Below are 144,179 nucleotides of genomic sequence, written 5' to 3'. Positions count from 1 at the left end.
TCTCATTGATTTCAAAGAACATCTTTATTTCTGCCTTCATTTTGTTATTTACCCAGTAGTCATTCAGGAGCAAGTTGTTCAGTTTCCATGTAGTTGTGCAGTTTTGAGTGATTTTCTTAACCCTGAGTTCTAATTTGATTGCACTGTGGTCTGAGAGACAGTTTGTTGTGATTTCTGTTCTTTTACATTTGCTGAGGAGTGCTTTACTTCCAATTATGTGGTCAATTTTAGAATAAGTGTGATGTGGTGCTGAGAAGAATGCATATTCTGTTGATTTGGGGTGGAAAGTTCTGTAGATGTCTATTAGGTCTCCTTGTTTCAGAGCTGAGTTCAGGTCCCGGACCTGGAACTTTCTGTCTCGTTGATCTAATATTGACAGTGGGGTGTAAAGTCTCCCATTATTATTGTGTGGGAGTCTAAGCCTCTTTGTAGGTCTCTAAGGACTTGCTTTATGAATCTGGGTGCTCCTGTATTGGGCGCATATATATTTAGGATAGCTAGCTCTTCTTGTTGAATTGATCCCTTTAACATTATGTAATGGCCTTCTTTGTCTCTTTAGATCTTTGTTGGGTTAAAGTCTCTTTTATCAGAGACTAGGATTGCAACCCCTGCTTTTTTTTTGCTTTCCATTTGCTTGGTAGATGTTCCTCCATCCCTTTATTTTGAGCCTATGTGCATCTCTGCATGTGAGATGGGTCTCCTGAATACAGCACACTCATGGGTCTTGACTCTTTATCCAATTTGCCAGTCTGTGTCTTCTAATTGGGGCATTTAGCCCATTTACATTTAAGGTTAATATTTTATGTGTGAATTTGATCCTGTCATTATGATGTTCACTGGTTATTTTGCCCGTTAATTGATGCAGTTTCTTCATAGCATCGATGGTCTTTACAATTTGGCATATTTTTGCAGTGGCTAGTACCGGTTGTTTCTATCCATGTTTAGTGCTTCATTCAGTAGCTCTTGTAAGGCAGGCCTGGTGGTGACAAAATCTCTCAGCATTTGCTTGTCTGTAAAGGATTTTATTTCTGCTTCACTTATGAAGCTTAGTTTGGGTGGATATGAAATTCTGGGTTGAAAATTCTTTTCTTTCAGAATGTTGAATATTGGCCCCCACTTTCTTCTGGCTCGTAGGGTTTCTGCCGAGAGGTCCGTTGTTAGTCTGATGGGCTTCCCTTTGTGGGTAACTCGACCTTCCTCTGTGGCTGCCCTTAACACTTTTTCCTTCATTTTGACTTTGGTGAATCTGAAAATTATGTGTCTTGGGGTTGCTCTTCTCAAGGAGTATCTTTGTGATGTTCTCTGTATTTCCTGAATTTGAATGTTGGCCTGCCTTGCTAAGTTGGGGAAGTTCTCCTGGATAATATCCTGAAGAGTGTTTTCCAACTTGGTTCCATTCTCCCCATCACTTTCAGGTACACCAATCAAACATAGATTTGGTCTTTTCCCATAGTCCCATATTTCTTGGAGGCTTTGTTCATTTCTTTTTACTCTTTTTTCTCTAACCTTGTCTTCTCACTTTATTTCCTTACTTTGATCTTCAATCACTGATACCCTTTCTTCCACTTGATCAAATTGGCTATTGAAGCTTGTGCATGTGTCACGAAGTTCTTGTGTCATGGTTTTCAGCTCCATCAGGTCATTTAAGGTCTTCTCTACACTGTTTATTCTAGTTAGCCATTCGTCTAATCTTTTTTCAAGGTTTTTAGCTTCCTTATGATGGGTTCGAACATCCTCCTTTAGCTCAGAGTAGTTTGTTATTACCGACCTTCTGAAGCCTACTTCTGTGAACTCGTGAAAGTGATTCTCCGTCCAGCTTTCTTCCATTGTTGGTGAGGAGATGTGATTCTTTGGAGGAGAAGAGGCGCTCTGATTTTTAGAATCTTCAGCTTTTCTGCTCTGGTTTCTCCCCATCTTTGTGGTTTTATCTACCTTTGGTCTTTGAAGTTGGTGACCTACAGATGGGGTTTTGGTATAGATGACCTTTTTGTTGATGTTGATGCTATTCCCATCTGTTTGTTAGTTTTCCTTCTAACAGTCAGGTCCCTCAGCTACAGGTCTGTTGGAGTTTGCTGTAGTTCCACTCCAGACCCTGTTTACCTGCGTGTCCCCAGTGGAGGCTGCAAAACAGCAAATACTGCAGAACAGCAAATATTACTGCCTAATCCTTCCTCTGGAAGCTTCATCCCAGAGGGACAGCTGCCTATATGAGGTGTCTCTCAGGCTACACGAGGGTCAGGGTCCCACTTGAGGAGGCAGTCTGTCCGTTCTGAGAGCTCAAACGCCATGCTGGGAGAACCACTGCTCTCTTCAGAGCTGTCAGACAGGGACGTTTAAGTCTGCAGAGTTGTCTGCTGCCTTTTGTTCGGTTATGCCCTGCCCACAGAGGTGGAGTCTAGAGGCAGTGGGCCTCATTGAGCTACAGTGGGCTCCCCCCAGTTCGAGCTTCCTGGCTGCTTTGTTTAGCTACTCAAGCCTCAATGGTGGACCCCCCTCCCCCAGCCAGGCTGCCGCCTTGCAGATCAATCTCAGACTGCTGCACTAGCAGCAAGCAAGGTTCCGTGGGCGTGGGACCTGCCAAGCCAGGCACGGGAGAGAACCTTCTTCTCTGCCAGTTGCTAAGACCTTGGGAAAAGTGCAGTATTTGGGTGGGAGTGTCCTGTTTTTCCAAATAGTCTTTCATGGCTTCCCTTGGCTAGGAAAGGGAAATCCCCCAACCCCTTGTGCTTCCTGGGTGAGGTGACACCCTGCTCTGCTTCAGCTCGCCCTCTGTGGGCTGCACCCACTGTCCAACCAGTCCCAATGAGATGAACCAGTTACCTCAGTTGGAAATGCTGAAATCATCTGTCTTCTGTGTCGATCACGCTGGGAGCTGCAGACCAGAGCTATTCCTAGTTGGCCATCTTGTAATGCCCCCACTCCCCCATAATTATTCTTTATATATTGTGATACAAGTCCCTTATCAGATATATGATATTAAATTATTTTCTCACGTTCTATGAGTTATCTTTTCATTTTCTTTATGCTGTCCTTTGATGTAAAAATGTTTTTAATTTTGATTAAGTCAAATTTACCTATTTTCTTTTGTCACTTGGTTTCTGGTGTCATATCTAAGAAATCGTTGTTTTATCCAAGGTCACAAAGATTTACTCCTATGCTTTCCTATTAGAGTTTTATAGTTTTTATCTGTTAAGTATAGGTCTATGATCCATTTTGAGTTTTGTACGTGGTATAAAGTAGGTGTTTAACTCTACTCTTTTGAATGTGGATGTCTAGTAGTCCAGCATGCCCCACTGATGTTCGGCAAAGGGGAAAAGCAGTTCAATGGAGAAATGAGAGTTGTCCAACAAATTGGGTCAGAGCAATTGTTCACTCATATTTTCAAAAAGAACCTCAACATAAACCTCTTCCCTTATAGAAAAATTAACTCAAAATGGATCATAGAACTAAAGGCATATCTTACAACTATAAAAGTTGTGGAGGAAAACATAGGAGAACATCTTCATGACCTTGGGCTAGCTGAAGAGTTCCTGGACATGACAGAAAAAGCACAATCTATGAAAAAATGGATAGTTTTATAAACATGATAATTTTGACTTTCTCAAAAGTAAAAGTTTGCTCCAGTAAAGACATCATTAAGAGAATGAAAAGACAAGATACAGACTGGAAGAAAATATTTGCAAGCCATATATCTAACAAAGGGATTGTATCTAGAATATATATGTATATTCTATATTATATTACATATATATAATAAAAATGGGCAAAGGATCTGAAAAACACTTCATCACAGAAGATATATAGATGGTAAATAAGCATGTGAAAAGATGCTCAACATCATTAGCCATTTGGGAAACGCAAATTATAACCATAATGAGATCCCACTACATACCTGTTAGAATGACTAAACTTTAAAAACCTGACAAGCACTAAAGAAGATATAGAGCAATTAGTGAAAATGGAAAACAGTATAGCCACTCTGGAAACAGTTTGGCATTTTATTATAAACACACCCTTAACACACAATCCAGCAATACCACTCTTAGATATGTAAGTTAGAAAAATTAAACGTATATTTAGACAAAAACCTGTACATGAATGGTCATAGCAGCTTTACTCATAATTGCTAAAAACTGGAAATAACCCAAATGTTCTTCAGTGGGTAAACAAAGAAACCATCGTGCATCCATATAATAGAAAACTACTCAGCAATGTGATTGAATGGGCTATTGATACATACGAAAACACAGATGAATCTCAAAGGTGTTATGCTGAGTAAAATGAGCCAATCTTAAAAGGTTACCTACTGTATGATTCCATTTATATGACATTTTGGAAAAGGTAAACTATAGGGACAGAAAACAGAGGAGCAGTTGTCAGAGGTTAGAGGTTGGGAGAGTTTGACTACAAAGAGGTAACAATAGGGAACTTTGGAGGGTGATAGAACTGTTGTGTATCCTGATTGTAGTAACAGTTACATCAGTCAATGCAGCTCTTAAAACTCCTAGAAATGTACACTGATGTGTGTGTGTGTGTGTGTGTGTGTGTGTGTGTGTTGATTATAATGATTGTTACATGGGTATATATACCTGTCAAAACTCATCAAACACTTTAAATGGTTGAATTTTATTCTGTGTAAATTGTGCCTCAATAAAGTTGAATTTTTTAAAATAAAAAAGCCTTCCACCACAATCCGACACCTTAAAAATAACTACTATTGACAGTTTAGTGTGTACTTGTCTAGAACATGTAAGCATGTAATATAAAAGATTTTCCAGTTGTATAAATGGGATCACTGTACATAATATATGTTGTGCTCTATATTGCTTTATTCACTTAGAGGGCTTGGACAGATGCATATATATACATATCTATAATGTTTATGGATCTACCATATATTAGTAGTTATATTTTATACCATTTTGTAGATGTAACACCATTTATTTAACCAGTTCTACTGTTGAATATTTAGGTTGCTGCCAGTCGTTTTGCTACTATTATCTGTGCTACAGTGAACAGCCATGTACATACATGTTTTTGTAAGTATATTGATAAGATATATTTCTAAGAGTAGGGTTACTGGGTGACAGGGTATGTATAATTTGAATTTATATAGCTCTTGACATATTGCCCTCTATAGAAGCAACTAGAAAGTTTAGAATAAGAAGTGAGTACATCGTGCAGTTTCCCATCCCAAATCCTTGAACTTCATTATCTTTCATAGGATCATGCTGATATCGAGTGGAAGTTTGCAAGGACGAAGCTCTGGATGAGTTACTTTGATGAAGGTGGCACCTTGCCACCTCCTTTCAACATCATCCCCAGCCCCAAGTCATTTCTATACCTTGGTAACTGGTTCAACAACACCTTCTGCCCCAAAAGAGACCCTGACGGTAGACGGAGAAGGCGCAACTTGAGAAGTTTCACAGTAAGACTTTTAATTTTGAAAACTTAATTTTTAAAAATTGAGATGGAGTCTCACTCTGTCACCCAGGCTGGAGTGCAGTGGCACGGTCTCGGGTCACTGCCAACCTCTGCTGCCTGGGTTCAAGCAATTCTCATGCCTCAGCCTCCCCAGTAGCTGGGATTACAGGCGTCTGCCACCACACCTGGCTAATTTTTTGTATTTATTACTTTTTGAGATGGCGTCTCGCTCTGTCATCCAGGCTGGAGTGCAGTGGCACCATGTCAGCTCACTGCCACCTCTGCCTCCCAGGTTCAAGTGATTCTCCTGCCTCAGCCTCCCAAGTAGCTGGGATTACAGACGAGCACCACCATGCTGGGCACATTTTTGTATTTTTAGTAGAGACAGGGTTTCACTATGTTGGCCAGGCTGGTCTTGAACTCCTGACCTCGTGATCCTCCTGCCTTGGCCTCCCAAAGTGCTGGGATTGCAGGCATGAGCCACCGCACCTGGCCAATATTATGAATCTTTTTAAACAAAACTGTTTCCTCCCGTCCCTCCTTTGTGACCAACTCACTGTTTTAAACATCATAAAATCATTCCAACATACATTTGCTTTGGGGATTTGTCAGGCAGGAGCTCCTGTAGCATTCTCTAGTCCTAATATATAGAAATAATTATATTCAGATGTTTGGGTGGGTAGGGTGCTGGGAGACTGCTGATGTAACATCTCTGTCTATTTTCAATTATAGGAACGCAATGCTGACAGCCTGATACAAAATCAACATTATCAGGTAAAGCTTCCTCACAGGGATGAAGCACAATAGTTGTTGGCTGGTTCTGTGGAGGAGAAGCAAACTTCACTCTGGCTGTGTCTGGACACGATCCCATTTGACTGGGATAGGAGGCTTGGAAAGGCTGTAATTTATCAAGGGCTGAAGTACCTTCTCCAAGTGGAATCACCTGCTTTATAATCCTGTTCATGGCCCTTATGCACTGCCTCGGCTTGATCAGCAACAACTATGACTTAGAAAGCTGTCTTCCTTGAAGTTACATAAAATAGAATATATGGTTGGTCAGTCAGTCAAATATGAGAGTACCTACTGTACATAAAATACTACACTAGATACTAGAAAAATCACTATGAACAAAAAAGATGCAATCTTTCTGCCCTTATGAAATATATTATCTAGCAGGGATAAAATAACACGTCATTAAAATTACAGTTGACTCTTGAACAACAGAGGATTGAACTGTGTAGATCGACTTATAGGCAGATTTTTTCAACCAAACGCAAATAGAAAATATAGTATTCATGGAATGTAAAACCACATATACAAGAGGGCTGACTTTTTGTATCTGCAGGTTCTGCAGGGTGACTGCAGGACTTGAGTATGCATGGATTTTGGTACATGGGGCGGGGGGTCCTGGGACCAATCCCCAGAGTATACCAAGGGATGATTGTATTAAAATTAAGTGATTACAAGGATAAAAACTGCCATGAAGAAAAAATACACAGGGTAATGGTAATATATATAACAGGAGGAAACTAACCTCAATGAAGTAAAAGCTTATCTGAATGTCAGGAATTTAGATCTTGATAAATTACAACATGACTTTAATCAAAGAAATAGAGAAGCACTTCTGTATTTTGTTAAAAAAAAAAAAGTAATAAACCTAATAAACATTAGGACACTCTTCCCACCAGCTAGAAAACAGCCAAGCATACAAATATCACCAACACCTCTTGAGAATAATCCTTGCAAATCACAAATAAGAGACAACCATCTCTCACCATCCTGATCAAAAGAAAACCAAAGTAGAAAAATGTTCTACAGCGTTTGAAGGAAATGCATCCTTATTCTATAGGTCACTTCTCCTAACTTTGTTCCCCTTAGACCATAACTAACAAAGAGAAGCAGAAAATATGGTATTTTGTATGTAAACCTCCTCTCCCTACTCCCGCCTTCAAATGTTATTACTTTTATAATAATAAATCTTAAATAAGATTCATTGTCTTCATTTTCTGCTTCATAGCCCTCAACAATAACAAAAAAAAATGATTCCTGCATGTCTCAGTGAGTTCCTCAAGTACACATAGTAGCAGAAGCAATACCATTGGCCTTGAAATCAGACTGAAGTAGAATCAAAGTCTAATGCTGACACTTACTAGTTGTGTAACATTGGATGAGTCAGCCTCATTGAGCCTTGACTTCCTCATCTGTAACATGGGAAGAGTAATAAAACTTAACTTACAGAGTTGTGAAAATTGAGTGATAAGTATGTATCATATGTATTATGTGCATGTGTTGCCTGACACATTGCAGTAAGTGGTAGCTATCATCATCACCATCACTAATACAAACTGTAGTGACCATGTGTAGACCATTCCCCTGGGGGCTTAGTGAAAAGAGGACATTCCTATAAAGGAGAAGTGTAGGTTGACTATGAGAAAAATATCTTCACTATGTAATTAGTAGACATTAAAATCAGCAGACTTAGTGACTCTGAAGAAAACTCTCAATTTTATAAAAGGAGAATAAAACTCTCGTTTTACTATGAGTGTTAACGTGTAATCCATCCTAAAGGAAAAGGATATTAACTATATGACCATGCAAGAATTATTCCACTGGAAATACATGTTTACCTTATGCTTGGGTAAAAAATTTTCCTTTAGGGTTAATTTGATTCTGCCACTAAATTCAGAGACACAATAGTTGTTTAGCCAATGGACTTAACTCATTTTTACAATAAAAGGCTGGATCCTATGAGGATTTTCTACTGCAAAGAAGGTCTAAGCATGTTTTATTTCCTATGTAAGTTTCTTACTGTACTGAGAGCCTGAGAAGGAGACTGAATGCTTCTTCATGTTTTGTAATTCCAGGAAGTTATCAGGAATTTAGTCAAAAGATATGTGGCTGCTATGATAAGAAATTCCAAAACACATGAGGGACTTACAGAAGAAAATTTTAAGGTAATTTAATCATGAAGTGGTTTTTCATTTTACATATCATAAGCATCATTTAATCTTCACAGTGTGTGAGGTTTCTGGTGATGGAATTTCATCTGCTTACAATATAGCAAAGCCAGTTATAATGCTTATTCTCTTAGAATTGTCTCTCATCCAGTAGACGGAGAGATTTTACCAATGTATGTCACACCACAATCAGTGTCAGGAATGAAGGAAATCTGCTGTATGCATTCTTTTAATATTCTGAGTGTTTCTCAGTGTGGAAATTGAATGCTTTAAATGATGTGGCAAGGATGCATGGTGGTGAGGGACAAGATAACAAAGGGAAGATGCCTGCAGACTTAATTATCTTCTTTACTTAAAAGATATAAGATCAAAAAATCTGTTATTAAATCTAAGGTCTTAAGAAACTCTACCATTAAACATTAAAATTATACTAGTGGCATTAGCCTAAAACAACCGTTTTCAACCAGGGGCAATTTTGTCCCCAAGACCACATTTGGCAATGTCTGGAGATATTTTTGGTTGTCACACTGGTATCTAGACAGTAAAGACAAGGTTGCTACTAAGCATCCTACAATGAATAGTACAGTCTCCCACAACAAGAATTATCCAGTCCAACATGTCAATAGTGCCAAGATTGAGAAATCCTATCCTAGAACACATCTATATATATATTTTTTAATTTTTTTATTATACTTTAAGTTCTGGGATACATGTGCAGAACATGCAAGTTTGTTACATAGGTATACATGTGCCGTGGTGGTTTGCTGCACCCATCAACCCATCATCTACATTAGGTATTTCTCCTAATGCTATCCCTCCCCTAACCCCCACCACCTGACAGGCCCCTGTGTGTGATGTTCCCCTCCCAGTGTCCATGAACACATCTATATTTTCTAAGGCACACAGAAAGTCCATTATCCTAATTCATAGACATAATTCATCTACTGAGGGTCTGCTATGTTCCAAGCACTCTGCTAAGTGCTCTGGTACAGTGGTGAGCAAGATCTAACCAGCTCCTACTCTCAAGGAGTGACAAACAATAATAAAGGGTGATGAACAATTTTATATTCTGACAGGTTAAACACAGGACACTGTGGAAACACAGAGAGGAGGGACGCTCATCTGGGACTTGGGGAGTCAAGACAGACTTTCCAATGGAAGTGATGCTTAAGCTGAGGCTTGAAAGCAAAGCCAGCCAGATAAGGGCGAGTTGGGGAGAAGAATGTTCTAGACAGAGAGAACAGCATAGGCAAAGGCCCAGAGGCAAGGGAGAATATGTCCATACAGGTGGACAGCAGAGAGCCTAGGAAAAGAGTAGAAAGATGAAACTGGAGAAAGCAACATGTACTAGGCCTTGAAAAACCTTGTAGTCCATGGTATGGCATTTCTACTTTTTCCTAAAGTCAGTGACAAGTTAGTAACAAGTTTTGAGAAGGGGAAGTACATGAACAGATTTCAGCTTGGCTTTTAAAGGAACAATCTAGTATGTAAGCAGCCAGTTGGAGATAGAAGACATTTCATAGAGGTTTGAACAGGGCCCCCTGTCTCAAAACAGCAGTCTCATCACCTGACATTCAACTTTTCTAGTTTCACTCGTTAGAGTCTTAAAAGCTTTTTCCTCTTCAGTAGTCCTTTTATATGCAGACACCTGAGAGCCAGTGTCCTAATCTAATAACTTGTTAGTTAATACTTAGCAGGAGTTAGTCCTTATGAAAGCACCTCAACAGACTAATCCCTGCTAAAGTGTTAGCTAATCCTGAATCAACTTTACCCATTGTACAATTTTGCCAATGGCCAGCCCAGCCCTGCCCATGGAATTATTAATATGTTTTTCTTGTGTTTGAATAATGGCAGATTTTTCTGGTGTTTTGTGATTTGCTACTAGGCAAAAACCTGGAACATACCAAAGGTATCTAATGTGCCTACTTTGAAATAAAGACCAAGCTTCTTGACATAATATGTCTCCTCTCTTTTCCCAGGAATTAAAGCAAGACATCTCCAGCTTTCGGTATGAAGTGCTTGACCTCTTGGGAAATAGAAAACATCCAAGGAGCTTTTCCACTAGCAGCACTGAACTGTCTCAGAGAGACGATAATAATGATGGCAGTGGTGGGGCTCGGGCCAAATCCAAGAGTGTCTCTTTTAATTTAGGCTGCAAGAAAAAGACTTGCCATGGGCCACCTCTCATCAGAACCATGCCAAGGTCCAGTGGTGCCCAAGGAAAGTCAAAAGCTGAGTCATCAAGCAAACGCTCCTTCATGGGTCCTTCTCTCAAGAAACTGGGTCTCCTATTCTCCAAATTTAATGGTCATATGTCTGAACCCAGTTCAGAGCCAATGTACACAATTTCTGATGGAATTGTTCAGCAGCACTGTATGTGGCAGGACATCAGATATTCTCAGATGGAGAAAGGGAAAGCAGAGGCCTGTTCTCAAAGTGAAATTAACCTCAGTGAGGTAGAATTAGGTGAAGTCCAGGGCGCTGCTCAGAGCAGTGAATGCCCTCTAGCCTGTTCCAGCTCTCTTCACTGTGCATCCAGCATCTGCTCCTCAAATTCTAAACTTTTAGACTCCTCAGAGGATGTATTTGAAACTTGGGGAGAGGCTTGTGACTTGCTCATGCACAAATGGGGTGATGGACAGGAAGAACAAGTTACAACTCGCCTCTAAGTCAAGCCCTAATCATCTGTTCTGGAACTCAACAGAAATCTGTAATTTCCTTGCTCTCAGAGGTGACACAGAATATGATTCCCTCACTGCCCCTGCCCCCCAGAAAGGAGAGTGAAACTCTTATTTGCACCATCTTTTATAGCCACATTCTCCATTTTTGTTCTTGTTTTATTATTACTTTCATTATTATTTGCCTTTTTAATACCTATACACACTAAGTCCATCTTACAACCGACTGAAGGGGTGTTGCACCTAATCATCAGAGGTGCAGTTGGGTGCTTAACCTTTTTGCTTTGCTTTTCTCACCCATGCTTCCTTGAAGCCCCAGGTGCCACTTTGCTGGTCTTGTTGCCGCACAGATTCCTGACCATCCTCAGAATCTCATGCCATTTTCCCGCAGAGCTGAGGGATGTGGTCAGCAGTCCCCACCAGCTATCAGATAAGGCAAACTACCCTGCCCATCTTTGTTGCCATTCAGTGCTACGCGCTGCCCATGCTGGGTCAATGAACAGCATCAAAGGGAGGCTGAAGAGATTTCAAAGAATTGTCAGCTTGTGGTTTCTGGGTATAAGTGGCTTGTTTCGTTCTTAAATACTACAACTTCTTATTGTGGGGGCTATTGAGTTTTCTTGTTTCTTAAAGATGTGTTAGTTTCCTAATGTGTGCCAATGAAATATTTACCCCATAGTATATGTCATATCTAATAAGTTAGGCGAATTATTTTTCTGTTTGTGTGTTTCAGTTAACTTACTACATTTGAAAATTTGATAGTATCAAAATTAGTATTTAGAATTTGTGCTATTTTTTAAAAACATCTACTACACTCTAACCAATAGTCACTACATCTCATACATTGGCAAGATAAATAGTTGTCATATTTGTTGGGTCCTATTCTACTGTTGATAGTTTTAATTATCATTGCTATCAAATAATTTCTAAGATAAAAGCCTGAATTTGAAATATTTTTATCAGAAAAATGGCATATTGCTGAAGTGTCAAAATATGAGAAAAGAGCATCTTCATTTTAATTAACTGCTTTATAAAAATGGCAACTTTAGGTATAGATAACCTAATTCAGGTTGCAGTTTTAATATTCATTGGGGGCAGTGGAATTGCATGTGTAAATTATGTTAGATATATATCATAACAACCCTAGTGGATTCATGGAATTATAAACGTGATCCAAATTCTACTGTCTTCCAAGAAAGCTACATTTATACATCCAAACAAATTCTTTTCCACAGCTTAAGAGTACCTCATCAGAATACAGTGGTTCAAGTTAAAAAATAAAGTCCATAATGCATATGGTCATCATTCTAGACCTGATAACCACTGAGAACCTGCTGAGCAAGGACGGCTTTTACCAACATTAGCACAAAGGTTTCCTCAGTTTAGACTCTAACATATGACCTGAAACAACTCTAGGTCTGAGTCCTAGAGATTACATAAATAGTGTGTAGCCCAGAAAAGTAAAATAGGTGTCACGCTGTTTTTTTTAATGTCAACACCAATAGGAATCCATTTAGATTAATGTATGTAATTTCTGATAAAAGTAAGAGAAATGAGGAACTTTCGAACTGCAAATATGCCTCCAAACTAGCTTTTGATAAGTGTGGTTTCTGTTATTTGAATGGATTCCCATCTTTGTCTCTAGCCTGGAGAAGAGCAAAATGGAGGGGGAGGGGCCAGAAATAGGAGGAGGTTTTGAAGAATAAAGCCTCATATCCAGGAAAAAGTGATCAAGTGAAAAAGCTGCATCAAGACCCATTTGGCAAGAGGTTGTCCGAAAATAATTCCTTGATCATATCTGAAGTGGTTATTTACTCAAATCAATTTCTCCCCTGCTTCGCTAAGACTGTCATAAAATGGCCTTGACATTTAATCACAGGTTACTTTCCAGAAAGGTTTCTAAAGTTACAGATTCAGCTTTTCAAATTGTCAAATTCACTTTGAATAATAATAGAACCTGGGCTACATTCCTAACTCATATTAACAGCACCAAAAGAAATAGCATATAACCCCATTTTATAAAAAGAAAAACATGTTTTTCTCAGAAATGTATATCACTTCTGAAAACTTATAAGTTTTCTAGCAGTGACCTTATCAACTTGTCAGAAAACAGGCTAGCCAGACATGGAACTGTATTCCAAAAGTCTTCTGTCACTTACGTTCTAAAGAGATAATATGTGTAAATCAATCTCTACTATTGAAAGAACCAGTGTCATATGTCACGGGAGTACATTCCTTTTCAGATCTTCTCAGGGTTATCGTTGTGACTTGGGCTTAAGACTTTACTAGCTATAGTGAAGCCTCATTTAGGATGGGGGTTAAAGCTGAACAGCTATTGCCCTAACTTCCATGTTGGTGACACCAACATTTTTATTAACTCTAATTCAGTACAAAGTAGGAAAGGAAAAAGATTTTGTTCACTTCCTTACTCTCTTGATCAAGTATCATAAAAGGTATTTCAAGTGAAAATGCTTAGGTATATCCTCTGACCCCAGAGGAGTTATAAGCCAACTTGAGAGTAAATTTATAAACATAAAAAGAACTAAAAGAGAACTTTATAAAGGATCTACTCTATTCCAACCTCATATTTTACAAATAGAAAATAAAGAGGCCCAGAGAAGGACAATGACTTGCTCAAGGTCACAGAGCTGGTCAATAAACTCAAGTCTTCTAGATTATAGAAGACATTTATTAGTAAGCATATATGTTATATATAGATGTGAAGTGGCCACTACAGACACCCTTTTGTTCATTTGCCAAAAATGCTGTGAACTCCAAAACTTCAGACTTACATATTTAAATGTGAAGTTAAAAATGTACTGCAAAGTCAAACACAAATAATACAAAAATCATTTACTACTTATCTAAAATATCCATATCATGTTCCACCTACATTACAGTTGGCTTATCACTTCCGGACACCTTGGATTCATTTATTTGATCTCATAAAATCTCCCTAATAATAAAGGTAAAAATTACAAAGAAAATATTTGAATTATATTAGAAAGTGACCATTGTTGAAATATCTCCACTTCCAGCTTTATGTCCAGTGAAATACAGAGGAAAGACTAAATTTAAAATCATTTTCGGAAAATGCCAAACTTTACAGAGATATAAATGCTTCAAGTTACGCTTCTGTCTACTGACATGGAGATATTAAAAAATTCCCTGTTCTGCCTCCATCATTTTTCATTCCACTGTGACCTAACTTAGGCTATTTCAGCTAAGTCGTAAATACCTGTCTGCAATTTGATTAAATCATTTTTAAAAAACGAACGCCTCCACTTTTCAAATGACTTAATACCTTTTCCAAAAAGAACTTTATAGTTCTTATGGCAGTGCAAACCTCATCTGAAAACCTCAGTGGGAACTTTAGAGATAAATATGAGGCCAAACCTTAGCCTGAAAATACAAATGACCATTGGCATTCATGTTACATCATGGGTGAATCTCGTGTGGTGTTTTGACTAATAGTTTTAGTGCCCCAGACCTTGGTTTGTTAAATCATCAGGTAAAAAGTACTTGAAGATAGGCAGCAAATCCTTTGTTTAAAAGTACCTTAGAAAAATTGAGGCTGGGCATGGTGGCCCACTCCTGTAATCCCAGCACTTTGGGAGGCCAAAATGGGTGGTTCACTTGAGTCCAGGAGTTTGAGATCAGCCTGGCCAACATGGTGAAACCCATCTCTACTAAAAATACAAAAATTAGCTGGGCATGGTGGTACACGCCTGTAGTCCAACTACTTGAGAGGCTGAGGCATGAGAATCACTTGAACCTGGGAGGCAGAGGTTGCAGTGCACTGAGATCACACCACTGCACTCAAGCCTGGGCGGCAGAGCGAGACTGTCTCAAAAATAAATAAATAAAGGTACCTAAGAAAAATTGAGTATATTTTCTTGGTAATCAAGTTTTCAAAAGATTGCTCATATAGACATAGTCAATGCAAATTGATCCAAGTGTTCAGATCATTTAAATAACCTCTTCATACCTACTTCACAGCCCTACCTTCAATCCCTGCAGCTTTGCCTCAAAACTAAGGATATTTTAGATTGTTTCTTTGGCTTACTTTATCTAGATAATTGCTCCAAATATCCACCTTGTTGGTGTAGGACTCGGCAGTGGGATCTGAGTACCCCAAATGAATGTGAGCTTTACTTCAGCAGAGAGAAACATTGTTACCATTATATTTCCAATGAACCTTCCAGTAACTTTTTTTCCAACAGATGTGGGTTTTGGCTTGCTTTGCCTTTTGAGGGATGTCTGTAAAAGTGAGAACGTGTCTGTGTATATACATAGACACACATAACAAAACTTAACAGCATTTGATGGTTCTGCCCTTGGCCCTTTATCCCTTTAGGTAATTACTAGATCATTTTGAAGAGAGGGAAGCAAGAATAACTTTTCAATGAGACATTTCCTGAGCTGTGAGGAATTGCCAAAATGAACTGCCATGACAGCATCTTCTGTAGCACTTTTATATTGAGAGCTATCAAGATTTGAGGTTCCTGGTTTTGTTTAAAAAAAAAAAAAGCATTTAGGTCAGAATAACTTACCTGGAAGACTTAAATATACACATTTTTGGCAAAATAAAGTCAGTCTGCATACTTCAGATTTACTGTATACCTGAGATTTGGTGCATACTTGAGGTGTTAATATTCATTCATATGCTGGTACGTGGCCTAGGATTTTCATCTTTTGTGTGGTGATCCAGAGGAGGTGTTAGTGGGTGCTTTGTGAGAGCTTTACTTTTAGAAAATGTAATGTTTAAGAAACAGAGTTAACTGCTGGAATGATAGAGGCAGCAAGCCAGTGTGCTCTAGCATCTTTAGGCTCAGTATTTGTGTTATCCCCAACTTGAGTGGATTTGTATCTTGTACTTGATTACTGGATCTGAGTTGTGTTCATTCTTTTTCTAAAGATATACCATCAATGTTTGTGGTACCTGAGAGACATATACATATTAAGAATTATAATATTTAAACATAAAACTAAGTGGAATGCCCTTATGCCAAAAAGCTAGTTTTCTTATATGATGTGAAAAGATGTGAAAGCTCTAGAGGCTTCCTGTTACTACACAAATAAATGACAAACAATTTCTGTAGGAACATAAACAGCCCACAACTTTTGATCATTGAAATCAACTGTCATACATCCCTGAAAGTAGCATGTATCTGTCCTACCCTCCTCCCCCTCAAAGAACTTTCTTTATAACTCCAGTGACTTGATAGAACCAAAAAAGACTAACTGAAGTAGGTTAGAATGACTTGCAACGTGAAGGTCATTTTCACCATTTTTCAGCATATTTGCCCTTTGACTTTAGCAGGTTTTGGGGCAACCTAACATCCCAGGAGCTTACATACATACACACAAAAGGCACTGTCCTTAGTGGCACTTGAATGAATATGTGGCAGTGTGCCTTTTATTTAAGCCTAAGGTAGCCAGCCATTTGAAAGTACAATTAAGCTGGGATTGGCCATTTTGTATCTTTTCCCAGAAGTTCAATATATCCCCAAAATACTCATTGCCACCAATTGCCTTCCAACCTAGGAACCCTCTTGACAGTTCTCCGCTCTTACACAACTCTTAAAGCTGACCCTTGGAAGGAAGAAAGGAGGCTTTGGATTTTTGCTGGGATTGGGAAACTTAGATGGTGATAGTGTAGTAAAGAGACAGTTGGAAAAGCTTTTGAAGTAAGGATGAGTGAGGATATACACTTTAAAACACGGGGCTAAACCACCAAATTGTCAGTTTTTTGGATGGCCAAATTGAGATGAATAACCTGAATTAAAAATATAATTTAAAATGGTTAATTAAAACATTAGCATCATCATTTCTCCTTTAATGAAATTCAAAAAATGCAACAATATATGAAAGCAGAACTACCGGTAAATCATTTTTCAAATTTTGGGTCATATTTGGGTTAAATTTCAGATGTTAACAAGTTCTCAACCTTGGGATCACTGTAAATATAAGTTCAACACACCACACCCATAATGCAATATCACAGATGGGCTTTCATAAATATGTACACTTTAGCCAATTGGAAAGATCACTTCCTTCAAATTTTATCTAAGAAATAAAGTGGGTTTGTCAAAACAACATGAAAGAGAAATGAAAGGTAAGGAAGGGCACTATGGCAAAAAGCCAGATTATGTATCTGCTGTCATCTTTTAGCCTCATAAATTTGGAATAAACATAAAATAGGATAATGACTGATATTTTCATAAACATACCAGAACTTATGCACCCAAATGAACGTGGTCCTTTAAAGTAGTCACCTTAAAAAGCCATACCCATATTCTAATGATGCTGCCATTACTCTACCCACTTTGGACTTCTGCTTTTGAAATGACTTTCAAAGTCCACAGTACAATCTCTGAATATCCTCAATGGTAGAAAATCATGATCCTATAAGATTAAATTTTTAGGAATTTAGAAATTGCCAAAAGTAATTTTAGATCCACACTTGGTAAAACATGTGGTAGTCAAGATGAGTACCACTTTCTCTGGTTAAAAACAAACAAACGAACAAACAAAAAACATTTTCAAGTGCTACTACACAATAGGCACTTTGATAGGTGCAATTATAAAATAATGAGATTGTCTCTTGTGGGATTTGTAAGGGACCTGGAACTGTTCTTGGGAATCTAGTTTTTTTCCCCTAATTAACTTTATTGAGGAATGATTTATGTACAATTACCTGCATTCATTTAAAGTGTACAAATTGGTGAGTTTTCAGAGTTGTATATACCCCTGGAAGCACCAGCCAAAATCAAGTTATAGAATATCTCCATCACCCCCTCAAGAATGCTTGTTCTCCTTTGTATCCTGGAATCTAGTTTCAATTATGCTTGGAGCAGTGGTAGCCTTACATGAATAAGCACATAGCCTCCTGAAGAGAACACTTTAAAGAGCAATATATTTAGATAGAGAAGCTTCACTGATTTGGGAACAACCATAATGATTAACCCTTTGTGTTTAAACAGTAAAATACATTGAGTTCCAATGGCTTATGCTGTAAATAAACTCAGAATTGACTCCTCAAACTTATTTGATCCTTAAGAAATGACATTGTATAGCACAGAGGCTCTGGTGACTAGGCTGTTATCAGGGAGAGGGACAGTAAAGAAAAACCACTAACCTCCATAGAGAACAGAGGGGAGGATTTTGGACTCATAAGAACCCACGGTGGCAGAAGCAATGGAAAGAAACTCTAATAGGAAGATGGCAGCTAGCTAGCTGAATGTGTTCAGGTCATTTGAAAGTCACATATTCAGATTAAGTATTTCCTGTATAAGATCTAGTCATGGTATTTAAAGTATAGCCTCATCATGTTGTGGCCACACCTTGTAGGACCTCCTTGTAAAACATATTAAGCAATCAGTTTAAATATCCAAGGCAAAGTAACCTGTAGTCCAATAAATCAGTGATAACTGTGCTTAGTGTACGTGGGCAGGAGAAGCAGCCAGAATTCTCAAGTGTCTTAACAGGATAAGTGGGACCAATGACACCAAAATGAATATTATGTGAGCACATGAAGAGTCCTCTAAACCCAAAGGGTTAACACATTAGTCTGTGGTTTAATGTAAAAGGAAATTCAATTCGATAAATTAACTTTAAAATTAAGTGTTCAAATTACTACCTTAACAAAGTAAAAGTAAAGCTGTATCTTATCTCAACAGTAAAGACACAGACCTTCCCCAGGACACTTCAGATAAGGATAAACACATCCTTCTCAAGCAAATACATTTTAGTTTGTTTCTTATAATAGGAATGCACACCAGAGGTACTATTCAACAGAACAATAGTTAAACTCTTCACAGGATTCTATTTATTCCATATTTCTCAAAAATGGGGTTGAAATTAGGGATGGGAGTTTCTTTCTACTCAAAACAATGAATGCAGTCTGCAGCTACAAACTAACATTTGGTAGCAGGAAGGAGAATACTAGAGAATACGAGCTATGTGTAATTCACCTTCTAAGCCTAGTTGGCAGCCCCAACCACATATCACCATATAGAAAGTGTGTCAAATTTCAGTTTAAAATGATACATCTTGAGCATAATCATGAAAAGGGAAAATTCCAAATGTGTCTGTGTAAATGACACTGGCTTTGAAGACTATTTTCAAAGTGGAAATCTCTTTGAATAACTATCACTTTTATTTAAACACTTTCTGTAAGTGCACAGTGTCAATCTTAATGTATTAAAAAGAATCTTGTACAATAAAATAATTTTGTGTATTTTTAGCTTCAGTATCAACAAAATAAAGTATTTACTTTTTTCCCCTGAAATGTGTGACAACTCAGATTTTAAGGTGTTATGTTCCTCCCTTTTTCAGTGTAATCATTCGTAGCCACCTATTATTAACATTTATGAACAAAAGACTTCACAATGTAATTTGCCTAGCAGAAACACTAATGGGAGACCTCCACAGTCCAATATATTTTGAAAAGTATATGAGAATAAATATTCTGATTTTTATATCTTCCATTAAACAAAGCTGACTAGTATTTAAGAATTTAATAATAATTTATAAGAACTATGAGATGAAGTAAAGAGACCAATACAGTTTTAAAGCTATAGCTTACAACATTGAAAAACCTTAGAGGCCCAATCCTGGAAATTAATTATTCTTCATTGAGTACTTAAAAGTATGATACATATTGCATAGAACAGTTGGAATCTGTGAGACAGTGAGAAGACATATAAATGGAGGTTAAGCTGGTCATGATTAAACCAGTGTCATCTGAGGACATCTGAGCAATAATTCCAGAATCAGTTGACGTTTCTCCTTCAGCTTTTTTTGTAGTAACAGACTTTTCAGCAACTAGCTTTCTACTAATTCAGATTCCTGAAGTTTGATTGTCTTATTTTACTGATTAACTTTTACACCAGCAGGGCACTGGTTAGCATATCAGAAAAGCTTAACTTTCAGCTAAATAACTCACCTGTAAGTCCTGGCCTAATTATTTTAAGCATAAATGAGTGTACAACATTTACACACTGGTTAGATAAGCATAATTAAAATAAGCAGAAGTCACAAATGAGATAACATCTCACACCAGTTAGAATGGCAATCATTAAAAAGTCAGGAAACAACAGGTGCTGGAGAAATAGGAGCACTTTTACACTGTTGGTGGGACTGTAAACTAGTTTAACCATTGTGGAAGACAGTGTGGCGATTCCTCAAGGATCTAGAACTAGAAATACCATTTGACCCAGCCATCCCATTACTGGGTATATACCCAAAGGATTATAAATCATGCTGCTATAAAGACACATGCACACGTATGTTTATTGTGGCACTATTCACAATAGCAAAGACTTGGAACCAACCCAAATGTCCATCAATGATAGACTGGATTAAGAAAATGTGGCACATATACACCATGGAATACTATGCAGCCATAAAAAATGATGAGTTCATGTCCTTTGTAGGGACACGGATGAAGCTGGAAACCATCATTCTCAGCAAACTATCACAAGGACAAAAAACCAAATACCGCATGTTCTCACTCATAGGTGGGAATTGAACAATGAGAACACATGGACACAGGAAGGGGAACATCACACACTGGGGCCTGTCATGGGGTGGGGGTGGGGGGAGGGATAGCATTAGGAGATATACCTAATGTAAATGACGAGTTAATGGGTGCAGCACACCAACATGGCACACGTATACGTATGTAATAAGCCTGCATGTTGTGCACATGTACCCTAGAACTTAAAGTATAATAATAAAAAAAAAAACAGAAGTATATCTGACAAAGATTTGCAACCAGCATATACAAAGAACTCCTATAATGCAATAACACAAATTATTTGAACACACTTCACAAAGGTATACAAATGAACAAGCACATAAAAATGCTTGATATGAAAAACAATCAGGGAAATGCAAATTAGATACCACTTACTACAATGAGATACCACTTACTACACATCCACCAAAATGACTAAAATAAAAACCACTGACACCATCATATGCTGATGGTAATGAGAAACTGGAACTGTCATACATTGCTGATGGGAGTTTAAAATGGTACAACCACTTGAGAAAAATGTCCTGCGGTTTCTTATAAAAAAAACTAAACATGCATCTCACCTATGACCCAATAATTCTATTCCAAGATAAATGATAACGTGCTCATAAAAAGATTTACAGAAAAATATCCATAGAAGCTTTATTTATAATATGTAAAAAAAACTGGAAACGGCCCAGGTGTCCATCAAAAGGATAAACTATGGCATATTCATACAATGAAATAATATTCAGCAATAAATTTTTGATACATACAACATAGATAAATCCCAAATACCTTATGCTGAAAGAAGCCTTACACAAGAGAGCATATACTTTCATTTATGTAGTTAGAAAAACAGAAAACTAATCTATTGGGGAAAACTCAGAACCAAGAGTGGTTACCCAGGGGAATGGGATAGAAAGATTTGACTGGGAAGAAGCATGAAGAGACTTCCTGGGGATGATAATGTTATCTTGATCAGGGCTTGGGTTTCACAAGTATGTGATTTGTCAAACCTCACTGCATCCAACACTTAAGATTTGTGCATTTCACTGCATGTAAACTTCACCTCAAAAGAAAAAAAATCTTTAACAACTATTGAACTCTGGTTAACAATATGCATGAAATGTTTACAGGTAATCTGTACTTAAGTTTGCAATTTTCTTTGAAATGCATCAAAAATGAGGACTTATAGATGGATATGTGAAAAAGCAAGTATAGGAAAATGTTAAGTATAGAACTTAGGTAGTAAATATACACGTTAACTGAACAATTCCTTCAACTGCTCTGTGTTTAAAAGATTTTTATAAGAAAATGTTGGAAAAAAAATAAGCAGTGAGTAAAGAAAAAGAACTAAATTAACAAAATCCTATGCCATGTTTCAAAACAACCAGGAAAGGAAAAACTTCTTGGGTAGTTGAAGCTATTTTAGCAGAGCTAAAAGGAATCAAAGAAAATCAAAACAAACTTCAACTGCTAAAACAAACAAAACAACTGAATATAAAATAGCTTTTTATGAAGGTAAAAATTTTCACTTTGAGGCAGCCAACATACCAGAGCAAGGAAATAAAACATTATTTTAAGTCTAGTATTAGGGTAGAATTTTTTCAACAATTCTGCAAACAATTTGGAAAAACCTGAATTATATAGTCTGGAAAGAGCCAAAAGTTCTGCAAGAAAGATTTGCTAATTATGTGAGGGGACTGACCATCCATATAACACTAATAAATCAATACTATGAACCAATAATGTTTGGCTAGAACAGATTTTAACGTTTTTATTCACTGACTGGTCTGAATTCATAAGAACTGATTCAGTTTAACCTCAATATTGTTTGTAAAGACCCCATCCCCTTTACAAAAGGTCTACTCAGTGGCAAGAGACACCTACCAGGAAAAATACTAAACAATAGTCAGATTTTCTTGTTTCCAAGATCCCCCCTCACCAGCGGCCATAAGAAAAAAAGTAAACTCAAAAGTGGTGGTGATCGGCCAGGCGCGGTGGCTCATGCCTATAATCCCAGCACTTTGGGAGGCCAAGGCGGGCGGATCATCTGAGGTTGGGAGTTTGAGACCAGCCTGACCAACATGGAGAAACCCCGTCTCTACCAAAAATACAACATTAGGCGGGTGTGGTGGCACATGCCTGTAATCCCAGCTACTCCGGAGGCTGAGGCAGAAGAATCACTTGAACCCGGGATGAGAAGGTTGCAGTGAGCCGAGATCGCACCATTGCACTCCAGCCTGGGCGACAAGACAGAAACTCCATCTCAAAAAAAAAAAAAAAGTGGTGATTATTGGGAAAACAATTACTGAAACAATAAAACCAGAATTGGTTCACTTACCTCAATTAGTTTCCACTACAAATAAATGTCATGTGTTTATTAAAACTAGTTTTACGTGTAGCTAGCAAATATTAATTACAGAATTTCAAGAACCCATTTTCCATCCTATAGCTTTCCCCAAAACTCCAGATGTTTTAAGGGGCGGACCTTATGTGACAGCCTCTCTACAACCTTATAAGTTTAATTCTTTTCAGGATTCAAGACAACATTTCAAAAAACCCAAACTCATACTAACTTCATAAGCAAACATCTCCTCTCCAGATGGCAGGTTACCAAGGTAGTTTTTATTATCAAAAATTTCAAACAAAATAGCATAATGAACCTAAGTTTCAACGATAATTATTCAATGACACACAGCTAATGTTCTTTCATCTATAATACTCATCCTGAAATTACTTTGAAGCACTTCCCATAATCACTCTAAAGCAGTTTTAGTCACACAGTAGGTCATTACCTAAACTCAGGTCAATCCTTTCCTGAAGCTACATCTCCCACACACAGGCACCCTCCATGTCCCTGAAAAGCATTTTAGGGAAAACTGCCTTTGGTCATTGAGGTAGGAGAGAAGACAAGTGTTCTAAATCAAGTTGCTCCTACTGAAACTTAACATTCTAGGTAGGATGGAGGGAAACAAGAGGTTGTCTCTTGCTACATAGGTTGAGTATCCCTTTTCTGAAATGTTTGGGACCAGAAGTGTTTGGAATTTCAAAATTTTTCAGGTTTGAGAATATTTGCTTTATATTTACTGGTTGAGCATTCCTAATTCGAAATTCCAAATTGCCACAAAGAACATTTTGAGCAGCAAGTCAGTGCTCAAGAAGTTTCAGATTTTGCAGCATTTTGGATTTTCAGATTAGGGATGCTCAACCTGTATTAGTTCTCTTGAATTCTTATATAAATTATATAAATTCTTTATTATAAACGTAAATATAAAAGGCCTTAAAGAGGTTTCATATGAAATGAACTAAATTTGGCCCAGATTTACAAAAGTCTAGATTAAGTTTATGCTCCACCCTTCCCAATAGACTATATCATTCATTATCTATGGAGATTTGTCTAAGTTCTGAATGTCTGGTGTTCACATAAAAAATCCCATGATTTGTTTATCCTTTTAAATCCAAAGCTAATTGAAAGGTTATGCCTTGATTATAAGCTTTAAGGAAATGAAAGCTGTTTTAAATTCATAAGTCTTAAATTTCAACAGTAAAACCGACTCAATGTTTTCATCTGCTCTTAATCAAGGCAGAAAGCCACAATCAGTTTTGAGAATATATACAGCATAAAAATGAATTTAATTATTTTTCCTGGCTATGAGAAATTATCCAGCTTTTTACCTTTAGCGTAACCAGATTTATGTCAAGAAGGGGCTGTAAGTAAAGGGTTCCAAACAAATTACAGTGCCTTTGTATTTCCTTCCCCAAACAATTCTAAATGGCTGAAATTTGGTTAAAAGCAGAGAAAAGACAGGATACCTTTTGTAACAAGAGCAACTTAAGAGGTAATCTGTAAAAAGGAGAAGTCTACCACTATGTTTATCCTAGATGGTGATTAAGTGTTAGGGTTTTGTTTTGGTTTTCATCACAAAAACCATTTCCTTTTTACCTGGCAGCTGCCTCCAAGAACGACTGCAGACTTCTGCAGCAGTACAGGTTACCCTCACCTCTCCCCCAACAACAGGAGGGCCAGGACTCACTCCTTGATTATTTTTAGAGAAGACTGATTCTAATACATAAACAAAGAGAACTTGCATGATTTAAGCAGGCCACAAATACTGACCTCAATTGATAGTTCACAATCTAGTACACACATTGCTTTCAGGTTACGTTAATGCCAATCATGATTAAATTTCATTAATTGGTAATAGAGCACAAGTCAAGGCAGCATTATGTAAGTTTGAAATAAAAACAAATCTACTGGAAATCTAAGGCAGATGTGCTTGTCTCAAAACCCGCCAAATTCCAAACCCATATTTCTCAAGACTACAACCTTCTAAAACACCCCTTAGAAGCTAGTGAACCACTGACAACTGAAAACAAAGGACAATCACTTTCTGTGAATTATGTATACTTCAGAAATGTTTGCACATTCAAAAAATGTTGGGAAGGGGCTGTTCCATGTTATAAGCTTGACTAAAACAAACCTTTATGCAAAACACAATTTGCAGGCTGCACAGATTGAGAACCCAGGAGGTTAGCAGAGAAGTTAAAACACTAGTACACACAGTTGGTTGTTATTAAAACATTAGTGCACTACCATCCACCTTAAGTTGTCAGATGCTAACTCACAGTGCAAGGCCTTCTTAAAATCAAGGATACAAAAACAAATCCAATCGGTACTGTCTATTATGAAGCAGAAACCTTTAGTACATTGGCTTATTTAGAACTCATCAATATCAATCATCTTGAGAACAGTACATTGAAGATGTATCTTCTTTGCAATGTTCCACTCCAGTACCTTCAACTGTTCAAGTACTTCAAGCCCTGATGTCTCAAATTATTCTTTTTGGCCAAGGTGTAGCCACAGGGGGAAAGGAGAGACTGAGTCACAAAAATAACCTTTTAAGAAAGCGATATAAATAGGTTTTGTGGCAACCAAAGAACACTTTTTAAATAGCTGTTTGTCAGGTGAGACAGAGCAAAGCATTCAGGACGATTTGCCCCTCAGAGAAGAACTGATCAATACAGAACATCTTGTGGTCTTCAGATAGATGAAAGGGAGAAGGCAAAAAAGGATGATGAAATGTGTCTCACAGCAAGCCAAAGCCAAAGCCAAAGCCAAGCCAGGCCTTCAGAGATACAAGATTAAGTCTAAAAACAAAAATGGTAAGATGTGACAATGTCTGGACTCAGAAAACAATACCCCCGAATGAAGGCCTCAGTAGCAAGTTTTTCTCTGACCTTCTCCTGCCCTCCTATCTCTCAGTCTCCTTCTTCCCCAAAGCTAGCCATAGAAACTAGAATCCCTCTTCCCCAAGGTGGGTCATAGAAACCAGAACCCCTTTTTCCTGAAAGCCAGCCATAAAACCTAAAAATATTACTCTAACTTTTCTAAAACCTAAAGATATTACTCCACCTTTCTGTGTAAAAACTGGTCATAAAAAACTATCTGATTTACCTGGTTTGACTGTCATAAGACCCCCTATTCCAGAGAGGATCCTGTCCCACACCCAGAAGGAAGGAATGTGTGCTCAGAGAGGGCAAGAATACAAACAAGCCTTGTTGGGTTTCCCCTACTCAAGTCCATTAGCAGATCATACCCTTTTTGTCCAATGATATTTCTAATGGCTGTCCATACTTCATTGAAGCTAAGCATAAAAAATGGACAATTTCCCCTGTATTTTTGGGTCTCCATTCTGAAGGTTCCCATGTACACATTAATAAAATTTGTACGCCCTTTCTCTTTATCTGCCTTTTGTGAGCTGAGTTTTTGGTGAACCTTTAGAGGGTGAAGGAGTTTTCCCTTGGCTCCTACAACTATTGAAAGTATAGGATAATGAGAAGTCTGAAGTTCTATAAGAGGGTTATAAATGCTTTAAAAAAACACACACACACATACAACATAAAAGGAACATTTTCTGGAGAAAAGGCGTAGATATGGTAGTATGTGCTGCAATGACTCTAGATTAAATAACATCTCAAGTGGCCCTGCAACTACTCCCCACCAGTTCATGCTAAAAATTCACATTCTTTTGCAACCAAAATGCCAGAGAAAAAACATGTTGAAACAATCAAATGTCCGGTACTCTTTGCTGACATGAAAATGCAAAAAGAAAAAATCCCACTCGTTTTGGCAATTTTAAATGCTAATTTTTATTTACTGCTAACTGTGCAAAAGACACCAATTCAATACAGTGCAGTAAAACACTTACATACATCCAGTATTAAACAATAGCATATGGGATAAATCTAAAGCAGAGAACCATGTGCCTTCAAAACTGATATCACAGAATGCAACTGGCTTCAGATAATTCTCAAGAAACGTGAAGAGCTCTTTAATTTAATATTAAGTGAGTTATCCAGAAGCAAAGGCTCTTGGTTTTACTTTCTAGAAAAAAGTGGAAGTTACTCCAATTCTGCATGGTTTAATATGATGTGTGATTTTTGAACCAATGAAATACTTTATATTCATTTTATCAATTGGTACCATCAGCTAATATAAAGCTGACAAATGGCTGACAGGAAAACAGCTGAATACAATGAAGTATGCTCAATATGGGGCTAGTTGTACATCCATCTCAATTTCCTTAGTCACAGCCCAAAATAATACCCCTTAATTTTAAAGTACTATTTTAAATCAAAAGATAAAATAATTTTAAAGACAAATACAATAGTAAACACTAATCACCTAAATCATTTAACCACTAACATAAAATACTTTTTAAAAACAAAAACAGCAAGAAAATGGCAGTGCAAGAATACTTCATACTGCTGGATCTTACATACCCTGAGGTACATAATGAGAAGCTGGGGGAGATGGAGCAATACAGCCAATTGGCCCAGGATTTATAGCACCATGAATTTGAGAAGAACCACCATATGCTGTACCAACTGGATGCCAGGGGGGAACACAGGAATAATCTGGCACAACCGGAAGGCAGGAGTCAAAACCTGGCAAAGGTGGCTGCCCATAGGGATCTGACATTACTGGATAATAGACTGCTCCATGAGGGACAGATGAAGAATCAGCATTCGGAAAAGTATCTGAAAGAAAGGATGTATACAGTCTACTTTATATACAAAAATTCACCAAAACAGAACCCCATGCAACATAAATGGATGTTCTTATGTGTGAAAATAAAACTAACTATAAGAAAGATCACAGCAATTGCAGCAGGAGCACTTTAAATACAAATAATGAGTAAAGATAATATGAAAATTTCCAAATTAAAAAACTGTGAAATATATGTGTCAAATCTATTCAATGTACAGACAGCTATCTTTCTGGGATGATTTAGGTATCAGCAAGCTAAATACATAAATATTCTTTAGAGTCCTTCTAGTTAATTAAATTCTTGTAAGAGGTGGTCACAATTGAGTTATCCAATAGTTTTACAGTATACATCATCCGAATAACCATTTAGCAATGAAAAACTCAGGTGTCTAGACATTCTGGTCTATACCTGAAAGTATAGCTCTGAAGAACACCCTAAAAGTGTCATCTCCTGAATGTCATTAAGATCACATTTTAATTTCATAGCACTTTTGCCATGAGTCAGTTCCAGTAGAAATAAATGCTGTTTTAACCTTGCTATAATGAGTATACACATTAGACAAAAAAAAAAAAAAAAAATTCATTACTTGGGCTTAGATTAACTCTGTGAAATTAAGACTGCCACTGCCTCATAGTTAACTACAATTAAAAATAGCTCTATAAAAGGTATACTGCACAAAATTCAAAAAAAAAAGATTGACACTGTAATATGCTTTAAAAATGGAAAGGAAGAGAGAAATTAGTATTCCTAATATGCACCAGGTAATAGTATACTTATACATAAGGTCCCAATTAGTTCTTATAACAACCCTGGCAAGTCAGGTACGAACTCCTGACCTCAGGTGATCCACCTGCCACAGCCTCCCAAAGTGCTGGGATTATAGGCGTGAACCACCGCACCTGGCTCAGTGAAGTATTTTAATACCTAGCCTTTCAGATAATTGTAGATATTCTTTGATGCTACACCCAAACTACATAAGTGGTAGTTCCTCAAAGGTCACTAGCAATGTGGATTTTTCATGCTCTGTTACATTAAAATCCACTGTTTTATCTTGCACTTGGAAAGATCTGTTACAAAAATCACACCTTGGTCATATCATGCATTGGTAATTGGGAAACTCTTCCTTCACTGAGTTATGCAGATCTTCCAAATGTTGACACATTTCCTCATACAATTTAAGAAACTACATTCAGCTCTACTTATCTTATTACAGGAGTTTTAATTGGTGGGAAGGTGTCAAGCTCATGGTGGAAGATACATGTTTTCCAAAATTCTAATTTTTATTTGAAAGCTAAAATTGTATCTTTGGCAACAAATATTACTAGTTATTTATCCTAAAGTGACAGGCTCACTTTGTTCATTTAAGAAAATGCCGGCCAGATCAACTAAGTGTGAATAATGATAGCTTATCCCTCTTTCAAGTCAGCAAGTACAACTCATAACTTAATAGCACAAGTCTTTTTCCTTAAGTTAATCATTATACTTCATTTAGTATGCAGAAGTGTTTTATAAGTAGTTCCATTTTTGTCACAAAGAAAAATACAACTATTCAAGGATAAAAATTTAGTAAAAATGTCTTTGATTAAACAAAAAAACATAAGATTGGCATTTTTGTACCATGGGTGTGTGGCAGTGAGAAAAACACTGATTACTAGCAGAGTCTGGGGTCAGTACCAACTAGTGCTTAGGTGTCAGCAGTTTTACCCACCACTGGTTTCTATGTCCTCAATGAAAATGCAAGCCAGTGAAAGGGGCAAATAAACTCTTAGTATTATTGTGAACACTTCTGACCTCATGAATCCCTTGAAAGAGTCTTAGGGACCACAAGAGGTCCACATATCATGCTTTGAGAATCACTGGTGTAGTACATGGACCTGATGAAATATATGAAAGCTATTATTGAATTACACACAATAAAATCCAACTGTCTTTCTTGCTGGCAATCTCATTACACACTCACCATTTGCTGATGCTTCCGCCTGTATGCCATCTTCTCTCCTCACCTCACTGTAGCATTGAGGAACGGTTTGATCTACCAGAGGTGGCTCAGTATAGACTGGATAATTCTCTACATGAAGCTGCTGCTGCATCTGTGGCACATAGACCATGGAGTGCCAGTAGCTGTGGTAATAGCACTTGAGCAAGAAAGGGCAACAAAAAAATAAGAAACTTCACTCTTCTCTATTCTTAATGTAATACAGTTCCCCACAGACAAAAAAAAAAAAAAAATAAGAATTGGGCCACGATTTTCAGGTGAGGTAGCAATGACTTTTTTGACCTAAAAACTTGACAGTCTGTTCTCTATTAGAACTTTAGGATCTTTTGCAGCATTTGTATCTCATATTTAAACCTAAGAATTCTTTTAGGAAATAATCTAAAAGACCTGTATACAAAGGTGTCTTTTATAGTATTTTTAAAAGCAAAAAACATTGCACATAGTATTTAACAACAGGGAACTGGATAAATTATATACCCGTAATGAAATACTATACAGGCAACGAAAATCATGCTGTCAAATATTTAAAGAAAAAATGCTTGTATTGTTAAAAGATTTAAAAATTATACAGCATAATCCATAGTTTGTAAAATACAAAATTGTAAGAAAATATATAAAGTATACAGTGATCATAGAGGTGATTTTAGTTTTCTTTATACCACAGTATTTTCAAAATGTACTACAATGGACACTATGATTTCTAATAAGAAAAATACTGAAATATCTATTCAGCATCTCCTGGTATTCTATGATGTAAAAGGCAGAATATTTTTAAATGCCTCAGTGAAATAGATTACAAAGTTTCCACATGTGACTATAATAAACTAACATAACAGAAGGGGCAAGCGGTTTATCAATTCTTGAAACTAAATTTAGGAAAAATAGTCTCAAAGAACAAAAACCCACCCCATTACTCTTAATTTATAGATGTGTACTATTTGGGAAGACAGTTTTCTTGGCACTGACATGTCTAAAGCTTCAGGGAAATCAGTGTCAGGGAATATGAACTAATCTGAGCATTATCCAGGAGAGCACAGAGTTTATCATCATCTGACAGATCTTAAGATGCATTATTCCTTTCAGTAAATATGCCATCTTGTTACATTTTAAGTCAAGTGTATTTCAGAGGGAAAGTGATCCCTGAAAGACTAAAATAAAAGAGCTCTCACCTCAACTCGGAGACACCTTTCACTGATAAAGACATTTGTCAGTACCCACCTGCCTCTACAACTCAGGGGAGTGGTGAAAAAACAGTGTTGAGCAAGCATCTATGAACACATGAGTGCTTTAAAAATGCAGCTATTTTTATTTTTATATTTATTACACAAGTTTTGGGATACACATGCAGAACATGCAGGTTTGTTACATGGGTATACATGTGCCATGGTGGTTTTCTACACCCATCAATCTGTCACCTACATTAGGTATTTGTCCTAATGCTCTCCCTCCCTTTGCCCCCAACCCCGCGACAGGCCCCAATGTGTGATGTTCACCTCCCTGTGCCCGTATGTTCTCACTGTTCAACTCCCACTTATGAGTGAGAACATGCGGTGTTTGGTTTTCTGTCCTTGTGATAGTTTGCTGAGAATGGTTGCCAGCTTCATCCATGTCCCTACAAAGGACATGAACTCATTCTTTTTTATGGCTGCATAGTATTCCATGGTGTGTATGTGCCACATTTTCTTTATGCAGTCTATCATTGATGGGTATGTGAGTTGGTTCCAAGTCTTTGGCATTGTGAATAGTGCTGCAGTAAACATACATGTGCATGTGTCTTTATAAAATGATTTATAATCCTTTGGGTATATACCCAGTAATGGGATTGCTAAATCAAATTGTATTCCTCATTCTAGATCCTTGAGGAATTACCACACTGTCTTCCACAATGGTTGAACTAATTTACACTCCAACCAACAGTGTAAAAGTGTTCCTATTTCTCCACATCCTCTCCAGCATCTGTTGTTTCCTGACTTTTTAATGATTGCCATTCTAACTGGCATGAGATGGTATCTCATTGTGCTTTTGATTTGCATTTCTCTAATGACCAGTGATGAGTTCTTCCTGTTTGTTGGCCACATAAATGTCTTCTTTTGAAAAGTGTCTGTTCATATTCTTTGCCCACTTTTTGATGGGGTTGTTTATTTCTTGTAAATTTAAGTTCCTTGTAGATTCTGGATATTAGCCCTTTGTCAGATGGATAGATTGCAAAACTTTTCTCCCATTCTGTAGGTTGCCTGTTCACACTGATAGGTTCTTTTTCTGTGCAGAAGCTCTTTAGTTTAATTAGATCCCACTTGTCAATTTTAGTTTTGCTTTTGTTGCCATTGCTTTTGGTGTTTTAGTCATGAAGTTTTTGCCCATGTCTATGTCCTGAATGGTAATGCCTAGGTTTTCTTCTAGGGTTTTTATGGTTTTAGGTCTTACATTTAAGTCTTTAATCCATCTTGAGTTAATTTTTGTATAAGATGTAAGGAATGGGTCCAGTTTCAGTTTTCTGCATATGGCTAGCCAGTTTTCCCAGCACCATTTATTAAATAGGGAATCCTTTCCCCATTCCTTGTTTTTGTCAGGTTTGCCAAAGATCAGATGGTTGTAGATGTGTGGTGTTATTTCTGAGTCCTCTGTTCTGTTCTATTGGTCCTATTGGTCTATATACCTGTTTTGGTACCAGTACCATGCTGTTTTGGTTACTGTGGCCTTGTAAAATAGTTTGAAGTCAGATAGCACGATGCCTCCAGCTTTGTTCTTTTTGCTTGGGATTGTCTTGGCTATATGGACTCTTTTTTGGTTCCATATGAAATTTAAAGTAGTTTTTTCTAATTCTGTGAAGGAAGTCAATGGTAGCTTGATGGGAATAACATTGAATCTATAAATTACTTTGGGCAGTATGGCCATTTTCATGATATTGATTTTTCCTATCCATAAGCATGGAACGTTTTTCCCTTTGTGTCCTCTCTTATATCATTGAGCAGTGATTTGTAGTTCTCCTTGAAGAGGTCCTTCACATCCCTTGTAAGTTGGATTCCTAGGTATTTTATTCTCTTTGTAGCAATTGTGAATGGGAATTCACTCATGGTTTGGCTATTATTGGTGTATAGACATGCTTGTGATTTTTGCACACTGATTTTGTGTTGCACACAACTTCAACTTTGCTGAAGTTGCTTATCAGCTTAAGGAGCTTTTGGGCTGAGACAATGGGGTTTTTAAAATATACAGTTATGTCATCTGCAAACAAAGACAAAGTGACTTCCTGTCTTCCTATTCGTATACCCTTTCTTTCTTTCTTTCTCTTACCTGACTGCCCTGGCCAGAACTTCCTATACTATGCTGAATAGGAGTGGTGAGAGAGGACATCCTTGTCTTGTACCGGTTTTCAAAGGGAATGCTTCCAGCTTTTGCCCATTCAGTATGATATTGGCTGTGGGTTTGTCATAAATAGCTCTTATTAATTTGAGATACATTCCATCAATACCTAGTTTATAGAGAGTTTTTAGCATGAAGGGGTGCTGAATTTTATAGAAGGCCTTTTCTGCATCTATTGAGATAATCATGTGGTTTTTGTCATTGGTTCTGTTTATGTGATGGATTACATTTATTGATTTGCATATGTTGAACCACCCTTGCATCCCAGGGATGAAGCCAACTTGATTGTGGTGGATAAGCTTTTTAATGTGCTGCTGGATTCGGTTTGCCAGTATTTTATTGAGGATTTTCACATCGATGTTCATCAGGGATATTGGCCTGAAATTTTCTTTTTTTGTTGTGTCTCTGCCAGGTTTTGGTATCAGGATGATGTTGGCTTCATAAAATGAGTTAGAAAGGAGTTCCTCTCTTTCTATTGATTGGAATCGTTCAGAAGGAATAGTACCAGCTCCTCTTTGTACCTCTGGTAGAATTCGGCTGTGAATCCATCTGGTCCTGGACTTTTTTTGGTTGGTAGGCTATTAATTACTGCCTCAATTTCAGAACTTGTTATTGGTCTACTCAGGAATTCGACTTCTTCCTGGTTTAGTCTTGGGAGGGTGTGTGTGTCCAGGAATTTATCCATTTCTTCTAGATTTTCTAGTTTATTTGCATAGAGGTGTTTATAGTATTCTCTGATGGCAGTTTGTATTTCTGTGGTATCATTTTTTATTGTGTCTATTTGATTCTTCTCTCTTTTCTTCTTTATTCACCTGGCTAATGGTCTATCTATTTTGTTAATCTTTTCAAAACAAACCAGCTCCTGGATTCAGATTTTTTGAAGGGTTTTTTGTGTCTCTATCAGCTCTGCTCTGATCTTAGTTATTTCTTGTCTTTTGCTAGGTTTTGAATTTGTTTGCTTTTGCTTCTCTAGTTCTTTTAATTGTGATGTTAGGGTGTTGATTTTAGATATTTCCCAGTTTCTCATGTGGGTATTTAGTGCTATAAATTTCCCTCTAAACGCTGCTTTAGCTGTGTCTCAAAGATTCTGGTACATTGTGTCTTTGTTCTCATTGGTTTCAAAGAACAAAATACAGTGCCTTAAATTTCTTCAAATTTGTCTAATTTTCACATAAAATGGAAAGATAGTCATAAAAATATTTTAGGATAATTCATTTATTTTGAGACAGAACACCACAGTGAAAAGTTAGCATGTAATGTTAAATATGATGGCTCATCTAATATATGCTGATTGTGCTGCTTACAGCCCAGTACCCCTCTCTTCAGTTTAACGACTATTTTATAAGAGAAACTAAAGCACTGGGAGGCTAAAGCAGACAACTGAACTATGTCATCTTCAGAGATCTCTTAGACAGAATTAAAATGTTTAGTCCCCTTAGTGATTTTGGCTTTCGAAGTTCAAGAGTCTGATTATCAAAACGGTCTATACTTTGAAAATAGGGCTTATCAAAGAAATTTTAACATGGCACTTACCTGCAATCCTAGATTGAAATAGTACTGCAAAACTTTTGTATCTAAAATTAAAAATCAAAAAAATTAGTGACTTGACTGACATAAGCAATTAGAATTATCTTTTAAAAGCTTTTCTGGCTGGGCACGGTGGCTCATGCCTGTAATCCCAGCACTTTGGGAGGCCTAGATGGGCAGATAACTTGAGGTCAGGAGTTCAAGACCATCCTGGCCAACATGGTGAAACCCTGTCTCTACTAAAACTACAAAAATTAGCCGGACGTGGTGGCGGGTGCCTGTAATCCCAGCTACTCAGGAGGCTGAGGCAGGAGAATCACTTGAATCTGGGAGATGGAGGTTGCACTGAGCCGAGATCATGCCACTGCACTCCAGCCTGGGTGACAGAGCGAGACTCCATCTCAAAAAAGAAAAAAAAAAGCTTTTCTGTTTGAGCATTATTAAGATATCAATGTAATCTTGCCACATTAATACCACTCTCAATTTTACCTTATAGTAAATGACTACTTACCTACCAATATAGGTAAAATTATTTTCTCATCTACGGTTTAGTTACCAAATAAAATTTTTATTTCTAATCTTAATTGTAGGCAGATGTTACAGGAATGTCACTTTGGTAATATTTAGGAAGAATCCAATAAAGGCATTTTCTTGTTTGTTTCAAGATGGAATTTTTACTTTAATACACTTCTAGAACATAAACAATCATTTTGGTCCTCAGTTACTAGCACTTATATACAGTACAGACTAATACTCACTGACAGAGATTAGTGATGCCTGCTGAGACAATTAGAACAATATGAAACAATTCATCCTGTTTTTATTTACCATGACTGACATACCACCACCAGAACTCCAAAGAGAAGGGCAATGAGCAAGGTAATTTCTCTTGACGTTATGAAACTAAACTATTTCATAAATGAACAAAAACTGTTCTTAGCATTCCAATTGGACCTCTAAATGTATTTTTATTGTTTGACCTGAGATCCACACATATTTTTATTTATAAAGTAATATAACCTGAGTTCCACTAACAGATGAACTTTTAGAAAATCCCTCTTTAAGTTGGAGACTCCCTACACATACAAATACATTTATTGCCATTTTTTTTTAAAATCAGCTTGTATTTTGACTATTATATAGGAGCACAGCATAAAGCCTAATGCTCAAGCTACATAATATTTTAAAAAAATAGTAGGAAATAAATTCATGAGTGGCATGGGATTCTACTTGATACATGTATGTATCAAATAACTTGTATACACAAACGCACGTAGCAGTATTAATAGCCAGAAAGTAAAAGCAACCCAAATGTTCCTCAACTAATAGATAAAATATGATACAGACATACTTTGGAGATATCATGGCTTTGGTTCCAGAAAAAAATAAAGCCAATATTGCAAGGAAGTGAGTCACACCAATTTTTTGGTTTCCCAGTAAATATGCTTATGTACTGGGCGTTATGCTTATGGCCGGGCGTGGTGGCCCAGGCCTGTAATGCCAGCACTTTGGGAGGCCAAGGTGGATGGATCATGAGGTCAGGAGATCGAGACCATTCTGGCCAACATGGTGAAACCCCGTCTCTACTAAAAATACAAAAATTAGCCAGGTGTGGTGGCACGTGCCTGTAATCCCAGCTACCCGGGAGGCTGAGGCAGGAGAATCACTTGAACCTGGGAGGTGGAGGTTTCTGTGAGCTGAGCTCGCGCCACTGCACTTCAGCCTGGCAACAGAGCAAGACTCCGTTGCAAAAAAAAAAAAAAAAAAAAAGTTATGCTTATACACTATACTGTAGTCTTTTAAGAGTATAATAGTGTTAGGTCTAAGAAAACAATGTACATACCTTAATTTTAAAATATGTTATTGCTGGCCGGGCACAGTGGCTCACGCCTGTAATCTCAGCACTCTGGGAGGCCAAGGCAGGCGAACCACTTGAGGTCAGGAGTTCGAGACCAGCCTGGCCAACATGGAGAAACTCCATCTCTACTAAAAATACAAAAAATTAGCTGGGCATGGTGGCGGGTGCCTGTAATGCCAGCTACTTGGGAGGCTGAGGCAGGAGAATTGCTTGAGCTCGGGAGGCAGAGGTTGTAGTGAGCCAAGATTGCACCACTGCACTCCAGCCTGGGCGACAGAGACTCTCCATCTCAAAATAAATAAATAAATAAATAAATAAATAAGTAAATAAACAAACAAACAAACAATACAATACAATACTGCTAAAAAAATGCTGACAGAAATGAAGGGAGAAAAGGGAGAACATGTTGTTGGAAAAATGGTGCCAATAGATTTGCTTGACACAGGGTTCTCACAAATCTTCAATTTGTAAAAAAAATAAAAATCACAATATCTGTAGAACACAATAAAGCAAAGTGCAACAAAATGGAGTATGCCAATACATCCATACAATGCAATTTTTTTGGCCATAAAAAAGAATAAAGTACTGATACATGCAACAACATGAACCTTGAAAATAGTATGCTTAGAGAAAAAAAGTTAGTTGCAAAAGCCCACATATTGTATGATTCTATTTACATGAAATGTCCAGAATAGGCAAATCCATGGCCAAACTAGAGGAGCGATTGCTAAGGCCAGGGAGAATGGGGAGCACCTACTAACGAATACATGATATATTCTCGGGGTTAGTAGAACTTAGATGGAAGTGAATGGGGAAAGAATTTGAGTTGAAGCACCACGCCAGCAAAGGCTTAGGAGAAAAAAACCTGCTACATAGAGTTCACATAGGAGTAGAAAGAGATAAGGTTGGAATAGAGACTAGATTGTGGAAAGTCATAAATGCCATACTTAGTCTGTTGAACTTTAATCTACAGAAACCAAAGAATCACTGAAGAGTTCTGAGCTAGGAACAGACACAAAGTGGAATAGTACCAGAGCAGTGAGACCAATGGAGAAGCTACTCTAACTGTTCAGGGACAAGGTGATAAAGGCATGACCTAGGAAAGAGGCAGTGGATATTTTTTAAAAACACTCTGTGAAACACAGATTTTTAATAAATCAGCCAAGGGTAACATGCAAAAATCAATTTTATTTTTATGTACAGGACAAAATTGGAAAATAAAAGTTTTAAAATTCTGTTTACTACAGTTCCAAAAACCCAAATACATAGGGACACATTTAACAGAAGATGTAGAAGACTTCTACACCAAAAAAAAAAAAGTTGAGAAACCAAACGCAACCTAAATAAATTGACGGGTATACTATGATACTATGTTCATGAATTCAAAGAGACCATACTGTTAAGAATTGGCATTCTCCCCAAATTGAGCCATAGATTATAAACACAATCCCTAATTTCCAGACGTTTTTTTTTTTTTGGTAAAATTTGATAGTGTAAGAGACATGCAAATGACCCTACCTTACTTCAAACCTTACTAAAAAGACAGTATAGTACTGATGTAAGGATTAAAAAATTGATCAATGCAACAAAAGAGGGCACAGAAATAGACCTGCACTTAAAACAGTCATTTGATTTTTGACTAAAACACCAAAGTGATCCAACGAGGAAAGGAAAATCTTTTTCACAAATGGTACTGCTGGAATACTGGAGATCCATAAAGAAAAAAAAATCACCTCCACCATCCACAAAAATGAATTTGAGATGAATAGTGGACTTAAACATAAAACTAAATGAATTAAGCTTTTAAAGGAAAACATAGGAAACAATCATAACGACTTTGGAGTAAGACAAATAAGGCCAAGGTTTTTTGTTGTTTTTTTTGTTTTTTTAAATTAAGTCAGAGTTTCGCTCTGTCACCCAGGCTGGAGTGCAGTGTGGCATGATCTCGGCTCAGTACAACCTCCACCTCCTGGGTTCAAGTGATTCTCCGGCCTCAGCCTCCCGAGTAACTAGCATTACAGGTGCTCACCACCTCTCCCAGCTAATTTTTGTATTTTTAGTAGAGACAGGGTTTCACCATGTTGGCCAGGCTGGACTCGAACTCCTGACCTCAATTGATCTGCCTGCCTTGGCTTCCGAAAGTGTTAGGATTACAGGTGCCAGCCACCATGCCCGGCCAGTTGCTTAGATTACAGAAAGCAATACACACCAAAAAATGATCAATTAGATTCCATCAGAATTAAAATCCTCTACCCATCAAAAGGCACCATGAAGAAAATAGATAAGCCACAGAATAGGAGCAGATATTCACGAAACATACCTGACAAAAGACTAGCATAGAGAATATGCAGAGAACGTCTGCAACTCAATAACAAGCACCCAATAAAAAAGAAAGTAGTCAAAATATGTGAACACTTTACAAAAAATATGCAAATGGCCAATAAGCACATGAAAAAAGTACTCAAACAACTGGACATCCACATGCAAAAATATGAATCTACACACACTTTACATACTTCACAAAAAGGTCACTCAAAATGGATCACAGACCTAAAAGTAAAATGCAAAACATAAAACTCCTAGACGATAACATAGGAGAAAATCTAGATGACCCCAAGACTGGCGATTACTTTTTAGATACAATACCATAGGCATGATCCATAAAAGAAATAATTTATATGTTAGAGTTCTTTAAAATTAAAAACATCTGCTCTGTGAAAGACACTTAATGAAAAGACAAGCCACAGACTTGGAAAAAATACTTGCAAAAGACATACCTGATATAATGGACTGTTACCCAAAATATACAAAGAACTCTTAGAACTCAATAAGTAAACTACCTGAATTAAAAATGGGCCAAACATCTTAACAGATGTTTCACCAAAGATATATAGATGGCAAATAAGCACATGAAAAGATGCTCTACGTCGGATTTCATAAGGGAAATGCAAATTAAAACAATGAGATATCATTACACACCTATTAGAATGGCCAAAATCCAGAACACTGACAATACCAAATACTGGCATGGATGTGGAACTACAGGAACACTCATTCATTGCTGGTGGGAATGCAAAATGGTATAGCCACTCTGGAAGACAGTTTGACAGTTTCTTACCAAATAAAACATATTCTTACTCAATAGAGCAATTGTAATCCTTGGTGTTTACCCAAAGGAGTTAAAAATATATTTCCACAGGGCGTGGTGGCTGACACCTGTAGTCCCAGCACTTCAGGAGGCCGAGGTGGGTGGATCACGAGGTCAGGAGTTCAAGACCAGCCTGGCCAACATGGTGAAACCCCATCTCTACTAAAAATACAAAAATTAGCCAGGTGTGGTGGTGGGTGCCTATATTCCCAGCTGCTCAGGAGGCTTAGGCAGGAGAATTGCTTGAGCCCGGGAGGCAGAGGTTGCAATGAGCTGAGATCACGCCACTGCATTCCAGCCTGGGTGACAGAGCAAGACTCCATCTCTCTATATATATTTCCACAAAAAAACTTGCATATGGATGTTTAGGGCAACTGTAACCAAAAGTGGGAGCAACCAAGATGTTATTCAGTAGGTGAATGGATCTATAAACTGTGGTACATTCAGATAATGATTTGGTGAGGAAACTTAAATATATATTGCTAAGAGCCATTCTGAAAAGGCTATATATTGCATGACTGCACCTATATGCCATTCTGGAAAAGTCAAAACTATGGAGACAGTAAAAAATCAGTGATTGACAGGAGTTGGGGGATGAATAATAATAGGCAGAGCACAGATTTCTGGGGTAGAAATGCTCCATTATAGCATCCATGTGATGCTATAATTAAGGATACATGTCATCATTCATTTTTCCAAACTCATGAAAGTGCAAGAGCAAGAATGAACACTAATATAAACTATGGCCTCTGGATGATAATGATGTGCCAAGGTAGGTTCATCATTGTATCAAATATTCCACACTCTGGTATGGTGGGGGACACTGATAATATGGAAGGCTACGGACATGTGGGGGCCGGTGGAAAATGGGAAATCCCTATGCCTTCCTCTCAATTTGGCAAGAAACAGAAAACTGCTCTATAAAATAGATTTTTTTACAACATGATCAGTCACCAGAATGGATAAAGTTAAGGAGTGTGGCGACAATAAACGTTGGTGAGCAAGAGAAACTACTGGAATTCTCATACGCTGCTGGTGGAAGTGTAAAATGGTACAACTTTGGAAAAATGTTTGGCAGTTACTTATAAAAGTAAACACATATCTCTCTATGACCCAGCAATTCCACTGCTAGGTATTTGCCCAAGGGAAATAAAAACATCTGTTTACAAAGACTTCTACAAGAATGTTCATAGCAGCTTTTTTTGTTAGCAGCTTTTTTTGTAACAGCCCCAAACTGGAAACAGTCCAGCTATCTATCACCAACAGGAGAATGGACAAACTGTGGAACAGTCATACAATGAAATGCTACTCGGCCATGAAAACAAATGGACTACTGACACATGCAACAACAGACAAATCTCAAAATTATGCCAAGTTTAAGAAGCTTTCCATAAAGATTATATACTATATGATTACATTTCTATAAAATTCTAAAACAGGTAAAACTAATCTATGGTAGAAAAAAGTCCAAACAGTGGTTGCCTCTAGGGAGAGCACGGGAAAAACTGGGAAGGAGCATGAGGGAAATTTGTGGGACAATGTTAATACTTTATACTTTGATAGGGATTTGGGTTACACAAGTGCATGCATGCATATGTTAAAAGTAAGCTAATGTGCATTTAAGTTTTGTACATTTCATTATATGTAAACTGCACATCAAAAGGAAAAAACTACTTAATGATATGTATCCTGAAGTTTTTATGGGGAAGTGTACAAATGTCTACAATTTACTTAATGTATCAAAAAGAAGATGGATTAATAGAGATGGATGGAGGGGAAGATGGATAGATATGTGATAAAGTATAAATGTTAATGATAGAATCTAAGTGATAGATATGACTTCATTTTAAAATTCAACTTGGATGAATGTTTGAATATTGTCATAGTAAAATATTGGAAAAATACAAAATCAGCATTATGTGGTGACTAAGTACATCTCGGGTACAGGTAGGTAAGGGAAGGGAGAGTAGTAAAGAAATCAGGGTTTAGATATTGGGAAAATTAGGTGGAAATGATACCACTATTAACAAAATAAAAAACCAAGGAGAAAAGTCAATGTTTTGTGTGGTCTGGGGAAAAGATAAATATGAGGAATTTCATTATTGAAATGAAAACTAAAAAGCTAAGTGAAAATGTCTAGCAAGTATCTGGAGACAAGAAACTAAAACTTCTGATGCCAAGGCTAGCTACATTTAGGAATAAACTACACAGAAGTAACAGGGAAGTTTAAAGGTAGGGAAAAAACAGAAGGGAGTTAAAGAAAATCTTGGTGATTAGGGGTTGGAAAAAAAAAAGCAAAAATAGAGAAGCAGCTAGAAAAACCAAGAAAATATTATAGCAAGAAAGTATAAGCTACAAACAATTCTCAACTATAATTCTCTTGAGAAATATGCCAAACTGAGTAATAAAGAACTTCCAATGAAAAACTACTCTCCTTAGATGTTTAAGAAAACACAGCTGAAATTCAAGGCAGATAAGACTCCTAATCCCCACTCCCCCAAATCTTTAAAATTCAGTTGAAATTCTAAATATAAAAGACTGCAATAATTCATGCACTTATGGAAAGAATTTAAGAAATAAAGAAAAATTTGATACCAAGTCCTGTTTTGCAAGGAAAAACAGTTAAGAAAAGCAAAGATATTCATTTGAGAATCTTCTTCAGGGTAGACATGTAGCTACCAAAACAAAACAAAACAAAACAAAACAGCAGCACACGTCAACTCAACCATCCACTTGTTGATTATGTAGAAGATATTCTCAGTTTTCAGCTTTTAATTGCTCCTTTCCTTAGTCACTTCCAGTATTGTGTTCTCAAGTCAATTTTCATTTGGTTCCCCATTCCCCAATAGGTCAACCAAAGAGAGATATGCTCTAACAATATTTTTTAAGTCTCAGATCCCTCACCTAAGTCTCAAAATCTACTTACCTTGAGGCAAATCACTGCCGCTTGGATCACAGGAATAAGGTGGAGGTGGTAGTGGTGGTGGTGGTTGTAAGTTTGAAGTCTCTCCCACATCAAGAGCAGGAGGAGGAGGAGGAGGAGGAGGAGGAGGAGGAGGAGGTGGTGGTGGTGGTGGTGGTGGTGGTGGTGGTGGTGGTGGTGGTAGAGAGGCACCAGCATGAGGAATAGCAGAATGGCATGGATAGGATGGTGAGGCAATCACTAACAAAGAAACAAAACATAAAGTAGCAATACACAACTATAACACCTTATGAACAGTAGGCTCATCTACTTTTCTTGTCTCCAGTATGGTCAAAGAACTCTTAATTCTTAAGGTTTGGGTATAAAAAAAACTTGGACAGTGAATTGTCTACATTCTCTTAGACATACCAATGGAGAACTAGTTCATAACAGGTCATTTTGATTTAAGAAAAGTATTGGAAATTAAAAGGGAAAAAACTGGAAGAGGCAGAGCTTTGACTATCAGACTTTGAACATTTAGCTAACAGGTACATAAATAAAACATAACTAAAGCAAAATTTTTACTTAGTTTAATACCCAATGCAAATTTAAGAATGTTTTCAGCAATCTGTCACTCTCAGTCAAATCACAAAATGCAGAAGCTAATAAGAGATGGATTAAAGTGCACAGACTACAGATTTTAGCAATCCTTGAAGGTTTCTACTGGTAGCATCTCAGGAATATAGGGAACTTTAAATCATGAACGTTCCATTTCTAAGGAGGTACAGAATCTAAAAACAGGTTAGATACAATATCTTATCCCTTTAGCTTTCTATACCTGTTACTATAGCTTAGAAATAATCAATATTTAAAAGTTTTTGACATAAGAAATTCAGATGTAATTATATTTAAATATTAATCCTCTATGACAATAAAGGAAACAATGTGGTTACAACCTAGTAAAAACACATACCTGCATATATGTATGACATAACACGCAAATTTGTTAATTTTTTTTTTTTACAAAAGATGAATGATACAAACCTTCAAGTTTAACTGAATAATTTTAGCCAGCTTAAATCCAAGTACAAAATTTCATCATTTTGTTATCTGCATTATCATTTTAACCCTGAGAAACATAGAAAGTTTAGTCTTATCATTCTATAAATGTTTAAAGTCAGAGTTTTAGCACACTGAGTTTAGCATAGGAGCATAGGAACAATTCACACAAGCTGAATTTGTTATTCTGATATTTTAGCAAGACATAATCCACATTGTTTCCATTTAGTGACCAGTACTAACAATATACTCATCTTATCTTTTGTACATTTACAGGCTAACAGTAATAGGTCTGTGTCTTCAGGTGATGTAAAACTTGATAAACAACTGTTTAGGAGTGATGCAATTATCTCTTGATTGTGGTGGTGGTTACACAACTCTACGCATTTGTCAAAGCTCACAGAACTGGGCACCAAAAAAATGAATTATACTGTATCTAAATTAAACAGTAAGTTTTTAAAGCTTGCTCAACTAGCTGTTTTGGAGTTTTGTCATATATTTCGAAATCTCTACTTTTACAGTTTTGGGAGGGGAACTTAATTTTCAGAATATCCCCAAATGTTCTAGATACAGATTTTTTTTAAATAAAATGGCTCCTCCAACAAAGCTCTGCTCTTATTCCTTTTAAACTAGCACTGAAAACGTATCATGCCATTTTTTTAAAAAAAAGCAAATGGAGAAAGGCAATTAGCTGAAGATAGTAGAATGTGATTATGATCACTAGGTAAAAACCAAGACATAGAAGTGGCTAAATACATTCTCACGGGCCTGAAAGAATCAAGAGTAGACACAATTTGGAGGTTACTTTGTCTGAATTCACCTTCCTTATAAATGCACAGTATTACAATAAACCCTCTAAGTAAAAGCTTTTACAATTTCAAGTTTCTATAGAGATGCATGAGCTTCTCATCCTCAGACTTAAGAAGAGCTCCACAGGCTTAACAGATACACTTCAAGGGATGTCTCAAGAATTATAGAAACGTCTTCTAAAATACTAGTAGAAATCAACGTAATGCATTCAGAATGCTGATTTCCCCCATCCATGTAGCTGTAGTCTGCTTCAGGACACTTCAGAAGAGAACATAAATATATACAATAAGATACTGCTGCTTCTCTAGAAATCACAGACCAGGGCCAAGGCCAAGGTGTGGTGAGATGCTCCAGTGCAAAATTTAAGGGGCTACCAAAACTAATACAAAGAAAGCTATTATGAATACAACATCAAAATTTTCAGTAAAGACAGGATCCAACCCTGTACTTGTATGACCCCAAGGGTATATGCCTTACTCAATGCACCTTAAACCTGACCCACAGATCCTGTCTTTATTTACAATTGATACTTTGTTCTCAAATTTTTTATATTAATCTTTATTTTTAAAAATGATGAATTAAAGTGTTATTTATCTTGATTACTGTTTTTTTTTTTTTTGGCATTCCATTAAATTTTGCACTCAGGGACAGTCACTGATCCCAGCCCTGGCAAAAGACTTGGGAACATTTACTGAAACCCAGAGTTTGAAGTTGACAGGATTTAATGCCTAAAAGGAGACTCATATTTGAAGGCAATCATCACATCTTGTTACCTGGCAGATTAGCAGTCACTTAAGGATGGAAGGGGCCTGCCAGAGAGACATATGAAGAACAAAGTGGGAAAAATCAGTCGTTTCATCTATAGGATTGACAAGAATGACAAAGAGCAACTAAAAATCAGCCAGATCTAGTAAAGAAGATCTATAGTTGAGGTTCATTAAGTGACTGAGAGAACAAAAAGCAAATAAATGAAGGCAGTATGCATTTTTAGAAAAATCTGGCATTTAAATCGTAATCTTTCAATGATTCCACATAAATAAAACATTACAATGCTTGCTTCATCTGTCACTTGAATTTAAGCTCAGACAGCTGCTAGAAGCAGACAGCAAACATTTTCCCTTACAACTAGCACAAAGTAGTAAAAGTAGTGTCTACATTAACATTTCCAGTGAAAAAAATATATCATCATTAACATTTATTGTATGTTTTTGTTCCAGGCACTGTGCTAAGCACTTTTTTTTTTTTTTTTGAGACAAAGTCTCGCTCTTGCCCAGGCTGGAGTGCAATGATGTGATCTCAGCTCAATGCAAACTCCGACTCCTGAGTTCAAGTGATTCTCTTGCCTCAGCCTCCAGAGTAGCTGGGATTACAGGCATGTGCCACCATGCCTGGCTAATTTTTGTATTTTTAGTAGAGATGGGGTTTCCCTATGTTGGCCAGGCTGGTCTCGAACTCCTGACCTCAGGTGATCTGCCCACCTCGGCCTCCCAGAGTGCTGGGATTACAGGCATGAGCCACCATGCCCTGCTCACTTTATCTTTTTATAAATAAAACAGATACAGCAAACAAATCAAATATACTGCTTAATGAGTTATTTTAATGTGGATACTACCCATGCCTATAAATACTTTTCCCTCCTACCATAACCAACTGTTGTTTTGACTTTAATAGTAATCACTTCCTTGGGGTCTTTTCAGAGTTTTGTCACTCAAATGTGCATCCTTGAACAGCAGTTTTTTAGTCTCATCCATTAAAAAATTGGATATTTCTTGAATGTCTTAATCTATTGGTCCTTCCTCCACCCATTTCCTGACAAGTTCTGCTTTAAAGAACCTGGGCCCTTTGACCTGACAAGCTTCCCATAGTCTGGATTTTGCAGATTACATACTCATGCTGCAATCCAACATGTTATTCTTTATTTCCTGTCAATAGGCAGCTAGATCCAGGAGACTGAATCAAATTCAGGACTGATTCCTTTGGGACATCTATAACATCCATAGCTAATGTTTGACTGACTTTGCAATCTTAGTAGCTACTGATGTTTAATGTCCATCCATTTAATAAGAACTGAAAAATTATTTTCACTTTTTAATTGATTAGTTAGAATACTATTACAAAAAGATACTTCCCCTCATCTATTTGGCTATTCAGTAGTATAGTTCATATAAGGAAGGCAGAATAAATGTTTGATTATTTCATGTTCCAGTTTTCAAGAAAATTAATTGATTTCCTATCATCCTCTTAAAGTAAGCAATTTTTAAAATATCACTAAGAACTTTTATATTCAACATACTTGGTATATTCCAATCTATTGCAATGATCTTTGTTGAGGCTCAAATTGTTCCATCTTTGGCCAGTGGGAATCTCTCTTTGTGATGGTTTCTGAGTCCTTCTGACATAATGCCTATACTCTTTGATATGTTCCTTGCTATCTGGTATGACAAGATGTTCCAGGCTCATCTTGAACATTTCCTGCTCAGACCTGGAATCAGCCATTTCTCCACAGAGCCGTTTATTTTTAAAAGTAATAAATGGTATTTTAAGACCACAAACTCGGTGCTAGGGATACTTATTGTTTTCAGGCCTTTCAGTGGACACAGCGAGGAAACATATATATATATTTAAAGATAAAATATCTCAAGTTCATACTGATACTTCTAATTCAAGTTCAAGACTATAAAAGCTTTTAATTAACCTCTATAACATCTGCATTACCTTTTTTCCACACTAAGAATCCTGGTTCACAAGGACACGGGATAAAATTAGAATATCCCACCATTACTCATTTGCTTTAGCCCACATTACATAGTCTCGGAATAACTTTCTGAGCATCTAAACTAAAGAATCTGATGTGACTGAGAGCATGAAAAAATGCTTTGCCCATATTCTCTCAATTCTATCATTTAAAAAAATAACTACATCTACACCCTCCAAACATAAGGCTATTACATAGTATAGTCTCAACTTCTCAGCCCTCATTTGTCTTACTTCTACAGGTAACTATGTATTTAATACTTACCATCACGTCTTATGTCTCTAATTGTTCTGCCTCTAATTGTTCTGGTACACAATACCAGAACAATGTCTCTAATTGTTCTGGTAGCCTAAAACTCAAAGTTCATTCTCTAGTACACTGTTGTCCAATACAACTTTTTGTGATGATAGAAATATTCTATATCTCTGCTGTCCAATACAGTAGCTACTAGCCACATGTGGCTAATGCAACTGAGGAACTACAGATTTACTCTATTTAACTGTAATTAATTTAGTTTCCACACGTGGCTAGTGATTACCCTGCTTGACAGCACAGTTCTCACAGATTCATCAGGAAGGGCTCATGGGAAGAATATTCTTGGTTTCTCACATGTTGCCCTTTGTGCTTGAAAATCAGTTTGACTGGATACAAAATTGCTGGTTCACATATTCTTTCCTTGAGTATCTTAAATGTTATTCCACTGTCTTCTAGCATAAAGCAATGCTGTCAAAGTTTGATGATTATCATTGTATTTCTCTTATATGCCATAGACTCTTAGATACTTAGGACTTTTTAACTCTAGCAACTTTATTAGAATATTCTGCTGTTTATTGCTCTGGGTCAATATTCTCAGGTATTCAGGGTGCTGTTTCAAGTATGTACTTTTAAAACTTTTTAAACTTATGGTTTGACTCTGTCCCCACCCAAATCTCATCTTGAATTGTAAACTGAGTTGTAATCCCCAGGTGTCAAGGGACAGACCTGGTGGGAGGTGGCTGGATCATGGGAGCGGTTTCCCCTATGCTGTTCTTGTGATAGTGAGTAAATTCTCATGAGATCTGATAGTTTTATAAATGGCAGTTTCTCCTGGTCTTTCTCTCTCTCCTGGTGCCTTGTAAAGAAGGTGTCTGCTTTCCCTTCACTTTCCGCCATGATTGCAAGTTTCCTGAGGCCTCCTCAGCCATGCAGAACTGTGAGTAAATTAAACCTCTTTCTTTTATATATTACCCAGTCTCAGGCATTTCTTTATAGCAGTGTGAAAACAACCTAATACAAAACTTCAGCAAAGTTTTCTAAATTATAGCTTTTAGTATTATTTTGTTCCTTTACTTTGGTTTTTTCAGAGACTTCTGTGTTTGATCTCATTTGCCTAACTTCAAATATGTCGCTTTTAAATCTTTATCTTCATTTTTTTTTTTCAATTTTAGATTTCCCTCTTCTTACATTTTTTTTTTTTTCTAAAGTTTATGGCCGGGTGTGGTGGCTCATGCCTGTAATCCCAGCACTTTGGGAGGCTGAGGTGGGTGGATCACTTAAGCCTAGGAGTTCAAGACCAGCTTGGGCAACATGGCAAGACCCTGTCTCTACAAAAACACAGTAATTAGCCGAGTGTGGTGGCGTGTGCCTATAGTCCCAGGTACTGGGGGGCTGAGGCAGCAGGACTGCTTGAAACCTGGAGATCCAGGCTGCAGTGAGCCATGATCATGTCACTGCACTCCAGCCTTGGTGACAGAGCAATACCCCGTCTCAAACAAAAAAAATTTAAAGCCTAAAGCACTCTTATTTCTCTTAAAGCATTATCTGCTGTACATACAGAGTGGGTATCCCTAATTTGAAAATCTGAAATTCAAACTGCTCCAAATTCCAAAACTTTCTGAGTGCCTACATAGCGCTCAAAGGAAATGCTTATTGGAGAATTTTGGATTTTCAGATTAGGAATGCTCAACAAGCATAATGCAAATATTCCAAAATCTAAAAAAATCCTAAGTCCAAAACACTTCTGGTCCCAAGCACTTTGAATAAAGAATACTCAACCTGTATTTGCTCAAGCTCATTACAGTTTAGTCTCCATTACTAAAATGACCTTCTCCCCTTTATAATTCTTTCCTGAGTTCTATCACCTCAGGTGAGTTTTTCTAATTCTGATTTATGTTATTCTTTAATGTTTTGTATTATTAATATCTTTAGCTCATTTTGAAATAGTTTGTCACAGTTTTTAGTTTATTTAGATCTGTTTAGTGTTTCATTTCTAACATGTTTTCATTGTCTGTAGGGATATTCTGCTTTTTATTCCTTAAGATATATTTGTGTAGCATTTGACCTTAATCCTTTTCTTTTGTTCTTTTCCCTGACCTGCTCTTTTCTCTATCCTGATCAATTCAGATTCCACTCTTAGCAGTTTCTTCCCAGTGAGGAATACTGTCCTAAAAGGGAACTCTGGCAGGTCAATTTTGAAGAGTTAGAGGTTAAACTGTTCTAAGCCCTTCAAGTCCTTCTACTATGTGCCTCATGCACTCACCTAGTATTAGAGAGACCAAATCCCTTCCCAGTTTTGGCTGCTGCTTCCAAATTGTCTGCCCTACTTTTCAGTGAATTCTTATTCATTGGAATTCTCAGGTACATAAGACAACATCCTCAATGCTTCTATGTTCTTGCTCCCTCATAGACCCTGATAGCATGCAGGTCTTGTGACTAGTGGTTTGTCCCTACCTGCTTAAATCCTGGGGTTCATGGGGATACCTTGTCACCTAGATTTTTGTAGGTGTCATGGGTTTTGACTTCACTATTTCCATTTTTATTTTGAGACTCAGAAAAGCTAATGCTGTTGTTGCCACCACCTTCCTAGAAGTCTGCTGATAATTTAAAATTTTATTAACTTACTGAAAAGTCCACAACCACTTCATGAATTGGTACTATCAGTGCCCCCAAGCCACAGATAAAAAGCTTCAATAATTTGTGCAAAATTACACAATAAGTTGTAAAACCAGGATTCTAACCCAGATCTTTTAAATTCCAGAGCCTGTATCTTTTATTATGATATTTACAGGACAATTATTCATTACAAAGGAACGTGTTTTATAGAATAAATTCCTGAAAAGTTTGCTATAAGGTGAGAAGCATCGCTATCTTCACTCTTATATGATAAAACTTAACTCAAAGTTTGAGAAACTAGTACAAGTCCCCTAATTCAGCAGGTAGCAAAATGAAAGGTATAAAATCTTACCAGCACGAAATTTTCAAGAATAAACTTGAATCCCTGACTCTCAAATCTCATGGATTCCTCAATGGCAGAACATAATTAAGTAGGTTAAATAAATTTAATTCTGGAAATTAAAGTAATGGTATGTAATTACCAGAACAGCTGGATGTGCATGTTCATGAATAGGAAAAGAGGCTTCCAAAGTAAGCATCTGCTAATAACCTACCTGGCCTGCCGTGTGTAGGTGGAGATACAAAGAGAGGCTGTATAGCATTCTGTGAGGAAACTGAAGTGGTACTAATAGCTTGATTAGCCGCTGCACCGTTAGATAAGACTGGAGCTGGAACATTATTGGCACAGGAAGCTGCAACTGCTGCAATATTTCCCATCATCTGTAAGTGTGGAAGAAAGTTCAAAACTCTTAAGTTTGGTTTTTCAAACAGTAGATTATCTGATCCTAAACTTCAGAAAATAGTAATTAGTTTAGAAAACTAAAACACTGAAAGTCAATCTTTATGTAAACCTTATATAGGAAGGTTATTTCTTTCAGAAGATCTTAGGTCACTTGAGAGCTTTAATTTTTTAATTCATTTATTTCTAAAAAGGTAATACATTAATATGATTTGAAAATCAAGTATTAAATCGTATACAATGGAAAGTTTCCCTCCAAGCCCTGTCCTGTCTGCCTAGTTGCCCGCTCCCCAAACAGTTAACCTCTGGGCTTCCTGCATATTATTCCAAAGGTTTGTAATTCATTTTTACATGCATATATATTGCCCCACACAAGCAAACACCTTTCTTTGAGACAGGGTCTCACTCCCATCGCCCAGGCTGGAGTGAAGTGGCATGATTTCATTCACTGTAGCCTCAACTTTCCAGGCTCAAGTGATTCTCCCACCTCAGCCTCCTGAGTAGCTTAGGACTACAGTCACGCACCACCACGCACAGCTAATTTTTTATATTTTTAGTAGAGACAGTTTTGTCATGTTGCCAAGGCTGGTGTTGAACCCCTGGGCTCAAGTAACCTGCCCGCCTTAGCATCCCAAAGTGTTGGGATTACAGGCATGAGCCACTGCATCTGGCCTACACTTTTCTCTTTTTTAAAGAGAAAAGGTGCCTTGCATTTTTTATAACATTGTAAGACTGTATTTTTTTTTTTCTGCTTAGGCCACAGCTCCTTAAGAGAATAAACTATTTTTCCACAGCACCCAGTACAGGGCTGTGCACAGAAAGATATTCAGTAAATGGTAACAGATTCTTCTTGAACATACTGTCCTCACTGGGAGTCTCCATTTTCTTCCCACCCAACTGCAGTGTGGCTGCTACCCACACTGGTTCTCTGAAACTGTATTCAAAGTCACCAGTGGTCTCTATGTCAACAAATCTTAGTAGACTTTTGTTAAGTCTTATGTTGCTTGACCTCTTGGCAGCAACTGACACCTGGCTGCTCCTTGAAACATTCTCTTCCTAGGGCTTCCATAATATTCCTCTCTCGTGCTTTTCCTCCCTCTTGGATGGTCCTTCTCTGCCCATTTTCTAAAATTTGATAATCCATGGGCTCTGTTCTAGATGCCCTTCTCAATCTCTTCCTTTGCCCAGGATGATCTTGTTTACTCCTATGGTTTCAGCTACCTTTTTATAATGCTGACTCTCCATTCTACAGGAAAGCTTTAAAATTAAGTTTCAGTTAATGAGACAGAATTGATGGGTAATTTAGATTAACTCACTCTTTATATAAAAGAGGCTCACAGGAGACTATGAGTAATCTAAAGCCAGCACATAGAACAGTGTCTGGAACACAGTAGATGCTCAATAATTTGTTGAATTAATTTACTAATCACTGTGTCAGACACCAGAAGGTACAATAATACCTAAAGGAACAAAAGCAGTTGCTTTGAAGTATGATGAAGGTAAATGAAAAGAGGAAATTCATTTTTCTGTGTTCAGGCCATTGTAACTGCTTAATAACACTATGAGGATTACCTTCTGGGGGTAGTTGTATGAGGTAACTGTGTCCTGAGGAGACATAGAACATGACTTTCTGTCCTGAAGAGACTTTAATACAAAAATATAGTTAAATAAAAAAACAAACAACACATCAATAACTTTGTTTCAACATATTTTAAAACTATATGAAAGTGATCAGTCCTGAAAAAATTCAAATTTGGAAGTGACTCCTAAGACAAAGCTCTAAAAGTTATCACTCTAAAATGTGATGTAGGTGACTGTTTTGTTACATATCTACAGAAATCCTCAACACATCTAACTCAAGTCCTGATGTAGATACTAAAATGTAACTGATAATTGAAATCTAAACAGTCTTTCAGTGATCTTTGCCTTAAAAGCTTGAAGCACCATAGGACCAACAATAGTTTTGCTTAAAAAAAAAAGGCATTCTATCTGAATATGTAGCTTGGTACAAGGGTAAACTGGTTATTCAGTTGCGTTTTATCTAAGCGGGATTTAATAGATATTGTAAGATTCAAATATCATTCTCCTCTGGCTTAAGACCCTGTCTTTCTAAAAGTAAAAATGATTTTGAATGGCTTGGACTCATGCATGATAGACTGTCATGGCAGCAAAAACTCTACCAGCAGAGATTGGTTACATTAGTAAGAGCACAGAAAGAACAGGGAAAGGTAATCACAGCAAACAACAAAAAGTACCTTACTGTGAAAAGGTGAGCCCCACTTAACATGGACAATTCCAAAGTCTGTGTTCAAGTATAGCCAAAGCCCCTGCCAAAAAGCAAACATTTGCCCTGGCTCAGAAGTTCCCAAGTGAATACCAAATGCTTCTAGAGAAACATTTATTTGAGTGTTAGACATGGAAATAAGAAGTAGAAATAAATGTTCATGATTTCTTAGAAGGCTTTGCCTGGAAATCTTTATTCAAAGAGTCCTGCGTTGGACAAAAACAAAGATAAATAGATGGGACTTAATTAAGCAAAAAAGCTTCTGCACAGCAAAAAGAAAAAACCAGCAGAGTAAACAGATAGACAACCCACAGAGTGGGAGAAAATCTTCACAATCTAGCAATCTATACATTCGACAAAGGACTAATATCCAGAATCTACAAGAAACTCAAATCAGCAAGAAAAACACAATCCCATCAAAAAGTGAGCTAAGGACATGAATAGACAATTCTCAAAAGAAGATATACAAATGGTCAACAAACATAAGAAAAAATGCTCAACGTCATTAATTATCAGGGAAATGCAAATAAGAACCATTATGTGATACCGCCTCGCTCCTGCAAGAATGGCCATAATCAAAAATATCAAAAAATAGATGTTGGCATGGATGTGGTGAAAAGGGAACGGTTTTATACTGTTGGTGGCAGTGTAAACTAGTACAACTGTGTACACTGTTTTCCACTATGGAAAACAGTGTGGAGATTCCTTAAAGAACTAAAAGTAGAACTACCATCTGATCCAGCAATCCCACTCCTGGGTATGTACCCAGAGGAAAAGAAGTCATTACACAAAACAGATACTAGCACATATATGTTTATAGCAGCAGAGTTTGCAATCGCAAGAATATGGAACCAGCCCAAATGCCCATCAATTAATCATCAAGTGGATAAAGAAAATGTGGTGCATATATACCATGGAATACTACTCAGCCATACAAAGAAACAAAATAATGGCATCTGAAGCAACTCAGATGGAATTAAAGACCGTTATTCTAAGTGAAGTAACTCAGGAATGGAAAACCAAACACTATATGTTCTCACTCATAAGTGGAAGCTAAGCTAAGGAAGCAAAGGCATAAGAATGATACAATGGACTTTGGGGACTCGGGGGAAATGGTGGGAAGGGGGTGAGGGATAAAAGACTATACATTGCTTACAGTGGTACACTGCTCAAGTGATGGGTGCACTGAAATCTCAGAAGTCATCACTAAAGAACTTATTCATTGTAACCAACCACCACCTGTTCTCCAAAAAACCTATTGAAATTAAAAATTAAAGACAAAGAGTTTTTTTTTAATGTATGCTGATAATTCTGAAGACATTTATCCTTTATTTTAGCAACAATAGAAATTTGCTATGGATTTGGTGATGGGGGCAGAGGGCTTGGAACATATGAAGAGATTGAAAGCTATTGAGGTTGTTTAAATTCAGAACAAAAAGGAACATGTGACAAGTGAAATTGAAGGAACAGAAAAAAAGTATTCTTGTCATCCCTTGTGGTAAGATTCTTACTTGGCTACTTCAAGAGGTGATATCAAAAGCACATGATATGAGAATAGTAATGGTGGCAGGAAATGGGGGAAAAAACTTTCTCTGGAAGGAGCAAAGTAAGGGAAGGAGAAAGAACAGAAAGAGAATTACGTATCAGAGTTTTCTTCTCCTTCCTAAGGTATATTGTCTAAACAGTAAAAACAAAAATTTAGTACATGAAGCTGCCACAGTTTAGTCATAATTAGAGAATATAAGGTAGTTATTCAAGTTCTTCATAAATATTCCAGATTTCCTGAATAGATGGTAGGATTGCCCTTCCCAGCTCCATCCAAAGTCAAGAATGACCATGTTACTTGGTCAATAAAATATGACCAGAAATGTCAGTGTTCAATTTCTGTATCTTTTGCCCTGCTGTGATGATCATGATGGCATGTGTCCATCAGCCTGGGTCCCTGGGTGACTATGAAGAACAGTCATAGTCTGGCAGCCTGCTGCCAACTCGCATTGAACTATATAACATTAGCAAGAACAACTTTTCCTGAGTTAAGCCACTGAGATTTTGGGGGGTTGTTAACTGCAGCATAACCTAGCTTGACTAAAACAGAAATTGGTAACTAGAAGTAGGGTACGGCTATAACAAAATCCTAATTGAGAAGGAGATTATGAACATGTAGCTCTTAGGGTAAGCAATTTAGAAGACATGATGTTAGTATTGTGCTTTGATAACTGTTGGCATTGTCTAAAGCAAGTTATTTTAAGACAGGTGTATGTAGGAGAGAATTAGTAGTTTGCAGGCAGGAATGAAAGGGAATAGATTCCTTGCATACAGGGACTCACAGGGTTGAAGGAACAACTGTTTCAACCCTAAACTATAAAAGGTAATATTGATGAATGGTTTGAACAACGACAAACAGTGAAAACTCGACCTCGCAGCAAGAATGAACTCTTTGGTTAAAACCCGAGTGTATTAAGATGTCTCAAAGCTAGAGTTCAACTAAGGATGTAACACCTAGTAAATCCTTGCACTTCAACAAAATGGCTTGTAGAAAAATGTCCAAAATGCATGGCTCTTCCATCAGTGCCTGATAAACTCAAGCCACTTGCAATCAAATAGACAGAAATATAAGGATAAAACCACAAAGAATTATAGCAAATCTTAGTAGTATATCTATAGAAAAGAACTGTAGTATGGCTATTGGTACATGAAACCAAAAGAAATCAAACAGAAGCAGAATAAATTAATCTTACAGCCAAAGAAATCACGAGCCAGAACTAAAACCATTCAACTGAGATAAAACCACCCTTGGGCCTCCAATCTTCTGTAAGTAGCAAGCTTAGAAAGCTGCTCGGTTGCCAAGGAAGGATTATTCTCCAATGCCTACTCCAAACACTGCCAAGGAAGGATGGGCCTTGGGAGTAACCAAGAGCCCCAGAAAATGAACGAGAGTTCCTCCAGGGAAGAGTCCCATGAGTATGTTGGGGGCCCTTACAACGTCTGCCCATGAAGGTCTCAGAATTGCTACAGGCCAATAACTGTTTTTTTCTCCCTTTATGAATAGAAATTTCAGTCCCTGCTTCAGCACTGTAAACTGGGGAGGGAGGGGGAAAAAATAAAACCTCTGTATTTTTGGTTTTAAGTCTCAAGATCACAAGAAGCTACATCTGGACCCAATATAACAAGTACTACACATAGCCCAGAAATCCTAGGCTTTGAGTTTGATTACACTGAATGGGACATTTTAGGATGCCTCCTTTGAGACAGAAACAAGTATTCTGCCTATGAGAGGGAGGGCAAGTTGAATGATATAGTTCTTAGCGCTGTTAACATGTTTCTTTTTGCCTTCCAGCACAGAAAAGTTAAGACTCTTCAGTGGGACCTGCTCTGGCCAGTGAAATGGAAAAGAAAGTGACATGTATCACCTCTAGTGGAAACTCTAAGAGCCAGTGCACCATTTACCGAATTTTATTTCCTGCCTTGGCAATTGTGGATGAATTTCCATCAGCCTAAGTACCTGAGCAAGCCCTTCTACAGACCTCTACTAGACATGTAGCATAAAGGAGAAGCAAACTTTTGTTATATTGAGTGAGATGTATCATCCATTCTAATAAAAAAATCATAATAAAACCTTCTAAAAGATCATTACTGCCTATGTTAGAATATCTCTAAATATATTAGTTCCAGAACACGAGTTAATTTCTGTCTCAATTTCATCTTCAAAATGAGAATGATACTAAGCCTCACAGGGTTGTTCTGATTTAAATACATTTATATGTATAGCTCTTAACAGTGCCCTAGTACATAGTAGGAGCTATAACTCTTTGCTATTATTAAATACCTACCAAGTTTGCTGTAGATGCAGTTGTGCTATAAACACCTGAAGTTTCATAGTCTGGCTCTAGAGAATATAGCCAAAGTAAAAAATGAGCATTATTTTATAGCTTGAAATTCTATAAACAATGATGAATGCCAGATCACTTCTAGATCTTACTGACCTGCACGATAAAGATATTCTTCATGATATCGCCCTGGGGAAAAAAGACAAGACAGAAGAAATGTGTTTATATAGGTCTTTTTAGCTCAGCAGAGCCAAATGGCCAGCACTTGCTTTTTCCACCAGTTTTATGGTTATATGTTCAAAACTAAAATGCATACATCCTGAAAAGTGATATGAGCTTTCACACTAGTCAACAGATATTGAAGCCACAGACTAGCTGTAAGCTGTACAAATTTCTCCTCTGAAAATCCACTTAGCTCTTAGAGGTCAGGCAGAAGTGAAAACTCAGTTGTGTCCAATTTTTCCAGTGAGGCTACAGTGTGGTGATTAAGCACATAGGCTCTGGAGTGAGGACTGCCTAGATTTGAATTCTGATTAACTACATGACTTTAGGCAAGTTATTTAATCTCTGTGCCTCAATTCTTCACTGTAAAATGGAGTAACAGTACCTAGCTCATAGGCCTTTTGAGGATGGTTAATGGAAGTGAAAGTAACTTAGCATAGTGCTTTACACATACTAAATACTCAATGGTGTCTATAAAGTATGAGTATAATCCACTGTTTCCTTAGGTGGACATTAAGGGAACATGTATGCCTCATCTGTTTTTCAATCTGTTTCATGTAAGTAATACATGTAAAATGAGTGTGTCCTCAAAGGATGGCTCAGTAGACTGAAGTACTTTTAAGATTTCTGTACCACTGAAATGCAGAGAAAGTCAATACTCAATCGGACAGTTTTCCACCAAATATAAACCCGCAGTTCTAAACTAAATTTGATTCTTAAACACACCACTTATCAAACACACACGCATGAAACTCCTCCAGATTTAAGGTGGGAGCAAAGATTTGGTTATTTCAAATATGCCACACTACCCATAGAGCTAAAAGACAAAAGGGTCATCTAAATAAGAGAGCAGACAGTAAATGTCCTTAAGCACACGCATGCACACACGTACAAAGTTTTCACAGATCATTCTTGCACTAGATTTTTTTACTCATTAAATTCCTAAAAATATCTATTTTTTTTCTACACTAGTAGAAAAAAAGAGTACAAGAAAATAAGGAACTTATTCATAAGTCAAGTCATTAGGAATGCCTGACACCTCCTTAAGCCACTCAATGCTCCACAATTGTTTCAATAGGGATATACAGTATCTTTTAAAAGTAACAAGGTAAAAATAAACACATTCCATGGTAGGAGTCAACATAAAAACTGTTAAGGCTATGTGTGTGTATACGATTCCAATTATAAAAAATGTCCAGCAGAGGCAAATCCATAAAGACAGAAAACAGACTGATGGTTGCCAAGGGCTGGGGGTTGGGGCAAATGGGGAATGGCTCCTAATGGGCACAGGATTTCTCTATTGTGGTGATAAAAATGTCCTAGTATTAATTGTGTTGATGGTATGCAACTCTGAATAAAAAACCATTGAATTGTATTCTTTAAATAGCTGAATTGTATGATATGTAAATTATATCTCAATAAAAGTTACAAAAAATTATATCTCTGCCATTTACCAAGGATATGACCTTAGCCATGTCATTTACCCTCTGAATCTCAATTTCCTCATATGTAAAATAGGGACAGCACATTCCTCAGAAGAGCACACGAAGGACTATATTATGAATATAATGACTTAGTAGAGTGGGTATCACGTAGGGTTCAATAAAGAGTAATGTTTATAGATCAAATAGACTTCATAGTATGAAGTAACTATCGAATAGTTACTTCATAGTAGTCTTAAAAAATAATAGCCAGTCACACGAAAAGCCTAACATATACAAATGGTGAGGACAACTATCAATAGTGCCCTACTAACAACGAATAGATGTTTTCCATACTGATATCTGACACCAAGTCAAAACTCACTAAAGACCTATGCAGAGAGCTGAAAACAAGTTATAACAATGTAGCAGCCTAATGAAATAGAAGTCTACTCTTCTGAGAAATACCAGGACATATTCAAAAACCCAGCAAGCATTAAGAACTTATATAAATCTTTCAGAACTAAGCTACTGGAACAGAGAGAGACGCCAAAACCAAATTGGTCTACTTCACTGGCCTGATGTGCTAATGCCACAAGAATCTTTTAAAAAATATTTAACTGTAATTGACTCACCATTTTCACTCTGGCCATTGCCCTCCTCTAAATTCAAAGTCTGTTTGCCTGAGCTATGTCCCCGCCTTCCAACACAGTATCCTGAAGTAGCAGGAACCATTGTAGAGGGACCTCCATGATTCTGTATCAGAGAGACACACACACACTGCAGTTCTCACTATATAGTCAGAAAAAAAAGCTAGAGGGATGTTTTAAAAGGCAGTTTAAAAACTAGCCTAACAATGTGAACTGCTATTGTAAGAGAACTCTGTAATTAAATGTTTTCCATGCAGTTTAGAATACAAAAAATATGAAGTAAAAATCAAGAAAATAGAAAATATTAACCCATACTCTATAGGCAAGATTATCAAGTCTACCTCTATTCCCTTCTCTAGGAACAGCTGGGAGAAAATGTCTCTTTTCTCATTTTCATTTTCCAGAAAAGGCTTTGTTTGGTTATTTGTACAAAATCTAAAATTTATCCACATTGCCTTTACTTCAAAAAAATAAATGAAAAAAGTAAACAGCTTTTTGAGTAAAGCATTGATCCACTCACAGGTAAAGTTGGATAAGCAGTCTCATCCCCTTCTTCAACTTCATAAAAAGTAATAGTTTCTTCCAAGCCCCTGGGCATCTGTCCATTCCCTGGGGTAAATCCATACTGGGACTCCTTATTCACACAACTCATCTGGCGGTGACTACGTCTAAATGAACTTAAGTGGTTCAAATAATAAAAAAGTAAAAATGATGAAATATAGTAACTTGTTCCTAATTTCTAAATAACAGTTCAAATATCTCAAAGTTGACACTTTTTAAAACATTAATGTTCAGCAATGAAATCAGACTTACCAATTTTCTCTGACTTTCAACACAATACTTACCGAGATCTATAAGAGAAGTTATCATAGCTCTGGCAGCACCTTTTACCTGGGCCTGGGTAAAAATCAACTTTAGGGCCCGGCATGTTGTGCCTGTTTATAAACCGAGATGAATTCCTAAGAATAAAGAGAAAGGAAACTAGAACTCTCTATTCACTAATACCTAAGTAGTCAGTCTCTGTAGTTAAATAGAACTAATCTGTCTTTCTAAAAACATTCAACTAGAAAGAGCTCTGCTCTCTGCAATACTGGCATTAGGGCTAACTATTATTAATGAAATACAGTCTGTATGTCACAGAGACCCTCATCTTGATGGCATTCTATCTTCTTGGATCTCTTCAATTGCTTCATATTTCCCTAGACCATGAAAATACAAATCTGTCAATGTCTTACCTGGGCATCCCATATCCCCGACCTTGTCTCGGAGATGGATGCTGAGGATGAAAATGTTCATTAGACATAACATTGCCAGCTGTCTGTGAGTAGTGCATTGGAGGATCGTGCCCATAATGCATACTGTGCTGCAGCCTGGGTGGGAGGAGGGGGTCTCCCTTGCCGTAAGCCATAGTCATGTAAACTTCTTTCCCTCGAATTTTCTTGAACATCTTCTTCTGTTGCTTTATGTCCATCTCTGATATAACTTTCAGGCAAACAAAGAGGTAGCAAATAAGCTTCATAATCAAAGCAAAAGGCCCAGTGTACTGTCACCACCACACTGCCTTAAACTTTCCAATGCTTCCCCTAGGAACAAACCAAATAAACATAGGGAGGGAATTTTTGTATTTTTGAAGGATATACTAGATCTTTTATTTGGAAGGACAAAACCAGCAGGTAATTTCTGTATCAATGGGTATATCTCGGCACTATCCCCAGCATGGGCAGGTTAGTATAGGTCATCAAAACACTGAGTCATCCATGGCCAGGCACGGTGGCTCACGCCTGTAATCCCAGCACTTTGGAAGGCCGAGGTGGGTGGATCACTTGAGGTCAGGAGTTCAAGGACAGCCTAGTTAACATGGTGAAACCGTCTCTACTGAAAATGCAAGAATTAGCCAGGCGTGGTAACGTGCGCCTGTAATCCCAGCTACTCAGAAGGCTGAGGCAGGAGAATTGCTTGAGCCCGAAAGGTGGAGGTTGCAATGAGCCAAGATCGCACAACTGCACTCCAGCCTGGGCGACAGAGTGAGACTGTCTCAAAAAAAAAAAAAAAAAAAAACAAAACACGCCTGTAATCCCAGCACTTTGGGAGGCCGAGGCGGGCAGATCACGAGGTCAGGAGATCGAGACCATCTTGGCTAACACGGTGAAACCCCATCTCTACTAAAAATACAAAAAAAATTAGCCAGGCACGGTGGCAGGAGCCTGTAGTCCCAGCTACTTGGGAGGCTGAGGCAGGAGAATGGCGTGAACCCGGGAGGTGGAGCTTACAGTGAGCCGAGATAGCGCCACTGCAGTCCGGCCTGGGCCAAAGAGCGAGATTCTGTCTCAAACAAACAAACAAACAAAAACCCCAAAAACTCCGAGTCATCCAATCACACACATTACTATTCTCTAATAAATTATGCCTGTTAATATCCCTGGCTGCTTCTATGAGGTATTTTCCTAGTTCTCTAAGAAATATTTTTCCCCCTCAGGTCTCTAAGAAATATTTTTCCCCCTCAGGTTAAGATCCATGTCAGCTTAAGTTTTTTAAATTAATTTTTATAGGTGTAGAACAGTACGTATTTATGGGGTACATGCACTATTTTGATACAAGCATACAATGTATAATGATCAAATCAAGGTAACTGGGATATCTATCACCTCAAACATTTACAAATTCTTTATGTTGGGAACATTCCAAATCCAGTCCTCTAGTTTTTTTGAAATATGCAATTGTTAACTACAGTCACCCTATTATGCTACCAAATACTAGATCTTAATCCTACTACCTATTTTTGTACCCATTAACTAATCCCTCTTTATCCCCCACCCCCAATACCCTTCTGAGCCTCTGGTAACCATCATTCTACTCATCTCCACAAGATCATTTTTTTCTTTTTAGCTCTCAAATATGAGTGCTTAAGTTTACACAAAGTCCCTTAAGAACCATGGTTCTCAACCAGGGACAACTGTGCCTCTCCCTCCTCTAGGGAATATTTGGCAATGTCTGGAAACATTTTTGTTTCTAGTGGATAGAAGCCAGGGATGCTATGAAGCACCCTACAATGCACAGGACAAACCCCCGACAGTGAAGTAGTATCCATTCCATTATCAGTAATGCTAAAGTTGAGAAACCCTACCCTACAACAAGACATATGACATACATTTAAAAAATAGTACAATGCAGGTAAGTAAAAGCAGGTACAGGAAGGGAAAAACAAAATAACAACCTTTAGCATACAAACCTATTTCCGGGACATAACCCCCAGGCATTTTCTGGTAACCTCTTCCTTTCCGACTGGGCATAGCATTCCAGGCAGGAACAGACATCACTTGGGTAACTGGTTTTAAGTTAGCCAGTGGAACAACATGCCTTAAAAGTTAAAGGTATCACCATGAAGATACTGCAACACAGACTTAACTTTCATTCAATACACGTATCCCACCCCTTATACTTCAAGTGTATTCTATTAAAACCTGGTTGACACCAGTTTCCTTGTTTAATTTTTTATTAGTTTAGAAAACTTAAGAGTAGTTTGTACAATTTCACTGCTGTTTCTAGTACCGATGACATTTCAGAAGAAAGACTGTGGTAGACTGTATTAGTTCACAAATATTTGCTGTGCCTCCTTGGAGGATTAAATTTCCCCACCCCATTGACATGAGGCTTGGGAATGTAAACCACTCTGGTTAATAAAGTATGAGACATTTTAAGATTCAGCAAGTGGTTTGTTCTCATTTTATTCCCTATGATCATGGATGCACGTGTTAAAATAGAATCTCTGTTGAACCGGATCCCATTTGCTGACCCACTATGGACATGCTAAATGAAGGAGGAAGGACCTTACTGTTTTAAGCTGCTGAAATGTTTTGGTTGTTAGAGCAGCACAGCCTCATTTAATGGTTCTCAAAGTGGACCAGCAGCATTATCATCACCTGGAAACTTGTCCAAAATTAAAATTCATGGGCCCCACCTCAGACTTACTGAATCAGAAACTTTAGAGACTGGGCTCACTAATCTTGTGTTTTCACAAGCCCTCCAGGTAATTCTGGTGCATGGTAAAGTTTGAGAAAGACTAGATTAGCTTATCTTCATGCTGGCAGAGGCTCAGTTATTAATTCAACTTTGCAATTACTATGAACAGTTTTGTATCAGAATTCTGTTGTACTTAATATTTCTAATAAGTAGGCTAGTGTCTTAAGATTTGAAAACTTTTATACATATCTAATATCTATATTGATTCATACTTCAGCACATGCTTTTATAATTCAAGATAAGTCATCCTAGGCCAACAGTAGATACAATTCTGGTTCTCTTACTAGCATCCTGGTAATTCTCAATTTAATATTACGAAATGGAACCAGGAACCAAAGATTTCAGTAATTCAACAAATTATCATATTCCTACTTTTCCGCCAATTCTTCAATGAAGACTGTTACTGAATTGTTCTCATTTCCAACTTCCTGGATATGAGCATTATAATATCTTCCTTCTGATTCCAAGCAAACCTGAAAAGAGAATACTTCTAGTCTCAAGACTAGTGACAGATACAGCTAATGCCAAACAAAATACCACTTTTCCCCAAATGGAGTTCAGTGTCTACTTTTTAAAGTAATTCGTATCAACACTGCCAGTCTGGATCAATGGAGACAGCACATACTGAAAGAACCTTACATCTAATCACTAAATTTGTAATTAAAATTTAACACAGACATTAAAGAAACATTTTTTTTTTCGGCTGGGTGTGGTGGCTCATGCCTGTAATCCCAACATTGGGAGGCCAAGGTGGGAGGATCACTTGAGGCCAGGAATGAGACCAGCCTGGGCAACATAGTAAGACCCTGTTTCTATAAAAGAAAATAAAAATAGTCCAGGTGCACTGGCTCACACCTGTAATCCCAGCACTTTGGGAGGCTGAGATGGGTGGATCACGAGGTCAGGAGATCAAGACCATCCTGGCTAACACGGTGGAACCACGTCTCTACTAAAAATACAAAAAATTAGGCATGGTGGCAGGCGCCTGTAGTCCCAGCTACTTGGGAGGCTGAGGCATGAACCCGGGAGGCAGAGCTTGCAGTGAGCAGAGATCATGCCACTGCACTCCAGAGCCTGGGAGACAGAGCAAGACTCCGTCTCAAAAAAAAAATAAAAATAAATAAATAAATAAATAAAAATAAAAAAAATTAGCCAGGCATGGTGGTATGTGCCTGTAGTCCCAGCCACTAGAGAGGCTGAGGAAAGGAGGATCACTTGAGCCCAGGAGTTCGAGGCTGCAGTGAGCCAGGATCATGCCACTACACTCCAGCCTAGGCAACAGAGCTAGACCCTATCTCTTTAAAAATATAAATAAAAAGTTTCTAGTACTTTGTAAATAAGTCTTGTTCAACTCATATCATGACAAAAAGCACATTCTTAAAAAAATTACTGATTCTTGAAGAAGGAACTAACCTGACACTTGTCTCCCAAATAGTACTGTCTCCCAGCATACTCCATGTAATCAGATTTTTGAAGTTCTATTAAAAGAAAATGAAGATTCAAGCTCAACTAAACTGGTTCCTTTCCTATATCATTTAATTTCCTCATTTACTTTTACCGTAGTGCCTTTGACAACGCTACCACTATAAGTGAAAATAGGGGTAAAGTCCCAAAGGGCGATTCTATCATTCTGGATGAGTTATTTCTGCAGTCAATTTAAAAAGACGTGCCAGAATAATTTTGTGCTTTAAAAAACAAATAGGTGGAAATTGGGAGTTTGTAATCAGAGATAGTCAAACACTAACGAGGTACAATTTGAAAGTAACATTATTCAGCTTCTCAAATCAACCTATTATTTTTTTAACAACTTACTGTGTTTCCCAAGGTCTTAACCTCATTCTAGATTGTTAACTACAGCTAGGTTTACCAGGGTTCAAGGAGTTGAATGTGAAATACTAAAGGCTTATCTTGAAGGCAAAACTTTAAGGCCTAGGTTGATCACTTTAGTTATCTTATAAGGAGAGAAACAATGACCTATTTTCAAGGGTTGGTAAACTTTTTCCATAAAGAGCCAGATAGTATTTTCAGTTTCTTGGGCCATAAGACTCTCAGAACTACTCAAACTCTGCTGTAAAATGTTATGAACACTGAAATTTGAATTATATAATTTTCATGTGTCACGATATATTATTCTTTTAATTTTTTCTGCCATTTAAGAATTAAAGACCATTCTTAGCTCATAGACCACATAAAAACAGTTGGTGTGTCAGATTTGACCCACAGGCCTAACCTACTCATTTATCAAGGAAGGTGGTCTTAACACCTGGAATTTAAGATGAGCTTGTTTTCAGTCACTAAGTTTCTTAATGCTATCTAAAAATTGTCTCCACACAGTCTTTGCAAAGTTGAAGTCCCAGGCAAACATCAGGCTTTAAAAGATCCCTCCCACTTCTAAAGCTATGTTCCCTCCTTTGGATTTAAATCATATATAAAGTAAGATAAAAAGCATCAGGCTATTTTTTATAACAGTATTTCTTATAAGAGATGTTCACCATAATTTGCAAAATTATACTCCTGGATTTGTCAGGATTCAAAAGTATCCTGTTGATATTTCTTTACCTTTTCTGCTGTCCAACCAAACATCAAATTCTACATTACGATAGATTTCTGGATCCAGGGCTTTGAGCACCTTATAGGGGAAGGGCATCTTTGATGGATTTTCTGGAGACTAAAACAAAAATAATCATGCTACAAACTCACAATCCTTAGTCTTCCTTCTATGAAGAAGGAAGAATTAAGTTTCTTCCTTCTATGAAGAAGGAAGAATTAAGTTTCTTCCTTCTATGAAGAAGGAAGAATTAAGTTTCTTCCTTCTATGAAGAAGGAAGAATTAAGTTTCTTCCTTCTATGAAGAAGGAAGAATTAAGTTTCTTCCTTCTATGAAGAAGGAAGAATTAAGTTTCTTCCTTCTATGAAGAAGGAAGAATTAAGTTTCTTCCTTCTATGAAGAAGGAAGAATTAAGTTTCTTCCTTCTATGAAGAAGGAAGAATTAAGTTTCTTCCTTCTATGAAGAAGGAAGAATTAAGTTTCTTCCTTCTATGAAGAAGGAAGAATTAAGTTTCTTCCTTCTATGAAGAAGGAAGAATTAAGTTTCTTCCTTCTATGAAGAAGGAAGAATTAAGTTTCTTCCTTCTATGAAGAAGGAAGAATTAAGTTTCTTCCTTCTATGAAGAAGGAAGAATTAAGTTTCTTCCTTCTTAAAAAAAAAAAAAACCACGTCGTTCTTTATTAAAACAAGAAATAAATCGCACAATAAATTTTGCCATATATTTTAAAAATCAGGAGACTAAAGTAGCAAAATGCAAGTAATCTAAAAGGTTTTAGATGGCAGAAGGGAAATAATGTCTAAACCTGGCAATGACTCAGGACACATCCCATATAAACCAATGCAACACAAACCAGGATTAAAAATTCAGAGCTATTCAGGAAGTGTTATCATGATATACACATGGAGGTGCAATATTTCTGTACTCTACAATCACCTGGAAATATCTGAAGGTTACTTCATTATGGTCAAATCCTGTTAAAATTTCCAAAGGAACTACCATTTTTCTTCTGCTTTCCTAGAATTTCACCATATTCAATACTATTCCAAAATTATAAGCACCTCAGGTATACACAGAGATTGCTATAATAGTATTTGACTTATTTAGCTAGCCTCAAACTGAAGGCCTATTTGATTTTAGTCCTATACGGATGGTGAAATTTCTGTTTCTCTAACTTTAAACCATGATTATCACCTAGTTTGAATAAAATAAAGATAGGCATTGTATTCCTTAATGAAAAAAACCTTAGCGTCAGAAGACTGATTACAAACTAAATATTGGGTTTGTAATATTTAACTTAAAAACATATTGCTCTTGAAATTTCTGAAGTGTTCAGTTTGTTCTGAAAAATCTAAAATTCTGTAAAAATAAGAATTCAAAGAACATTAAGTATGCATTTGAAGTTTAAAGATAGGTAAGACTTTCACAAAGGAAAATGACCAACTCCTCCCTCAACCCATATAACTAGAATATAATATCTGACTTTAACTAGTTTAAGTCATGATGCTGCAAGCCAAGACTATGAAAATTCTTTGCCTTAGAAAATATCAAACCTTTGTTTCTTCTGTTCCTTTATTGTAGCCCTCTGGTATATTTTCAGCATTGTAGCAGGCACCCCACTCTTCCATCCTAATTCAAAAGATTTAGAGCAAAGAGCTTTTTATAAATGAAGAATTTACTTATGTTAAGCCTAATGACTACACCACCACCTAGTGGTAAATTAACTCAGTTCTAAAAATAAGGCAAATGCTTTTTCATTCCAACATTTGCATTTATGCTTCGTTTTTATAAGTATGTGCTACAATATACTTAGCAGATTACCTCCTATATTTTACAACTCCTGTGAGAACACACTCTTAGGGTGATCCCTATGATCCCTGCCTCATTCATTTTACTGGTCTCTCTCTCTCCTCTGCTGCCTATAAGGAAGCAAACAGCCATATTCACCACTGCAATGTAGCAGAGCTGAGGGTTACTTCTGCCAACTGACAGCAAAAACTTGAAGCTCTCAGTCCTATAGCTCGAAGGAACTGAATGCTGCCAAGAACCATGAGTGGGGAAGTAGACTTTTCTCCAGTCAAAGCTCCAGATAAGAACTCAGTCCTGACCAACATCCTCATTACAGTCTTATGAGACACTCAGCAGAAGATCTAGCTAAGCCGTGTCCAGATTCCTAATCCACATAAATTGTGAGAAAAATGTGCTGTTTTAAGCTGGCAAGTTTGTAGTAACATTGCTACACAGCAAAACATAACTAATACACCTTGCTTTCCGACTACTGTAGTTTCCGTAAGCCTGAAGTCCTTAAGACAAGTGATCAGTGAAGAGTGAAGCAACCTTTACCCTAATACATGGTTGCCACTCCTGGCAGTCCCAAATAAGCTTTAAAAACCCTCTTCTGCCGGGTGTGGTGGCTCACGTCTGTAATCCCAGCACTTTGGGAGGCCGAGGCGGATGGATCACGAGGTCAGGAGACCAAGATCATCCTGGCTAAACCTGTGAACCCCATCTCTACTAAAAATACAAAAAATTAGCCGGGCTTGGTGACACACGCCTGTAGTCCCAGCTACTCGGGAGGCTGAGGCAGGAGAACTGCTTGAACCTGGGAGGCGGAGGTTGCAGTGAGCTGAGATCGCGCTACTGCACTCCAGCCTGGCTGACAGAGCGAGACTCCGTCTCAAAAAAAAAAAAAAAAAAAGAAAAAAAATTGTAAGCTTTAAACATCCAAGAAATAGAACTGCAAGACAAAAAACACAAGGTGACACTTACCTAGCACCAAACCTATCTGAATTTGCAGGCAGAACTAGGAATTAGGAAGAAATATAAGACATGTACTTTATTATTTCAAACCCAAAGTGTTCAACTAGAGCTGTTCAACAGTTGTTTCCTCAGAGGCACACTCACAGTGCATACCAAAGGCAGACACTAAAACACTCCCAAAACTTACACTGAGAAATTTTCTACTGGCTGGATGTGTCAACTAACCTCAGTTATTACCTAGAAAATGATGGTGCTACTTTAGAATCAGTATTTTCTCAAAGTATGATCCACAGCCTACCTACATCAGAATGCTTAGGCACACTTGTTTAAAAAACAGATTCCTGGTCCCATCCTGACCTCAAATTTTGTGACAGTAGGCCCAGGAACCTGCCTTTCTAACAAGCACTATAATTCTTATACAACTAAAGTTTGAGAATCATGTAATTAGATAGTTCTGAAGTTTCTTCTAGCAATACAAAACGGACCTGAACAAAACCCCCAAGTCTGGGCATCTCACGACACATCTCTTTGGTAAAACTCTCCCCCCATTAAAAATATATATCCTAACATATGTGTACGTGTGAATATGTAACCTAACTCATAAGCTTGCCAGGCCCCTTCCACTTTCAAATGATTATGCACAGAAGTATGAAACATAATTATCATGATATCCCCTTTCCCTTTATTACCTATTCTGATTTGAACTCTTGTAATCAGTATGGGCATCCTCGCTTCCAGTTACAGCATTATTTCTGTTCTTCTTAGAACCACTTCGAAACAATTTAATCGCAGTCTTCAACTCTTCTTCATCCACAACAAACACATCTTTATAGAGAATTTCGTACAATACAGCTGAAGAAAAAATGGTCAAAATTCCAATTGTCAAAATAAGATTTATATTAACTATGTGAAAATAGTCATAATCCTGCGTGCAAATAGGTACCAACAAGGTTTTAAAGGGGCTATTCATGGTGGGTCCCTGAGTGAAAACAAGTCATCTGAAATCACACCCACAATTTATAAAGCCTTCACATACCCTGACAAACAGCTGCACTTGACTGAAATTGTTTTGAGTACACAGAATCATAGTGACCACTACTTGAGTAGCAGAGTAGAATCTAAAGAAAAACACACAGAACAATTAAGTGAATGTTACACATCTTAAAACCATGAAATTAAGATGATAATTAACTTGAAATTGAGTCAGTAGTCAGTAACTGATAACTAACTGAATTTTTTTAAAGTGATTTTTAAAATCTAAATATAAGGAAATGCAACCTGTACCTCATAGAGATTTTCTTGGCAGTGACTTTTAAATGCCAAGATTAAAATCACTACTAAGGTTACACTGTGAGCCTCAATCACATTAATATACCAAACAAGTCCTGATTTACAAATTTGCTAAAAAAAAAAAAAAAAAAAGGAACACTTAGAAATTGAGTTATTGAACATAACAGAAAGCCTAACAGATGCCAAAAGACCCAGCTAACTTCCAAGAATGACTGGAAAAATTAGGTCAAATACCCAAATACTCCAAACTCAGACTAAGGGAGGAAAGGGATTTTATTCAATTATTTCGAAAGTTATCCATTTAACTGAATAGCAATATATCAATACACTATATAGCACCAATACTGCTAGAGAGACTTCCTCAATGAATTAAGGCACATCTCAGGCTACAAAAATGACAGTTTAACGTCTGAGCTGATTCCCTGAATCCCTAGAGGTTTTTTTTTCCCAAAACAATTCAAAGGCCATGCTTGTTAAGCAAAATTTTTTCAGTCAAAATGTTGCATGTGATGAAATTTGTTTATATAACTGTTCCAAAACCTTTCTGAATTTTTGTTGAAAAAATCTGTCTTCACCAGGTGGGATGGTGTGTGCCTATAGTCTCAGCTACTACAGCAGGAGGGTCACTTGAGCCCAGGGGTTTGAAGCTATAGTGTGCTATGATCTCACCTGTGAATAGCCACCACACTCCAGCCTAGGCAACATAGTGAGATCCCCATCTCTTAAAAAAAAAACAAAAAAAAATGTCTTATATAAGGGATATAATCCCTAGTGATTAAGGTTCTTCCATTTTGAAGGTATCAGCAACCTGAGTTACTCAAAATGATTCTGCAATCTGTGGAAAGATGTTGCCACCAAGCCTCCTTGGCAGAAAAAAAAATTATCCTAAGCATTCTTTTTTTCTGTCTTCCTACTCTTCCCTGGGCTAACTTCTCCCAATAATCCAGTTATTTGATCCCAGGTCTATTATTCTTCACTTGTCTTTTTGGAAATCACAATTCTATTTCAGTAATAATCCATTTCAAAGTACTGAAGTCAAGTGTCAAGCTTAAGTAACTCACAGTAAAGTTTAAGTTATAAGTTTCTCCCACCACAAGGGGTATTTGCATTTAAGAGTTTATTAACCCATAAGAACAGTGAGCAGATTTTGAGCAGAGAAATCCTTTGTACTTTGGGCTACAAGAACTGGGAACTCTAAGAAATATTAATAACTTAGAGGCAGTTGTTAAGGAATAAAGGAATCCAGTTAACCAGAGTGATGAATAAGCAGTTCTTATAGAAAGAAGACAGACAACTATATAATTTCTCTATTCAAGTGGCAAGAATTTCCATTTTGACTGGAAGAGGCAAAACAAGGCATGATGGCTTTCCCAACATGAAAGTAATTCATACATACTTGTGGGTGGTTGGGAGTGGGCAGATGGGATGTAATTAATGGCAGTAAACTAGTGAAAAAATGGGGTAGATCTATATTACTAAGAAGGATATTTAAAAAGAACAAGTAACAATGTTAAATATGGGCCCATTTACATTTAAAAGACAAACACAAATAAAATGATACAGAAAGATACTCACCAATACTTAATAGTTTGTTACTTTGAAGTGCATGAGAACCAATACTTGTTACTTTGAAGGGCATAAAATTGAAGAGGATGAGTGGGGACTTTCTTACTCTACATTTCAAGACTTAATTTTATTTTCTTTTTAATGTAAGTATGTACTTCTATCTAGATAGAGCAAATGAGCTGAGTGAAGATGGCTCGATTTCAGCTGAATACACTTAAGAAACTGAAGATAACTATGTAGAATGCAGAATTAAGTCAACACACAAGATGAAAGATGCCAAAGTGAATATTAGACATTTATTTCTATGAAAGTTTGTTCTAAAATATTTTTAGAAGGCTCATTAATAATGTTCACTGCCTATAATACAATCATTTTTATTTATTTATTTCTGAGATGGAGTCTTGCTCTGTCGCCCAGGCTGGAGTGCAGCGGCGCAATCTTGGCTCACTGCAACCTCCGCCTCCTGGGCTCAAGTGATTCTTCTGCCTCAGCCTCCCAAGTAGCTGGGATTACAGGCATGCGCCACCACACCCAGCTAATTTGGGTATTTTTAATAGACACGGGGTTTCACCATATTGGCCGGGCTGGTCTCAAACTCCTGACCTCAAGTGATCCACCCACCTCGACCTCCCAAAGTGCTGGGATTACAGGCATTAGCCACCACACCCGGCCTCATTTTTAAAAATTCAATCCTGATGCCAATCTTAGGAGTGTGAACTGAGATAAAGCAACAAAGTTTTAGGCAAAGCAAAGCATCACAAAATAAAAGCACCTGGCTTTTCAATATAAACACACACTCCCACTTCATAAATTCCCAAATCAGACATATATATGCACTATCCTGTACATGAAAATACCCAAGTGCTGGTAAGTATTAGCTCTGTATACATGTATGGATATTTGTAGGTTGTACACACTCAAAAGGTCTGAAATTTTTGTATTCTCATGGTTCCCAATGGGTAACGTTCCCCCTAAATTAGCTAAATAATCTCTCTGTAAGATACACAAGACATTTATAAATGGAACTGTGTAATTGTAGGAACTAAGTGGTGGGTACATGAATGTTTACTGCATGAGTCTTCATACTTCTCTCTGTATGAAAAATTTCAGAATACAATGTTGAGGAAAAACTGAACTGGGAGTTTAAAGATCCCTGGTAAAGATCCAAATTTCATCTCAAGCAATGCTATGTACAACTGCTTAGATACAAAAGTTAACACTCCTCTTCCTCAAACAATTCAGATTATGTCACACCTTTGCCTAAAAACTTTCCATTAGCATTTAGGGTCAAGTTTTCTGGTGTCTGAAATTTACTTTAAAATATATCAAAAAAGAAAGATGGACAGATGAATGGATCGAGGAATAGATATGTGATAAGAATACTAAGATGTTAACAGCAGACTCTAGGTGGTGGGTAGGTATATGGATGCTCACTGTAAAATTCTTTTAACTTTTCTGTATGTTTGAACATCATAATAAAACGTTGGGAAAAAGTTTCAAATGACTATTCTGTACAATGAAAAGACAAATTATTTGGCATGGCCTGCTCTACCTCTTACTATGTAACTCTAGACTATCTTTCCAGCATCATCCTCCTCACATCCAACTACTTAACTCCCAAAGGGTCTCTTGCTTCTATGCCTCTGTATATAGTGTTTCCTCTGAATAGACTGCTCTTCATATTTGATGGACTCTTTTATACTCCACTTAAATGTCACTACCACCATGAAGCTTTCTAAACTCCCTCAAGCAGAAAGAAGGGCTTTTTCCCTTATGCTTTTAGCACAATTTTTTTTATTATAAAACTTACCACTTTGCTGTAATTAACCCTTTGCAGGTCTGTCTTCATTGTCCCTTAAGCTCTTGGAGGGCAAGGATTTCACTGTATTCATTTTGGTGTCCCCAAAGCTCAGAAAAGAGATAATTAACGTACCCCGTTCATACTTATCTTCTAAGTTATCTCCTATTCAGTCTTCTCTATTCCTAATGCTACTTCTCCTTAGTTCAGGTATTCACCCTCGATTATCGTAACAGCATCCTAACAGTTCTCCTGGTCTCCAGTCTTGTCATGCCATCATTAGAATTGTGTCTAAATTGTGTTCCATGTTGTGAAATAAGACATATAGAACTCAAACATTGTGTAGTCTATATTTCACTAATAAAATAATCAGGATAAAGGGCTTTTCTTTTATAAACTTTTTGGAGAAGCTGTATGCTGACAAACAATTTATCTGCTGAGTATTCTCAACTAACAATCAAGTACTTTACCAGGCAGTAGTAGACACTGTCACTTCCCTCAAGAAACTTTCAGATAATGAAAGAAATACATATGAAAACAAACACAATATAATAAACACTACAATTACTTGGGAGCTGCTAAGGGAGCACAAAGTGAGAAAATGACTCCAGGGGCATTGGGAAAGTTTCAAATACAAAGACACAAAGTATGAAAAGCAGAATACCTGGAAGCATGGCATAATAAGGATGGAAGAAAATGAAGCTGGTTTGGGACCTTTCAGGATGCTGAATGCCTAGCTTCAAAGTTTGAACCTTATCCTTTTTAGTCATTGAGAAGCCAATTAGGGTTTGGGGTGGCTTTTTTCCTATCACAGAGAAATGACGATCAGGTCTGTTTAGAGGGCTAACAACACTGAGATTAACTGACTAGAGAGGAAAATGCTAGTAACAGAGAAACCTGTCATTCAGACTATGCTTTTCATTAATTAGGTTAAAAATGATTTAATATCCAGGCAAGCCAGAAGCATCATTCAACTTCTTTTATATAAGTCAACATTCACTCATCTTCTTACCTTGTCTTCATAGCCATTATCTGTGACATAAGTTGGAGGTTTTCCAGGAAAGCGATAAAGAATGAAATCCCGACTATATGGGGAAAACAAAGGTAAGTGGGAAGACATAATTTGGCATACGTAAGAGATAGTTATAGGAACAACTATTTGTGCTTTTAAGTTGCCTACCTTATTCATATAAAGTAATATAAATATCCGGTTTAATGTTTGGCTTTAAAATAACCCAAAAGGGCTAAATGATGTTAATTCAAGGTAGACAGCTAATTGCCCCTAAAGTCCTATGGATTTTTTTTTATGTATCTTAATTTGGGAGGAGAAGGGGTAAAGACAACCAATTATCAATTGTATGTATGTCTGTGAGTTGGGGGATGGTGCTCTCCTTTATTTAAAGCAGAGGTTGGCAATTTTTTTGGCAAAAGGCTAGAAAATAGGCATTTCAGCTTTTGCAGACTATATGGTTTATTCAACTTTGCTTTGGTAGCATGAAAGCAGCCACAGACAATGCGTAAGTGAATGAGCATAACTGTGTTCCAACAAAGCTTTACAGACACTGAAATCTGAATTTTATATAATTTTTCCATCCCATGAAACATTCTTCTTTTGACTTTTCAACCATTTAAAATATTTTAACACTTTTTCTTAGCTTTCTTCATTCTAGGTATCAATACATCAAATCTCAAATTTCCCCAATCCTGAAGAGACCGTTGAGATCTTATACACACATGCATGCACATACCCACTCTCAAAGAAAAGAGGATATAACTTACTTATAAATTAGAGAAAGAGCTCTTATTTCCAGCTGGCCAGCACTTTCCTAAACATAAATAGTGTATTGAGTTTTAAAAAACATTCTGTAGCTAGGAGGTAGTTTTTTCAAGCACAACAAATTTTTAGCTGCTTAGCACTGTTTTAGATGAAGAATTTGTAGAACACACTATAACCTGTTTTAAGGCTTGGAATACTGTGATAGCTACTTATTAACATAAACTTATCCTGAAAGAAGGATCTAAAGCCCTACTTAGCCATTAAGTAATAAGGACAGTTAATAGGAGAGATTTTAAAAACACAATAAAAATGGAACTAGTATAATAAAAAGGCAGTAGGGATTTAGTAAATGTGCTTTTTTAAGTCCAGAACTATGGAATTAACTTTATCACATAAAAATTATTTCTAAATAAAGCATGAATTTATGAATTTTACTCCCACATAAGAGGAAGACAACTACAAATCAGGGGAATTGTTTAATAACAAAATAATGACCTCTTGGTAAAATTCATTACCACCCTCCTCCCCCGTTAAAGTGAAAAGGCTTAAGCTTGTCCTGTTTCCAAGTAGTGTATACTCTTTTGCTAGTCTATGGTTGATGGGATTAACACACAATTATCAATATTCAACACAAAACAATTGGTCAATTGCCAGCCTCTAAACTTATGTGAGAACTATTGGATTCAACACAGCTGGCTACTAAATAAAATATTTGGGGTCTGGCTAAAATAATACAGTTGAATGAATAAATTTACATTACTATTCCAAATAACTCTGAAAAGATTAAACCCCCATATTTGATCTTACCTTGGGATCTCCCAACCGTTCCAGGTATTTCTCAAAAGATCCCTCCACATACTTCAAAAATAAAACAAACTCAACTTAACCAAATACACAGCATTACTGAAATCTGATTATATTCTACATTATCCTGCAATGCGTTTTTTGCTCAGCTCAACAATTATGGTGTAAGTATCTACTTTGCACAGCACCTCAAGAAGATTTGCACATACACAAAAGTCATGAGTGGAGAAAAGCTGGAGTATAAAAGTATCTTAGGAATTGGTCCTGGCATATCCACATACCAGTGCATTTCATCAAATGGTATGCTTTCGAGTTTCATTTGAAATGCCAATTTAAGTAATGACAATTTTCATAAATCAAGCAAGACCAGTATTTCTAAGGATTTCAAATTTGACAAAACATGCATTTACAAAATTAAACTGAGGAACTTTAAAGAGAATTTCATTAGTTTCTAAAAAGACCATGGGACAAGCGAACCTTTTAGGGGTGACGGAAACATTCTATATCTTGACTGCAGTGGTAGTTCCATGATTGCATATCATCTCCAAAACTAAAAATGGTAAACTTAAAATGACGAGTTTTATTGAATGTAAAATATGCCTCAATAAAAATGAAATTAAACTCAGGGACTGTAATAGATTTATTTCTAGTTCCATGGATACATATCACTAGACTTTTAAAAAATCATTTAAATTTTCCTTTTAAAAAGTTTTGAGATATAAATGACATACAGGCTGGGTGTTGTGGCTCACGCCTGTAATCCCAGCACTTTGGGAGGCCGAGGCAGGCAGATCATGAGGTCAGGAGATCGAGACCATCCTGGCGAACATGGTGAAACCCCATCTCTACTAAAAATACAAAAAAATTAGCCAGACATGGTGGCGGGCACCTGTAGTCCCAGCTACTTGGGAGGCTGAGGCAGGAGAATGGCATGAACCCAGGAGGCGGAGCTTACAGTGAGCCGAGATCGTGCCACTGCACTCCAGCCTGGGTGAAAGAGCAAGACTCCATCTCAAAAAATAAATAAATGACATACAATAAACTGCACAATTTAAATAGTACAAATTTTGACTTATGTATACACCCATGAAATCATCATCACAATTGAGATGGTGAATGTATCACTTCCGTAAGTACCCTTGTGCCCCTCTATAACTGACATATAACCACTGATCTGCTTTCTGTCACTACAGATTGGCTTGTATTTTTTCTAGAGTTTTATATAAGGGAAATCAAACAGTATAAACTTTGCATGGGGTCTGGTTTCTATCACTCAGTACTGAATTGAGATTCATTTACGTAGTTTTAAAATTTTACACACATCTTTGTTACTCAAAATGTTGTCCACAAACCAATAGCAAGCATTACTTCAGTTCGTTAAAAATGCAGAAATCTCCACTGCACGCAGTGGCTCACACTTGTAGTCCCAGCACTTTGGGAGGCCAAGGCGGGCAGATCACTTGAGCCCAGGAGTCTGAGACCAGTCTGGGCAACATGGCGAAACCCCATCTCTACTAAAAACACAAAAAACTTAGCCCAGTGAGGTGGCGTGTGCCTGTAGTCCCAAGTTACTTTGGAGGCTGAGGTGGGAGGATTGCTTCAGCCTCGTAGGCAGAGGCTGCAGCGAGCCGTGATCCTGCCACTGCACTCCAGCCTGGGCAACAGAGAAGACCCTGTCTCAAGGTAAGAAAAAAAAAAAAAGAAATCTCGGGCCCCAACTCAGACCTACTGAATGAAAACCTGTATTTTAACAAGATCTCCAGGTGATTTGTATGCACAGAAATACTTGAGACGCACTGCTTTACACTATGGCCTTGCATTTGAAGTAATGTTACTAATAATCCTTTCCCCAGGTGTAGAGAAGACTACAATGAACTTCAAGGTAACAAGCTTTTAAGTCAAGAAGTCTTCACATAGTTTTAAAATTCACTGAAACCAGTTGAGAAAATTAGGAGTAAAACTCGAACAGCAGGCGAATACCCACAATAAACAGAAGAAACAAATAGCACTGCAAGGGCCAGAAGTGTTTAAAAAAAAAAAAAAGAAAAGGAAGCCTCCAATTTCATTAACAAGAATTCAAATACATGAAGGTGTACAAATATGTCTTCTGTAAGTTGTTTTACCTAAAGTTAATCATTAGTGGCAGAGCTCTAATTATACAATTTGTGACATGGAAAGACTAGATACTTAGACTCATTTGTTCCCTTACAATTAAGTTTTACAAGATTCCTCAAATTGACTGGCTGAAGATTATTGTACACAGGATTAAGCAAGAAAATAGAGGGGGTTCCCATTTTTACGTATTTTAAAATATGCATTGCAAAATATTAACAGAGCCAAACCTTTCATGAACTATTATTAATTGTTCAATAAAACTGTATGGATAATATAAAACAGCAATCAAAACATAACTTTTTAGGGTCTGGAGTTCTTGGCGTAGGACGAGGTAAGTAGTGGGAAAATGTAGATTATTCTTGATTTTTAATTAGAGTCCTAAACAACCTAATTCTAGCAGAGGCTCAAGAAGCATGTTAGCTACTGGGAAGGGAGCCAGTTGGGAATTATATATTTGCTATTGAGGAGACAGCATGATATAGTTTAATTTTGGTAGGTGCTCACAATTATTTTTCCACCTGCTACACACTCTACCAGTTCTCCCCTGGGTATGTATTCTACTTACAGACTCAAAAGTTTGTTGATTTTCCCTCATATATGAGACACAAGCCTTCCTGATTTCCAAATGATGGACCTGGCTGCAAAACAACTAAAAAGAAGAGAAAGACCAGCCCACTGTCAGTAGTCATTTAAAATAGGCACTTCTAAATCAAGACTATGAACTGGACACTTAAGGCTTCCTTATTCAGAACATATGTAGGAAATTGGGAAATTAAATCATCTTACTAAAAGTTTTTTTAATATCATCTTCAACGAAATGGGGGAAGGATGACTGTCATGCCCCATCCCCTTTTCTACTCCTTATGTGCACAGCCTATAATTTTTTTCTTAGGCATTAAAATTAGAGGAAGCAGGGGATGCTTACAAAGGATCAAGATATATTTCAAAGTTGTCTTTAGCCTCCTTATCTTACCCCTCCTACATTACAAACTGGCATTTAAAAAAACAGAAAAGATAGCAAAGGTTCAGCAATATAGACTATTCAGCAAAGGCATGCACCAAGCTAATAAGAGCAGGCAGCTTCTCTCTAGGACCTTGACAGGCCCGATGTTTTCACTAGAAAGCAGGGGAATTTTTTTGTTTCTTCTGGCAAACTACAGGACCATCCCATGTCTCAAACTCTGAAAACTCAGTACAGGGAAGATATGTTTTCCTTTTACCTGCTCCGAAATGGCCCGAAAGAGGCAAGAGGCATCCTTGGCAGTCAGCTTTCGAAACAGCCCTAAGCTGCCTAAATATTCATCCATTGATGCCTCATTCAAAGACTTCTGGCTGCAGTAGTTTTTCCATCCTTTATGCATTTTGTACAGGGTGGGGGTAAGAGGGAGAGGAAAAAAAGCGTGGCAAGAGGGAAAAAGCAGGGTGCAGGTAGGATGGGTAGCAGTAACAAGGGCTTGCTTATGCAGGTATCCGGAAAGCAGCCCAAAGTCTAGGCCTGAAAAGGCAGTTGAAGTCAGCGCTGCAGAATCTTGGCACTTCCCAGGAGCAGAAGCAATGGACTTGGCTTGCCCAGGACAAGTCAGGACCCTGTGAAAAGAAGAGGAAGAGCCAATCCTCCTAGGAATAGGGAACTCAGACTAAGCAGGAGACATGGGAGGGAGGGAGAAAGTACTTAGAGTTACCTCCTTGGGAAAGAGTGGAATTAACCCAATCTAACCCAATCAGACCAAGGTTGAGAAAAGTATGCATAAGCAGCTGAGCTTTGGGTCTAGAAGGAAACTGACTTTGCAGCTTAACTCGGGGCAACTGCTGCACGAGGCTGAAAAGGGACTACAATAAGGCTCAGGTGTGTAGGATGCAGCCTGGTCCACATTACATTGCTTGAAGAATTGCTTTAAGATCTCTAGCTGAATTTTCAACTACAGTCTCTCCCCAAATTCCCTGCTCCTTTCATAGTTTCAGGGAAACATGGAGGGACAGAATCTTCATGAACCTAGTTAACCAGTAAGCATTTGCATTAATACCTTTTTAATAAACACAAAAAAGGAGAAGGAACTTCCCTTAATCTATAGCGGCAGAGGGCACAGTTCAAGCTAAGTGCCAAGGCTATTACCTGGATATTTCAGATATAGGGTTGAAGTAATCTTCTCATTTAATTCTAGATAATAATCTCTGCCAGGATCACAGAAACTAAATCTTATTAGCCATGCTAGGGAAACTTTATACAATTCTTGACTAATGCCTCCAAACTACTATATGGCACCAATAAAAAAGAAAAATGCAAAAAAGTGTGTTTCTTTAAAAATGGAAATAAAAATTTAAATGGAAGCAGCATGAAAATATCCACAAATGGATAGACTACATTTGAAATGGTATGGTAGAGTATGAGATGAGTTGGACAATGAGAGATGTGTTTCAATGTTTTACTAGTGTACTTTTCCAGACACATTACTCTGGATTCTGAGAAAACCAAAGAAAATACTAAGTGCCAAAGGCAGGCCCAATTGCTTGTTTTATTTGTTCCTATTATCTATACTATCTAGTGTCTTTTATTTTTATTTAAATGCAAAAATCCAATTCCTTTCTTACATTTTTTAAGTATTAAAAATAAATAGGTCAAAAGCTGGCTTTAGAGAAGGCACAACATTAAGCTGCTTTCAAAATTGTTTTTTCCTTTTTTTTTTTTTTTTGTATCTGTGGATCCAGTAGTAATCATGACTGCTCCCTCTAGGAAAAGCAGCAATATTTTATAATTTGGGAATGAAATAATGTTTGACATGGTAAAAAAGGAATAAATCTTGACTTCCTTTGCATGCCAATTTGAAATTACCTTAATTTCTTTTTATTTTTTTAAAGTGTCTCACTCTGTCACCCAGGCTGAAGTGCAAGTGCAGTGGTGTGAACACAGCTGACTGCAGCCTCAACCTCCTGGGCTCAAACAATCCTCCTGCCTCAGCCTCCCAAGTAGCTAAGACCACAGGTGCATGCCACCACCACACCCAGCTAATTTTTCTATTTTCTGTAGAGATGGGGTCTTGCCACATTGCCCAGCTGGTCTCGAACTCCTGGGTTAAAGCTATCCTCCCACCTCAGCTTCACAATGTGCTGGAATTAGAGGCATGAGCCACCATGTCCAGCCACTAATTTCTTTTTTAAAGAAACTGTAACACTGGAGAAGTGATGCCTTTTGCAGAAGTTCTGAAACACACAGTTTGGGAAGAGAGATTGCCATCTTTCGTTAAGGTCACTAATTCACTGAGAAAAATTAATTAAGGGTTATAATTTGGTCAGGCACAATGGCTCACGCCTGTGATCCCAGCCCTTTGGGAGGCCAAGGCAGGCAGATCACGAGGTCAGGAGATCGAGACTATCCTGCCTAACACGGTGAAACCCCATCTCTACTAAAAATACAAAAAATTAGCTGGGCGTGGTGGTGGGCGCCTGTAGTCCCAGCTACTTGGGAGGCTGAGGCAGGAGAATGGCATGAGCCGAGATCACACCACTGCACTCCAGCCTGGGCAACAGAGCGAGACTCCGTCTCAAAAAAAAAAAAAGGGATTATAATTTAAAAGTTAATTTGTTTCCAGCATATTGTACTTGTAAAGAAAAACACAAATGCTTCACATCTGCTTTTTAAACTAAAAATAAGTATGATATATAAAACAATGCAATCTAAATGCTTCATTTTGAGGAAGGGAATGGGGGAAGGGAAAATCAGGAGAAGGAGGGAGAGAATCAGAAAAGTAATAGAAAACTGAAAAAAAAACACAAGTAGGGACAGGAAGACAAAAGGAGACAGAGCAAGAGAAAAGTTAACACACAGGGAAGCACACAGAAGTAGATCCACACAAATATGGTCCATTGATTTTTGACAAAGGTGCAAAATCAGTTGAATAGAAAAAAGATAGCATTTTCATCAAGTGGTGCCAGAACAATTGACCATCCACATGCAAAAAAAAGGATCCTCAACCTATACCTCACACCTTGTACTATAATTAACTCAAAGTGGTATAAATGTAAAATAAAACTTCAAAATTTTAAAAAATAAAACATAGGAGAAAATCTTTAAGATCCTGGGTTAGGCAGTGAGTTCTCAGATACATAATAGAAAAAAAAATTAACTCGATTTTATCAAAATTAAAAACTTTTGCTCTGCAAATGACATTGTTAGGAGAATGAAAATACAAGCCATAGACTGGAATAAAATATTTTTACATCACATATCTAACCAGAAAAACTTTGTACCAAAATATATAAAGAACTCTGAAAAGTCAACAATAAAAAAAATCCAATTTCTTAAATAGACAAAAGATTTGAATACACATTTCACCAAAGATATAAGAATGACTAATGAGCACATAAAAAGATATTCAAAATCATTGATCTTTAGGAAAATGAAAATTAGAACCACAATAAGACATCATTACATACCTACCAGGATAGCTGTAATAAACAATACAGACAGTAACAAGCATTAACAAGGATTGGAGAAACTGGTCCTAAGAAGATGGAAGCAAAAACTGTATGATTTCAAAAGGAATATGATTCCATTTATATGAAATATGCCAAAAGGGTAAATCTAGAGACAGAAAGCAGATGAAGTGGTTGCCCGGGGCTGGAGTGGAAATAGGCATTGACTACAAATAAGCACAAAGAATCTTTCTGGAATAATAAAAATCTTCTAAAACTATTTTGTGGTGATATGTGCACAATTCTGTATATTCACTAAAAATTAAATTGTACTCTTAAAACTGGTAAATTTAACAGCTTTCAGATATGTCACATACCATATAATTCACCCACTTAAAGTATACAATTCAATGGTTTGTTGTATAGAGTTGTGCATCCATCACCATAATCAACTTTAGAACATTCTCTTTATCCCAAAATAAAACTCTGCATCCTGTAGCTGTCAACCTCTAATCCCTCTATCCCCACCAACCCCAGACAACCACTAATCTACTTCCTGAATCTATAGATTTCCATATTCTGAACATTTCAAACAAATGGGATCATAAAGTATGTGGTCTTGTGTCACTCGCTTCTTTTACTTAGCATAAGGTTTTCAAAGTCCACCCATGTTGGAGCATGGTGCATCACTACATAGTTCAATCCCCTGCATAAACCAAAATTTGTTTATCCATTCATTAGTTGATAGAAATTTGGGTTGTTTCCACTTTTGGGCTATTATGAATAATATTTCCATAAATATTCACATGCAAGTTTTTGTTTAGACTTATGTTTTCAATTATCTTAGGTATATACCTAGGAGTGGAGTTACTGGATCATATGGTAACTCTATTTAACCTAATGTTAGGAACTGTTTTTCAGAGCAACTGCACCATTTTACATTCTTACCAATAGTGTATGAGGGTTCCATTTTCTCTAGATTCTTATCAACACTTGTTATTTTCCATCTTTTGATTATAGTAAACCTGGTGGGTGTGAAGTGGTATCTCACTGTGGTTTTGATTTGCATTTCCCCAGTGGCTAATGATATTGAGCATCTTTTCATCTGCTTATTGGCCATTTGTGTGTCTTTAATGAGATACTACTGCATACTAACTAAAATAATTTTTTTAACTGACAATACCAAGTGTTGAAAAGGATATAGAACTGGAACTCTCATACGTTGCTAGTGGGAATGTAAAATAGTACAACCACTGTGGAAAATAGTTTAACAGTTTCTTATAAAATTGAACAGAATTACCATATGATCAAGCAATCCCACTTCTAGGTAACTACATAAGAGAAATGGTAACACCAAAACCTCTATGTGAATGTTTATAGTAGCTTTATCCATAATCATGAGCTCTCAAAACTGGAAACAATCTAAACATTTTTCAGCTGGTGAATGGACAAAAACTGTGGTACATTCAAACAATAGAATACTTCCTAGGAATAGAAAATAATGAAATATTGATACATAAAAGAACACGTATCTCAAATGTAACATGCGAAGCAAAAAAAGACATGAGTCAAAAGGCTACACACTGTATGCCTGCATTTATATGACATTGAAAAAGGCCAAACTATAGGAAAGGAAAACAGATTAGTTTTTGCCAGTAGTTAGGGTTGAAGGGCTGACTACAAAGAGAAAGGATAAATGGGGGCACTGGAACTGTTCTGCATCTCGACTGTGGTAGTGGTTACATGATTACGCGTTTGTCAAAATTATAGAACTATATAAGAAAACAGGCCAATTTTACTGTATTTAAATTTAACAGTTAAGTAAAACAAAAAAGCAGAAGAAATAACAGAGTTGAGGAGCTCACAGAATAGTCAACAATATTGGGAAGAAAAAATAAGAAAATTAGATTATTAATCTAGGAAAGCCAACATCTAACCAACAGGAAGCCCGAAGTGAAATGAGGAAAGCAGAGGGAAAGAAATGATAATGATGATGATGATGATGATGATGATGATGACAATATAAAAAAATTCTAGCACTGTAGAACATGAGTATCCATATTGAGACTGAAAGGGCCCATGAAGCAGCCACAACAATGAAAGCAAAAAAGATCATCCCTGGACATAACAATAAAGTTTCTGAAGTCAGGGGATAAAGAGAAGATCCTAAAGCTTTCACAGAAGAAGAACAGTTTATACACAAAAGAACACAAATAAGAACACAATATACTTCTCAAAAGAAAAACTAGGATTCGGAAAACAATGAAGCTCTAGATTAGAGGGGAAGTTATTTCCAACCTTTATTTCTATTGCAAGCTATCAAATGAAAGAGTAAAACAAGGTGTTTTTAGAAAAAAAAAAAGATTCAAAAATGTTGCCACCCTTTCTCAGAAAAGCTACTGAAGATATGTGAAACCAAAATAAAGAATTTTTTTTTTAAAGTCTGGGGGTGGAAGGGAGCAATCTTGGAAATAGGAGATTCAACACAAGAGAAAAGCAAAGAGAAATTACAGGATAAGGATGAAGGGGAAATCGCAGGAAGATAGACACTCAGAAGGACTAGAAAATAAGCATTTCCAAAAATAGGACAGAGAACTCCAGTGTGGATATCTCAAAAAAGATAATAAAGGTTTAGATAACCCGATGTGTTTGAATATAATGAGAGATGTACACTTCTGTTGGAAAGTTTGGAGATGTTACTATCAAAAAGTGGGAAAATGATGAAATAACAAAATGAGATAAAACAAAGTTTTACAGGAAAGGAAATAAAATCATTGAACACTACATGGCTCAGATGTGAATAATACCGTAGTTAAGCAGTCATAATAATGTCAACATTGAAAATGAATCTCACAGAACTGATAAAACTAAATTAGGAGGATAGGAAGGAAAATGGGGAAGAGAAAAAAGAAAAAGTCTCCTCTTTGGGATCTCATTACCCCTCTTTCAACAATGGACAGATAACCTAGACAGAAAATCAATTAGGAAACATTAGACTTGAATTATACTTTACACCAAATGGACCTAACAGACATATACAGAATATTCAATCCAACAGCAACAGAATACACATTCTTGCTATGCACACATGGACCATTCTCCAGGATAGATCACATTGTTAGGCTAAAAAACAAGTCTTAACAAATTTAAGGAAATTGAAATCATATCAAGCATCTTTTCAGATCACAATGGCATGAAACTATAAATCAGTAACAGAAAGAATCTTGAAAAACACACAAATATGTGGGAATTAGACAAAATGCTTCTGAACAAGTCAATGTGTCACAGAATAAATCAAAAAGGAAATTAAAAAAAACCCTTGAGACAAATGAAAATGGAAACACAACATACAAAAACTTACAGGATGTAACAAAAACAGTTCTAAGAGGGAAATTTATAGTGGTAAATGCCTACACTAAAAAGGAAGAAAGATCTCAAATAATCTAACATACTTCAAGGAACTAGAAAAAGAACAACCTAAAGTTAGCAGAAGGAAGGAAACAAAGATCAGAGCATAAATAAATGAAAGAGACTAGAAAAATGATAGAAAAATAATAAACGAAACTAAGAGTTAGTTCCTTGAAAAGATAAACAAAATTGACCTACCCTTAGCTAGACTAGGAGAAAAAGACTCAAATCAGAAATGGAATAGGAGACATTACAACTGTTATCACAGAAATACAAAGGATCACAAGAAACTACTATAAACAATTATACGCCAACAAATTGGATAGTCTAGAAGAAATGGATGAGTTCCTAGACACATACAACCTACCAAGACTAAATCATGAAGAAATAGAAAATCTGAACAGACCAATAATGAGGAAGGAGATTGAATCAATAATAAAAGTCTCCCACCAAAGTCCAAGACCCCATGGCTTCACTGCTGAATTCTACCAAACATTTAAAGAACCAGTACCAATCCTTCTTAAGCTCTTTCAAAAAACTGAAAAAGAAGGAATATTTCTAAACTCATTTTACAAGACCAGCATTACCCTGATACCAAAGCCAGACAAGGACACTACAAAAATAGAAATTTACAGACCAATATCCCTGATGAACATAAATGCAAGTCGTCAACAAAACCCTAGCAAGCTATATTCCACAACACATTACAAGACTCATTCCCCATGCTCAAGTGGGATTTATCCTGGGGCTGCAAGGAAGGTTCAATATACACAAATCAACAAATGTGATACACCACATTAACAGAATGAATAAAAATCATGATCATTTAAATAGATGCAGAGAAAGCATCTGACAAGATTCAACACCCCTTCATAATGAAAAAACAAACAAACAAAAACACTCTTGGCCGGGCACGGTGGCTCACACCTGTAATCCCAGCACTTTGGGAGGCCAAGGCGGGCAGATCACGAGGTCAGGAGTTCAATACCAGCCTGGCCAACATAGTGAAACCGCATCTCTACTAAAAAAAAAAAAAAAAAAAAATACAAAAATTAGCTGGGCATGGTGGCGGGCGCCTGTAATCCCAGCTACTCAGCAGGCTGAGGCAGGTGAATCGTTTGAACCTGGGAGGCGGAGATTGCAGTGAGCCGAGATCACGCCATTGCACTCCAGCCTGGATGACAGGGTGAGACTCCATCTCAAAAAAAAACAAAAAAAAACAAAAAAAAACACCTCTCAACAGATTAGGTATACAGGAAATGTATATCAGTACAATAAACACCACATATGATAAACCCATAGCTATGACCATTTTCAAGAGTGAAAAATCGAAAGCTTTTCCTCTGAGATCAGGGACAAGACAAGGATGCCCCCTCTCACCACTTCTATTCAACATACAAATCGTAGCCAGAGCAATTAGGCAAGAGAAAGAAAACACATCCTACTAGAAAAGGAAGAAATGAAATTATCTTTATTTGCTGATAACATGCTCTTACATATAGAAAAACCTAAAAACTACACCAAAAAATGGTTAGAACTGATTAAAAAAATGAGTAAAGTTGAAGGATACAAAATCAACATATAAAAAATCAGTAGTGTTTCTACATTATCCAAAGAGAAAATTAAGACAACAATCCCATTTACAATAGCAATAGCAACAAATACTTAGGTATAAATGTAACCAATGAGGTAAAAGACTGATATAACACTGAAAACTATAAAACACTCATGAAAAAAACTGAAAAAAAAAAAAAAAACCCACAAATAAACGGAACAATATCCCATGTTTATGGATTGGAAGAATATTGTGAAAATGTCCACACTACCAAAGTGATCCACAGATTCAATGCAATCTCTATCAAAATTCCAATGACATTTTTGCCGAAATAGAAAAAAAAAAATCCTTAAATTTATATAGAACCACGGAAGATCCCAAATAGACAAAATAATCTTCAGTAAAAAGAACAAAGCTGGCAGCATCTCACTCCCTAACTTCAAATCATATATAAAGTGAGCATAATCAAAACAGCATCATGCTGGTATAAAAACAGACACATCAAAAAAAGGAACAGGATAGAAAGCCCAGAAAGAAACCTAAACATTTATGGTCAATTTTCAACAAAGGTATTAAGAATGCACAATGGGGAAAAGACAGTCTTGTCAATAAATGGGGTTGGGAAAACTGACTATCCACGGGCAGAAGAATGAAGTTGGATCCTTACCTTACATCATATTAAAAAATCAACTCAAAATGGATTGAAAACTTAAATATAAAACCTGAAACTGCAAAACTACTAGAAGAAAACATAGGGGAAAAGCTCCACACTTCTTTGGGCAATGATTCTTTGAATATGACCCTGTAAGCACAGGTAACAAAAGCAAAAATAGACAAATGGTATGGCACCAAACTAAAAAGCTGCTGCACAGCAAAGGAAACTATTAACAAAGTGAAGAGACAACTCACAGAAATTGAGAAAATATCTGTAAACTATACATCTGATAAGGGGTTAATATCCAAATATGTAAGGAAATCAAATAACTCGAAAAAAAAAACCTGTAAGGAAATCAAACAACTCAACAAGCAAGAAAACAACCCAATTTAAAAATGAGCAAAGGAACTAAACGAACATTTCTCAAAAGACGACATAAAAATGGCAAACAAGTACATGAAAAAATGCTCAGCATCACTAATCATTAGAGAAATGCAAATCAAAACATGAGATTATCACCTCACAACTGTTAGAATGGTTTTTATTTAAAATGATGAAAGATAACAAGTGTTGGCAAGGATGCAGAGAAAAGAAAACTGTTGTACGTTGTTGGTGGGAATGTAAATTAGTACAGCCATTATAGAAAACAGTATGGAAGTTCCTCAAAAAATTAAATAGAACTACCATATGATCTAGTAATTCTACTTCTGGGTATATATCCAAAGGAAATAAAATCAGTATGTCAGGGGATACCTGCACTCCCGTGTTCATTACAGAATTATTCACAGTACCCAAGATAAGGAAACAACCTAAGTGTCCATCAGTGGATGAATGGATAAAGAAAATGTGGTACATATACAAAATGGAATGCTATTCAGTGTTTAGAAAAACGAAATTCTGTCATTTGTGACAACATAGATGAACCTAGAGGACGTTATATGCTAAGTGAAATAAGCCAGGCACAGAAAGACAAAGAGGGCATGATTTACATGCGGAATCTAAATAAGTTGAACTCATAGAAGTAGAGAGTTAGAATGATGGTTACCAGAAGCTGGGGGGTGAGTGGGAAAAGAGAAAATGGGAGTTGTTGATCAAAGGGTACAAAGCTTCAGACAGACAGAGGACATAAGTTCTGGGATCTTTTGTACAGCAGAGTCGCTACAGTCAATAATAATATATTGTGTACTTCAAAATAAGAATTTCAAATTTCTCACCATAAAAAATGATAGGTAAGTGAGGTGAATATGTTAATTAGCTTGACATAATCATTCCACATTGTACACAAATAGCAAAACATTACATTGTACCCTATAAATGCATATACAATTGTGACGTGTAAATTAAAAACATTAATTTTTGAAAAGTCTCCTCTTCCATGTAGGAAGGTTACAATGATATTCAAATTTAAAAAACAAAACAAAACCAGTTTAAGCATATTATTTATAAAACATAAAGTAATACGGTCATCTATAAGAAGCAGGAACAGAGATGCGGAGGAATAGGACATACAACTGCTGTTTCTTGTTGTAAGCCTTGTATAATCAATTAACATTTTTAACTATTCACATGTATTACCTTAATTTTAGAAAGCAAATTTAAACATTTTATCATTAGTGAGCAAGAAACAATAGCATCATAAACTGGGAAAACAAGTAATTGGAATTTTACAGCTCCAAGGGATCTCTTACTTTACAGATGAAGAAACAGGTCTGAAATAGTTTTAAGACCTACCTAAGTTTTCACATCCAATCAGTAACAGTACTGAAACTAAAACTATATAAAATCTCCTGATGTTTGCACAATTACCATAAAGAGGAATTACATACCAAGGCAGAAAAAACATGAACAAAAGCCCAGAAGTGGTAAAGCAGAGGTTCCATTCTGCAGATTAGTACAATAGGATATTTTAAAGAGAACTGTGGGTCGATTCTAGACTTTGTCTTGCATATAATAAAAAGCCACTTCAAGGTATTTAATACTGTCCTTTGAAATATCGCACTTGAAATCCCAATTGGCTTTCTCCACAGCAAACTACTTTAGTCCTGAAAAACTTCCAGAACAGTGGTTCTCAAGTGGAGGGCTTGTTAAAAGATTGCCTCTTGCCCAAGGGATTCTGAGGCAGGTCTGGGATGAATCCCAAGAATTTGCATTTCTAACAAGTTCCCAGGTGATGATGATGCTGGTCCAGGGAATACACTTTGAAAACCACTGCTCTAGAACAACATATTCCTAAAAAGAGAATTTCAAGGCCAAAATTTCAGCAAACTTTGCATATTATAATCCTATCCTTGAGATTCACAGTGCCCATTAGCAACATTAAAGGTCCTAAGGAATGCTTATAGTAAATGCTTCACATTTTTGACCTAGCCTTTATCAAACACCTTCTTCCCTCCATAGATCACCTATTAATGTTTCAAAGTTTGAGAAACACTGCTCTAGAAATTTTTGTGACTTAAACCTAAGGTTGTTAGAATAATACAAAAGACACTGTATATTCAGTGTTTAGCACGTTCGTGCTTAAATATGGATGGCTGTTAGCTGCTACCTGACAAAACATTCAGCAAGCAATCATTCTTTGGTCCAAAAAAAAAAAAAAAAAAAAAGGTAAGAACCAGAGCAATTTCACTGAAATTCTACTGGAAATCAAAGTTCTAATATGGGTCCATATCCTGTTTCCCCATCCCTAATGGAATTATTCCCTTTGACATCTAAGTATAATGGAAAGAAAATGTCTTAAAAAAGACATTTTAAGTTTTAAGCACTGTATCTCTGGGTACAGATTAAAATAAGTTGAAAAAACATTAAAGTAACTTTAAATAACATAGTTTACTTGTCATGAAACTGATGGGCTTTAATTTTGCAATGACTACTTTTTATACTGAAATTTAGCTAGAATACGTAATTTGCCCTTTTAATTGCTATATTTATTTCTTCACTGATAAACAAGGAAACTGTAGTGTGACATATAAATACTAATGATTTTAATTCTAAAATAACACTTCACGTTTCAACCAATTAAATGAGGTATGTCCGGAATTATTTTTTTAAAGCATACATTACCTGTGACATACAAGGTATAGTTGTAAATGTGTATGACAAAATGCTATGAGTTATTAGTTTCTGAGAGGCAATATGGTATCATGAAAAGAATGTTATGAACTTGGCTGTACCACTTTAAGTCTCAGTTTCCTCATCTGTAAAATAAGTAGATGGGCTGCATAATCTCTAAGCACTCTTCCAAATGTAGGGAATTACTCTGTGATTCAACAGTGGATAACAGACTTTAGGTGGTAAAATTTGTAATCAATATTAAAATATTGATAACACCTTCCTTTAAGTGGTCAAATTTGTGATCAATATTAAAAATAGCTTTTGGGTGTTAGCCTATTATCTTGGCAAAAAGTGGGGATGACTGGCCCACATAAAAATGAATAAATCTGACATTACCACATAAACAGACCTAGATTTTTAAAGATAACAAACCCATGTATTAACATATAACAACTTGTAACAGAACCTACTGAAAAGCCAGTATTTTAAAAATTAGCCCTAAATAACTTACTTCAATTATTTTTAGTACCAAATAACATGAAGCAAATTAAGGGAAATAACTCTACAGAACCTCTTTTTAGGGTCTTTCATTACTGAAAATATAATGGTAATGTGTTTTAAAAATGTATTTTAACAGCACCCTGGAACTAGAGCCTATCAACTTTTCAGGGTGAACATTCAAGCAGAATTAGCAAAGCAAGATTTATGAAGGAAGGGAACACAATGGTTCTAAAACAAAGCATGGCCTGGCAGCCCTGTTCAACCTCCTCCTCAAGTTTTAGGAAGGAGAAATAAAGGCAAGACAAAGAATGGATTTCCCAAAGAAGTAATCCTTCTTCGGAATTGCAAAATAAAATATTATCAAGAACCACTTGCTTTCATTTTCTTCTCTTCCCCATTTCCACCTGATAGCATGACAATACAGATTTTTTTTTAAAGGAAAATATTACTTTGCTTTAAAATATACCACACTGGCACACAAACACTGAGGGTTTGTTTTTTTTTTTTTTTTAAACAGAGTTTCGCTCTTGTTGCCCAGACTGGAGTGCAATGGCGCAATCTTGGCTCACTGCAACCTCTGCCTCCCAGGTTCAAGCAATTATCCTGCCTCAGCCTCCTGAGCGACTGGGATTACAGGCATGTGCCACCAAGCCGGGCTAGTTTTGTATTTTTAGTAGAGACGGGGTTTCTCCATGCTGGTCAGGCTGGTCTCAAGCTCCCGACCTCAGCTGAACCACCTGCCTTGGCCTCCCAAAGTGCTGGGATTACAGGCATGAGCCCCCGCGCCCAGCAGAAGGTTGTTTTTTGACTTAAGATACCTGCAGTGTCTGATCAGTCTAGAGACAGGATTAGCAGAAGGAGGGAAAAAACCCAGAACATTTGAAGCACTGGAAAGACTCATTCAATTAAACTTCTAAATAAACTTAAATTATCTAACTATAACCCCAATTAGAAACTGAGTATGAGTTTAAACATGAAATTCAATGAAAAATCTGCTTTCCGTATCATTTAGGACTATATTCTGTGAATTCTAAAAATAGATCTTAGTCCTACTTCTCAAAACAAAAACTAACCAAGAGAAAATGTGTTATTTCAACAGCATTTTTAATTTTTAAAACATGCCACACAACTAGGTTTATGTCTTAGAAATCACCCGAGAAGTTAGTTTTATTAATTCACAAACAGGAAAACTGAGATCCAGAAAACTACTAATTTAGGCTAAGGACTTAGGAATGTTTTTCATTACTAAATATGGGGAGTGTATTATCCCCTCACTTCACACTGGCAGTGGAGAATTGACCAGTATGTAATGCTGCACAAAAGGAGAAATGATCATTCAAAAAGATGTACTATATGCGTCTCATAGACATCATTCCAACAGTGACTATCAGGGTCCTGCAACCAAGTACTTTAGTAGCACACTTAACCATGAGTAAACACCATATTGTATTGCCTTACTGGATTTCTTCACCAGTCTATTATAGGATATTCTAAAATAATTACTACAAATAAAAAATTCCATTTAGTCCTTATTATCTATTAGAAAAGACACTATATGACATTATGGGTTACAGATACTGAGTTAATAGCATAAGAATATTAAGGTTAGTTTCAAAAATGTATTGGCTAGTATGCTTTAAACAAAAAAAGTATTGAATTTGTGTTACATTATAAAAACTGGGAATTACTGGCCGGGAGTGGTGGCTCATGCCTGTAATCCCAGCACTTTGGGAGGCTGAGGCGGGTGGATCACGAGGTCAGGAGATCGAGACCATCCTGGCTAACATGGTGAAACCCTGTCTCTACCAAAAATACAAAAAAAATTAGCTGGGCATGGTGGTGGGCGCCTGTAGTCCCAGCTACTCCGGAGGCTGAGGCAGAAGAATGGCGTGAACCCGAGAGGCGGAGCTTGCAGTGAGCAGAGACCGCGCCACTGCACTCCAGCCTGGGCGACAGAGCGAGACTTTGTCTCAAAAAAAAAATAAATAAATAAAAATAGAAATAAAAATAAAAACTGGGAATTACTAAATTTAAATGTAATTAATCAAAAGGGTTTAATTACAAATGAGTCTAGGAATTAAGACCAAAATAGTAATAAACAATGACCAAGAAATGAAGTTACTGAAGTTCGCCTCAGCCTAGGGATTCTTAACCCGGGGCCATGAGGTCCTGCAAACTTTCTGAAAGTCACTGCAAAATCATGTATATAGAGAAGAAAAGCCACAGTTTTAAATTAAAGAGTTCCATGGCTGAAAGAAGCTTAAGAACCACTGCCTCAGAGAACAGGACTGCAGCCACCAAAATAAAATCATGTTCAAAGCTATGATACAAGTGTCAATCAAAATAAGTAATTTTGGCCAGAATATGGTAAAAAATTTATAAGACAATGAAGATATAGAAATACCAACATAGATGGTATATAATGGTATTAAAAGCCTGTCAAAATATTTTTCAAGAATCAGTATCAACATTAAGAAGCATGTATTCTGGCCGGGCACAGTGCCTCATGCCTGTAATCCCAGCACTTTAGGAGGCCGAGGTGGGTGGATCGCTTGAGGCCAGGAGTTTAAGACCAGCCTGGCCAACATGGCAAAACCCCGTCTCTACTAAAAATACAAAAATTAGCCAGATGTAGTGGTGGATACCTGTAATCCCAGCTACTCAGGAGGGTGAATCACTTGAACCTGGGAAGCGGAGGTTGCAGTGAGCGGAGATAATGCCACTGCACTCCAGCCTGGGCAACAGAGCGAGACTCCGTTAAAAAAAAAAAAAATAAATAGCATCATGTATTCTACATTCCTGTTTGAACCTAGCCAGATTTGTCTACCTTTTGTTTAGCCGCCTACCAAAAAAAAAAAAAAAAAAAAAAGAATTAAAAACTGTATAATAAATAGAGCATTCACGTAGGGAATTAGCCATTAGCCACTTAATAAGTAATTAAATATCATTTGATGACTGGGCACAGTGGCTCACGCCTGTAATCCCAGCACTTTGGGAGGCTGAGGCAGGCAGATCACTTGAGCCCAGGAGTTCAAGACCAGCCTGCGCAACATGGCAAAACCCCGTCTCTACAAAAAATTAGCCAGGTGTAGTGGCCCATGCCTGTGGTTCCAGCTACTCCAGAGGCTGAGGTGGGAGGGTCACTTGACCAGGGGAGGCAGAGGAGCCAATATCTTGCCACTGCACTCCAGCCTCGGTGACAGAGAGACCCTGTCTCAAAGGAAAAAAAAAATTGTTTGGTAATATCCTAAACCTTTCTCTATGTAAGCTTTTACTAGAAAACACTATAGTGCTTTTCATATACCTGATTTTTAACATCATGTTTTGCCACAAATCCCTGACAGGTACCATTATTTGACAGACCCTTAAATACCATTAAGATACTGCATAGAATCAGCACTGTTATATTTGGGATGCTATTCTTATATGTGCTTGATCCTACAAACTTACCATACAATATGATGGTCACATCTTCTGAACAAGAGACTTACTAGATACTTCGCTGTCAAATCAAAGTCAGTATGAAATAAATGTGTACAAGATGACAGTGTTTCCTAGAACAATACCTAATCCTAATCAAGACAATCAAAAAAGAGTACTAGGTTACAGAAGTGCATTCATCATTTATGGAAAGCCTACTGTGTTTCAGGCAAAGGACTCAAAAATGAGTAAGACATAGGTCCTTCAGAGCAGGAATCATGTCTTGGATCCTGCTGATACAAAAGGTAGATTCTCATTATGCATTTATATTAAAAGCCTGAATGATGAATACATAAGCTTGAGGTACTTAGGAAATAAAGCTGTGAGTGCTTGGAAACCAATTAGATATAAGGGGTTGGAGACAGAGTTAAAGGCTAGAAGAATGACTAAATGATGATACCATTAATAAAGATAAGCACCTCAGAAGAATGAAAAGAAATATGATTTCAGTTTGGGGCACACCTTGAGTTTGAGGTGCTTACAGAATTAACAGACAGACAGGGCCAAAGGCAATTGGAAATATCATTTAGGAGCCCAAATCAGAGTTGGGAGATACAGATAAAGGAGTCAACAGTAGAAGCTGTGGGAATGCTGAAAATTCCAAGAAAAGAAATAAAGCAAGGACCAAAATGAAACTTTAAAATACAACTAAGAAAAAAGAAAAAGATTTGTAAATAACTTGCAATCAGGTAAACCAATTGAAAGAGTTTCTCCACATGGATTCTACACATGGATTCTATGAGTAGCCATCACTGTGGTTTTTTAAGTAGCAATGTAAAAATTCAAAAAGGTTATACACCTATGGCTAGCATACCGTTACGCCTGTGGCTAACATACAATCTAAATTTCTTAGGAAAATCCTCTGATTTCAAATATTCTCTCCTACTGTCCCCATAAAGGATGGAAGTATACTGGAATTCAGTGTTCAAATTACAATTTCCACAACATCTCTTGGACCCTAAAATGAAATACAACTTTTTTCACATTATGTTATTTGTAGAATGGACAATACCAATTATTGCACAGGAATATTTAAAGATTAAATGAGTATATATGTGTAAAGTGCTCTGAATAGTACCTGATACATACTAAGCACTAGTGTTAACCAAAATTATTTTTCACTCCCCACTCCCCAATAAAAATATCGTATTACGGCCGGGTGTGGTGGCTCACGCCTGTAATCCCAGCACTTTTGGAGGCCAAGGTGGGAGGATCACCTGAGGTCAGGAGTTTGAGACTAGCCTGGCCAACATGGTGAAACCCAGTCTCTACTAAAAATACAAAAATTAGCCCCACGGGGTGACACATGCCTGTAATCCCAACTACTCGGGAGGCAGAGACAGGAGAATCACTTGAAACTGGGAGGTGGAGGTTGCACTGAGCCGAGATCACGCCATTGCACTCCAGTCTGGGTGACAGAGCGAGACTTGGTCTCAAAATAAATAAATAAATAAATAAATAAATGGTATTACATGTACAGCAGAAAATTGATCACCACATGGCTATCATGATGACCCTTTCCAAATGTTTCCCCAAAATTAATTTCAAATGATCTGTCCATGTGTCATTTCTCAGACTATATGAAGTGTTTTGGTCATCTCCACAAATTTTACATTTATGAACAAATCAGAGGAATTACGTGCTTATACCACAATAAAGGGCCAGGAAGAATATTTATATTACTGCTAGTCATTACTTAGTCTTGAAAAACTTCCTCAAACTAAATATTAAAGTGGCAAACAACCTTTTTGTACTCTTTTGTGCCTATATATGACTTGCCTTTAAAAGAATACAAAGTAGAGCCGGGTGCAGTGGCTCACGCCTGTAAAACCAGCACTTTGGGAGGCCGAGGCGGGCGGATTGCCTGAGCTCAGGAGTTCACGACCAGCCTGGGCAACACGGTGAAACCCCGTCCCTACTAAAATACAAAAAAAAAAAAATTAAAATTAAAAAGTAGAGGTCTAAGGTGTCCAAAATCAGATACTTGATGGTACTTGCAGATAATGACTACTTTTAAATGTTCCAGAACCCTATGTCAAATTCATTGGTTATACTATCTTACCAACAAATCCTTTGAGCTTTCTTTCCTCCCAAATTATAAGTATCTAAAATCCTTAATTCCCAAGGTCATCCCAAAACATCACATCTCTTTTCATCTACTCCAACCCGTAAATGTTCTATTAACTGTCTACCTCTTAATCTATCCATGGTGCAAATTTCCCAATGCTAAACTCTCTTTCATTTCCTTATCCCTGAAAATTTCAGTACCTCTAATAGAACACTGCTAAATAAACTGCATTCCACTTACTCATTAATATCAAGAACCTGCAGCTCTGTCATGTAATGAAACCAAACAAATAGAGCAAACATTTCAAACAGACTTTTGGTTACCATTCTTTAATAAGGACTAATAAGATGTAAATGTGGTGATTAATTTAGCATGTTTCCTCATCTGTAAAACTGGTGGTTTAAAATATTCTTTAAATTATCTCCCAACTCCAAAAGTCTACAATTCTGTCTTAAAGTCTTAATTTATTCAATCTACTATCAATCCTACCCAGAGCATTTTCCTAAATTCCAAAAACTCAGAAATCACAGATTTCTAAGTCCTAGGTAAGGTTGTCATACGCCAAAGGAAAACCCAGTTAAGTGTGAAATTCCTACTAAATAACTTCCATAAATAAACAAACAAAACCTACCTTGCAAGGAATTCGAGTAACTAAAATGAACACTAGGCAAACAACTATAAAGAAACAAAAAGCTTACAACATATATTATGCAGGGTAGAAAGAGCAGGGGACTGGGAATCAAGGAGCTGCTCCTAGGGGCAGTTCTGCCAAAAGCTATACTTTAAGCAAATGGTAAAATCTGAATATGATGGAATTGGACTAGATAATCTCAAGAATCCGTGCCAAATCAAAATGATTTTAAAGTCTCCTTTGACTTAAAAATCCAAAATCGATACAAAATTCCACAAAAGGGAAGTCAGAGGCGTTACTGCACACAATTGACAACAACGGCTTAAACCTCTGCTAAATGAAATAATGGAATTTAGGTTATGCATTATTCTGGGGAAGTAGATAGCAAAGGATTTAGGGGCTGTATAGCCTTTTAGTTGTCTGATATTTGAGTAGACCTTGCCTTTCATTTGTTTCTCTTTAATTCTTCATCATAAACTATAAAAACTAAGTGACCAACATAAAGTCACAATTTTCTCAAATGAGAAAAACGTATTTATGAGGGCCCAGAAAACACTAAAGATTCTCTCCCTGGATTTGAATAGGACCTTTCCTAAAACATAACATTGATATACAATTATGATTATGGTGCTGTGAATTCTCAACCAGATTACTCACTTTTTAGATTATTCTCAGCAAAATTTTAATCCAAGTTGGCTTCCTCCTGCTACCCAGAGTATTTCTTTGTCACCACCTTCTACCACTAGTAAGCATTTTTTTAATATTAGCCTAAATAAAACACAATCAGAAAAATAAACCTATAAAAACATGATAAAATGCATTCCAAATAAAATGTTTGGAACATTTAGCATGTTGGGATAATATGATTGGAATGGAAGAGAGGTCTTTATAGTGAATGTTCTATTTTGATAGATAAACTATATCTAAACATTGTACCAGAGAGCTATGGACACTTAAGGATAATCTACTGTAAAGGTCTTGAGACCACACACTCTAATCAGAAAGAACTTCATAATGTATCTTGCTCAAGTTAAGTCAATTTTAAAACCATATATTTAAGCCATTATATGCATCAGTTTATTGTTCATTCATAAAACTAATTTTATAAGCACATAAATTGTAAATTTCTGTTACAGTTAATGTTTCATTACCACTGTGAGAGGAGATCCTTAAAAAACAATAGTAAGTCCTATTGGTATAAGTCCTTTTTGATTATTCTTCTCAAACCAGTAAAGTTTTGACATTAGGCACGATTATTTTATCACTTTGTATGTTTTAGAAAAAAAAAGTGAATATATCCACTCCACTCTGTTCTTTAGGAAAAAAGTAGCTTTTCCAAGTACAAGAGATCAACTAACTTGATCATCTTTTTTAGGCAATGATTGAACTTTTCATTTCACAGAGCATAATCCATCATTTTTTAAATTTGGTTCCTTAGATTATAAAGCTAAAGATGCTAACTCTTATGTAAAATTTTTTTACATAAAAGTTGTTACTGTTTCATTTTTTTATTCTAAGGAGTATCAAACTAACTACATTTATAATCTTTGTGAAAGTTTTCAAATCTCATTCATTTTTATGATTCCAATTCCACTTGAGATTCTAGGAGAAAACCTGTGAATGCTCACTACATACTGAAGATTAGAAAAAAATCTAGTAATTTCACTAAACTGCAATTAGGATTTGGACCCAATGCAAATGTGCACAACATAAAATTTCCTATACATTCTATAGATGTAGGAAGTTTATTAATTATATTATTTTGTAAATATATATTATGTATTTAATTTGATTTAATCACATTACATAGGTTGAATTTGGGGGTTGCTTTTAAAGTGTTGAGAGTTTAGTGTTTATTTTTGTAATCCAACAACTTTATCCAAAAATGCAGAAAATTTTTCTGGCTGGCCAGGAGGATAACATTTCAGTGTTGATAAGTCCATTGACTGTAACAGCCCAGGAAGCGTGCTAAAACAAAAGAAGAAAAATATTAGGTAACATGGGAGAAAATTCCATACTTCATCTGCTGCCCACTGATGACTGAATCTAACTTCCAAGAATATAGTGGTACTTCTAAAAACTGCACATGTGAATTTTTATATATTTTAATAAGTATACATACTAGGATTATTAAAGCAATACAAAGAGTACTATAAAATGTCAATATAAATTCAGCAGATACCTTATCTCCTATGTCAACTGATATATTTCAGAAATGATATTTCATGAAAAATGTCTTCACATGGCTTTGTAATACTTCTCAGGACTGGGCATATTTAAACTGAAGCACAATTCATTCATGAAAACAGAATTTAAAAATTGAAACCAAAAGTAATAGCTGCCAGACAAGATAATAAGCTGGGGAAACTACTAGACCATGCATGAAGACTGTGAAATAATCTTTGCCAGTAATTTACTATCATAACTTCATATACAATTAAACAATATACCACACCACCATGTATGCTGGAAATAAGGTTTTAAACATAGAACCATTACATCGGAAATTTATTTAAACCAATCGCTTAAATTAGAACAAACATACTACCCCCCAGCCTAGGTCTGGGGAAAATAAATGATTTACCTAAAATGAAAATATAACCAATTATTGGCTGGGTGTGGTGGCTCATGCCTGTAATCCCAGCACTTTGGGAGGCCAAGGCAGGCGGATCACCTAAGGTCAGGAGTTTGAGATCAGCCTGACCAACATGGAGAAACCCCGTCTCTACTAAATATACAAAATTAGGCCAGGCATGGTGGTGCATGCCTGTAATCCCAGCTATTCGGGAGAATTGCTTGAACCTGGGAGGTGGAGGTTGAGGTGAGCCGAGATCGCACCATTGCACTCCAGCCTGGGCAACAAGAGCGAAACTCCGTCTCAAAAAAAGAAAAGAAAATATAACCAATCAATTACTGATTCTTTCTCACTGCTTACTGCTTTTATGTGACTTTCTTGAAATTAATATAGAAAAAAAGACATTTAAAACTGTAAAAAAATAAAAATAAAATAAATTGGAGACTTGTACAGTTTCCTTCCTTTTCAGCATGAGTAAAAAGTCAGGATATGTTTATGAAATCAGTGTTTTCCTTTTAATGTACTAACACAAAATCAAAGCTGATTTAACATTTAGAATGAAAATACTAATTAAAAGTATCTGGAAAAAATTGACTTGCATAAAGCAGTTAGGAAGATAAGTTTATTCCTCTTTAATCTAGCTTCTCTCCTGACTCACTAAATAGTTCAAGACTGGCTTCTATGTTACACAGCCACCCTGACATTCCCTCTTCTCCAACATTATAGTGATAAGGACACCAACAATTTCACTCCTGAAATAATCAATGAATCTGCCTCCTCTCAGTTAAGAACAGGAGTCTTTGTTTTGTTCACTGATGTATACCAAGTGCCTAGAACAATGCCTGGCACATAGAAGGTACTCAATAAATATTTAATGAATGAATAAGTATTTACTGAGTGCCTAAGAGACAGAAGCAGTAAAACTAAAAGAAAAATTATGCTCCAGCCAGTTTCTTCTCAGGTTTTTTATTTTAAAATTAATTTCATTTTACTATAATGTAAATAAATATATATATACACATATATAGTAATTCTATGAGGCATTTACTTCTTGCAACATCAAACTAGGATAGGTTTTAAAGTCAAACAAGTGGGAATTACTGACCTGGCCCTTTGGCAAGCTTCTAGTGTCTCAAGGAAGAACTAATAGAAAACAAACAAGTAATTTTCTTCATCCTTCTATTACGATGATCAGTTCCTGTTGAATTCTAATATACTTGTAGAAAATAATACTCCTTACCATAATTTCTCTGCTTAAAATACTTCAATGGCTTCTCAATAAACATGAATAAAATCAGAACTCTTACATAAGCTACCCCCACCCAACTTCATCTTCTATTATATTCCCTTGCTCACTATGCTCCTGCAACACTAATCTTCCCTCTGTTCCTCAAACACACCAAGCTCCAAGTTCATTCCTTACTTAGGCTTTTGCACTTGCTGTTCCTTCTGCCTCCAAATCTTCACATGACTGGCTCTTCCTTGTATTTCGGGTCTCAGATCAAAATGTTAGGTACTCTGCCAAGCCTTCTCTGACAATTCTAATCAGTCTTCACCCCAGCTACCACATCACCCTGTCTTACTTTCTTCATAGTACATTTCACCACATGAAATACCTTGATCATTTATTTGTGAACTTATTATCAATTTTCCACCACTAGAATGTAAGCACCATAAGAACAGGGACTTTATCTCATGTTTACTACTGTATCCACAGCACCTAAAACAGTGCCTTTTATATATTGGGTGTAACTGAATAAATGAAAGAGTAAATATAATTTAGGGATTTTAGTGGATTTACTATAGGCAAAACTTTTAACTAAAATGAGCAAATTGTCTTCCTTGAATAATGAAAATCTAAATAATGAACTCAAAATTTAGAACTCCAAAATTAGTGTCTTGGAGACATGCACGCCTAAATAAACACACATACACACACTCTCTCAGATATTCACATATGCAAAGAAACAGCCACAGATACACATAGAAATACAACACAGAGATTGCAAAATGGGAGACAAACAAATGGGAGGATTTTACAGCTGAGAAAATCAAAAGGTTTGGTAACTGGGAGAAGGTAAGAGGCAGAAGAGACAGATGGGTTAGGTAGGTGGATAAGAGGAAGTGCAAGGGACGAATTAAGGCAAGAGATAATAATAATCAGTCTCTAGCATACCTGCAGGTACAATAGAAGAGATGACCCTCTTTGTGTAGCTGCTTTGCCAGTTCCAGCTGATGATTGTTCATCAACTTTTCGTTTATAACCACTACGAGTGGCTTTCCTTTTTCCAGAGTCTCCAAACAGCTTCCTGCACCTACAAATATAAATCAAATTTGTTCAACACAATTTGAAATAAGTTAAGGTCCCCACGAAGCTTTATAGCTAGAAATCAAAAGTTAAAAAACTTAAGTTGACAGAACTACAAACTAGGTCTTTCAATTATACATTCAAAATGACAAGAGTATAGTTATCAGTTGCTCTCTAATAAAAAGTGCTAGAAACTTTATTTGAAAAATACATTACTTTATCACTGATGATGACATTATGGCCTATGATTCAGTGCTATGCTACTTGCTCTCTAGTACCAATGACCCTCAACTTACGATGGGGTATAGCCTTGTGACGGGGTATAACCCCATCATAAGTTGAAAACAGGCTAGGTGCAGTGGCTTATGCCTACAATCCCAACGCTTTGGGAGGCTGAGGTGGGAGGATCGCTTGAGCCCAGGAGTTCAAGACCACTCTCTGCAACATAGAGAGACCTTGTCTCTACTAAAAAATCAAAATAAAAACAAAAACAATAAGGCATGGTGGTTGTGGTCCCAGCTACTGGGGAGCCTGAGGCGGAAGGACTGCTTGAGCCCAAGAGTTGGAGCTTGAAGTGAGCTATGATTGCACCACTGCACCCTGTCTTGGGTGACAGAGTGAGAACTCACCTCAAAAAAAAAGGAAAAAAAAAAGCAGTTGAAAATATTCTAAATAGAAAATGCATTTAATACACCTAACCCACCACACATCACAGCTTAGCCTAGCCTACCTTAAACATGCTCAGAACACACTTACATTAGCCTGTGGTTGGGCAAAATCATCTAACACAAAACCTATTTTATGATAAAGTGTTGACTATCTCATGCCATTTATTAAATACTCCAAGTGTAAAACAGAATGGTTATATGGGTACTCGAAGAGCGGTTTCTACTGAATGTGTATGCGTATTGCTTTCACACCACCATAAAGTTGAAAAACTCTAAGTGAAACCATTGTACGATGGGCCATCTGGAGTATGCTTTGGGCATGGCCTTGAATCCAAATAAGATCCAGGTTTGACATACTGTATGTGAAACTATACTTCATTTCTATTCAACCCCAAGTAGAAAAGCAAGCCTACAATAGAGACAGACAGGCATCAATAATGAAAAACCCTGACCACTTCTTATGGGTTTACATGTGAGGTGCTATCCCAGAAATAGTCAAGGATAGATCTCCATGAATATGCAAATATAGAATATTAGGATCAATTCAATTTTGAAATGTAAAATCATCTAACTATTTTAAATGAGAGCAAGGAGATTGATAAGTGAGTAGATAAGTCCTTTTTGGGTATCTTATGCTAGGGTGGTTAGTTAACAACATTAACTCCGGAGGGGTGCAGTGGATCATGCCTGTAATCCTAGCACTTTGAGAGGCCGAGGCAGGTGGATTGCCTGAGCTCAGGAGTTTGAGACCAGCCTGGGCAACACGGTGAAACCCCGTCTCTACTAAAATACAAAGAAAAAAAAAATTAGCCGGGGCGTGGTAGTGTGCACCTGTAATCTCAGCTACTGGGGAGGCTGAGACAGGAGAATCGCTTGAACCCGGGAGGTGGAGGTTGCAGTGAGCCGAGATAGCATCACTGCATTCCAGCCTGGGTGACAGAGTGAAACTCCGTCCCAGAAAAAAAAAAAAAAAAAAATAGAAAGAAAGGAAAGGAAAAGAAAAGAAAAAAAGAACATAAACTCCAGCACCAGATTGTTATCTGTCCACCACTTCCCGGCTGGACAAATTACTTAACCACTCTTGTGTCTCAGTTTCCTCATGTGTAAAATGGAGATACTAACAGTACTTAGTTCACAGGATTGTTTAAAAAAGTAAAGTTAATATACACAAAGCATTCAGAGCAGTGCCAAAGGCTCTGTTACCTCCTAGGAGATACATTTTTAATCACGAATCTGTTGGTAATGTCTATTTCTAAAGACTTTTCTCTCCTCAAACTAGACTTTAAAAAAAAAAAAGAAAGGAAAAAACGAAACACCTTTCTTCACAACAGTCAAAACTGCATTGCTCCCCAAAAGCAGTTCTTCTGAATGCACTAGAAGTCTAATTAACTAGACCATCAGGGCGGTCCTCTGAAGAGGAAACAATTTACACAGTATGTAGCTGTTATTATTTTTGACTGGATTCATTTCACTCACATTCAACAGAAATGTAAACAATCTTACAATTCCAATTTCTCCATGACCAATCCAACCAATCAGCAGGCAGAACACTCCTTTAGATCTAAGCCCAAGTACTAATGTCAAGTTGACAATTTATTACACTTCCCCGGGTAAATTATTTTGCTCCTCTGTGTTTAGGGTTTTTTATTGTAAAGGTGGACTACAGTGGTTAATTTCCCATTCTTCTCTCACCCCAAAATACTAAGTTCTCTCCAGTAAAGTTCTCAATTGTCATATTCAAATAAGTTGTGTATTCAAAAAGGGCTACAGTGAGTTCAGCTAGCGATTTTATTTTACCTCGAAAAGGTTCAAGTGTCAGTTCCTTATTGGAGGGAGAGCATCAGGATAAAAAGCTAATGGATGCTGGGCTTAATACCTAGGTGATGCATGGCACACGTTTACCTTTGTAACAAGCCCGCACATCCTGCACATGTACCCCCAGAATACCCCAGAACTTAAAAAAAATTAAAATTAAAAGACCCAACCCTGAGATTCTTAGGCACCTTTACCTGCGTGACTAATAACAAGATCTGCTTTCTGAATGTCTTCTTTCAAGGAATCCTTGTACCTGTAAACATCCAGAGTAAACGACTCAGTACTGAAGGGTTCAGGTACCACCGTTCCTCTACCAATTTGCAGGATAAGTCGGTTGTAACCAAGGCTCTCGATTTTCTGAAAGAGGAAATCAGAATGTGAGGGCCTTTTAAACTGGCTATGTAAAACAGAGCAGGAACCACCACCACTACTAAAGTTTGACGTTAACATCGGAGCACGGCCGCCAAAAAGCCTATCTGTGGCCGATTTCACTTAGTTTTCAAAACTATTTTCTGGTCCGGGGCCCGACGAGGAACCTCCCAAGCACTCATGAATCTAAGCGACCCAGCTCGCAGAGTCCCGCGAAAGCCACAGCAGGAAAAGACTTTGGAAAAGGAGTCGCAAACTCGGGGGGAACCCAGGCACTACCCGTTCTGCCTCACTTGATCAACTGCGAGAACCGGGAGCCCTGAGGGGACGACGCGCGCTGAGGAGAGGAACCGCGCGGGCTCCGGCCAAGTGCTGAGGGGAAGGAGCCGGGCTCTGAGGCGAGCTCGGCTGGCTCAGACGCCGGCGCCGACGTGCGGTCCACAGGGGGGCCTGAGGAAAAACTGCCGAGCCCGGTGGAAAACCCGAGCTCGGAGGGGCGGAGCCGTTGGAAGGAGGGGCGGAGGACGCGGAGGCGGAGAATAGAGCGCGGGGGCAGACCGGAAAAGGAGCTGAAGAAATGAGGGAGAGGAGCGGCCGGAATAATGGGAAGAGGAAACAGGCAACCCCGAGTGGCCGGGTAGCCGGAGAAGGGCCCCGCCGGGCGTGGGCAGAAGCCAGCTAAGGGGCAGCGGCACCTGTGGTAGAGTTGCGGGGGTTTCTTTCCGAGCGCGACGGTCAGGCAAGGCTAACGCGGCTGGCAGTATGGCCGGAGATGGCGGGTGGCGAGCCAAGCCGCCGCCTGCTCGCCTCCCTCACTCACTTGCAGACTGTCGGGCGCCGACACACACGCAATGAGGTCGTCAAAGCTGGTGGTCCCTACGGTAACAAACACGCACTTCATGGCGCGGGTTCCTCAAGCCCTGATCGCAAGGGCCGGATATGACGCAACTGAGGCCACGCACGTTGCAGTGACTGCCTTCTGTGAGGGAGGCGGAAATCCGTAATGGCCGCCAGGGGGCGGCGGGGCCCCGGGCTGTGTCACCGGTTGGGTGGGGCAAAAGACTATTGGTGGCCTAGGTACCAGCCACTGTTCTAAGCCCTTTATGTGTAGGAGCCAGCTCTTGAGACCCCTCACTATAAGGGAATGGGGAATTGCCAAATGTAATTAACTTTTTCAAAACTGATGGGTAAAAAAAAAAAACATCATACCCTAAGCATTGAGTTGGTGTCGTTGCGTGGGTACCACAATCTTTTAATGACAGACAAGTTTGAGATTTTTTTGTTTGCTGCCAGGTTTTGTCAAGATACATTTGAGAGATGGTTTTACTTCGAGTTGGCTAAGGGGATATGAAAAATAAAAGTGCCTTACCAGGCACAGTGGCTGTAATCCCAAGCTACTGGGAAGAATCACTTGAGCCCAGGAGTTAAGACTAGCCTGGGCAACATAGCAAAACCCTTGTCTCTAAAAATATTATTTTTTAGGCCAGGTGCCATCGCTCAAGTATGTAATCCCAGCACTTTGGGAGGCCAAGGCAGGTATATTATTGAGGTCAGAAGTTCCAGACCAGCCTGGGCAACATGGTGAAATCCTGTCTCTCCTAAAAATACAAAAATTAGCCGGGCGTGGTGGCAGGCTCCTGTAATCCCAGCTACTCAGGAGGGTGAGGCACGACAATTGCTTGAGCCCAGGAGACAGAGGTTTCAGTGAGCCCAAGATCCTGCCATTGCACTCCAGCCTGGGTGACACAGAATGAGACCCTGTCTCAAACAAACAAAAAAAATTTAATTAGCCGGGGGTGGGAGCACCCACCTGTGTTCCTAGCTAGTCAGAAGGCTGAGGCTGCAGTGAGCCATGATCACACCACTGCACTGCAGCCTGGACGACAGTGAGACCCCGTCTCGAAAAAATAAAAAAACTAAAAATAAAAGGCATCTTATAAGGTATGGGGTCTTGCTCTGTTGCCCAGGCTTGATTCTAACTCCTGGGCTCAAGCAGTCCTCCTGTGGCAGGCCACGTCTCACTAACGGAGGCCTCCATAACAACTGTTTCAGTACTGAGTGGTGAAGTTAATATTAAAAGCTAAAAAAAGCCAGTGCCCTTATACAAAGGCTGGAATGTAACTAAAGCCCACCAAGAGTTTTGCCTAGGCCTTTCCTGGGCCCTAAAGCATGACAAAATAACAAAGGAAGTCTTAACATTACCCATTTAGGATTAAACAAGTTTTATTGTGGGTCTGAAGAAACTCCCCAGGCCTCCACAAACAAGTTTGTTGGGAGTCCGAAGGAACTCCCCAAACCTCTGTGATTTAGCAGGAGACAAGATAAGGGTAATCACGCCAGCACCTGGACTCATTTAGATTTTTTTTTTTTTTTTTTGAGACGGAGTCTCGCTCTGTCACCCAGGCTGGAGTGCAGTGACACAATCTCGGCTCACTGCAAGCTCTGCCTTCCGGGTTCACGCCATTCTCCTGCCTCAGCCTCTCAAGTAGCTGGGAATACAGGCACCCACCACCACGCCCGGCTAATTTGTTGTATTTTTAGTAGCGACGGGGTTTCACCATGTTAGCCAGGATGGTCTCGAACTCCTGACCTCATGATCCACCCACCTTGGCCTCCCAAAGTGCTGGGATTACAGGCGTGAGCCACCGCACCTTGCCGGACCCATTTAGATTAAGTAAATTTACTGAGGCTCCAGAGGAAGATCTTCAAGATTCAGACCTTATTTATAGATTAAAAGAAGTTAATCACTTATGTCTTTAGATGAATGCACACTTACATGTAGACATATAGCTTAGAAGGTATATAAGCTCTGGAAAACATCGTGATTTTGAGTTGGTTTCGTGATAATATCCAGGCCTTTTCCCTGTAAACAGTTACAGAAATAAAAACTCTCTTCCTCCACAGTTTATCTGCATCTTGTTATTAGGTCACGAGAAATAGCAGCCCCACCCTCAGTTTGGTCCGAGAGCACTCCCGCCTCCGCCTCCACCTCCCAAGTAGCTGGGACTACAGGTGCATCAAAAGTGGCTTTTAGAAAATCACTCTAACTGGCTGGGCACGGTGGCTCACGCCTGCAATCACAGCACTTTGGGAGGCCGAGGTGGGTGGATCACAAGGTCAGGAGCTTGAGGCCAGCCTGGCCAGCATGGTGAAACCCCATCTCTACTAAAAATACAAAAATTAGCCAGGCACGGTGGCGGGCACCTGTAATCCCAGCTACTTGGGAGGCTGAGGCAGGAGAATCACTTGTACCTGGGAGGCGGAGGTTGCAGTGAGCTGAGATTGTGTCACTGCACTCTAGCCTGGGCAACAGAGCAAGATTCTGTCTCAAAAAAAAAAAAAATCGCTCCAACTTGGGCTCTTCTACCAACTGTGGTTCTCAGAAAACCAGGGCCCTCTAGGGTCCCCTGGAAGCTGCAAACAGTTAACCTCCATTAGCAAGCATGACTTGTAAAATAGAGGTGATAAAGCCTGAAGCATTGATCTACAATCTATTGAATTATTCCAGTGAACCATTTAAATATAACATTACACATTAGGACGATAAAGTACCACAGATAAATTACACTTAGGCAGGCACATATAGGAGAGGTTATTTCTCAAAACTCTCCTTTTTTCTCCTACCACCATCATAACCATTGTTAAGATAATTGCTCACTCTATCTCCTTCTAATGTTTTGTGTATTCCCTATTTAAAATATCACCTTAGCTCATATTTGTGCTTTGCCCTGCCTGGATATATACAGAAGAGAGGCTGTGAGAAGAAATTATTTTAAGGAGGAAAAGGATTGGAGGTAAATTGGGCCTAGAACATAGCCTGAGAAGACCCTTGGGCCTATTTCTACAGGATGTTTCCTTTAAATCTTGTAGCTTAGGCAGTTGTCCTTTTGAAGAGTAGCATGCACAATGGCAGGAAAACTCACCAGCTGCCTTTCTGAAAGTGACATCCAACAGAGACTTCTGGTTGGGACTTGGAAACTACCCAATCAGGACTCAGCTGTTTTCAACTAATGGGGACTACTTTTGAGTTGTTTATTTGCATACACAAACTTGATTAAGGGCTGGGAGGAGAACTTTCCCTATTTAAGCCAGACCCACTCTTTGTTCTTCGGAGCACTTAGTTTACATTGGAGGCTGTGTTCCCCCATCTGCAGATCTCGGGCTCTTAGGCTGAGGTCTCCGAGACTTTGTTTTCTCCAGGGAGCATGTTCACTTGCCTCTATGGGCCCTGTGGGGTACACTCACACTTCGTGGAGTACTTTTGCATTTTGCAATGTACTTGTGCTTGGTGGAGTATGCTCACATTTCAAGTTTTGTGGGGACACTCATGTTTCTGTTGTACTCAAAGGGATGCCTTTGTTATAGTGCCATGGGTAACCCATGTTCTAAGGTAATGGTCTCCAACCAGCCACCTTATGGTGCACTGATGACTTTTATATTTAAAAACCTATGGAGAAAATTCTTGTGCCTATTTAAGGCTCTGGATGAAACTTTTGGATTTAAAACTTCTTTGGCTACATTGGGGAGCTTTCTGTATCCCTAATCAAATTTATTTATGCCTGCAATTAGAACAAAGACGAATCTAGGCCTCTCAAAGACAATATAAGGCTTTCCTTAATAGGTACTATGAAAACTCCAAATGGAATCAAGAATTTCAGACTGCCTTCTTGAGAGAAACTAATTCCGAACTCAGTGCCTCCAAAAACTTGAAAATCCTCCTAGCCCAGATTCTGTTCCCAAGAAGGACTCAAACCCTTTGTTCCTCTTCCTTTCACTCCCTCTGCACTACCTCTACTTTATTCTCCTCTGCCACTACCTTCTTCACTTTCTGAACCTCCTTTTTTCTCCTCACTGTCTATCCCAGGCACACTACCCATAACCCCTCAACTCCTCTTATTGCCCCATTTAAAATAAGTGAAAATGTAGAGGGAGGTCAAACCATTTCTTACATTCCTTAGTCTAAATCTGAACTCTTGGCGATTGTCCTAAAACTGACTTCCTTGAATTTGAATGCCACTTTCATTTAATCGTAAGCGCATACTAGCCCAGACTCACCAAAATCTATCAATTAATTCACATGCTGGGGGTCATTTTTGTGGCTCAAACATGTATATGCCTAACTAAATGGATAAAACCTCCAGAGGACTGCCATTTCAAAAGGGACATGGCCATAACAAAAGCAAAGAAAATAACCTGTGATTTGTTAAAGGTCATTCCAGTGCTTTTTCTCTGGCAAATTAATTGGAAAGCCATTCAACGATTCACTCAAAAAAAAGATGAGTCTGCTTAGATTATTTTGACTGGTTCAAAAAGGCTTTCCAAGCTGGGTGTGGTGACTCACACCTGTAATCTCAGCACTTTAGGAGGCTGAGGCAGGAGGATCACTTGAGGTCAGGAGTTCGAGACCAGCCTGGCCAACATGGCGAAACCCTGTCTCTACTAAAAATACAAAAATTAGCTGGGCATGGTTGTGCATGTCTGTAGTCCCAGCTACTGAGGAGGCTGAGGCACGAGCATCACTTGAGCCCAGGAGGCGGAGGTAGCAGTGAGCTGAGATGGCACCACTGCACTCCAGCCTGGGCAACAGAGCAACTCTGTCTGAAAAAATAAAAATAAAAAAAAAATCTTTCCAGCAAAATTCTGGTGTCAAGGACTTAACAGAGGATACCATTAATCTTTTTGATTCTAGTTTTCTTTCAGGGCTTAACTGAACTCTTAATGCCTTAGTCAAACAACATTACCTCAATTGGACCTTTAAGAAACCCCACGAAATTGCCTCCTTGGCAAACTATCTCTCTAAAACTTTGTAAAGAGACAAAGAAAGAATAAATAAGACACTTGATTATCAGGAAAAGACCACCACGTTCATGGCCCTACATATTCAGCAATTTAAAAAACAATCACAGAACCAAAATGTTCTCAAGAGTCTGGGAAACAGGATCTATTTCTTTCGCAAGGGCTTTTATCACTACAAAAGAGATTATGAAATATACAAATGATGGCTTCAGAAGAACCCAGATAAAGCTAAGAAAAATGCAAGCTTTTTCTTCATTACAAGATTGGGGTGCTTCAGGGAGATAAAGGCAATCTTCTTCCTTCTGTGAACCAGCTGAAGAAGGTTGGTTTGCAAATAAATAACAAATTGGTCCAGGCGTGGATAGATACTGGTGCCACACTCTCAGTGCTAAACTCCAACTCTTTTTTTCAGATCGCCTTCCCTAGAGTAGTCAAACCACCCAAATGGTAGGGATCCCCAGCCAGCCAATGATAGTCAGGTGAAATCCAATTCCTTATCAGATAGGGCCCATCATTGGATACCATAGCTTTCTCCTCCCCTCTCTTCCCATACATTTATTAGCAAGGGCCTTCCTTGAAAAGAGTCAAGCCAACATCTTTTACCCATAAGGGAAATGTGTTATTTTAAGAATAAGCTCACCTGAGACCTCTACTTTTTTTTTTTTTTAAATAAGGTGGACTTGCTCTTTCACACAGGCTGGAGTGCAGTGGCACAATCGTGGCTCACTGCATCCTTGACTTCCTAAGCTCAAGTGATTCTCCTACCTCATCCTCCTGAGTAGCTGGGATCACAGGTGGGCGCCACTACAGCTGGCTAATTTTTTTACATATAGAGAAGAGGTCTCGCTATGTTGCCCAGGCTGGTCTTAAACTCCTGGGCTCAAGCGATCCTCCCCCCTTGGCCTCCCAATGTGCTAGGATTACAGGCATGAACCACTGCGCCCAGTCTAAGACCTCACTTATGTGTTTCCCTTGTGAGCCCCTGTCTGTCCAGCCATTTCTGAATAACCTACCTTAAGGGAATTATCTGAGACCCTATGGGCAAAAACGAATACCAATATCTGTCTTTTTCACTCAGCACCACCTATTTTCATTCAGATAGATCCTAACAATTCTCTTCTAAATGTGAAACAATACCCCCTCAATTCTGAGGCATTAGCAGGCATGGAACCGATCATTGATTATTTTATTTCTGAGGGACTCATTGTCCCCTGTGCTAGCCCATGCAATACCTCAATTTTACTCGTGCAGAAACATAACAGGAGAGGATGGAGGTTTGTTCAACAACTTAGAGCCGTAACCAATATTGTTATTCTTGACACCCCATTGTGCCTGATCCACCTACACTCTTACATAATATGCCTTCTGACACCCAATATGTCTCTACTCTTGACCTCTGCATTGCCTTTTTCAGCATCCCTGTTTACCTGAAAGTTTCTTTTCACCTTCATGTGGAGAGGCCAACAGTATACATGGACAGTGCTTCCTCAGGGATATACTGAGAGCCCTATCTATTTTTTCCAGATTCTTTGAGCAGACCTGAAAAAGATAACCTTTTTATAAGGTTCAACCCTTTTACAATATATTGATGATATGCTTTTATGTTCTCCCTCTCAAAACACTTACCCTGCTGACACTCTTCATTTTTTTTCTGCCAACTGACCCTCAATAAATGTCATAATGTCTCTAAAGAAAAATTACAATTTGGTCAAGATTCAATTAAATTCCTTGGATATGTATTAACTTCCTCAAGGCTAAGCCTTGATCCCTCTCACATTCAAGTTATCTTTTTCTTCCCCTTACTTGCTACAAAAAGGCAGCTCAGAGTATTTTTAGGGCCTGTGGATTATTGCAGAATATGGAACCTAATTTCTCTCTGATGGTACAACCCTTATATTCCTTACCTAAAGCCTCTTTTCCCCATTTCCTTGTCTGGATTACTGATGGTGAACAAGCTTTCCAAGTTTAAAAAACTCAATTGTCCACTACCCCTACCTATGACATCCAAATTATTATGATTTTCCCTTTTTGTGCATGAAGGAGAGGGTAACACATTAGGGGGTTTGCCTTAGCCCCTTGAGGGCAACGATCAACTGACTGGCTATTATAGCCAATAGCAGTACCCTGTGGCACAAGTATTGCCCCCCTATCTGAGAACTGTTGCTATTACTTCTATGCTTATAAAGGCCACTAAAAAATAGTCATACAGTCCCCTCTCACTATGTATGCCCCTCATTCCATTGAAAGCCTCCTCACTTTTCATCATACCCAACATCTTTCAGCCAGCCGATTGACCTATGAGATACTATTTTCTTTTTCTCCCAATTTAGCCATTGCCCACTGCAATCTATTAAAACCCTTTTATCATCTCCAGTGGAAGACATCCTGTGACTGTGTCAGTTTTACAGATACCCTCCTTTTACCCAGCATATACCCAAAGGAAATGCCTCTGCCCAATCTGGACTTTGTCTAGTACACTGATGGGTCTTCTCTCAAGAGCCCTGCTGGCTCTTACCTCGCAAGATACGCCATAGTTTCCCCAGCAGAGACTATTGAATAGGACCCCCTTCCCACGGTCTGGTCAGCTTAACAAGCAGAATTGCATGCCTTCACATGAGCCTGTTTGCTGGCTGGAGGCAAAACAACTAACATTTTATACAGATGGTAGATTCGTCTTTGGTGTTGCACATAATTTCGTATGCCCTGGAAACAATGAGGTTTTTTGACCTCCTCCAGACAACCTATTAAAAATAAAGATTTTTGTTTTGACACTTCTAAAAGCTATTCAGGCTCTATTATCTCTTGCTATTATCAAGATCCAAGGATACTCCCCTGAAAACTCTGAAGACAGTAAGGGCAATCATCTTGCTGATGCAGCTGCTGAAGCTACAGCCCTACAAGTAACTCCCTTGATCATGCTCATTCAATCCTCAGCCCCCATGCTTGCCCATTTGATTACCATTTTTCTAGACTTTTCACATCTCAGAAAGCAGTTTCATATCTTGAAAGGGGGAAATGGATGAAACAAAGTTGCACATTTAACTCCCAAACAAGATTATGAGAAGGGACAAATAGACATCCAATCCTCCCTAGCAGTCTACAGACACAAACAGACCTTTATACATAACCTAATTCACTACAATCTGGATACAGTGAATAAATGGGTCAGACAATACTTCGGAGAAATTTCCCCAACAGTTGCTTTTTAGGTATACAAACTTTGTAGCCTCTGTCCCCAATATACTCCAGGTGAACCCCTAAAATGTCCTTCAGGCCAAGTATCACTTCCCAATGGCCTTTTTGCAGAATGGCAGCTTGACTTCATCCAATTACCCCCATCTCATGGATACAAAAATGTCCTTATAATGGTTGACATGTATTTCCATTGCGTTGAAGCTTTCTCCTGCAGACAGACTACGGCCATGTCAGTAGCCAAAGTACTCCTTGAAAAGATCATTCCTCTTGGGGAATTCCAACTGAGCTATATAGTAACCAAGGAACTCATTTAACTGGCCAAGTATTAGCAAAAATTTGGAACATTTAGCCCATTCTGCAGCATTTTCATTATGCATACCACTCCAGTCTTTTGGGCTGGTTAAATAGATAAATGGGGTTATAAAAACCCAATTTGTGAAGATCCCAAGTACTTTTAACCTGCCCTGGCATAAGGCCCTCCCATTGGCATTGCTAGTTTTACAATCCACACCTAGTAGGAAACACTGTCTCTCCCCTTTTGAGATCGTTGCCGGTCTGCTCATGCACCTGGTTGAAGAAACGTTTTCCCTGCTCGGTTACAGGGAGACTTCCTAACCTACTACCAATGCCTTGTCAAAGCTTTAAAGACTAACCGCCACAAGGTTGTGGAATCCTTTTACAGGCCCAAATCAGATAGTGACCTCTGGCATCGCAGCCTCCAGCCTAGTGATTATGTACGTTGGTAGAGACATCAATTGAAAGATTACCTTCAGCCTTGTTGGAAGAAGCACTCTTTTCAGGTACTGTTAATCAATCTCTGTGCTGCCAAGTTACAGTGTATTGACTCTTGGATACATATATCTCACCTAAAAATGGCACCAACTCCTGGAGAATCTTGGACATAAATGCCAGTGTTTAATACCAAATTCAGATTACTAAAACCCCATCTCCAGGCCAAGAAGACAACATCTAAGGTTGACAGCTAACCCAGGACACCAGACCAGGACTGTATGAGTAATATGCTCAGCCCTTACATTTACTTTATTTCTGCCTTGATTGTCATAGCTTTGGGAATTCTCTGTATTTTAGACATTTTTTTTGACATGTTAAAATTTAAAATAGTTCCTAGACAGGGCAGTTCCAGACGAACATCCTGTTTGCGCCTCTGAGCTAAGGCAGTTCCTGTAACCAGTAATTGGAGCTGAGACACAGTGGCAGGAAAACTCCCACCAGCAGCCTGAAAGGAGCATCCAACAGAGACTTCTGGTTCTGGCTTGAAAACTACCCATCTGGGACTCAGAAGTTTTCAACGAATTCGGGCTGAAAGAGTTTGAATTCTTCATTTGCACATATGGACCTGATCGAGGGCTGGGGTGGGAACTTTCCCAATAGCATGCTTTCAGTTTACAACAGAGGCTGTGATTGTTTTTTTAGAAAATAAAACTCTTCGGCCAGGCGCAGTGGCTCACTCCTGCAATCCCAGCACTTTGAGAGGCCAAGGCAGGTGGGTCACATGAGGTCGGGAGTTCGAGACCAGCCTGACCAACATGGACAAACCCCGTTTCTACTAAAAACACAAAATTAGCTGGGCATGGTGGTGCATGCCTGTAATCCCAGCTACTCGGGAGGGTGAGGCAGGAGAATCGCTTGAACCCGGGAGGTAGAGGTTGCGGTGAGCCAAGATTGCACCACTGCACTCCAGCCTGGGCAACAAGAGTGAAACTCTGTCTCAAAAAAAAAAAAAAAAAAAAAAAAAGAGGAAAGAAAAGAAGACTCTTCTTTGTTTTGTTTTTTCCTTTGCAGACCTCATGGTCTTTTGTTAACAAAATTAGTGATAACGGTGAAACTAGTTTTATAACAATAAATATAGAAAGGTCATGGTTGAATAATGAAACAAGCACAGTCATTTTCTGCCCAAAGAGAGAATAAAATATGAATATTTAGTGAAATATAAAGACAAAAATATTCAAACGTATTACCTATCCTAAAAAAAAAATTCTAGGACTTAAGATTTCTACACATGAATCAGAGACTATAATGCCTTATTTGCTATGAATTATACCACAAAGCACAATAAGCTACAGAAACCATTTCTTATATGTGGGCTAATAAAGAAATACATTAACTATTAAAATAAAACTCTAAAAATAGTTTACAAAACAACTTCTAGCTGATACATTAGAATAGAAGCAGAATAGACCAATGTGTCCTACATATTACACCACGCCGCTACTCTAGCTATATGACCTCCAAGAAATCATTTAACCTCTCTTGAGCCTCAGTTTTCTCACTTATAATGAAAATAACAGATTCAGATTAGGTCTTTCAACTATACACTCTGTGACTCTAAGAGCAAATATTCTGCTGTTTGATAACAAAGGAAAAAGTAAAATTCTTAATACATAATATAAATCCATATTTAATGTTAATGTCATATCTTGTACTGATCATATTGATTCTTATATTTATAAATAACATTTGTATGGCACTTTACAGTTTTATTAAATGTCTTCATGTTCATCATCATATTTTAATCACACAGCTTCCCTATGGAGTAACAGAATGGGAGAAGTTAAGCTGTTTGCTCGAGATCACATGGCTAGGAAGCAACTTACTGAAGAAGTCCAGCTCTTGAGCTGCTTAAGCCTGGGCAGGTCTTTTCTTGCCTCCCAGAGGTAAATCAAAGCAACCAATGAACTTTAACTTTGTACACTCTGTTTCATTTGTTATTCTCCTTCCTGGATTATTTTGGGGGTTATTATTTTATTTCTAATTTATACATGACCATTAAGTTATTCCCATTTGGTGCAGCAATAGCTGGGAATCTGATATCATCGCATGATTATTCAATCTCTGCATTAATAGGTTATATAGATTAATAGCAATGTATTATAAAGGAGTATTTCCTGTTAGGCAAGAGAAAACAGAATTCCCTTATGAGTTTTGTTTGTCTGCCAATTTTGTCTTCAAGTCAATTAAAAATTTATGCCATCAGGAAGAAGAATAGCTTTTTGATATCAGGATTGGCAAATATTTGTGTTTCTGTGTTTAATCTTGATCTGTGGCTGAAGTTGTAGATCTGAAGTTATAAGTTCTCTGTGAATCTGTGTGGCTGTAATTCAGAAAGACCTTTACGTCTCATTGAATCTGTGAAACTTTTTCCTATAAGATATTAAATTAGTCTATGGCCATACCACCCTGAATGTGCTTGATCTCATCTGATCTCGTGAAGCCAAGCAGGGTGGGGCCTAGTTAGTACTTGGATGGGAGACTTCCTGGGAATATAAGCTGCTGTTGGCTTAAAAAAATTTTTTTGTATATTAAAAATAAAAAAATAAAGGAGCACTGTTCTGATTAGAGAACATAAGTACATAAAGTACTTATGTTAAGTTCCCAGAAAACAAACAAATTGACTTATAATACTTTAAATGTACTAGACTTTAACAAAACATCTCTTACAGAAACTAATTCAGAAACCAAGATTACATAATTAGCATTATTTTGACAATTATGGTTTTTTCTGATTGATTAGTGTAAAGTAAAATACAAGGATATATTGTATTTTACTTGGATTTCTTTTTCCTAAACTTGCATAGGTTTACTGATCAAATAAGTTAACATTATTCCAAAAAATGTTTTTGATTATAAAAGAGGTAAAGTTGTATTCAAGAAAATGAAATCATTACTCTGACAAATTTTATATCAACAGCTATTATGCTTTGAAGTAGGCCAGATTGAAGATTATTTCCAAGATCTTTAAGCAACTCAAAATCATGGACTGACATTACATTGAGTTAATTAATGGGTAATCATTGGACAGAATTTTTTTTTTTTGAGATGGAGTCTCGCTCTGTCGCTCAGGCTGGAGTGCAGTGGTGCGATCTCGGCTCACCGCAACCTCTGCCACCTGGGTTCAAGCAGTTTTCCTGCCTCAGCCTCCTGAGTAGCTGGGATTACAGGTGTGCACCACCACGCCCAGCTAACTTTTGTATTTTTAGTAGAGATGGTGTTTCACCATGTTGGTCAGGCTGGTCTTGAACTCCTGACCTTGTGATCCACCCGCCTCGGCCTCCCAAAGTGCTGGGATTACAGGTGTGAGCCACTGCGCTCGGCCTAGCTTCTACTTTTAATCCTTTACAATATCACATATTAAGTAACCTATGGAAAACAACACTGTATACTCATGAGAGAATGAGAGTCAAAAGGGCAGATGACATCTCATTATTACGAAAATTGTTTTGACCTCACAGATCCTCTAAAACAAATATGAAAGAGCAGAAAGAAAAACAAAACTTGGAAAGTGCATTTTATTTGCCTTGATTTATAATACCTGAGTCTGAAAAGAAGCTATTAAATATAGTAAGATAAAATTTACAATGGTCCCTCAGTTTAGTTGGGTTTGCTTCCTTTATTTAGAAATTAATGCTTCCACTTGCAATGTAAAAAGTTAATCTTTATCTTCTGTGTAATCTGTGTAAATAGAAGAGATTCTGTGCCTTTCAAGAAAAATGTTCTATGATTAAATTGTCTTTATTGTGTCCTTATCTATGGGAAAAAAATCCCATAGAGCATATGGTTTTTACTTATGAAATAATGAACATTTTTACAATAGTGTTACCTTCTGTGTTTTTTCCAAATGCTTTATTTTTACTTTGATTAAATAGGTAAAGAAGTATTATTTCTTAGACTCTTATGATCTCACCTAATCAACTCCACAACTCTTAATTTTGCCCTCCCAAAATCAGTTTCTAAATTTGATCAAATAAAATAAACATTTCAGGTGGTATATATATATATATATATAATGTATATATATATAATGTATATATATATATAATGTATATATATATAATGTATATATATATATAATGTATATATATATAATATGTGTATATATATATATAAATATATATATATATATATAATGTAATTGTTTGTTTTTGAGACGGGGTCTTGCCCTGTCCCCCCCATGCTGGAGTGCAGTGGCACGATCTTGGCTCGCTGCAACCTCCACCTCCCAGGTTCAAGCAATTCTCCTGCCTCAGATTCCTGAGTAGCTGGGATTACAGGCACGTGCCACCACGCCTGGCTATTTTTGTATTTTTAGTAGAGATGGGGTTTCGCCATGTTGGTCAGGCTGGTCTTGAACTCCTGATCTTGTGATCTGCCCGCCTCGGCCTCCCAAAGTGCTGGGATTACAGGTGTGAGCCACCGCGCCTGGCCCTTTAGGATATATTTTATACCTAAAACTAAAACTTTTAACCTAAAACCACTGAAATTTCTCAGAGGGCCTTTGGAAAATCACAGAGATTCATTATTTGACCTTATAAAAAGAGATGTTGGAAATAGTTGTTAGATCAAAAAAGATACTCAGCCCTCTCTAAGTTGTTTTAATAAAATGTTATTAATATAAGCCCGGGCGTGGTGGCTCATGCCTATAATCCCAGCACTTTGGGAGGCCGAGGCGGGCGGATCACCTGAGGTCAGGAGTTCGAGACCAGTCTCAACATGGAGAAACCCCGTCTCTACTAAACATACAAAAATTAGCCGGATGTGGTCGTGCATGCCTGTAATCCCAGCTACTCAGGAGGCTGAGGCAGGAGAATCGCTTGAACCTGGGAGGCGGAGGTTGTGGTGAGCTGAGATCACGCCATTGCACTCCAGCCTGGGCAACAAGAGCGAAACTCTGTCTCAAAAAATAAAATAAAATGTTATTAATATAAATATTTCAGAAATTGTGTGCTTTATGGGAAGTCCCTGGCAATTTTCAGTGCCCTACCTGTCCATAATGATATTTTACTTTCAGGTGTAACCCTGATCAAAACTGGTATGTGTTACTATCGTGAAAGTTGCATGGGAATAATTGTTATGCAGAAGTGACATTCAATCTTCCCTAAGTTTGTTTTGATAAAATGTTATTAATATAAATATAAAACCCAGGTTTTCCATTTCTTCTAAAGAAATATATACCCTTACCCAGATAATATAAACATGTGGCTATTTCTTAGAATCTAAAGGAAATATGGAAAATAAAGTAGCATAAGTTATTATATGATAAAGGTGGTTTCATACCCATTTTATATAACAGGATATGTTTTATTTTAAACATTTAGAAGGAATTTGGAATGAATGTATCACATATTCATTTATTTATAATCTTTACATTTCTTTGTTATTGCTCTTGCTATTAACCTCTGCCGCCTCATCAATGTGGCTAACTATTCCTTCAAGATTCATCAGAGGTGTAATTTACTCCAGGAAGCCTTTCTCCACCCCTTTTAAGATTGTGCCCATTTTGTGCCACCAGTAGCACTCTTTGCCTACCTCTGTCATAATTCTTGATGTTTAAATCACCTGTATACTTTTCTCCTCTTTTGTATTGTAAAATCTTAAAAGATGGAGACCATATTTAAAACATCTCTAAATTCCCAGCATTTAGTGCTATTCCTGGAACCTAGATGATACTCGATAATGTTTATTGAACAAAAAATAATTAAATTACTAGGTACTTAATGGGATACCTAGGCCTGTTGGGATTACAAAGATAAATAAAACATAGTTCCTATTCTATCCCAACAATAGCTGATTTGTCTTATTCATGCGTTGATTAATGGTTTGTGAAATTTCAAAAGATTTAACAAAAAAAAACCTATGGAACCCATTATTTTTATTTTATGGACAATAAGCAGAAGCTCAAATCAATAGTTTTTTTTTTTTTCAAGATTATACTGGTAATAGCAGAGCTAAGGCTTGACTCCAACCCTCCTGATGCCTGTTCTGTGCTGCTCTACACTATGCTGACCTATCCTTTAATGAAGAACCTTCAATAATGGCATATGCATTAAAATATAAAGTAATATAACTTTGAAAGGATGATAAATCATAAATGTTTCTTCTTAATCTTTTAAACACAGCACATTGCAGAATCCTTGAGGTGACTTTAGATTTATTTCTTTAATTTTCCATCATTCATCAAAACTTTCTGTATACTTTTTTCTTTATTATTATAGTAAATGTCTTTGAACAAAGATGAAAAGTTTCAAGTTATAAAACCCACTTATAATCTCCACTTTGTGGATGTTTATGTTCTTAAGAAGTTGCCAAAACCTAACCTATATATATATATATATAGGGGAGTTTATTAAGTATTAACTTACACAATCACAAGGTCCCACAATAGGATGTCTGCAAGCTGAGGAGCAAGGAGAGCCAGTCCGAGTCCCAAAACTGAAGAACTTGGAGTCTGATGTTTGAAGGCAGGAAGTATCCAGCATGGGAGAAAGATGTAGGCTGGGAGGGAGGCTAGGCCACTCTCTCCTTTTCACATTTTTCTGCCTGCTTTATATTGGATGGCAGCTGATTAGATTGTGCCTACCAGATTAAGGGTGGGTCTGCCTTTCCCAGCCCACTAACTCAAATGTTAATCTCTTTTGGCAACACCCACAGAGACACACCCAGGATTAATAATTTGTATCCCTCAATCCAATCAAGTTGACACTCAGTATTAACCATCACATTATTATTATTGGCAACTGTCTTACTTTTAGGAACACCAAAATAATTATTTTCTAGCTATATTGGTCAAATCCAGAGTTAAAATAATACTATAATAGAGTCAATTTCTGGACAACCTCAAGATTGTTCAATTTATTAATTGATATTTTTATTGAAATTATCTTTAAAATGTTTACAGTAGGTTGCTTTGTTTCTCAAGATTCTAGCAAGTAAAACAAAGGGCTCCTTTCACCCAAGGGTATGCAAGAGAACTGGAAAAATCAAGATTCAAAAAGGATTAAATAATGGCAATTTTGTAAGAATAAATGTGTTGCGATTCTTTTGAAAGAAAGAAACTGATTTGGATACATGAAAAAAAGATATGAAGGAAATTTTTAAAAATATGAAGTAGCAAAACAGTCAGCTGAAATAAATCAGATGAGTCTCAGCTTAAAAAAAGCAACTGTGCAGTACAAAATTGGAGTTTATTGGACTATAATAAATGAGAGTTGGCTGTATCACTACTTGTGTCACCAGAGGAAGAGAGAGAAACTAATTTTTGTTGAACACTCCTAATGTGCCAAGCATTGTGGTAAACACATTACATGCTTGATCTGATTTTATCCAACTAAAATTTAAAGATTTTTATAAAATCAATCTTTACATGAAATTGCTGCTTATAGAAAATTATACTACAAATCATATTAAAGCTACAATATTACTGAAATAATTAAAATAAACTCGTGTTTGTTTGGTTTTTCTTTGAGACAGGGTCTTGCTCTGGGGTGGAATGGCGTGATGATGGCTTAGTACGGCCTCAACCCTCTGGGCTCAAGTGATCCTCCCATCTCAGCCTCCTGAGTAGCTGGGATCACAGGCACATGCCACCACACCTGGCTAATTTTTTATTTTTTTGTAGAGATGGGGGGGGGTCTCATTATGTTGCCTATGCTGTTCTAGCCACCGAATCCTGCCCTCTTGTGATTGTTTTTTTTTAACCACACATCCTTCCTAGGCCACAATGACAAAGATTAAAAACCATGAAAGGATCTCTTTAAGTAAAATCCAATTGAATATGGAGCAAGTCACTTTGGTCAAACATTTAACTCTATTACGGTGACTACTAGGCTAAATATATCTCATTACCAAGTATTTTGAAAAGGAGGAAAATATATTTATGTGAACTTGATTATATGAGTATATGCCTCCTGTATGGATCAGTGATGTTATTAACTAATCCCCTGATTTGTAAAATTATCTTAATCAACTAAGCTACAAATGATAAAATGTTTGATGAAAGGAGACTGAGTATAGTCTGAGTATAGCCCCTTTAATCAATAAGCACTCAAAATCTAGACCTTGCTCTGAATCTGTTGTATAATAAAGGGCTAGTGCTTAAATGAGACAGGATGTATTATGATTTGGAAGTTTCTTAAGAAATTTTCAAAAAGGTTCAGTCATACCCAGACCTCAGCATCACACAATATAACTTTGAGACAAACCTGCACATGTACCCCCCGATTCGTACATAAAAGTTGAAAAAGGAAAAAAAAGTCTGAATTGTGTTAGTTTGTTTCAATCCTCCTTAATTTTTACTATCATACAGCAAAAATAAGAGAATGTAATATACCATTGTTCGTAAATGTCAAATGCACATCCGTATCACTTAAAACAAGTTCATTCAAAGATATTCATTAAGCACTTACTATGTGAAAGGCCCTCTGCTATGCACAGATGTACTAGACAGTTTACAGTCTAGAGGATACACACAAACATGAATGCAAACATATTTTTATAAACTGTGGTAAAGAACAGAGCCATGCAAGAGAGCAGGCGATGTGTAGCTGGGGTGGGGACCAACTTTAGATTTAATGGTCAGGGAAAGCTTCTTGGCAGAAGTGACATTTAAGCTGAGGCTTGAAAAATAAGGAGCCAACCAGGAGAAGACAGAGGGAATAATCTTCCAAACAAAGTGAATAGAATGTGAGCAGGCCATCAGAGAAGGGGCTTTTCTTGTTTGAACTAAGAAATGAAAAAGGACAGTATGTGTAGAGCACAATAAGCAAAGGAGCCAGCAGACAGCTCAACAAGACCTACAGGTCATGGGAAGGAGTTTGATTTCTATTCCTCAAGAATTGAGCAAGTGGCAAATGTGGCAACATATTTAGATGGCTTTTACTTGTCTTAAAAATTATCATTTCCAGATTAGAACATGCACACAACACAACCCAGAATAATTAAGCTAAGCCCAAGTGTATTGTTCAAGGGAATAACTCCTTTAAAAAAAAGTGTTTTTTAGAGACAGGGTCTTGCTCTGTTGCCCAGGCTAGAGCGCAGTGGTCCCATGATAGCTCACTGCAACATCGAACTTCTGGGCTCAAGGAATACTCCCGCCTCAGCCTCCCAAAGTGCTGGGATTACAGGTGTCAGCCACTGCCCCTGGTCCTGTTCATGGGAATAATTCATTTTAAAACTAAAATGTTAATTTTATTAAATTAATGCCATATGCACAGATTTTAAAAAATAGTCTACTGAGAAAATCCCATCTCTCTCCATTTCTAATTCTCACTACTGAAGGGCAATAACTTTAAACAGTTTTCGCTATTCCCTATGGTGTTTACTACCATGTTTCCATATAACATGCTTGTATTGCTATATCTTGATTGTTCAGCTTTAATCTATTGATATTTTTATTACAATAGGTGACAATTAGGCTCTCTTATACAGCCATAAACACATACTGTCTTTCCTCTCAGAATATTCACATCACAATTTTTGGTGAAATCAATATTTAGTGGTTATATTACTATGACTTTGTAAACATTTTTCAGAGTTTAACCATGTATTGAGTATAACATTTCCTTCCCTATAAAAATTTTGTCATGTTTTATTTAATTTTTATTTGCTCAGGATTTTCTCTATGAATCTATCACTCATTCTCAAACAGATCTTCCCAAATGATCTGTATATCTTCCCTTTGTATGTTCAAATACATCAGATTATCAATAACTTTCTTTTTTATTATTAGTAAAGATGTCTGTGCTAGATATTTTTGTCCTTCTCCAATGTGAACTGGTTTAGTCCTTATGAATAGCTGTCCTCTGGGATTTCCCCTCACCCTTATCCTGAAAATCTCTTTTGCCCATCTCTTATGTCAGATTCTGTTTTCTGGACTCTTGTCTTCCTCACTTTCGATTTAACTTCCTCATTTTGGTGGGCAAATATCCTCCAGTGACTTCACGAGAAAAAATGGTCAATTTTTTAGATTTTACACATCTGAAAACACCTTGTTCTAATATTTCATCAGATTGTTAGTTCAACGGATATATAATTCTAGATTGGTGTATGTGTTTTCTAATGCTACTGTAACAAATTACCACAAATTCCGTGGTTGAAAATGGTACAAGTTTATTATCTTTCCATCACAAATGTGAAATCACTTTCAATGATCAAGGTGTTGGCAACACTGCTTGCTTCTGGAGGCTCTATTGAAGAATCCTTTTTCTTGTTCTTTACGGTCTCTAGAGGATGCCTGCATACTTTGGCTCATGGACCTTTCCTCCATCTTCAAAACATATTACTCCAACCTCTGGTTCAGGTTTCACATCTTACTTTGGTCCTCCTGTTACAAGGGCCCTTGTGATTACTTCAGCCCCACCCAGATGATCCAGGATCATCTGCCCATCTCACAATCCTTAATTAATTGCCATCTGCAAAATCCCTTTTACCATGTCAGGTAACATATTCATAGATCCATGGATTAGGACATCTTTGGGTGGGGGTTGGGGGGACATTATTCAGCCTACCACAGTTGGCAATTATTTTCCCTCAGAACTTGTCTTCCGGAGTCTAGGGATACAATTGAGAAGTGCGTACTTAATATTATTTGCAATCCTTTGTATATGACCTGTTTTTTTCTCTCTGGAAGATTTTAGAATCTTCTCTTTATTCCATCTTCTGAAACTTCACTGTCATGTACATTGGTGGACCTTTTCTATCTGTATTCTCATCTGTATTAGTCCATTATCGCATTGCTATGAAAAACTACCAGAGGCTAGCTAATTTATAAAGAAGAGAGATTAACTCATGGTTCCACAGGCTGTACAGGAAGCATGGCTGGAGAGGCCTAAGGAAACTTACAACCATGGCAGAAGGCAAAGAGGAAGGAGGCATTCTTTGCATGGTTGGAGCAAGAGGAAGAGAGGGAAGGGGGAGGTGCTTCACACTTTTAAACAACCAGATCTCATGAGAACTCACTGGCTATCACAATAGCAAGGGGGAAGTCTGCCCCCATGATCCAATTACCTCCCACCAGGCCCCTTTTCCAACATTGGAGATTACAATTGGACATGAGATTTGGGCAGGGACACAAATCCAAACCATATCATCATCCTAGAGTGCTAGGAATTTTCTTTGTATTATTTATTTAATAATTTATTTTTTTCTACTTTCCCTAACCTCACTTTCTAGAACTTCTCTTGCTGTAATTTGGCCCTGCAGTACCAAATCCTTGCATTTCCTCATCTTTTCTCTATTATTTTTCATTTCTTTTTCTGTTCATTCTAGTCTCTAGAAGATCTCCTCAACGTTAAATTTGTATTCTATTTATTTTCTAGATTTCTGCTATAATATTTTGACCTTCTAAGAGCTCCTTCTCATTCTTTAAAAGTTCCATTTTATAGCATGCTAATCTTGTGTCTCTAACGTATCTTCTTGTATCTTTCTAAAGAATATTATTAATTATATTTTAAGTCCTTTTTTTCATTCCCTCTGTTTTCTCTTTTCCCTTTGACTTCTGTTGTCATTATTGTTGTTTTGGTCTCTTTCATTTTAGAAAGTGTCCTCAATGTCTAGTGATTTAGCCACCATAAATAAAAGTGAGGTGCCAAAATGATGATTGGAAATTATGTCTAGATTTTTGAGCTTCACTGAAGAGTAACTGGACAGAAATCCAGTGTTCAATAGGAAAACCCCAAACATCAGTATATGTAAGGCTTTACTTTAGAGATACTCTGTTTCTCGAGAATCCTCCAATCTCCTGCTGAGCTGCCAATATCTTAGAAACCAAGTGGCAGGCCAGGTGCAGTGACTCATGCTTGTAATCCCAACACTTTGGGAGGCTGAGGTAGGAAGATGGCTTGAGCTCAAGAGTTCAAGACCAGCCTGGGCAACATTGCGATACCCCACTTATACTAAAAAAAAAAAAATAGCCAGGCCATGCGTGGTGGCTCACGTCTGCAATCCCAGCACTTTGGGAAGCTGAGGTGGGTGGGTCACCTGAGGTCAGGAGTTCAAGACCAAGCCTAGCCAACATGGCAAAACTTTGTCTCTACTAAAAATACAAAAATTAGCCAGGCATGGTGGTGCACGTCTGTATTCACAGCTACTCTGGAGGCTGGGGGAGAAGAATCGCTTTAACCCAGCAGGCAGAGGTTGCAGTGAGCCGAGATCTCACCACTGCACTCTAGCCTGGGCAACAGAGAGAGACTCCATCTCAAAAAAAATGATAAATAATAGCCAGACATGGTGGTGTGCACCTCTGGTCTCAGCTACTCAGGAGGCTGGGAAGATTGCTTGAGCCTGGGAGATTGAGGCTGCAGTGAGCAATGATCACATCACTGCATTCCAGCCTGGGTGATGGAGTGAGACAGTCAAAAAAGGAAGGAAGGAAGGAAGGAAGAGAAAGAAAGAAAAAGAAAGAAAGAAAGAAGAAGAAGAGAAAGAAAGAAAGAAGAAGAGAAAGAAAGAAAGAAAGAAAGAAAGAAAGAAAGAAAGAAAGAAAGAAAGAAAGAAAAAGAAAGAAAGAAAGAAAGAGAAAGAAAGAAGAAGAGAAAGAAAAAGAAAGCAAGCAAGCAGCAGAAAGGTGCTTAGGCTGGGGGTGTGGAATTAGGGTGGGGGTGTCTTACCTTTTAGTATATAGAGACTCAATCCCCATTTTCATTACAGTTCATCATCCCAGCCCTCAGCTATGCCTGTTTATATGACTAGAGCTTCTTTTCTGGAGAGATGATTTAATTACTCCAGAAAATAAAACTTGAATCTTTTGTTGAAAGGGACAAGGGACTCTTGAGATCTAATTTCTTCTTTTTTATTTTTTTTAATCTTGTATGTATGTATGTATGTATTTATTTTTGAGACAGAGTCTTGCTCTTGTTGCCCTGGCTGGAGTGCAATGGAGCGATCTTGGCTCACTGCAACCTCTGCCCCACAGGTTCAAGCCATCTCCTGCCTCAGCCTCCCCAGTAGCTGGGGTTAAGGTGTCCACCACCACACCCAGCTAATTTTTGTATTTTTAGTAGAGACGGGATTTCATCATGTTGGCCAGGCTCGTCCCAAACTCCTGACCTCAGGTGATCCACCTGCCTCGGCCTCCCAAAGTGCTGGGATTACAGGCCTGAGCCACCACACCCGGCCTGATCTAATTTTTTCTTGAGTTGGACTTTCAATCAATTTTCCTTTTTTCAGCTTTCCATTTACCCTGTACCTCAGAAGTATACAGTACCTCTAAGAACTGAGCCCATCACCACCAGCCTCAGGTTTCAGCTTTCTCCAATTATGCTGGTTTAGCACTCATCTCATATATTGTGTTCCAGCCTCTGAATTTTTGACGAATTTACTTGTTTTCTGTTGTCTTCTCTCTTGTTCTCTTTATCCTTCTGCATTTTTGGGTGGGGGAGTGGTGGGGAGAGAGTCTCACTCTGTGGCCCAGGCTGGAGTACAGTGGCGCAATCTTGGCTCACTGCAACCTCCACCTCCCGGGTTCAAGCAATTCTACCACCTCAGCCTCCCAAGTAGCTGGGATTACAAGTGTGTGCCATCATGCCTGGCTAAATTTTTGTATTTTTAGTAGAGACGACTATGTTTCACCATGTTGGCCAGGCTGGTCTCGAACTCCTGACCTCAAATGATCCGCCCTCCTCGGCCTCCCAAAGTACTGGGATTACAGGCATAAGCTACTGTGCCTGGCCCCTTCTGCATTTTTTTAGAGATGAGGTCTTGCTATGTTGTCCAGGCCAAAGTGCAGTGGCTATTCACAGATGTAATCATAGCACACTACAGCCTCTTAACCCCTGGCCTTAAGTAATCCTCCAGCCTCAGCCTCTGGAGTAGGTGTGCATCACCATGCCCAGCATCCTTCTGCATTTATACTGCATTTGTCCTTCTGCACCTTACAAAATTTTTTACTGTTATTTTAGTGGAACCTCATGAAACAGCAGAGATAAATGCATGTGTTCAATCTGCCTTGTCTAACTGGAAGTTTATAGCACATTCTATATTGAGAAATAATATGGCCAAAAGCTGATAACACTAAGGGTGTGAAAATAAGAAGCCCACTTTGCAACACAAACGTGAAAATCTGTTTCAGAGAAAGATGAAATTTAAAAATTCTATAAGCCATATATATGACTATTCACTGCTCTGTGAAAAGCAAAAGGTCTGTTGCTATAGAAAACTGGATTACATGAATTTTCAAATACTTAAAATTATAGATAAGTCAATAAATCAACATAAAATATATGGGCTTGTCTAGTGATTTGTGGATACAGAATGTATTGAGTGTATTTTATGAAAATTGCCTTTAGACATTAATTGACCTCATTTAGGAACCTTAAGAAGCATGCTATTTAGTGACTCATTGGAACAGCTCCAGATTGGAAGGATGGAGCAGGGCATTTAATGTTGTAGATTTATGAAATAGGTGAATTGCAGACACAGTTTTTAAAAAAATTTTCAGACAGAACTTAAGTATTTTTAAAAAAGAGTCTGCATGGTCTTCCTCTATCATAATCCTGACCACACCCCAGCCTGTATATAAATTTGAGTAAAAAGGTACAGTAAGAGCAAAGAAGTGAGTGAGTTGCACACAATACAATGACTAACATTTATTGACCTGTATCGAGTGTTTACTATGCACCAATAATTGTGCTAAACATTTTTCATATATTATTTAATAGCAAATCATTAGTGATTATTTGATAAATATATTTAAGCAGTAAAAAAGGAAGGACAAATGAGAAAGGAGGAGGAGAGAGGTTGCAAACACCACCAAAGATTTATGGTGTTCTCATTTTCTTTCCATCCCCATGCCTTCCAATCTCAAGGGCTGTTCTAGACTTATTTATATTCACAGCATAATTTTGAACGTTATCGTGCTTTTTGGTGTTCTTTTAGTATGTTAATATTAAATAGTTCATCTTAGCTACTTGAATTTGAAGATTAATGATTTGAAACTTCAGGCAGGAGCTTTGATTTTGCATATGTAGTAAATGCTCAAATCACACATAGATTACAGTTTTCTAAAATATACCATCAGATACTTTGTAAAAGAAGAGAGAGAATAAAAGGAGACAGAGAAGAAAGAGAAAACTGCCAAGGCATTACTACGATTTTAAAATCTGTTTTTGAAAGCAATGTGGCTGCTGTTTCCAAAATGACCAAACTTTAAAAAGTCTTAAATAATATTAGCCTGAGAAGACTTAATACATATCCAGTCAAACAAATTAACAAGAATGCATAAGTCCGGAACATGTATAAAATTGGTCTAGGATTAATGGAAATAATCTAGAGATAAAATGAGAATATAAATAATTCTCCAAAAGACTAGTAAGATATACTTGAGCCTACAGATTATTTAAGAATCAGAATTTCCGTTATTCTTTTTTATTGTTAAAGAAGAGGCCGGGTGTGATGGCTCATGCCTGTAATCCCAGCACTTTGGCACTTTGGGAGGCCAAGGTGGCGGGCGGATCACCTGAGGTCAGGAGTTCAAGACCAGCCTAGCCAACGTGGCGAAACCCCATCTCTACTATACAAAAAAAATAGCCAGTCTTGGTGATGCACACCTGTAATTCCAGCTACTTGGGAGGCTGAGGCAGGAGAATTGCTTGAACCTGGAAGGCGGAAGTGGCAGTGAGCCGAGATCGCACCACTGCACTCCACCCTGGGTGACAGTGAGACTCCGTCTCAAAAAAAAAAGAAGGTAGATTTCTTTCTTACTTAATTATTATCTACTGAGTGCCTGCTTTGTGCAAGGCATTGTGATAAGCATTATGGAGGGAAAAATATTAAAAAGTCTAAGATGCTATCTATTTTACCAAGAAGCTCATAATCAAGTGTTGAAGATAAGACATATGCAAAATAACTGCCAAACTCTACACAGTATTAAGTGAAAAATGCCAAATGAATGACACAAATATTTTCATTTTCCATTTTGCCAACCTGCAACATATACAGAATGAATTATATAACTGACATTCCAAATATATGTGCTTCTTTGTACCCTAATCATACATGTCAGTCTTCTATAACAGCTACAAAACACCATCAAAAGCATTTTAGGTAGAGCAAGTCTAGAAAAAGGGCTACCAGCTATGTCATGCAAGAGAAAAAATTTCTGATTTCAAAGACGTACATGTGTATGTGTTTATCTTAATGGAATGCATAACTTTTTTAAATGCCTGACATAGAAAAGTATTTATTTTGTTGTTTGAATAAGAAAACAACATTGTGAAGATTTCTACAAATGTATTCCTTCTAACCGGAAATAGTAACTGAAACAATATTATACTTGGATATCTGTATTCTAAATGGCTAACAGTTTTGTTACTTGGGGTTACAAATGAGAAATGATGCCCTACGATGATCTAGTCCATCGAAGTGTCAAGTTTAAGCCTCCCGGTTCAGAATTAAAGGGAACCGTAGGGTGAGAAGCAATCTGAGTCCATAATTCCATCAACAGCAGTTTTCTTCAGGCTTTGATTCATAGCTCATCTGCTCCGTGCCGGTTGCCCTGAGTTCAGCGATGCCTTGCCGGTTTCCATGATACTGATATGCATACCAAATCAGAACTTGTATTTTTGTGTTTGGCTCATATGGAATATGTAAGTTATTGAGTGTTAACTGCATTCCATTCAGCCAAGTGTGTTAGGTATGTATCTCATTTAATTTCACAATAGCCCTATGAGGTCAGTATTATTTTTGTCACCATCTTACAGATGAAGAAAGTGAGGCTCAGAGAAACTAAGTAACTTGCTGTGATGGTTAATACTGAGTGTCCACTTGATTGGATTGAAGGATGCAAAGTATTGATCCTGGGTGTCTCTGTGGGTGTTGCCAAAGGAGATTAACATTTGAGTCAGTGGGCTGGGGAAGGCAGACCCACCCTTAATCTAGTGGGCACAATCTAATCAGTTACCAGCGAATATAAAGCAGGCAAAAAAAATGTGAAAAGGCGAGACTGGCCTAGCCTCGAAGCCTACATCTTTCTCCCATGCTGGATGCTTCCTGCCCTCAAACATCGGACTCCAAGTTCTTCAGTTTGGAGACTCTGACTGGCTCTCCTTCTTCCTGAAACTTGCAGACAACCTATTGTGAGAACTTGCGATTGTGTAAGTTAATACTTAATAAACTCCCCCATATATATATATATCTCCCCCATATATATATACATATATATACACATATATATATGCATATGTGATATTATGTGAATGGGTATTTGTGCCTATGCTGCCCAGAGGCCCCCAGCTACCCCCGGGGAGGGCGGCCTGGAGCCACAGTACCTTCTGTGTGCACCCTCAAGAATACCCAGGCCCTTGTTGGCACCAGCCGCCCCCCAGAAGTGGCCTTCACCTCTGGGAGACCCCGAAGAACCCTCCATATATATATATGGGTATATATATATGGATATATATATATATCCCCCATATATATCCAGATAGCCATATATATATGCATATATATATCCATATATATGCATATATCCATATATCTGCATATATATGCATATATCCATATATATGCATATATATCCATATATCCATATATTTGCATATATATCCATATATATACATATATATACATATATCCATATATATATGCATCATATATATATATGCATATAATTCATTCTGTCCTTTTAGGGAACTCTGACTAATACAATTGCCCAAAGTTATGGAGCTGGTAAATGATGGAGTCAGGAGTCCAACCTAGTCTGTTTAACTCCTGTGGTCTGTACTGATAACCATTTGACTCTGCTGTCTTTCCTGTGGAACATGCTAGTGGAGATGTATAGGAGGTATGTAGATATCAGGAGTTTAAGAGAAAGGGTTAGGTTAGAGATACAGATTTAGTAGTAATCAACATGTGTTATATATCCTCAAATATAAGGAGACTTCAAAAGAAGACAATAGAAAGTTTCCTTTGTCAAATGGATTATAAAATCTTTTATGGATATCGATGAATGAATCAAATGCCTATTCTTGGCATTTAAAATTTTAATCTAGTAAAATAATTATTTAAAGCTACATTATATAAATACATGAATTTTGCTGTGTTGCTTTATCCCATTTCATGAAATAATTCATTTGAATTATTTACATGCATTTTGAACATCACTAGAGTCTAGTTTTGTTATCTAAATGTTTTTCAGAGCTCATTGTCCTCATTTCTAGGTTATATGACATATTATATAAAATTGTTATCATCTCGCTGTCAAGAAAATTTTATCCCAGGTCACAAATACCCATTCACATAATATCACATATGCAATGGTGATGTCATACCCCGGAATAGCTGCTACATTAGTATTAAATTGAGACTTTTATGTATGTATGTATGTGTATATATATGTATTTGCTTGCTCATATTTAATATTTATTTTTAGACTAGCTTTGATGTGGGTTATTTCATGCAAACATCATAGTGTCAATAAAAACCTTTGGAGTAGAAAAGTAGATAGGGCTCCAGTTTAAAAAAAAAAAGGCAATGATTCACATTACAACTGTATTAAGCCAGAAAAACACATACTTTTCCAAAACAAATTTCTCACATTTGACTGAGATGTGCTAAAACTTACTATTTAGTAGGTAGAACTAACTTATGAAGGAGAACTAATTTATGAAGGAGGAAAAAAAAAGAGCAGAGGAAAGATTTTAATCCAGGTCTAACTCAAGTCCATGTTCTTATTTTTTTAACCCCTGCTGTCATTTATGATTAACAGACAATATATAGTTGTGAGATGGCTGACGACCATGGGACAGAGTTCAGGTAACTGGCCTATGTGTAAACACAGAATGAATGACCAATTTTCTCGCACACTGTTTTAATCAATTACCATGCCTTCTAAGGAACAAATGTCATATTGTAATATATGGGGGCTCACTTTTAGAGAATTCCAATAGGGAAAGGATGGAGAGAAGAGCAAAACTAGAAAATGTGGGTAGTGGTGTGTGAAACAACAGTTATTCTGCATTAGAGTAGATTAGAGATTGAACCGTTTATAGTTCTTGCATGTATCTGAACCCAAATTCCCATGGCAAAGCTATCAGGTAAAGACATACGTGACATCAAAAGTCACTTTGTTATTTAAAACACAGCCATTGTGATGTCATAAGCTTTACTTCTAGATATTTTAATATTGATGTAACAAAATTTTATTTATCAAAAACTTGCTAAATTCAAAAAATGTAGTCACATTTACCATTTAAATCTAAAGCTTTATTATATTCACTTTCCTAGTATTCTCATACTTCAGTTACAAAGAATAGGCACCCATTCAGTGCAAACCAGAAAATGGACACAATAAATGTTAAAAGAAACTATATGTTTTCTAAAAATGGCAGCATTTGCCCAACTATAAAAAAAGTTGCTTTGCTTATATCTATAAATGTTATTAGGTTTTAGTTAGAGAAAATCCACCAGATGGCAACCTCATCTGCATGTGAAACGTGATGTGCAATCCTCTGCAACCCATTGCAGGTCCCTTGAGCCAGAGGCTCCCTGATTAGTGGCCGATTTCTATAGTGATCCGTTAATGGATACTAGGTAGTCATTTGGGGGTGATTATTAGAAATTGGGGGATAGGCACAATTAGGCCATAGTTAGCATCAAGGGTGAAATAGTTTTAGTATCATTCTTTTTTATTACTATTGAGACAAAAAATATAGTATCTATTTCCATGTTGCCCTCTAATCATATTTTTGATTTGAAGCTAAAAGGAATTATATTCACTTATTCAGTGTACGAAGCTACAGACAGTATTATTTTTTCATGGATCACAAGTTATTCTAGTTGGTTCTCTTGTACTTAATGGCAGTCTAGTAGCTAGCTGGCTTATTGTTTCAAATGCAAACTATCTTCCTTATATCTAAACCTGATAGTATGCAGAAAGTACTGCTGGGGATATTTAATATGTCCCTTATTGTTTTCTGTTTATAAACAAACTGCCCTGAGGTACTAATTAGGTAGAAGATACTGCACATATTTAGCAAATACTGTTGGTATTTTTCCATACAATGTCTGTGGTCAAGGTGAAAGTTGTTGATGGGTTGGTTATATGAACTGCACATTTCTGAATGTATGCATGATAATAAATGTTCCAGAAAAGGAAAAAAAAATACACTTGTTGAAATTTTTATTCCTGAATAGGTAGAGTTCTAATTGCATCTGACATTTAATTAATAAATCCAGTTCCAAAGTGGCATGTATCACCTGTGTTAAACTACAGCTGTGTAAGGCATCTGTTTGATTTTAATATCTACAATACCTAACAGGTTGCCTGTTGTTTTTTTTTTTTTTTTTACTACAATGGACTTTTTGGTTATCTGTGTATTTTCTAAAATTCATATAATAACTCGAGAACTATAGTTTTTTCTTTCTCCTGGGTATGTCTTTATTGAGGCATATTTTAAAAAATCATATAATTTACCATTTCAAGTATAGTATTCAAGGATTTTTAGTAAATTTATGTCTCCTGGGTATTTTTAAAGTTGTATACCTGTGTCTAGATGCTGTTCCTCATTACATGAAGAGTATTCTAAATTTTGGAAGCTCAACTATCCTTGGTTCCATATGTGCCTGCTTGTTGATATTGTTTACATAAATAAAGAGCAGAAAATCTGACTCTTATGTGTCTAAAATTTTGTTAGTATCAATGTCTCAGTGACCCATCTTCTAGATTTGGGCGGACAGATTTGTATTGCATAACCGAGTTGGAATTTTGGGCTCATTTTCAGATAATACTAACAAATCGGCCGGGCGCGGTGGCTCATGGCTATAATCCCAGCACTTTGGGAGGCCAATCACGAGCTCAGGAGTTCAAAACCAGCCTGACCAACATAGTGAAACCCCGTCTCTAATAAAAATACAAAAAATTAGCCAGGCATGGTGGCATGTGCCTGTAGTCCCAGCTACCCGGGAGGCTGAGGCAGGAGACTCACTTGAACCTGGGAGGCAGAGGTTGCAGTGAGCTGAGATGGTGCCACTGCACTCCAGCCTGGGTGACAGAGCAAGACTCTGTCTCAAAAAAAAAAAAAAACAAACAAAAAAAACAAATGAAAACAAAGCAAACAGAAAAAAACCCAATAAATCTAACCTTCAAAAACTACCCACACTATTTGAGCTAGTTATTATTATTTTAACACATGTGCAGTACTGACATTACATTAAAGCATTGCACAGCACATAAAATATTGTTCTTGCTGTTAAAGGCTTTACAAAGTAATTGGAAAAATTGATCTGGGTATAAAGATGCCTTAAGAAAAGTCATTAGACTCCATTCACATTCTCCTCTATCTCCTTCATTGCTAATTTATCATTTCCATCCTGCAGACTTATGGCCTTCTGTTCTCTTGTTCTGCCACCTAGATTTACTCACATGGCTCAAAGTTCAAATGACATTAGCAGAATGTATATCAAAACTGATGTCCATCTTCTATTAAATATTAGTTCCTTTCTTCATATGTTTGAGCTAAAGGCTATATGGCAAAATAGTAGAAAAATCTTCTGGTCAGTGTTACTGTTGGTTCTTGCACTGATGGTGGTCAAGAACTGACATCTTCCCCAGCTGAAAGAGTTTCTTTGAACTTGGTGGAGGAAATCCTCCTCATTTGAATAAATAAATTCCTGAGTTTGGGGAATCTGCATAAATGCTAAAAAACTGGACAAATGACCAAAAACAACCATTTCAGCACTCTGGAAATTGACCCAAGAATACCACAAACTGAGAACTTCTGGATTTTGAGTAAGAAAATAATAAGTCTGTGGTGTTCTTGCTTAGGCCTGTCTATTCATCACCTCCCCCACTTACTCCCTTCAAGCTCTGTTGGCACAGTGGTTCAACAAGGATGAGGCAGGCAGTAAGAACTAGAAGCTTTGCTGTTGCTGTTGCTGCTACTGAAAAGAACTCACCTGATTTGGAACATTGTCAGTTAAAGTACAGTTAACCCTTGATCAACATGGGTTTGAACTGTGCAGTTCCACTTATATGCAGATTTATCTCTGCCTCTGCCACCTCTGAGACACCAAGACCAACCCCGACTCTTCCTTTGCTTCCTCTGTCTACTCAACCTGAAGACAACGAGGATGAAGACTTTTATGACGATCCACTTAATGAATAGTAAATATATTGTCTCCTCTTATAGCTTTCTTAACATTTTCTTTTCTCTAGTTTACTAGCTTACTTTATTGTAAGAATACCATATATAATGTATATCACATTAAAAAATATATGTGTTAATCGACTGTTTAAGTTATTGGTAAGTCTTCTGGTGAACAGCAGGCTATTAGCCAGCCCCACAGACTCAATCTTCAGCCCCACTCTACTGCCAGTTTGGCCTCCAAAGACTCAGTCTCCAGGCCTCACTGCCAGGTGGGCCCCAGCAGCTCCAGGTTCTAGACTATGGCCAGCATCAGGCTGTCATTTGCAGCCCTAGGCTTCAGGCCTGCCCTCAGCAACAAGGGAGTCTTCACAGACCTACTTAGTCACCAGCACTGGGCCAGTACTCACACGCCCAGCCTCCAGGCCAGCCCCCACTGACTCAAGCTTCAGGCCAGCACTCATAGACCCAGCCTCTAGGCCAGTCCCAGTGCCACACTGGCCCCTGCATCCATGACTCCAAGCTGGGACTGTAGACTCAGCTTCCAGGCCAACACCCACAGACCCTGCCTTCAGGCTGGCCTCTGCAGCCCTAGGCTGCTGGCACACCCCAGCACCAGGTCAGCATCCACTGACCTCAGCTCGAGACTGGCCCCTATGGTTTCAGGCATAAAGCTGGAACCTGTGGACCTAGCCTTCAGACAGGCCCCCGTTTGTAGAGGCTCCAAACATACCTAGTGTGGGGCCAGCCCCTGTAGCCCCAAGCTATATAAGTTGGCTTCCCCACAGACTTAGGATCCAGGCCTACCTCAGGCTCCAGGCAGGCACAGTGCTATGCAGGTTCACATGGCCCCAGGCTTCAGACCTGCCTCAGCACAAGAACAGACCCCATGACCCCAGGCTTTAGGCCACTAAAGCGTGCAAACCCAGCCTCCAGCCCCACCCCAGTACCAGATCAAAACCTTTAGACCCCCAATTCCAGCCCAGTCCTTGGCAGACACAAGCTCCAGGCCCACCCAGTGCTACGCTGCTCCTTGTGGCCTGAGGCTCCAGGCAGGCAGGCCCATATAACCCCAGGGTTCAGGCCTATTTCAGTAGATCCCAGCACCAAGCTGGCTCTCCTAACCCCAGGACCCAGGCCTGCCGCCATAGACCCAGCTTGAAAGCTCATCCCAGAGACAGGCCAGCGTCCATGGTCCCATGCTCTAGGCCAGCCCTCATGAACCTAGCCTCCAGACTAGCACCCACGTGACCAAACTCCAGGCCAGTCCCCATGGCCCTAGGCTACAGGTTAGCCCCTGTGGCTCCAGGCACTAGGACACCCATGGTCACAGGCTCCAGGCTTACCCCAGCACCAGGCCAGCCCCAAGATCAGTGAAATCAAAGACACCATCTGAAGTTACCTAATCAGAGGAACAAAAAGGAAAAAGAATGGCAAAAAGTGAATAAAGCCTACAGGAATTATGGGATGCCATCAAGTTAAACAATTTACACATTATGGGTGTTCCAGAAGGAATGGAGAAAAAGAAGGGGACAGAAAGCTTGTTTAAAGAAATAATGACTGAAAATATTCCGAATCTGTAGAGAAAAATGAACATTCATTCAGATTCATGCAGCTCAAAGAACCCCAAATATATGAAATATACAGTAAATTTTCACTTAACATCGATAAGTTCATGGAAACTGAAACTTTAAATGAAGCAACATATAGCAGATCCTCAAAATAATATCATTTCCTTCAACATTGGTGAGAAAAAATTGGTTTTGTTATACATCATTTTGCTTAAAGCTGCAGTTTCCAAGAACTTATTGATGATGTTAAGTGAACACTTACCATAAAGAGATCTTCACCAACACACATTATAAAAAACTGCTTAAAAGTCAAAGACAGGTGGGGTGTGGTGGCTCATGCCTGTAATCCCAGGACTTTGAGAGGCCAAGGTGGGCAGATCAACAGAGCACAAGACTTTGAGACCAGCCTGGGCAACATGGCGAAACCCCATCTCTACTAAAAATACAAAAAATTAGTCAGGTGGTGTGGTGCACATCTGTAGTCCCAGCTACTTGGGAGTCTGAGGCACGAGAATCGCTTGAACCTGGGAGGCAGAGATTGCAGTGAGCCAAGATCTCACCACTGCACTCCAGCCAGGGCAACAGGGTGGAAGCAAGACTCTGTCTCAAAAAATAATAATAAAAATAAAAATTTAAAAAGTCAAAGACAAAGAGAATTTTGAAAACAGCAAGAGAAAATCAACTCATCATGTGCAAGAGAACCTTAATAAGATATTAACAGAATTTTCGGCAGACACCTTGCAGGCCAGGAGACAGTGGGATGATATATTCAAAGGACTGAAAAAAAAAAAAACTGCCAACCAAGAATACTACACAGTCATGTGCAGCATAATGATATTTTGGTCAATGACAGACTGAATATATGATGGTGGTCCCATAAGGTTATAACAGAACTGAAAAATTTCTTCCCTCTAGTAATGTCATGGCTGTCCTAACATCATAGTGCAACACATTACTCAGACATTTGTGGTGATTCTGGTGTAAACAAACCTACTGCACTACCAGTTATATTAAAAGTATAGCATATACGATTGTGTACAGTGCATAATATTTGATAATTATCATAAACAACTATGTTACTGGTTTATGTACTTATTATGCTATACCTTTTATAATTATTTTAGAGGGTAATCCTTCCACTAATTAAAAAATAGTTTACTGTAAGACAGCATCAGGCAGGTGCATCAGGAGATATTCCAGAAGATGGTATTATTTTCATAGGAGATGAGAGCTCCATGCATGTTACTGCCCACAAAGAACTTCCAGTGAAACAAGACAGTGATACTGATGATTCTGATCCCATGTGTGCCTAGGCTAATGTGTGTGTTTGTGTCTTAGTTTTTAACACAAAGTTTAAAAAGTAAAAAATAAAATAAAATAAAGTAAATTTAGAAATAGAAAAAAGCTTATAGAATAAGAATATAAAGAAAACATTTTTACAACTGTACAATGCTTTTGTGTTTTAACCCATGTTATTACACAAGGGTCAAAAAGTTAAAAAATTACAAGTTTATAGAGTAAAAATGTTACAATAAGCTAAGGTTAGTTTATTATTGAAGAAATAAAATGTTTAAAATAAATTTAGCATAGCCTAAGTATACAGAGTTTATAAAGTCTATAGTTGTGTGCACTAATGTCCTAAGCCTTCACATGCAGTTGCCACTCACTGACAAACTCACCCAGAGTAAATTCATTTCCTGCAAGCTCCATTTATGGTAAGTGCCCTATACAGGTGTACCATTTTCTATCTTTTATACTGTATTTTTACTGGCTTTTTCTATGTTTAGATACACAAATATTTACCACTGTTTTACAATTGCCTATGATATTCAGTACAGTAACTTGCTGTACAGTTTTGTAGCCTGGGGACAATAGGCTATACCACAGAACCTTTGTGCGTAGTAGGCTATACCATCTAGCTATGTGTAAGTACACCTTATACTGTTTGCACAATGATGAAATTGCCTAATGACACATTTCTCAACCCATGTGTCAGTTATTAAATGTTTCATGACTAGACATGATAAGGCTGTCCTTCAAAAATGAAGAAGAGATAAGGACTTTTCCAGACAATTAAAAGCTATGGGAGTCCATCACCACTAGACCTGACTTATAAGATATGCTAAAAGGAAATCTTCAAGCTCAAAGAAAAGGATGTTAATTAGTAACATGAAAACATGAAAATATAAAACTCACTAGTAAAGTAAGTACACAGTCATATTCAGAATACTCTAATACTGTAATGGTGGTATGTAAATCACTTTATCTTCTGTGTTAAGGTTAAAAGACAAAACTTAAAAAAAAAGCTACAATAATTTGTTAAGGGATACACAATATAAAAATATATACAATGTGGCATCAAAAACATAATATGGGCCAGGCATGGTGGCTCAGACCTGTAATCCCAGCACTTTGGGATGCCGAGGCAGGTGGATCATTTGAGGTCAGGAGTTTGAGACCAGCCTGGCCAACATGGCGAAACCCCTTCTCTACTAAAAACACAAAACAAAATAGCCAGGCACCTGTAGTCCCAGCTACTCAAGAGGCTGACATGGGACAATTACTTGAACCCAGGAGGTGGTGGTTGCAGTGAGCCAAGATCACGCCATTGCACTCCAGCCTGGGTGACAGGGTTAGACCCTGTCTCAAAACAAAACAAACAAACAAACAAAACAAAACAACAACAACAAAAAACCTATAATGTGTAGCAAGGAGAGGAAGTAACAGTATAGAGTTTTTTTTTTATGTGATTGAAGTTGTTACCACCTTAAAACAGCCTGTTATAATTATAATGTGTTTTATATAGGCCTCATGATAACCACAAAGCAAAAACCTATAGTAGATACACAAAAGATAAAAAGTAAAGAATCAAATCATACAACTACAGAAAACCATCAAATTGAAACCACCTTTGCAAAATTATGACTGAGACAGTGAAAGAGATCTAACTTAATCTTCTCCATCTTGCTTCTAACCTTCAAGCTGTTCTTGCTCATTCTTGGGGGTAGGCTGAACTAACTTTGGCAGAAACTTTGTTTATAGTTTAAAACAAAGATGATAACAGCCCTTTCCCAAAGCAGACCTCCTTCTTGCCTGGGGACTAGATTGCCTTTGTAGGACTAAAATTAGCCACAAGATTAGAAATTATGGTTTAGGAGTCATGCAGCTGGAGGCTATGAGGTTCTGACCCTCTCTAAACTGCTCCTAAAATTCAGTGCTTGAGATATTTTGCAGACCCTGCACTTGATGGATCAGCTGGCAGCACCCAGATTGATAAACTGACTCATCTGATCTTGTGGCTCTCACCCAGGAACTGACTCAGTGCAAGAAGATAGCTTCAACTCCCTATGATTTCATCCCTGACCAATCAGCACTCCTGGCTCACTGGCTTCCCCCTACCCACCAAGTTGTCCTTAAAAACTCTGCTCCCCGAATGCTTCAGGAGACTGATTTGAGTAATAATAAAACTCCGGTCACCCGCACAGCTGCCTCTGTGTGAATTACTCTTTATCTATTGCAATTCCCCTGTCTTGATAAATCGTCTCTGTCTAGGCAGTGCGCAAGGTGAACCCCTTGGGCAGTTACGAATTCAGTAAAGAAGATAGCAAGAGAGGAAGAAACAAAGGATCTGCAAAACAACCAGACAACAATTAATAAAATGGCGGTAGTAAGCCCTTACCTATCAATAATTACCTTGAATATAAATGGATTCGATCTGCCAATCAAAAGACTTAAAGTCTTTTGATCCACCTACTGAAGGATGAATAACAATGAATGAATAAAAATCAAGACTCAAATACACGCTGCCTACAAAAGACTCACTTCTCCTTTAAGGACACAAGTAGATTGCAAGCCAAGGGTTGGAAAAAGATATTATACGCAAATGGAAATAAAAACAGAGTAGGGATAGGTAGCTATACTTACATAAAATAGACTTGAAGTCAACTGTAAAGGAAGACAAAGATTGTCATTATATAATGATAAGGGGATCAATTCATCAAGAGAATAAAGTGATTGTAAATATGTATGCACCCAACATGGGAATACCTAAACCTAAACATATAAAACAAATATTAATAGATCCGAAGGAAGAGAAAGACTGCAGTACAATAATAGCAGTGGATATAAACATATCATTTTCAAAAAGGACATATTATCCAGACAGAAAATCAATAAGAAAACATTGGTCTTAAACTATACTTTAGACCAAATGGACCTAACAGGCATATACAGAATATTTCATCCAACAGCAGAAGAGTACACATTCTTCTTAATTGTACAGGGAACATTCTCCAGGATATATCATATCTCAGGCCACAAAACAAGTCTTAAAAATCGAAGAAGATTGAAATCATATCAAGTATCTTTTTCAACCACAATGGTGTGGCAGGCCAATTCTCCCTGACAATCACACAGACAGGCCTGCATGACAGTCACACAGACAGGCCTGCATAGCATGCCAGTTACACCAACAAATGTCCATAGTGCTGCCTTAACATTGTGCAAATAATTAAACCTAGGGAAATCGATGCCCAGACATCAAAGCTAGAAATGAAACATACGGTCAGTAGGAGCCTTGCACAGACTTCTCCCTAACCTGAAGCAAGTCAAAATAATGGAGACAATCTTACATTCCTCATGCCAGGACCCATCTACCGTCTATGAAATCTGAGATGAGTCAAGGTAACAGATGCAGCTGTTTGAATAGATTTATTGGAGAGTCTAAGGCAGCTCTCCGGACCAAACTGTAAATGAGATAAGCTAGAAATAATCACTTCAGTACCACAGTCTTCACTAATTAGAATTTAGGAGACAGGCCTTGATGGTACCGGTGCCCTCACAGCTTCATCAGACTTAGAAAGCATTTTTGGCCTCTGACCTTCTAGTTAAAACAAAATTAGTTACCTATAGACTTAGGCGAATGTGATATCACACATAGGCATATAACTCCAACCTATATAAGCACTAAGAAAATTGTAACAGTTTGAGTTGGTTTGGTGAAATCATCTCCTGCCTTCTCCCTCTATCCGGTTACAGCAATAAACTCCCTAGTTGGTCTGCTTCTTGTCATTGGGCCACAAGAAAACGCAGTCAGACCCGGCTCAGTTCCGGGAACAATGGTATGAAACTTGAAATCAATAACAGAAAAGATTTGGGAAAAGTTACAAATTCATAAAAATTAAACAACATGCTCCTGTAAAACCAATGGGTCAAACAAAAAATTGAAAAGGATATTTAAAATATCTTGAGAAAAAGGAAAAAGTAAAGACAACATACTAAAACTTAGGGAATGCAGAAAAGTAGTTCTAAGAGGGAAGTTTATACCAATAAATGCCTACATCAAAAAGTGAAGAAAGATATCAAATAAACAACCCAAAGTTACACCTCAAGGAACTGTAGAAAGAGAAACCAACTGAGCCTAAAGTTAGTAAATATAAGAAAATAAAGATCAGAGCAGAAATAAATGAAATAGGAACTAGAAAATCAATAGAAAAGATCAATG

General features: G+C 37.7%; 2 protein-coding genes and 1 pseudogene across 51 annotated transcripts in view, besides 4 other annotated features; 2 read left to right on the top strand and 1 right to left on the bottom strand.

Moving 5' to 3' along the window:
- Positions 1–19,352, top strand: part of TRPC5 (transient receptor potential cation channel subfamily C member 5) — a 314,766-nt gene extending 295,414 nt beyond the window's left edge. For 2 of the 3 annotated variants that reach the window (NM_012471.3, XM_017029774.2), the window contains 4 exons: positions 5,225–5,428; positions 6,157–6,198; positions 8,289–8,378; positions 10,361–19,352. In NM_012471.3, coding sequence (NP_036603.1) covers positions 5,225–5,428; positions 6,157–6,198; positions 8,289–8,378; positions 10,361–11,050 — 1,026 coding nt within the window. In that variant the 3' untranslated portion in view covers positions 11,051–19,352. Of the gene's footprint in view, positions 1–5,224; positions 5,429–6,156; positions 6,199–8,288; positions 8,709–10,360 lie in introns of those variants that run through there. The other variant, XM_047442413.1, reaches the window with a different exon arrangement.
- On the bottom strand, positions 26,714–106,193 carry ALG13 (ALG13 UDP-N-acetylglucosaminyltransferase subunit). Of its 48 annotated transcripts, none has more exons than XM_011531031.2 (28): positions 105,939–106,193; positions 105,069–105,231; positions 102,260–102,398; positions 78,970–79,336; positions 78,315–78,398; positions 75,638–75,688; positions 74,833–74,879; positions 74,066–74,138; positions 69,436–69,517; positions 69,089–69,251; positions 67,193–67,268; positions 65,652–65,760; positions 64,506–64,570; positions 63,465–63,565; positions 62,302–62,429; positions 60,308–60,554; positions 59,918–60,031; positions 59,593–59,749; positions 59,058–59,178; positions 56,936–56,968; positions 56,783–56,838; positions 52,924–52,995; positions 52,241–52,312; positions 50,484–50,649; positions 42,459–42,695; positions 34,533–34,573; positions 29,601–29,775; positions 26,714–27,629 (listed from the first exon to the last, which is right to left on the bottom strand). In XM_011531031.2, exons 3-28 carry the CDS (start codon positions 102,328–102,330, stop codon positions 27,364–27,366), a joined length of 3,174 nt encoding a protein of 1,057 aa, XP_011529333.1. In that variant the 5' UTR covers positions 102,331–102,398; positions 105,069–105,231; positions 105,939–106,193; the 3' UTR covers positions 26,714–27,363. The 48 variants fall into 48 exon arrangements, 45 of the variants coding, with proteins under 45 accessions (XP_011529333.1, XP_006724761.2, XP_011529330.1 ...); XM_006724698.4 differs by having other exon boundaries at positions 105,069–105,127; XM_011531028.3 differs by having other exon boundaries at positions 106,064–106,193.
- Positions 105,737–105,796: an enhancer, noted in NCBI's record as "active region_29860". NCBI's record gives its function as "activates an Ori minimal core promoter by ATAC-STARR-seq in GM12878 lymphoblastoid cells {active_cell/tissue: GM12878}" and the evidence as "EXISTENCE:reporter gene assay evidence [ECO:0000049][PMID:35858748]".
- Positions 105,806–106,525: an enhancer, noted in NCBI's record as "NANOG-H3K27ac-H3K4me1 hESC enhancer chrX:110924066-110924785 (GRCh37/hg19 assembly coordinates)". NCBI's record gives its function as "activates a minimal SCP1, AML or CMV promoter by ChIP-STARR-seq in naive and primed H9 embryonic stem cells {active_cell/tissue: H9 hESC(naive and primed)}" and the evidence as "EXISTENCE:reporter gene assay evidence [ECO:0000049][PMID:30033119]".
- Positions 105,817–105,866: an enhancer, noted in NCBI's record as "active region_29859". NCBI's record gives its function as "activates an Ori minimal core promoter by ATAC-STARR-seq in GM12878 lymphoblastoid cells {active_cell/tissue: GM12878}" and the evidence as "EXISTENCE:reporter gene assay evidence [ECO:0000049][PMID:35858748]".
- Positions 105,937–106,126: an enhancer, noted in NCBI's record as "active region_29858". NCBI's record gives its function as "activates an Ori minimal core promoter by ATAC-STARR-seq in GM12878 lymphoblastoid cells {active_cell/tissue: GM12878}" and the evidence as "EXISTENCE:reporter gene assay evidence [ECO:0000049][PMID:35858748]".
- On the top strand, positions 117,415–117,534 carry RNA5SP512 (RNA, 5S ribosomal pseudogene 512; annotated as a pseudogene).

The sequence above is a fragment of the Homo sapiens genome, chromosome X, assembly GCF_000001405.40.
Source record: "Homo sapiens chromosome X, GRCh38.p14 Primary Assembly".
Taxonomy (NCBI): domain Eukaryota; kingdom Metazoa; phylum Chordata; class Mammalia; order Primates; family Hominidae; genus Homo; species Homo sapiens.
The sequence above is the reverse complement of the archived record's forward strand: the minus strand, read 5'-3'. Positions and strand labels throughout refer to the sequence as shown.

Bases quoted from the DNA above. Each gene is read 5' to 3' on its own strand.
- ALG13 (XM_011531028.3), bottom strand. From the start codon at position 106,144: ATGAAGTGCGTGTTTGTTACCGTAGGGACCACCAGCTTTGACGACCTC. The intron at 74,880-75,637 runs GTAAGATCAAAT...ATTTATGTTTAG, and splicing joins AACGGTTGGGAGATCCCAAG to GAAAGTGCTGGCCAGCTGGA. The intron at 52,313-52,923 runs GTACTTTTTGTT...TTTGTATTAAAG, and splicing joins GCTCACCTTTTCACAGTAAG to TCTCTTCAGGACAGAAAGTC.